This window comes from Poecilia mexicana, unplaced genomic scaffold, assembly GCF_051168715.1.
Source record: "Poecilia mexicana isolate PSO_F unplaced genomic scaffold, ASM5116871v1 scaffold_11, whole genome shotgun sequence".
In the NCBI taxonomy this organism is placed as follows: Eukaryota; Metazoa; Chordata; class Actinopteri; order Cyprinodontiformes; family Poeciliidae; genus Poecilia; species Poecilia mexicana.
In genome coordinates this window covers 1,277,884-1,422,062 of record NW_028263380.1, presented here as the reverse complement: position 1 = coordinate 1,422,062, position 144,179 = coordinate 1,277,884, and the positions used below count along the sequence as shown (strand labels likewise).

The following is a 144,179-nucleotide window of genomic DNA, read 5'->3' as shown; positions in this document are numbered from 1 at the left end:
CGCATGTTAGCGGCAATGTATTCTAAAACCATATTCTATTTTACTAGAATATTAATAATAAAAACTAGAATTTCAAGCAATTATCAGTGGGTTCATAGATTTACCCAGAAAGTCTGCCCCTGCCCTGCTTCTCTGCTCTGCTGACCAAATTTGCAGGACAATGCTTACTCCTCACTGATGCTGTCATTACAATGCATTCAGCCTATGGGTGGTAGTGAACAAGCATGTCATCACCCTCAGCCTGTGCACAAAGTTAGACCAGTCCCTCCACATAAGTCATACTTGAGTGAATCCAGTGAATCTTTCACTGTATAGATAGACATCAGTCCCCATGACTCAGGTACGGTCAGGACGGACGGATGGATGGATTTTTCCATCTCTGATCACATTCTCAATCTACAACAGTAAAAAAAAAACACTTTATAAATACTAAATAATGACTAATGTGATCTCAGTGATTTGAAAGCAAACCAAATTCTAAATCCAAACATGACTGAATTATATTTTTACTTTTACTCATTGATATTATCCATGTAGACAACCAGGCAGGTAAAATGGTGGGATATGTAATCAAAGGCCATTTCATAATTGTCCCATTTTTGAAAGATGAAGCAGTTGTTTTACTGATTGGAAAACCTAATCAATTATTTTACACTGAGACACTCTTAGTGTCTCAGTGGACACTCAGTAAGCACTGGACCATTTTTCATGTTCATGCAGAGATTTAGTGTAAAAGTCACAACAAAACTTTTCAATAAAAAGTCTCTTCATATCTGCTCTCCTGAGTGCTTCACAATATGAGAATAACTCTCCTGTATTTGAGCCTGGCTCATTCAGTCTGATGGGATGCTGCAGAGTTTAACTTAATCTTCCACAGAATTTCACAGTTATTTGAACAGCTGCATTTTTTGGGAGGGAACCAGTCCTTCAGCTCAGCTGCTGCGCCTGTTATTGTGAGCTTAACATGCTTGGGTCTTTTACAAGCTAAATATAGTGGGACAGAGGAAAAAATGAAATTCCCACAGTCACTCATAAGACACCAGGGTTAGACTTTGTGAATGATTCATAGTACACAATTCTCAGGTAATGATCAGAATGATCTGCTTATGATTACCATACTATAGAGTTACCATGGCAGCATGCATGGACGCAGCAACTTTCAGCTCTCTTGGCAATCGCAAAAGTTCCATACATTCACTCAAATAAATTAACTTAGGGGGTTATTACATTAAAGAATATCATGTACTTTTAAAACAATAATTTCATGTTTCAAACAAAAACGTGATAAAATCATGTTGGATAAACAAGAAATTCAACAACTTAACTTTTATGAAATTTAATCATGTTGAGATAACAGGATTCATTTTAGTCAGACTGATCTTGTCCTGAAGACGACTAGCGAGATCACGGAGGATCACGCGAGATCATGGGAAATCACACGAGATCACACGAGATAATCGATTTGCGTTTTTCAACCACTGTGCCGTGGCACACTAGTGTTCTGTGAGTGATTGTCAGGTATGCCGTGGAAATTATCCAATTTCACCTAGGTATGGTACTGTATTTTCCAGACAATAAGCCGCAACTTCTTTCCTAAGCTTTGAACCATGCGGCTTTTCTGTGGATTTTTCTTCAACCACCAGGGGGCTCTTTAGCAGGAAGTGAATCATTCGAAGTTGAAATTGTAAATCAAAGAAGAATGTGCTAATTTTAATTTAGAACAAGCACATGGTAGCAGCAGGCACGACAGAGAAATGTTTTCAAACTCATATGATGCAGCTTTTAAGTTGAGAGCTATCAATCTGGCAGTACAGGAGGGAAATAGAGCCGCTGCTCGGCGTGAACGAAACCATGGTTAGACGTTGGAGACGGAGGGCTGCGTCCTTAATATATCCAGCAGATTTATTAGGACGCAACCCTCTGCTGGGTCCTTATGGAAAACCGAGAGCAGCAGAGATACCAGCAGCTTATAGCCCAGTGCGACTTATATATGTACGTTTCCAGGTTTTGGGTTTTTTTTGTTTTGTTTTTTTTATGTGAAGGTGCTGCTTATAGTATGGTGTGCTCTATAGTCCAGAAAATACGGTAATTGGTCTCAAAAGATTCTTTGAAAATGAATTAATTATCTGCAAATAAGGCCATCTACAGTGTCTGCTGTAGTAGTGACTAGCGGCATAATCATGTAATTTTCTTACCACTAGATGGCAGTAGGAACAGAGCATTTTACATTAAAACAAGAGAATTAATGATGCATGAATCTTACAGGTAGCGGTGAGAGCATTGTATCTAGCAAGACTGTAACGAAAGTGATAGAAAAGACAGTGAAGCTCAGCAGTAGTTGGAAAGAACATGGGTCCATTTCCCACAACATATCTGTGTGAAGTGAGCTTCTCAAACCTGACTACTATAAAAACTAAAACCAGAGAGAGACTGAGAGCTGTTGAGTTAGAGCTTTGTCTTTCTTCAATTTCTGCCAGGAAATCAGCTGTTTTCATCCAAACATGCAAAGGTTTCACACTAGATGGGTAAAATATACAGATATTGACATTTTGTACATGCAAATCTTCATATTGTAACAGTGAATATGAAGTGAAATCTTTCCCAAATATTATTGCTTCTTTCAGAATAAGAATTATTTTCTGTATTCTGGCTAAAAGAATGCTTGTGGATTAGTTTGTAAAACACTTTTAAGCTTTCTACAACTTTAAATTTAAGACCAAATTGTTGTGGCACTGTTCAGGTGTATTTTTGAAGTGGACATGTTAAGTGCAATTTTAAATAAGAAATGTAAAATGTGATAAAAATAAATTTTTGTGTTTATTTGATTCCTATTCAAGACACTTTGATAAGAATGACTATATATGTAATATAGGTGGGTACGGAGTATCTTTGTTTACATTTTTGGTTGGTGGTGTGCCTCATGATTTTTTAAATTAAAACAATCTACCTTGGCTCAAAAAAGGTTGAAAAACACTGGCATAAGCGATACTGAAGAATGACTGTTATCATAAACGATACAGGGAAGAAGCTTTTTAGTTATCTTGCTTTGCTAGCAAAGTCATTAGCTAGCAGCTAGCTAATAGCACAACAACAACAGACCAATGTCTGTATGATAAAAATACCGAATTGATAGATGAGAACAGTTTTTCCTCACCTGTCTCCTCCCGCTCAATAGTTCTTCAGAGAAAGGCAGACGCAGAGGCCTGTCAGTGTCTGTTGTATTTCATTACCTCTCTGCTTAAACCCCTACTCCGTGCTGAAGCAGAAACGATACGTTCAACGTTTTCCGTCATCTGACAAGTAGCAAGTCTACTCAACTTTATTCACCAAAAACGTTTTATTTTTAATTCACCAAAAACTGTTCTGTAATCTGAAACGTTCTTTACGTTGAGCTCCAGTTAGCCGCCTTATCTAACTGAGCGAGAGGCAATTGCGTTATGATTCACGGGCAAAAGGTCAAAAGTAACAAGGTGACCGGAGGGCTTATTTTGTTGTACAAAAAAAAACCTCAACAAAAAACAAATAATTTTAGTACGTTATTATGTGTCAGAAGAGGGCTTGGGAAATAATAATACAAAAAAATAAAATAAAAAAAAAATTGACCAAAAGGGCACTTGGGGGCAAGGAGGAAAAGGGGCAGGTGCTCAAGAACCCCCAGGACCCACCCCACCCTCTGCACGTGCCTGCAAAAACATGACTGTCAGGTAGGCCTGTCACGATAAACTATAAATCAATTAATCGCACGATAAATTAATCGACCTCATTTTAATTATCGGCTTTATCATCTCTTCCTGCCTTTTTCTTTCTTTCTCTTGATGACACTGAATGAAAAAAGGCTCAACTCCTGTGTTCTCCACTGACCTTTCCTTCCTATTTCCTTAGTGTAATGTCCAGAGCACACGACAACTGAGAGACCACATTAACCGACAGAAATCCTAGATATAACGGTTCATCGGGTTCGATCGTGCTGTGTGGTGTCCAGCCACACAGCCATTATTTTGGACTTGTAGCCCAAAATAATGGCTACAAGTCCAGTTAACTAATTTTAATATCAGGCATTAATCAATACTTTATTAGAATCTACCTGTGATTCATGTGGCTAGAGTCAGCGTAAAGTCCTGACTGAATGAAAATCATTGTAACCTATTTATGTCACGTTAACGAAGAGCAGCTTTAAACTTACCGGGTTTATCAACTACGGTAGCAATTTGGCTCCAACTCCTCCCCTTGTCATTTCTATATTCTTTACACGAAATGTTAAATAAATATTAATGTTGTTTCCACATATCATCTCCGATGTCCGCTGGACTTCGGGTTGCGCCGTGTCCGCTGTTTGGAATTCCCCTCCGTAATTCCCCCTCAGAAAGCAGGAGGAGAATGCTCCTGCTTTCTCCTCCTGAATGTGACGCTGAACGCTGAACGCTGTCACATTCAGCGTTAACGCTCCCAGTGAGGGAAAACCCCTCATTTAGATCGGAGCGGCCACGACAATCTAAATCACACTGCAGGATGATCGGTTACGAATTCACCAGCAACAATCTTAGAATGGCCAACGATCTAAGATTATCTTAAGGGTAAAATAGGGGCAAAAAATCGTGTAGTGTGAACTACTTACTGCATTAGTCGGATGTGCCCATCTTCTCTATTTAAATCTAGTGATTACTGAAGGGTAACATAGCATACAGAATTCATAATCTGCACTCTTTTGGTTGAATGCAGTATTTATTTCCACTTTGGCTTTATGTTGTTTACTTTCTATTCAAGTACGTTTTTTGTTAATTGAGACTGAGAATCTATTTTATTTTTGTTTTTGGTTGTTTTGTTTTAGTTAAGATGGGCACATCCGACTAATGCAGTAAGTAGTTCACACTACACGATTTTTTGCCCCTATTTTACCCTTAAGATAATCTTAAATCGTTGGCCATTCTAAGATTGTTGCTGGTGATTTTGTAACCGATCATCCTGCAGTGTGATTTAGATTGTTATGTGTTCTTTTGAAAATAAAGTGTATCTGTCTATGGCAGGAAATAGCGTGCATTATTAGTCATTTCCATTAAATCAGTGTCAAATGGTCTTGAAACAATATTATCGTTAATCGCAATAATTTTTTAGACAATTAATTGCTCAGCAAAATTTGTTATCATGACAGGCCTACAGTCAGGTTAATTGGCCTCTCTAAATTGGCCCTAGGTGTGAGTGTGTGTGTATGGTTGTTTGTCTGTCTCTGTGTTGCTCTGCGACAGACTGGCGACCTGTCCAGGGTGTACCCCGCCTCTCACCCGGAACGTTAGCTGGAGATAGGCAATAGCACCTCCCGACCCCATTAAGGGACAAGGGTGTACAGAAAATGGATGGATGGTGATTTAGTTTCTTCAGAATATGCTTGTGCTTACTTTTATTGTTTTTCTTACTTGTAGACCAAAGATGTTGCTGCCATAAGGACTGCTACCCTGGGATGTCTCTCAGTTTTCCTCGACAACGATGGAGGAGAGTTCTACAATGTCTCTTGTATGTATTATACTTCTGTTTGTCAGAGGTTGTGGACAAGAAAATCAAAACTTTCACCTCATTCTTTTTTTAATTTATACTTTTCTTATTATCCACAGGATTCAGATGCCATGGCAGACTTCATCCAGATTCCTGTGGGATTATTGACTGTTATGCTAAGTATATCATTTTGTTAAAATAAAACGTTGAATCTTGTAAATTTAAAAACTGTGCCTGTGGTAGGCTTAACTATTTTGAAGTTTCTTGTTACTAATTAAACAATGACATAAAAGGTTTTCTTTAAACTATTAATTTAAGATAGCTTAAATGGATGTTCAAATGGGTTGCCATATGGTAAGAGTTTATACCTTTTGTAGCAATGTGCCTGCACTGCACATGGTAAAGAAAATGGATAACAATTTTGAAAAAGTTCTGTTGTACCCTTTCTAATTGTTGAGTGTTCTTTCTACCCTTTCACCCAGTGCGGTCTTAAAACAATTAATTTAGTAGAACTTAAAAATACGTCTTTGAATTAATGTACTTCAATCATGGAAAGGATTTCCACACGATTAAATAGTTTTCTTTCAGCATGAAGCATGTTTGTTGAGCTAACTTAATTTTCATGGGTTGGATCAACTTAATTAAGTAGTGTGAAGGTACCACTGTAAAATAAGTTGGTTTCAACTAAATTTGCATTCATCTTAATCAAGTAAAGTCAATTATTTGGTCCATTGCAAATTAGTTGGTCTGGCTCTATTAAATTACATTGGGTCCAACAAAAGCAAATGAGTTGAATCAACCTCAAAAATTAAGTTGAGCCAACACATTTTCTTTAAATTGGAATAACTTTAATAAATTAAGTTGAATCAACACATTTGCTTTAAATTGGAGTAACAGAATTACATAGTGCTGAAACAAAGCAACGTGGAAATCCTTTCCATGATTTTTTATGTTAATCCAAAGAGTTATTTTTTTCAGTGAGGCGACTTGCTGGAAATTTGCTGAAAATTTAACAGCTTAATTCTAGTTTATTTACGTAATTATTTATTCATTTTATTTCTTTAACCATTAATTATTCATTTAACGGCTTTCCATGGTGGTGTGCAAGGATGCAACAGGTTTATGTAATATTAACAACCAGAGAAGTTATAATTGCTGAGCGGTTTTGCTGGAGGTGGGTCATTCATGTCATGTTGATATGCTGAGTAACTTCCATCAAACTCATTCCATCTGGAGGGGATGTTGGGACCGCCAGGATCTCCATGGATTATGGTCGGACTCTGAGAGAAGCGCTGGTGTTGTGAATGTTAACGTTAACAGAAATGAGGAGGATGGGGAGTTCGGCAAGCCAGGCTGACCATATGGACAGTGTGAAAATATTTTGAATTCCAATGGAAACACAGCTCAACAGATAAAACTCAAGCCATATGCAAAAGGTACCAGTGTGAGTTAATTTATACAAGACAACAAACCTAGTTATTCACCCGAAGAAGCGCAACATGGAAGGTCATAATATCTCTGCAAGCTTGTTTTAGATGTCTTTGACTTTTTTCTTTACACAAAAGCTGTGAGCAACAGCTCAGAGGAATGAGTGTCAGTGCATTTTCATATGTCATATGACACCTTATATTGTTGTTGCAAACACTGGTTTATAATATTCAATACAGATGAAGCAACAATGATATAGTGACACTGCAGTGAGACTTAAATGGAAATTAAATGTGAGTCACTAGAGTGGTCATCGTTACCAATGGACAGCCATCATATACAACAGAACTGTAACATGTCATACTGACAACTTGCAAATCAAGAATCACATTCTTCATATTCAGCTTTTGAATAACACAGACACACACATACACATACACAGGAGTGAATCTTGGTGCAGTTTTAATGGAGGTATAGACGGAGTTGCATATGGTAGATACAACACCTGCACTTGTAACTGATAACACCAGCAACGTGTCCGTCTGATTCAGAGTCAAGTCTGCTTACATACATCAAATACTTTAGACATTATAATTTTGACCACACATAAAGGCCTATAATGTCCTGGCTAAAGTGAGATATGTTGTGTCCTTTTTTCACCAGAGCATGGTGACAAACTTTGTCTTCAAAGAGAAGCAGAAGCTACTCAAATTTCCAGAACACAAGCTAAGAGCAGATGTGATAACACACTGGAACAGCAGAGTCGATGTGCTACAGTGGATTACTGCAACCTGCATTCTGTGCTTTTCTCCTGGACAAAAACATGAGGGAAATGATGTGCAAACACTCACTAGAAGAGACCTGGTCAAACTACCACTGAAAAGTGTCTCCACCATTCTGTTTGAGGAAGGTATCTATGATGGTACCACTCAAAGCTGTTGGAGCAATATAGAGGAAGATTCCACTTGAGTATGAAAGACAAAGCAGGTGATGACCCAGGAGCTTCAGTAGTGACATGTAGCCATGCACCTTCCTGCAAATAGCATCTGCCTTAGACACAGGGTTTAAGCAGAGATGCAGCCTGCCATCATTTCATACATGAGACTGTAGGACAAAAGAGTAAGTTATTTTCTTTCTTTCTGGTAAAAAATAAATAAATAAATAAATAAATATTATCCATAAATTATATATCAATTACTTCTATTATTGTTGTTGAAAAATGTTCCTTTTTGTGTGTGTTAATCATTCACAAAATGACAGCGACAAGTTGAGAATGAATTTCTTCACCACATGCAACCAACGGTCTGATCAATCTGACCTGGTGACTGCATCTCAGGTTCAAATCACAGAAAGGGTTCTGTTTTTCCTTTTGTGGAAAGAGTTTGACTGAATGCAGACAAAAGAGAGCAAGTTCATTAACATCAAGCTAATAAGAGTTTGAAGTATAAGCAATATATTCTGTAATCTGAAATATTAAAATGTTGTGGTTTTGTGTTATTTTAGTAATGTCAACAAGCTTAACAGTACATAAAACCACACTGCTAAATCTCACAACTGATAGTACATAGATGATGCTGTGCAGGAGTTAATAAACATAATAAAATGAAGTAGACTGAATTAGATCTGGACTGGTATAGAGGGCAGTTTGGCCCAACCAGAGTAAGGCTGAAGATGAGCTCCAACACACCTGTTGGGAGAGAAGACTTGGTAAGCAGCCCTGTATGCTGCAGGGACCCTTTCCATTTATTAAGAGAAAATTATATAATGTAACTACAGCCACCAAAACACAAGGGTTTGTTTTCATTGAAATTCAGGACATTATCTTGTCCTGAATCCAAATAAAAATAAACATGTGGTACAGTTTTTGTCTTCAAGTCAGTCATTTAAAGAAGTGAATCTTTCCTTTTTTTTACACTTTAAAGTTCTGCAATAAGAAAACATTTGTTTTATTGTTGCTTTAGAACAGTTGGCATAAAACACTGATCTTTTAGTTTTGAGGAATTTGTTGTCAGAACCTGATTGTTGTATTTGCAGAAATGCAGCAAATAGTTGGTTCAAAAGATGGATAAAAAATAAGCTAATTGCTTTGTGAATAAACAATTAACATGTATTATCCTAGCAAAGAACAGAGATTTTTAACCATAAAGACAAGTGACAAAATATTTTTAAAAATGTGTGCAGAATCCCCAACAGCAGACTATGGACCTTATAATAAAAAGGAGCAGACATTCATTATGTAGACACAGCAACTTATACAGCACTCTTCACAATTATTGGAAAAATATGTAAAATAATGAAATAAAGTAAATTAATCTTTTAATCTTTCAATGCAGCAACATATGTCCACACTTAAAAGTTTTAATTCAGTGTGAAAATAATCCTGCATTATTATTATTATTATTATTATTATTATTAGTAGTAGTAGTAGTAGTAGTAGTAGTAGTATTTTCTTTTTTTTTCAAATCAGCCATACAATAATTGGCACCTCTAATTTTTCTCATGAAATAATTGCAACTTAAGTATTTTATTTATACTTATTAATATAGTGGAAGTTTTAATTACTAATCCATGACTAGTATCCATAGCAACCATTAAATGCAGGATACATGTACAGTAAACCAGTTAATAGGATGCATGTCAGTGATGGCTTTTTCCTGTTCCATCATCAGAACTGTAAAGATGTGGAGTTTGTTGAAAGCCGAAAACTTTAACATGCTGATATGAAACCAAGACTGGGAGTTCTGGCATCCTGCTAACTGTTAGAGGGTCTGGCCTCAGTAACTCTTTCATCAGACACAAAATCAACCTTCTTCCACGACTGTCACAGTCCCACAGCAATCTCTTGTTCAAAGATGTGTGATTAAGTTTATATCAGCAGTATATTGTGCTTGGTCTGCCTTTTCTGCATTTAAGGCGGTAACACTATGAGCTCCATAGTTTCCCAATTCCAGTTTGTTTTGCCTTCTACTTACAGTGGTTGTTCTTTTGTGACCATCATTCTTTCTTGTGACTGACATTTGATCCTGGTGTGTACAAAATTACATCCAGATTGTAAGTTATAAAACAAAAAAGTTCAAATTTGCCAAAGAGGTTTTCTGTTCCTTAAATTTCTGGCAGAATTTACAAGAAACTCAATATATTCAGCATTTCCTTCCAGGAAGCTCCGCGATATAATCAGACTTTTCTCAGTCAATTCTCAGTCCTCCTGTGTATGTCCTCAGCCTGATTATCGACAAAGTCCCTGGGTGTTGCATTTTGGATCTCCTTGTGGAGATCTTCATTGCCTCCACAGAACCCTGTTCCATTGGTTTCCTGCATCTCCCTGTCATCAGACCCTCTGTAGAGCAGTGCTCCACCCGTCCCACTGCTCTACAGTGCTGTGTTTGATGACCTCCCTGAGCAGAAACCAGTATCTGAAAAAATAAACTTTTTCCCTTTTTATATACTCCTGTGTGTGGTTGAATTTCCGGGTCCCCTCTGAGTGTCCTTACACCATTCATTGAATATGATGAAATATTTCATAAAATATAGAAAGAACCATGGTTTGTTGTATTTTAAACTAATTTAAACAGTGGTAATTAAGTGAAATTAAATAAATGACCAATATAAAAAAGCAATGTACTTAGTCTATATAAGTATATCTAGAGATGGATAGATCAGTTGCTATTTATGTTTAGTGTTCTATCGAGCGTTGTCATAGGGATCCTGGAGTTGTGAACGTGAAACCATACAATTTGGAAAATTGCACTCTACACATTTAGAGAAATTTTTATTCATCAGAAAAAAAATAGTCTATAGTATGAAAAAAAATCTTTTGCAAAGTTAGAACAGCATATTTTTTTAGTCGATTGTTGAGGAGAACAAGAATGTAAAAGAGTTTTCCGTTCCGCTGTCGGTAAGGACATTATGAAGGACTGCTGCCAATTTAGCGACTAAAACCAATCGACTGTCCTGTGTTGCTCAGCCAGGGGGGGTGATTGATGTGAGTCAGTGACTCGAAGCAATCTGCTGTGTTCCCTATGAAAATGTTTTTTTTAGCCAGTTTGAACAATAAACTGAATTTGATTTGAAAACTAGGAATCTCTGAGATTGGATTGAATGAACTATTTTTTATATGAAATGGATGTTATTTGAAAAGTGCCCTGAGACCACACTAATTGTGAATTGGTGCAATATAAATTAACTGAATTGAATTGAGAGAGCAGATTTTTTTTAGCTTCCATCTATGTACAAGTAATATACCTTATTTTTGTTTTTGTTTGACAGCCTGAACTTTTTGTTTGGCCAGGAAAAAGGTATTTAAGGACGATACTGATGAAAACAGCTGGAGAAGCTGAAGGCAATGAAGCGCACAAATGTGATGAAGAAGCATGGAGATGAAAAATACCAGCAGCCATACCCTGATGTCTCCAGTGCTGAGGAGATTTGCTGCTGCACATTTAGATCAAGTTATGTATTGTCAACTCCTTCAGCTTACAGCAGACTGATGGTAGAGCTTAAGATCCTCTGTCACCTTAGATATCCAGGCATTTCTCTAAATAATTAACTGAGGCGTGATAAAGCAGAGAAAACCTGGGAGAGCACAAACACCCCAGTCTGACAGACGAATGTGTTCAGGACAAAAAGTTCACCTTTCCCACACATCCTCTTTATTTACTGCCTTAAAACTGGAAGTAAATTAAATGTTGAAAAGGAGAGCTGTAGATTGGAGTAAAGTTAAAAAAAATCTGATTGTTCACAAACAAAACATGAAAGGTCTTTTGTGTTGCAAATAGGGAAAACTTTTCACTAATGAAATTAACTGTGTGTTTTCATACAATAATATTGGAAGGCCAATTACTTTTAATATTTGTACAAAATTAAAGCTGAATGTGATTAATGTGAAGATACAGGATTGCTCCTTTAAATGATTCTGACAGTGAAACAGAGCTGATGTCTGTGTGGAGCTTACATAAATAAAACTGTGACTCAGGATAAAAGTGAAAGCTCCTTCTTGTGAACAATAACGGTCAATAATATCACATATTTGTTGTCAGCTATTAACATTGTGTTAATAATGGAACATTATCATTACAAATATTAAATACATAATGCTACACTATGCTGCCTTTGGAGTAGAATAAATAAAAGAATTTCTAATGTTTAAAATACAGAAGCATGGCATTATGGGATCTTAAAATTGCTGGAAATGAAGCTGGGTATGTAGTAATGGCTTCCAGCATTTACATTACAGCAGCATTCATTATACTTCACATGTGGCATAACTGCTGTTCCTAAAATACACCAAATCTGATCAGCTGTTTTCACTTTCTTAAGCAACCATGATTACCAACTGAATCAATATATCACTATAATATCACGTAAGGCCAGTAAGATTTCAAAATATTATATTTGTTTGGTGAAAATATAAAAAGCTTTTTGTAGTGCAAAAGTTTTTTCTGGAGACACCAGTGGAGTTGGACAGTTTTATAAAATGTGACTGGATGCAGCAGATGTGATAATTGCAACCAATATTAAAATGATACATCTCTCAATTCTAGACCGAACTGTAATGTAAAAAATTTTAAAAAATATCACAGATTCTGTCATAAAACAGCTATTCAGCAAAATTTAAGTCAAAATTAAAAAGTTTATTAAAAGTGATCTACTCCCTAATATCCTTGGTAGCATGACAATGTTGATCATTTAAATTATTTCCTCAAATCTGTAGTTGTCTTCTTTACACTCTATTCATGTCCTTGTAAAAACTTCTAAAATTAACTTGACAGAGAAAATACTACTGGACCAGTCTGGTGCAATCTGTTCATTTTTTAGGATTCTTTGTGTTATTTATTCAATCTTAATATATCATATTATTATTAGAGAAAATTAATAATTTATTTTGAATTTCAATCAAAATCTGTACAATTTCAAAATGAAACTTGTAAGTAAATGGTCATGATAGTGCTTAAAAACATTATGAACTGAGTCTTTTGCATATTTTGGCTCTACTGAATAAACTTTCCCACATCATACTGCAAATATTTGTCAGGTATAAATACAATGTAATGTTCTAGCTGTACAAAATAATTTTGACTCTTCTTGAATTTTTTTTTTTCCTTAAGCAGAATCATGTCTCTGGGATAAGGTAACAGAAACTGCATGGGCAGTCGCTGTGACCTGACGGGATGGGGAGATCTTAAGTAGGAGATAAAGCACATGGCTGGTAATCCCCCTTTGCAGCTCTTATGGCAGCTCCATCACTGCTGAGGCCGCCGAGGAAAACTGTCCCTGCTGCACAAATACACTACATGCTCTGCCATTTCCACCAGTTCTCCACCTTGTTGATGCATCTCAGCCTGCTCTATTTCACTGGTCAGTCAAGCCCATCATCATGTAACAACCCAAGTCAATCCATCACCATACAATGTCCAATCCACTGCCTGCATGTTTCTGCCTTGGAAAATACATACATGCATATATACAAATTTCAACTGTATGTGTTTCATTTGTAATTACTGAATTGTGAATAAAAGTAAAATTAAAATAATTTGCTTTCTTGCCATGTTGATGTTGGGAGCAAAAAATGTATTTTGAGTAAAGAGAAAGCAGATCCAGAGAGAATAAATATATAGTTAAATTTATTGTTTGTTAGTTGTTTTTTTTAATTAACAATTAGGCTCTATGCAATAATAAAAATAAATAGGTGGAATTTTGTATATGTGTTATTGACAAGGAGGATCCAGGTGGCTGCAAACCCTCCAGATGGCAGTCATCTCATGTGATTGAAGGGAGCAGCTGGAGCGCCGGCTCGGTCCGCTCGGCCCGCTCTGCTGCGGGCCGAGCGGACCGGGTATTCCATTGACATTCACAAGTCAATGGAATACCCGCAAATTTAAAGCAGGCTGCACCAGGTTATCAAGGTGCTTCCTTCCTTCAGAGACACTTCTCTCCCAAGGCCTGCATCAAAGCACTGTTATCAAGGTGTCACATGCTTCACCATAAAAGGATTGCTCTATGTGGAGAGAGAAGTGAGAGGATTTAGACTTCCCCCAAGATTAAACCTGGGTCAAAGCAGGGCTGGGTACTCAGAGCAACGCCCTTCAACAATCAGCTCCACTGTTGACCTCTGAACTGAGAACGGAATTGAAAATCTAGACCAGTGCATGAAGTGAAGAATAGACGCTGTAGTCATTAATCACAGTCCTGCCTCTTCAAATACAAACAGAAAGTAAGTCACACTTGGTGGTGATTCAGGTCAAGCCTAATATCATTAATGTAATAAATCCAAAGCAAAGTTCCCTCATTTGCCGTTTCTGGCTTTTAGCTGCTGTGTGCATGGCAAGAAGAAAACCAACCTGGTGCTGTCCATGGGGACTTTCTGGGCAAATATCAAGGTCAGGTGCTGCGGTTGTTTGTGGAGCCGGGGTGCTTTGGGAGGCTGAGCTCACATCATGAGGCTCAGCACTCAGAAAAAAGGTCACAGTTCCCGGTGGAAGACATTTTCAGTTACCTTTATATGTCGTTCTGCTGACCCAGACACACAGCAGCTATCTAACGTTACATTTAATTATAATTAAATGTAACGTTAGATAGCTGCGTTACATCTAACGTTAGATGTAACTAACGTTAGATGTAACGCTGTGTGTAGCTAACGTTAGATAGCTACACACAGCAGCTATCTAACGTTACATTTAATTATAATTAAATGTAACGTTAGATAGCTGCTGTGTGTAGCTGTGTGTGCAGCTCCTTTAATCCAACTCAAAAGTAAGTCAAGGTTTTTACATTTTCTTAGACCTCAAACAACCGTCCTCAATCAGTTCCTTCCTTACATGAAGGAACTTATAGTCAGTAGAAGTTGAGCTCTCCATGAAAAGCTGGAAAAAGTGGCAGACGAAAGTGAGCAATGAGAATCTGTTTCAAAAAGGACAAAACTATATGACAAAACTATGGAAAAAAGGACCCAGATCAGCTGCTGATTAATTTTATTTCTGTGCTAATTAAAGAGGGGAAACAAATCACAGCATTTTCACATTTTTATTTATTTTTTTTGTTTTGTTTTGTTTTGTTTTTTTGTTTTGGTTTTTTGCATGAGCCATGACCTGATTGGTTCATCACACTCAAGATAATAGCTAATGGTTTTAGATCTGAGCTTTAACAAAATATTCACAACACAAATAATCATTTTTTTCTTCTGTTGTATTAAATGTCTGATATATTTAGTTAGTGGAATATTGAGGTGTGTACAAAGTTACTTTTCAGTGCTCTCTGATGGACAAATGGTGTAATGACAATGCAGTACCAGCAGCTTAGTATTTTTTCATCTCATCTTATTCTCCTAAGTCTGACATTTACAGGAAAAGTTCCATGCAAGGAAAATAGTTTAATGTCCCTCATTTATCAGTTGGATTCTTTGCATTTATTGGAACAGAACAACTAAAGTAAGTTTTAGATGTGTTATTTGTTCTGATTGCATGCTACACCTCACAGTTTGAATGGACAGTTTTATCATTATTATGTTTATAGTGAAAGCAACATGAATTTTTTTTAAAAATCAGCTATTACATATCTTAATCTTAATTTCTGAAAATGGTTGTGTTTTAATTCCCTTAAGTCATCACAAATCTCTTCATTTCATGACAGAATATAAACGTGATTCGTCCGAGACCTGGGTTAAATTTCCTACCTTCAATAATGTTAATACCAACTCTCATGATTGTACCATAAATTCTGCTGTTTGAGAGCTGTGGAGTCGTCTCAGTAAGCGTTAGAAGCAGCTGGGTAGTTTTTGTCATTGGAGGGGTAGACAACCCCTCGTATGTAGGCTAATGAAAGGAGCAGAGCCTGGTAACTGGGTGGAGAGTGTGATGGAAGTATGTAGTTTTCTCAACACGTTTGTTCAGTGTTCCTTTCTGGAGCAGAGAAACACTTTAAAAGATGAGCCAAGGATCAACGATGAATTGAGAAAAATTTTCAGTTTTGAAGGAAAAACTCTCAACAGCTCTCACTTATTGCCAACATGCTGCAAATGTCCAAGTGTGTACAGCAGTTAGCGTGAGATCATTAGAAAAAAAAAAAACACTTAAATAAAATTAAATCAAACATTTTCTGATCTTAATTTGAGCTTCAAATTGTTCAATACAAATTAGTTGTTTTTAACGTCTTAAAGGTTTATGATCCACTCTGATGGTTGTTGTGAGGGAGATCAGTGTGATGTGGGCTGGGTGGGGGTTTGGTGCTTTTCGTGGGGTGGTCACACTGTGTGAGCTGTGCTGCACTGATCTCTGTGGGACATTTTTTCCTCCCTGCAGCGTAGAACACTTGACTCTGCAGAGCCCATTTGCATTGTTTTATAATAACACTTTAATGCGACGACAATGGCTGCTGCCAGTGGGACATCTTGAGATTGTCCCACAGGAGAGAGAAATCAGGAGGGGTTGGGAAAGCTGAAGCACTGACTGGAAAAATGTCAAAAAAAAAAAAAAAGCTTTCCTTGTGTTAAATAGTGGAATCAGTGACTTCACCCCAATCTAAGTGATCAGAGGAGCCAAACAAATGACAGCAACTCCACAGATCGCTCCACATAAAAAGAGATATTACACCAGGCAGCAACAAGGCAACAAAAATAAATGAATAAAGATATATTGCTAAATGTGTTAAATTAAAAAACAGATCACAAAATTATACATGTAAAAATTATTTTAAATTAAAAAAAAAAATAAGATGAACATGCTTTTGTTCTTATTTCTCCAGAGAAGTCTCATTTTAAGATGTACAAATTAATAACATCTGTTATCCTGGCATTTAAACTAAATTATTTTTTTTTCCTGGCAACTTGTTTAAGGGATCAGAGAATAAAATGAGTAAATGCATAAATGCAAAGTAGTTTAATTAAATAAACATTTTTACTATTCAAAATCTGTTCAAATTCTGGTAAAACGGTATGAAATTCAAAAGGATTAAATAATTAACGCAAATCATGACGATTTAAAGGGGTTAATGTCAATAGAGTAAACACCCCATCAAATCCGTAGATATCATGTTAAATTGTTAAAAAAATAATAAAAATAAAAAAGCCCCCCATCACTGTTAGCGGGGTGTTTTAATTTAATAGTGAGTCCTTGTGTCGGTGAGGCGCCAGTACCTGGGCTGTGCTGTTATCGGGGTCAAGGCGCGGCTCTCAGACAAGAAGCTTAAGGAAACAATAGTCTTTAACACGAAATAAAACCGTCAAAGTTCAGCTGTAATCCCCGGCTGCTGCCTGCAGACGGGCTGGCTCTGAGCCTCTGTGCGCTTTTCCAGCGCGGAGACCAAAGAGGAGACAGAAATGTCATCATCAGTGCGCTCAGACATCACGCACAGTTAACACTACCATGGACATTCTGGACAGAAGAAAACAGGAAAAGACAAAAAAAAAAAAAAAGATCCTCATGTTCTGTCCATAAAGATATAAGGACTAATGAATAATCAAGGAAACACCCAGACAGGGTTTGAGCCTCAGGTAAAAAAAATAAGAAAAAAAAATCGGATCAGTGGGATGTAACATTAGGTTTCAATTATCCATTTGAAATTCAGCCAATTTTATTAACACTAATAAACATGGTTAGTGTGGCAATCCACTGACTGGTCTCTGAAAATGAGCGAATTTTTTAAATGAGTTTGTACACCAGACCGAGAAGTTTAGGATACATTCAGCACCATGGAGAGCTCTTCACCCAGAAATATGGTCCTCCATTCTTTTTCTGTTCTTAATTCTAAAGGAAAAAATAAATAAATAAAATCTAATATTCAAACAATGCCCAATTTATTTGTTTAAAATAAAATAAACAAATAAATGTTTGAACCCACCAAATTATGTTAATGATGAAATATTTGAAAAGCAAACAAAATCAAATAAAAGATGTTATTGTCAATTACCCTGTTAAAATGATTCATACAGAAATGACAAAGTTAAAGTTATTTAGAGGAAATAAATGAGAGTCTTTATGGAGCATATTTAGTTTTTCAAGAAAAAGGTTTTACATGTTTATGAAACAAACTGGAAATGTTCTAAAGATTTAATTTCCCTCTTATCTGCTTGGAATTCGACTCTGAACTCATGTTTACTTTTTATGTATCAGATTAAGACAATTACAAAAGTGACTGATTCTAAAATTAAATTACAACTATTTTTAAAAATTGTCTAAAAGACAAAGGACAAAAACGACATCAGCATGAAGCAACCTGTGGTCTGCAGTAGACTGAATCATGTTTATGTTTTTTCCTGAACTGATACTTTTATAATTTAAAGTGGATGAGATGAAGTCAAAAACCTTTTATATGAAGTCAGAGAGGCCGCTGAGCGCGTGCCATGGAGGTTATTTCACAGTTTCTGTAAACAAGAGCGCCCTCTTGAGACGGTTACCTGACAACTGTACTCACAAAGCTCAGTTTTGGACACCAGTTGTTATTTTCACGAATAAGAGGACAACGGATCTTGTTAAACGACCCAAATCCTACCATGAATAAAACCACTGCCTCAATATCAAGACACCGATCTGTGATTTTGTTTCCATTTGTTTTCATTATTGGTTTTATATCAAAGATTTAAAGAGCACTTTAAGAACTTCTTTGCCAATAATGCCACTTCGACACCAATGAGGTGAGAAGGTCTCTCCTGCTAACTTGACTCTGTTAAACAAACATTTATCTGCAAGGACCGGAATGGCTTTATGGTTTCTGTCGCAGCTGCCTGGTACAACTTTACAGCAGCTGTGCAAGAAATGCAGAGAAGCACAACTCACCAGGCAGAGAGCAGGCATCAGGAGGAACACGGCGCACCAAGAAGTCACCTGCATCCTCCCGGAGCTCAAACTTCCACTAATTCCCTCGAGTGATGGCTTCAGCTCTCACGACCATGAATCCACCTGGTGTTCTCCTCACAGCGCGGTCAAGCTCCTCAGCTGACCAGGCAAAAAGGAAGCAACGTAACCCATGACTGCAGGAGAACAGCTGAGAGTTGGAGGGTGGAGTGGGGCAGCAGGTACCCGGAGACCCGCCGAGGAGGCTGCTGGTCACAACGGAGCGGCGCTCTGGTTGAGTGGGGTACGACCGAGGTGTGAAAGTTAGCTGAGAGTTAATCCAGGAGAAGGCAGCAGCAGCAGGGTCATAGCTGGGAGCAGGTTCTGGTCCTGGTTGTCTGGCGGCTGGTGCGCGCAGCGGTCGGAGCTTTGCCGATCTGAAGCGAAAGGCTGAGCTTTCCGCTTTATAATGAGCGTCTCCGACACAAGGCAGGAGGAGGGAGGGACGAGCTGAGGGCGAGAAAACTTGGCAAAATAAAACAGCTGGACGTTTGTTTATATGGGACAAGGACGCGAAATACCAAGTTCCACTCTCCGTATCCTTGATCAGACGAAACTGAAGAAGTAAAAATTAAGATTTTGTTCACTTGAAACGGATGGGTGAGCTGTTCTACTAGTTAGTCCTGATAGCTTCATCCTCTAAGCAAGATAATCTCACATCTGAAAGAAATCCTGCCAGTTAGTACTTATTTAGTACTTCAATTATGTCTTTGGGTGAAAACTAAGACAAACTATGTTTGTATTTTTCTTTCTTCTTTTTTGGGGTGGCGTGGGAGAGTAATTACATTATAATATAGTTTTAATACTACCAGGCATGAATGAACGTTTAAAACACACACACACACACACACACACACACACACACACACACACACACACACACACACACACACACACACACACACACACACGCGCACGCGCGCGCGCGCGCGCGCGCGCGCGCATTTATCTCACCCAGATCTGAAGTTCAAAGCAAAATCCAGAAACTAATAAGCCCTTTGGGTAAAATCGTTGTCTTATGGTCTCAGACATATGCTTAATTAACACACTATGTAGACATCATTGCTTTGTGTAAAGTACATTTCTCATACAGAAAGCTGTTAGGATCTGCTGCAGTCCCTCTGTCTCATCATGGTCTTGTTTAGACCTTCAGTTCTGCTTTATTACTAAGAATCCAGTTCTTTGACTTTGGTTTATGGGTTTGGTCTCATTAGATCACCTCTGGATTATCTGAAAGTTAAATCCAGTAATTATCTATTTATTGTACAGAAAATGTAGTGATGTAAAACAATAAAATAAAATTCTTTGGTCAAAAATTTTCACATGTTGATTTTTAATGTCCTTTTGTAAAGTAATTTACACAAAGACCCTAAATTATTTAGGCCTCTGGGAAGTTTTAATTTGTTTTCTTTCAACCTAGAAGTGCGCTTTTAATAGGAAACAGGCATTGCTCAAAAATAATTATAGTAAAATAATGTTTAGTGTGGGAAGACCTCCTTGCTATTATTCTATTCTGTAGCTCAGCTTTGAGGTGGGACTGTTGGCCACTGCAGCAGATTAACATTCCTGCCAGTCAGGAGAAACATGTTGGTCATAGACAAGATTCATGTGAACCAAGGAGTACAAATAACTGTAGGCTTGTGGTATATATTAAAATGACATATGCTTGAATGGCATAAACTCAGGGAATTGCAGTAAATCCCTTCTTCCACAAAGTACACAAGTAATTGACACAGGATTAATTCAACAAGGCTCCATTCTCCCATTGTTTATTCCAGCTTGGTGGTCATGTTTCCACTATTACATTTGCACTCTGTATCATCCATTTGTGGCCATCTTCACTGCTGTCCAACTTCAGAAGAAGAAGTCATGATGCTCTTTGAATTTGGTTCCCTTTCAATAATACAGCCACTGTGCATCCTGAGATGCTGTGACACAGAAGCTTATTGTCTGGACATCATCTTAACGTCATTGTGTGGACTTAACATGTTATGTTTTTAAACAGATGGGGCTCAGGGTTGTATCATTATTTTTTTTTTATTAAAATCGTATGACTCAGTTGGGTTCTGAGTACCCAGTTCCCTGCTAACACAGGGAGCTGGTTATACATTTTCTCCTAACCTGTATGTGTCAAACTCCTGGCCTGAGGGCCAAATCTGGCCTGTGTTAGCTATCTCTGTGGCCCTTTACACCACAAACAGGAAACCGGTTGTATGTTTTATTTTTTGTGTGTGTCATTTTTTTTGGGAGACTAAATTACATCAGTGTGAAAATATGTTAAGCATTATTTTATCTTAAATATAAATTGAATGCAGAGAGAGCTATACTATTTTAACTGTTTGTAAACAAGTAGTTTTATCTATGTTCTTTTAAGGACATTCACAATCTTGATGTGGCCCAAAATGAAAATGAGTCTGACAACCCTGTCCTAACCCATGTCTGAGGGGATTTCCTGGAGTTTGATTGGCTGTCATGATTGGCTGGTCAAAATGAGCCCATTTTCAGTTGAACACAAGTTAACCTGATGAGTCCTTCAACCTTGAGGAAAAGAACCTCAATGCTACGCCCAACCAGAACATTTGAAGAAATGACCTCTTCATGAAGAGGTCATTTATGTCCATTTCTGTGGACATAAGTTTTATGGACACAGCGATGGACAGAAGAACATACAACAGGAAAACTTAAGCATGGCCCAATAACCAGACCAGTCACAAATCATAAATGGAAAAAGTGAAACGATTATTCAAGGTGAAGTGGCATTTGTTTGTTGTACAGTTTGGAATATGAGAAAGTTACAGTTTAGTGTTTTTACAGGTTTTATGATGATTGTAGATAACTTGATTCAAGAAGTTCATAATACAGAAAAGTGAAGTTAAGAATTTCAATAATCAACTTGTTTTGCTGTCTAATAATTTGTTTGCATACTTTTTAAGTAAAATCCATTAGTTTTATTTGGGAACAATCTGAAAAGTAAATGCTACATTGAGTCTGTATATTCTTCTGTTTGAAAGTTTTAAATATTTGGAATCAAATGTGATCATATCTGAAAAGGAAGTGTTTTATTTTTCTGATGAACCAGTGTGAACACTAAATGCTCAGTATGTGTCTATTCAGTCAGCTGTCACACTGATAAAAAAACAGTAAGTTTCCTCCATGGTTCTGTTTCCTTATCTGTCTGTTTTAGTATTTTTTAATAACCTGCATTAAAATAACACTGATTCATTTTGGTATTCAGTCAAGTATTATCATTATTTTAACATTATGATAGTAGAATACACCATTATTCATTTCGGTAACACTTTATTTGAAGGGGGTTGAATAAGACTGTCATGACACTGTCATAAACATGACATAACACCTGTCATGTTCATGAATAAGCCTTCATGAATATTTATGACTGTTGTCATAAAGCGTCATTCGGTAAATTATGACACTTTTAATACAAAGTTGACATTATTCAAAATGTCTTTGTTATGACAACTTGACATTAACCAACAAATCATTACTGTTTAAACTTTACCTTTAATAACATAAAGTTACCTAATTTTTAAAGTGCAATCAGTAATACTTTTATAACAAATTTATATCAGTAATGATTTCTTGGTTAATGTCAAGTTGTCATAACAAAGACATTTTGAATAATGTCAACTTTGTATTAAAAGTGTCATAATTTACCGAATGACGTTTTATGACAACAGTCATAAATATTCATGAAGACTTATTCATGAACATGACAGGTGTTATGTCATGTTTATGACAGTGTCATGTCAGTCTTATTCAACCCCCTTCAAATAAAGTGTTACCTTAATTTTAAAATGATCCATGTGGGTATTGTTACAATTTGATACTGTTTGTGTTTCTAATGATTGCTGATGTTCTAAGTTTGACAGAAAAGCCTTTAATAAGTTTGAGGGAAATGCCTGATAAAGAAGCAGAGGTGTTATAATCAAGTCAAGCCATCTCCTAATAAATGAAGGATGACTCTTTACTGATGAATTCTTAGGCTTAATGGCAATAAATCATCTTAACTTACAATAAAATATACAACTTAAAATCACTAGTTTTTGCATATAATTAAAGAAATGCACAGTTTAAATTACATATTTAAAACATAAACTCGTCACATCTTAAACATTCCCTGTGTCTCTATCGATGGGGCTAAGATACATTTTATAAGTTTTGTTAAAACTTATCTTGTCTATTTATTGCTGTTAAGCTGACAGTTAAACAAGAAAACGTTTTTTCAAAAGAAAGGCATCAGAACTTAAACAGGAAGTTAAGCATAGTTAAAACTAATTGAGATTGATGTAACTTTCTGAGTTTTTAGTAGGTTATTTGTACATTGTAGTTAACATTTTATCTGCATACTTCCCAGATACTGCAAAACATCCTTATATTTAATCTTGACTTATGTTTGTTCCTTACATTGATAGAGTAACATGAATGAATCTGCTGTCAGATTCAAATGCAGCATTGACTACCACTGTTCATTTATAAAGTTTTTTAAGCAAATGACAGGTCTGATTATGATTTTTTAGTTAAGAATGGTTTGGTAATGTATATTTTGGGCTTACGCATTTAATCAATCAATTATTGTAGCAGCAGTTATTTTATGACGCATACAAGAATTATATGCTTCAACAATTCCTCATAAACCTCAATAAAAAGATGCTGTTTGTTTGGTGTGAGGTATGGCGTACGCAGTTTATTTTGCGTACCATCAGTGAATCTGTGGTTGATTTCAAGGCCTGCTGAAAAAATCTGTTGACACACATTCACCTGAATTACTTAAGCCTGGCTTAACAGCTGCACCTCCTGAGCCTGGTTTGGTCTTTGAAATGGATAGAGCCAGAATGAACTATGTCAGGCCTAGCTTTCTCTCTTCTCCTGGATTTCTGAGAAGTTGTGAAAAAACTCTCTGGTTTTCAGACAATGAGATTGTTAAATCTTATTTGTAGCATTTACTCAGTATTGCATAAAACATCTGAGTTTGAATGTTGGTGACCACCATGGAGTAGATGTTTGTTGTAACAAAGTTAATATGCAGACATAATTAACCTATTTTTAACTCAAATTCTCTAATTCTAGTTAGTTGTTGCATAAAATCTGAATAACGTTTTTGTCCTCACATATCAGATGATAATGACCTATGAGCCTAACCTCCAGATGTCACTGTTTCCATTTTGTGCTTGTGAACAGACATAGTAGATATTTTTTGTTGGTGAGTGGAGGGATTGGGAAGGTGAACAGCAAAGAAACAACTGCTTCAGTAAATCCCCAGGAGTCTCACTGCTACAACATTGCAGTGGTTTGATGGCATCTCCATAACTCAGCCAGGAGGGCTGATGGGATCACGCTCTGAATGGCCCAGATAGCCTTCACAGACCCCGCATGGCACACGGTGCTGGACCAGGCAGTTGTAAATCACTGCAACCATCTGACTTCTATTCTGCGTGTAATGAAGTGTGTTCTGGTTTACAGTGAGGTAATGGGTCCACAATTCAGAGTTACCTTGACATTTCCTAGTTGCTGATAAAATATAGCTCTTTTTTTTTCTCCAGAAAGGGCAGATTGGAGAGAACAAAAGATACTAGTAGCATCAGGACTTCATGTACACTTTTTAATGAATAAAAACCAAAGCTACTCAGGACACAATCAGATAAAATGTGGTTTTAAAGAACAGCAGCATTTTGCTATGTGACCGGGTCCTGTTTACTCTGTATGACTTTGCCCACTTATTGTGATTTACAATTACTGATGATGTTCAGGGCTCTACATGTTTTAATTACTTTTGCTCATTGAGCTTCCATCATGTTCTGCTCTTTGCTCAGTCTGATAAGCTAATGCAGAATTTATTTTACTTAATTTACCAACATTCTTTTAACAGCAGGCCTGCTTTGGCTGGTGTACAAACATGAATATTAAAATTTAAAGTAAGTACGTGTAGAGTAAGTGTAAGACGGGAGATCTGGAGAACCCAGATCTTCCAGAGCAGTGTGTTTCCAGTGATTGTGATGATCATATCAGTGAGGACCATGAAATAATAGGAAAGGGTTAGAATGAGGCAGTAAGTGGTGTGAATGTAAAATAATTAAAACTATCTAAAAAAAAAAAAAAAAAAAAAACGAATGCTAGCAGAACTTAGTCTTACTAAAAGAACATCCTTGTTCCTCAGTCACACACCTGCTTCCCTATTTTAGCCCCAAGTTGTCTTTCATTGATGAAGTATAATCAGGAGGTCAAGTTGCTAATTTTCCAAATACATGTTGTGGTTCCCATTCAGTGCAGAGGGAAATAAATTACAGGGAGGCATCTTCCTAATAGCTTATTATTGGACTGCAAAGAAGCAAGAGATAAAAACAAGATGGAGGAAGAGGATGATTGCCCAGCTGAGGGATGCTGGCGTCCGGTGGTATGAATATGTTGTGCTGGCTTGGCTCCATTACTGATTGTGAAGGCAGATGTTGCTGTGAGCCCTCAGGCATGAACATGACATGATGGCAGTGGGTTTTCCATGGCTGCTGCCCAACCAGCTGCCACCTTAAGTGTCACTCTGCATTGGCAGAGAGGAAGAAAAGCCAAACTGGTCTTGACCAGAAGGGCTGGGGGTGCACTTCACACCATGTGCAGGGACAAAAGACCTGGTGATCTGCAGTCACAGCTGAGTGTGCCAGAGCTTTTCAAGCTTATGTGGAGGATGGGTGGGCTGAGGGGGAGCTGACAGAGACAAATGACTGAGCAGAGTGTCGGTCACAGGATGCAGCTGCTGCTCATCAATTGCTTCCTTATTACAATTAGACTGACTGCCACTTTGAGCTTTAAAGAGCAGGAATGTAAAGTCAAGTTTCCATTTGATTTATTGATGGGTGCGAGTTGCACATCCTGAAATGAATCAGAGCGAAGGAACTTTATGAAAACTTTAGGAGCTTTGCCCAGGAAAAGTTAAAGGTTCATTTTGTCTTTATTTTTTAATATTGTCAGTAAAACATTTTTGGAATAGATGTACAGTAGATACAGTCGAAACTTATTAATCTATTTTCTATTGAACAGTCACTACATCTCCCTCATTTTCTATCTTAGACAATGAGGGAGGAAGTGGAGAGACTGGGATAGATGGCCAATAAAATAAAGCAGTTTTCTAGTAATACCTGACCACTCAGCATTCACCCAGCTGCATTAAAATGTGGATCATGGCACATTGGACTGCAGAGAGGAAGGAAGCTGAGATCACATCTGTAACTTTCAGGTTGTAATATGTTTCACTAGAAAGTGAATGTCTCCATGAATTCCACACAAATATGCAACAACTCTCTCTCTCTTATCTGATGCCACATACATATTATTGACTTCATGATTTTTGGATTTTACTGATGATTCCAATCAGCTTTTAAACAACCAACAGCCATTCAGAAAATATTTTACCTCAGCCATCAGAATATATGCGCCTATTGAGGCGCATATTGTAAACTAAGCATTTTATAAGAGTCCATGCAATAAAGCAGTGGTTCTCAAACTCTTCCCCCCCCCCAGTGGTTTCCAAACTATTTCTGTGCACCTCCTATGGCTTACAAATAGCTGTCTGACTGAACGATGTGTGTGAGCGAAGGGGGTGGGGGATGGATTCTTAGAGACTTCCTGTTATACTCAGCCCTGGCTCCAGGGGGAGGAATCATAGCTGAACATAGACAACAACACCAGTAGCCTACAAGCTACTTGTTAACAAGCTTAAGGTGTTGTATTGATATTAGCTAGCTATTCATCTTTTAGCTAACATTAACTGCATCCAACAGCTTTACTCAACAGTCGGTTAGTTTGGGGAGAAAACTGTGAAAAGTTCTTTGCGTTTTGTTGGTTTGCTACCATGATTCTAACACACCTGCGTAGCTCTGTACAGCAGCAGGTCTCCTTCACAGGTGTAAACCCAGCGCGAACGTTGTAGCTCTCACGTTGCGTTTAAAGGCGGCTCGGAAAAACAGGTTACAACATGTTAACAACGGATTAAACAGTTTTAACTGCTGATAAAAGTGACAGAGGACACAGATATGGGAAGTGCAGAAGCCCCTACTGTATCAAATTGACAGAGGAATAACAGAGAGTTGGCCATTCTAAGGTAAAAACCCAGCGCATACAGCGTTCATGTTTTGTTTTGTTTTTGTTTTTCATCCAGACGGCTTCCGCCCCCCCCCCGCAATGGCACAGCGCCCCTCTTAGGTTTGGGAACGTCTGCAATAAAGAAGCTGTACTTACTTTGAAAATGAAGTCTGTCCATTTGACTTTCCAAAAGTCCAAAAATATTTTTTTCCGTCTCCTGTTGCTAACAACACTCATTTCTACCTAAGTTCTAACATAAAGCGGACAACATGTGAATCTGAGTTAGCATTAAAAACATAATAGCATGCCTTGTTGCATACAGTTTAATGATGCTCTAACATTTTTTTATAGGTCATAACCAAATGCATGCTTTCAACCAGTTATCTACCACATAATGTCTTTCTGTTGAACAATTATTCACATGCTTAGCTATTTGTAGGAACAAGTAAGGTTGTCATGTTTAGTTTGTTGTGAACCCAAAATGCAAAGTATGTTTTTTTTCTTATTTTTTTAGAAAAAAGTCCAGAACTTACAGACAACTGAAACATGGAGGGCACAATGGAATCACAAGTGATGAGTCCACAGCACAAGATCCAGAAAGCTGTAACAGACCTGCTTAAAGCTGCAGGGGAAACCAGGACCAGATGTGTCTCATCAACAGAACAGAGTGCAGCTGAATGGGGACTTGGACCCAGTCTGGTCCCAATACTCACACTGCACCCTACGCCCCTCTGTGATGTGTGGACTCAGTCAAAGTAAGCATAAGGGCTCTAGTGTGCAGGTTACAAGCATGCAAAAATTTGAAAATTGGGACAATATGTGCCTGCAAAGCAACTTTGAAGTAAAGACTGGATATTGTTTAAGCATTTGTGCTGCTAAAAAATACAAATACCGGGTGGCCCACGAAAAAGTAACCCGCCTTCCTGCCAGAGTGGCGCGCCGAGTGAATCCTTCCACAGTAAACACGAAAGTGTACATGAGAATTTTTGAGGAATTTTACGGACAGTTGACGCTGGAAGAACGCGAGTACACCTTCTTCTAACAGGACGGCGTGACTTGTCACACGTCACACGTGTCACTGGCACGAATTTGGGAGGCATTTACAGAAGACAGGATTGTCACCAAAGGATTGTGGCCACCGAGATCGCCGGACTTAAACAACTTGTGACTTTTATCTGTGGGGAAATTTGAAGGGAAAAGTGTACGCTAATAACCCGATAACTTTACAGCAGTTGAAAGACAATATTCATAATGCAATTCAGAGCATTGGTGCCCCAGAGTTGCGTCGCGCATATGACAATATGCTAAGGCTCGCCCAAAACTGCATTGACACACAAGGGGATAATTTCGAGCACTTTCTGTAAAGAGTGAGTAAATATTTTGGCATTTCAAGTTGTTTCTTTCTTTACAGAAGGCCGCCAGTAATACTACAGTAACACAGGTTACTTTTTCATGGGCCACACTGTACAACAAAAAAATTGATTTTAAAAGTACAATGTTTTTGCTTTCCAAAGTCATTGCTGGAGATATTTGGCTGTTCAAATGTGTTTTATTATGAAACAAAAATTATTTCAATACTTTACATTTGAAAACTGACTCTTTTTTGTTGACAGACAGAGCTTCCTTGGTGAACATTGGAAAATTTTCAATTTGTCATTGAAAATGTTCCATTGTATAATATGATGATTTTGTAAAAAAAAAAAATACACACTAAAACTAGCATTTAATTCAACAGTCCTAAATACAATCCCTTCTGCTATGATTTACATATTCAGCTGTTACTAAAAAAGAACCATCTCTGATTATGAGTGGCTATGTAGACAAAAAATGAAATAATAAATTCCTGAGGAAAACTCTGACATGAACTTTATCTCCCCTGACAAGAAAACATTTGTTTGAAAATCAAAAAATAAGAAACAAAAACGTTTCTATTCCACTTTCACAAAGAAATTAAAGAAATTCAAAATTATGTCTGACGTTTTGCCTGTAATGACTTTCTGCAAAAGAAATTCAATATAGATATCAGTTTCTGTCCATTTTGTGACTGAGATTTTTGCACCTTCAACTTCATTAATATTGTTAGAAAGATTTTCAAAACTGGCTCTTATACAAGAAATCTATTCCACTTTTAAGTTTTAATATAATGGAATTTGATCTCCTAACAGCAGATGAAAGATCAAATTATGAGATAAAATTCTCTATTTTTAACACTTTTGTAAAGTGAAATAATTTTATTTAAGAAAGTGCTTAAATGTTACAACACAATAGCCCAATCTTTATTTTAACATTTTAGTAGCTTCATTTTGAAATTCATCTAGCATTTGAGACATTTTCTGTTTTAAGTTCCTCACACAGTTAGTTTATGTTATTTTCCACTCAGTGCCTTGTCATAATACTTTCTTTGAATTTTGAGCCATTCATGATCCATTCATCAGCACCTCTTATCCCTGGTGGAGTGCTGAGGAGCTGAGAAAAAATGACAAAGAAATGAAGAGATGAATACACAGGGATCCGAACAAGCCATAAAACGATCAACTGAATCGAAGACAAATCAAGAATATTGAGTGTAAGTGAACCTATAAATGGAGCAAACTAAGAACACATAATCTCAAATTGAGTAAAACGTGAGAACCAAAAGTAATCACAACCCAAAACAATCCAAATACAGAACAATTTAGTTCTATTTATTCATATAGCACCTGTTAACACTAAAAGTCATGTTGAGGCATTTCACAAAAAAATTATTTGAACTCATTTAAATATACATTTCTAAAAAAAAAATCAAAAAAATCATTGAAAATTAAATAAAATGTTAGGCCACATATAAAGGCAGATGTGAAGAGTTATATCTATACAGAAAGAAAATAGTTTTCTGTTTGTTGATACAGAATAAAAAGGATTTCTCCGCCATCTGTTGAATATTTCTTTTTTTTCTTTGTGTTTTTGAGGTTGTGGTGAAGTCAGCCTGTAGGACATCCTTTTCTTGGCAGATGAAATTTATTTGGAAGACAGAGACATGATTATGTGAAGACTGATGAGACAACCAAAACCATGTAGCCGGTCTCTGTTTCACTTCCCAAACATCTGATGATAACCATGGACTCCAATGATAAAGGTGATTACATTACTTAAACAAGCAGAGGACAACAATTTAACCAACAGAAGAATGAAATAATCAGATGTGATTGCCTGCACACACATCAGGACAGCAGAACCTGGACTGTCTGAATGTTGAAGCAGTGTGTCCCAGCTTCTTGTTTTGAGCAAGAATTCTTTGACAAAGGTTAATATCCACTGACCCATCCCTCTCCAGCAAAGCACTCTCATCTTATCTAATCCCACTTCTAGACGAGAAGTAGAAGTTTAAGGCAAATGGTGGTCTTAGTCAAAAACGTACAAAGAATATAGATGTCTAAAGTCCTATCCCTAAAAAGTCAAAATCAAACAAATATGAATATTTACTTTAATGTTTACACTTGACTATTTACATATGGAACAATGTTAAACTTTTAATAAAGTGGCTCTGCCATTGGGTGAATAGCTTGGTAAAGCTGGGAAGTTGAGCAGTGTTTTAGCGACATCTATTGGTGCATTATATTATTGTAGACTCCATACCCCTGGAGCCTTCCTTTTCTCTGCTCTACATTTACAGTTGATGAATAAAACGGTCCAATATGTTATTTAAAACACCCATAGTCTACACATTTAAATCACTCGAAAAGATACAGAATTTTGACATTGTGATGAAACATGCTAAGGATATTTTGTAAAACATTGTAGAAACACAAATTTACATTATATTATTTCAATGCTATTATATGTTACAAAAATAAATAAAATATCTGATGATGTAAAAAAAAGTAAACAATTCAGTCACAATGCATCATTATCTGACAAAATAAGTAAAACACAAAATTAAACACAAATCTGTCAGGTTTCCTTCTGGCTCTTTCAACCCATTAAAAAGAACAAGTGTAGATCACTGATACTGTGATCTACAGGACCAGCTCTGGTGGGCTATCCACATGTTTTTTCATGCATGCAAATTACAAGACTGATAGTTAAATTCAGATCAACCACAATGTTTTCAGGTCTTATACGAAAATTCAGTTTTTCTGAAATAATGTTTGTCTTACAGAAATCTGTTTCTGCAAATAAAATATCCATTTCAGGTGCAGTCAGTCTGGTGTTTGGAAACGTAACCAGTCATTGAAATTCAGCTAAAAACAAGGAAAGAGGTGTGTCAACTGTTGACCGTTAAACTGAAGTGACTGGAGAGTTGGGTCGGACTCTCTGCTACAGTACTGGACTGGTTTGGGTCACGCCTAAAGAACATTTCTAGGAGTAAAAGTCTACTGGAAATGATTATTTAGAGTTTCTTTAGAAAGTCTTTCTTTAGAGCAATATCTAAAGAAACTCATCCATGAGTTTATCTTCAGTTCTATTGATCACTGCAACAGTATTTTCATAGGACTGCCTAAGAAAATTAGACTGATCCAGAACGCGGCTGCTCACTTCTCACTAAAATCAACAGAGAACATCACCCCTCTTCTAACGTCCTTCCGCTTACCTTCCACTGTCACCTCCTAGTCCACTCAGGCCTTCTGGTTCTAGTCTGCTCTGCTCCTCAGAACCAGAATCAAATGGAAAAAAAGCAGCATTCAGTTTCTATGCTGCTATAATGTGGAACAAACTCATAGAAAACTGTAAAACTGCTAAAACACTGAGTTGCATTAAATCAAGGCTAAAATTCTACCTGTTTAGAGTTGCTTTTGATTCCTAGTCAGTGGAGCATTGATCAATATGATGTATATTTGCTTGACGATAGCATTTGAAAAGAAATCAGAATTGGTTGCTGCATTGTGTAAAGCACATTGAAATGCCTTGTTACTGAATTTGTGCAATACAAATAATCTTGTATTTGTATTGCACAATTTCATTATTGGTTTGGACTATATTGGGCACTGCTTCATTACTTTGCATATTTCCTTCTAGATTAAATGCTGTATTGTATATGAATATGAAGAGGTAAAAGGTTTATGGTTATGGGTCAATTGGTGTGCTTGTGAAATCTAGTAAATGTCAGTTCATAATTATGTTTGACTGAATCCACCTCAAAGATAACAGAACACATTTTTGATTGTTTATTATCAGTAGTTAATCAAATACATATAAAGAAACAGTAGGAAAGAGAAGTTTAGAAGCAACTTTTTTACAAGGTAGCTTTTCACTTTTACAGCCACATTCACTCCTGTTTTTTCTTTCAATTACCTTCATGTGAAACATGTGCAGTACAAAAAGAAACATTATGTCACATTAGTAATAAATAAAATTCAGAATAAAACCACTATTTACAAATAATAAGCTTAGAAAAAAATAAATTAAACATTCCATGTACACATTCCACAAAACAATATAATTCTTCCTACCACCTCAAAGTGACTTGTTATATTTTGGATTACTGGAGTATTTGGGGAAGACCATTTAGAATGCAAATAGTTGTATTTTAAAACTATTGTTTAAAATTGAGGGCACTGCCATTTGGAAGAGAAAAAAAAACATGTTCAACATGTAATTTTTAATTAATTACCTCTCTGTCTACTGAAGGAATTTAGAGTTTAACAATAAACCCTCCCATAAAGACTTTCTGTTGGTTACATTGTCTGTGATACAAGATGAATAATACCAGAACACCCCTCCATTAACATCCCGTGTTTCAATTTTTTAAACACCTCCAACTGGGCTTCAGTCATTTATCAATTAACTACTACAAACTATAAAGTCTGTCTTTTCATACAAAATTTTGTGCTAAATGCAGTAATTTCTTTGAAAGACAGACTATAAATGCAGATTGAAGTATAAATGGGTATTATACAAAGCACAGACATGGCAGACTGATGGCTGAGAGGACCTTATATGCTTCCCTTTAAACAACAGAATGGATGTGGCAGCGTTTCTCAGTCCTGGCCCGCAGGGACCCAGCCCTGCATGTTGTAGGTGTTTCCTTCTGCCACATGCCTGACTGGAACAAGGAGGTGATAAACAGGCTTCTGCAGCTCTGGATGACATGCAGAGGAGGTCATGCTATCATTTGAATCAGGTGTTCTGGAACAAAGACGCATCTAAAACACACAGGGCAGTGGCTCCTGAGGACTGGAATTGAGGAACATTGATCTATGGGCAAAACAGACAATGTTCTTAATGATATTTCACCTGTTTAGTTCTGCCTACTTTGAACTCCTTTCAGAATGAGCTGTTTTATTGCTATCACTTTTATGCAAATAAACTGCTACTGTCCGCATCATTAGCAGTTTGTGAATCCAGTAGCAGGAATCAGAAAGTACATTTTGCATAATGGGTTTCCTTTAAATAGCAGAAAAAGTAATCAAAGATAAACAACTATATTTCTAAAAACAAAATAAAGAAAAGAACAACTTGTGAAAACTGAAACTGGAATCCATTTCTGGTTAAAACATTAAGAAAGAATTTTGAAGTATTCACATTTCATGTAAAGGTAGATGATGACCTCGGCAAGAACAGCAATGTTCAACATGAAAACACAGAAGCAAGAGACTTCTTATTGTGGGCAATAGAGGTAAATTTGCATTTAAGCTCAAACAGATCTAATTGTCAGATGGTCGAAAGTTTAAGATTCTATTCAGACCTGCCTCAAACAGTTAAAATCTGGGTATTTCATGTCATTTTCATTACATTGTCAAGTTCCCCTGACAAAAGTATTCCTACGTTACAGTTCTGTCCTGACAAAAGTATTCCTGCTTTTGTCAGGAAGACAAAAATAGGAAGACATTCTCTGTCTCTGGATGTGGCAGGATTGTTGAGCTGCGCAAGCAAGTTTGTCTCACAAAGTGCCATGACTGCCAAAGCTGGATGTAGTAAGATATTCATTATAAACCTCTAAAACATTATGGGACGAAAAAGTCTAAAGGTAGACCTAAAGAGGTTTCACCTGCAATGAGCTAGATGTTCTGTTGCCTGTGAAGACACAAGCTTCTCAAATTAAGGTCCTCACTAATTCTGACTACAGTTCAGTTATTATAAAGGCGACTTCTGAGAGACGGCCTTAAAGAACTAAATAAAAGTCTTCAAAGCCCACACTACAAACCTGGCCATTTAGATTTGCCAGCCCATTGAAAGGCTGAATATCTTAACATTTTCTGATGAGAATAAAAGTTATTAGATGGACCTGATGGCTTCCAATGTGAATGAATAGTTTTTTAATACAGCTGAGTGAAGACAGCTCTAGAGTAGAAGTCATTTAAACGGACAGTATGACCAGAAGGGTTGGGGTTTCATCTGTCTGCCACCTGACAAAGCAGCTTGTCGTCTTTAGAGCCTCGTTTGGGTCATGCACATCATCTTGAATGGAATCCCACAGAAAACTTTTGGGGATGGACGAATATTTAAAAACTCCGATATGAGTGGAGCAACTTACTATGTATTCAATAAAATGTTATATTGTTTGTTTTCTCTCTTGCTCCTGTTTCTTTTTTTTTTTTTTTTTGCATTTAGAAACCAGCTGACAACCTGGTTACAAACCACCAGCACAAAATGCAAACAGCGTTGCCTTTTCTTAAGATTTTGATCAGAAATGTATAGATTAGGGAGATATTTTTAATCTAGTAGTTTCAGATGGGTAAGGGTATTTTATTGATGTAACTTAAATTTCCTAAAATGGTGAAAAATCCTAATGTAAAGTCACAGTTACCTGCTCAAATAAAGGCTACAACAGAGATTTGGATATAGAGCATTACATTGTGTATTAGATAGCCAAAGTGAAATCACTGAAAATCTATTTACAAAATTCTGTTGTACAACATACAAGAGGTATTACAAAAAATTATCAAACATTGTTAAGTTCTGTTAGCAAAAAGGTATTTTTGTACATTTCTAGCACAAGAGTTGTACATCATCTTGTATTGAGAGAGGCAGTTTTCATATGGCAAAGCGAGACATAAGTACATATCATGCTGCACTAATATAGTGCAAAATTACGCCTGGAAATAAGAAGGGAGAGGCAGGCAGAATGACGGCAGCTCGAGGATCCTTTGGGCTCGCTTTCCTTTTTTTTTTTTTGGTGAAATTTTTACTTTTAAGTTCTGTCCATCAAGCAATGACTAAGATAAGACAAATGTTCTTTGAAGGACCAAGAGCAAAGACCATGCAACTAAGCTGTTAAGAAATGAACAACTAATGACTGAATATTTGTGCTTTTACAGCAAATCTCTTCTGGTTTCCTCCTCTCCCCTAAATATGATCTGAATGCAATTTGTGGTAGTAGATATCAAAGAAGCAAAGGCAGACTTCCAGAGGAAGTTAGTGAAGTCATGAAGGCTATTTTTAAAAAAAAATTATATTAAAATGTTAAAATGGAAACATCAAAGCTGCTAATAAACACAGAGTTGTAGTGTCTTGAGCTCAGCGGTTTCTTTTTCTGTCAGAAACTTAGTCTGCATATTTGCTGACCAATGTCCAGTCGTGATCCTGACATTAACGGGTATTACCAGCAACCCTGCGTCCTGAGCGAGGACACAATTTTGTACACTACGTCTGTAAGGAGGAAGACTTCTACATGTCGGCGTCTCCATCATAGGCCAGAGTCAGAGGCTTCAGTCTGTTGTTCATCTGCCGCCGCTGTGGCTTCTTTGGCTTTTTACTGTACATTGAACAAATGACAACAATTGTTTTTTAGACACTCTGATCTCAACCCAGAAACATTGCAGATGGCTTTAAGGCTGACAGACAAAATGACTTTGTATGAGAATGATATGTAAAGGGATGACCACTAGATGGTGCCACAGTAGTAATAACTACAACCTGTGAAGTGTTGAGCTTTTAGATGAATTACTTACTACACTCCTTTCCCTTTCAGGTGCTTTAATACTGAAAATATTTTCATACACATGATTATCGACATACATTTTAATTAATATTCTGAGCTCATAAACTGCTGCTTTCACTGGGCTTCTCTGCTAAAGACTATTTCCATGTAAACCTGTTACAAAAAGGTTTGTTTTTGTTTTTCTTCATTTTTTTCATTGCAGCAAAACTGTCTCTAGAGAATAAATCTTCTGCCATTCTGTGGCGCTGAATGGCAGAAGATTGTATTGCTCTCTGCAATACAACTCTGTGGTCATATGGAGTGTGTGATGTCCAGCTCACCTCACCACAGGACAGGATCCACCGGGAGACAAAAGCTGTTCTGTGTTAAGGCACCTGCTGTTTGGTTGTGTAGTGATGCAACAGGAAGTGAGCGAATCCCTGACTAAGTGATAAGAGTTTCAAAGTGAGGTGGTGGCAGAGAGTGCTCCAGTTGTGAAGGTGGCGGCTGCTGCAGCGGTGCAACACACTGATGGAGATGGCTCTGCCGATTGAACTCATCTTGTTCTAGTTTCTGGCAGGCAGGGCAGGTGTATGGCACTGTGTAGGTGCTTGGTTCCATCCAATAAGCCCCGTCTGAGGGACAATCAGACCTCGACTTGAGGCAAAGGCACCAACCACAATAACTGAGCACAGTGTGAGAGCAGTGACACAGGAAGACAAAATGAGGAACAAAAGGGACAAATGATGAGAAACTCAAAAAACAAATGAATAAAATAAATGAATGAGACAGAGCAGTGATGTGATGGAGCTTTAATTTCTATAAAACTAAAGCTCACGAGGAGTCAATTTAGTTTGCCAGAGTAATGGTGTCAACTAGTTGATTCCTAAAGTTGGAGTCTGTGGTGAAACACCATGTTAAACTAAATAGTGGTTAAACACCATTCCCTACATATTTTCCATTTTAATCATTCTAATTTTACAATTTAAAATTAGAATTGCACAATTTTTAAAATTTAATTTAAACATTATTGTGGTCATTGCTCTATTGCTCTACTTTATCCATCCATCTGTAGATAGATGGATAAAGTAAAAACAGCAAATCTTAAAATTCAGAACTCAACTTTGGCTGTCAAGACAAGTGCTCTGTATGCTTGTTTAACTTTTATTTAGATAAATTAACAGAAATTAAATTATCAGCACTTTCATGTGGTGGATTTTCAGTGGTTTTAATGTGCTTTATAGCCAGAAGTTGAGCTGTGATTTGTTGCCAATCAGACAGATTTTTTTCTAATATAATTTGAGTGATATTAATTTATAGCTTGCCAGGATTTCTGAAGGTCTCTGATATTTTCTTCTGTTTGAAATCCTGACAATACTCAGTGGAATGATTTTTCTTTGTTAAGCCACTTAACATTGACCTATTAATCATTCAACCTCAGAAGGACTGAATAATTAATAGGCTCATTCATTGTGTGTTCTCATATTTTAGCTGAATCTATCAAAAAGAGCAAATTTGATAACGGTGGACACAAAGAGCATCAGTGAAGGGAAAACATGGTCTGAAGTAGGTGATCAACAAAAAAATTTACCATCTCTACAGCCTTTTCCTAACAACATGGCTTTAAAATTCTGTTGATTTTAGTATGCGACAAGCTCATGTTGTTACTTTTATACTACATCTGTTCAGAACTAATCCCCTCAGAAAAGCAGTCGTATTGACCAATTTATATTGGAACATGCTGCCTCCTGAGGTAAGATTCGTTGGTCATCATGATAGTTAGAATAATAGTTCTGTTTGCTTGGAGGTGGCACACTAAGTGGCACTTTTGAGATAACCAGATTTAACTAGAGAAACTGGAGAAATACCAGGGCCTCAGAGAGGAACTGGAGAAGGCCTGGAAGGTGAAGACCACAGTGGTGCCTGTGGTCATCGGGGCCCTCGGGGCAGTCACCCCCAAACTGGAGCAGTGGCTCAAACAGATCCCAGGAACAGAACCCTCAAGCTCCCAGGCCTCTGGTAGAGGACCCGAGCTCAGAGGATGAGAGAGAGAGAGACCACCCGCGGAGGGTGAGAAGGGGATTTTTTATATATATATATATATATATATATATATATATATATATATATATATATATATATATATATATATATAAAATCAAGTTATAAAAAATCCTACATACATTATGAAAATCAAAATCACAGATGTTATCCAACTTGTTCATGGTCAGCTCCATCACATCACTCAGTGCTGATAAATGGCAACACAGGTTATGAAAAAAATGATAAATGTGGAACAATAATTACAATAATTGTTAAGGGTTTGGTACGTTACCAGGCTAAGTATGTCATTGAAATGATAAAGACGAGTAAAACAAACACTCCTGCTGCAACTCCGTACACCCAAGTCTTCAGGGTCCCATCTGCACAGAGAGTCACACACACATTCACACACACACATTATTTGTGGTCATTTACAGGGCTGTGGTCTGCATGACATTCTTTCCTTCTGTGTGTGTATGATAAAAATGTTTTATGAACTAAAACAGCATTTCTGATCATGTTTCAAAAATAGAAAAAAAACAAGCTGTATTCCATCTTTTAATCAAAAATCAACAGAGCTTTTATGCATAAAATCAAAAGAAGCCACATGTATGTCAAAAGTCATTTGTAAATGTTTGGTACTGTTGAGAATAAATAACTCTGTGTTTTCCTCAATCTCTTAACTAACAACCAGACAGCCATGGGCGTAGGAAGCGGGGGGGACGCGGGGGACATGTCCCCCCCAATATTGGAGAGAGGCATGCGCCTTCAAAACAGCGCATTCAGCAGAGCGCTTCCTCCCCCTCCCCCCTCTGAACGGCTCAGAGTAAAGGCAGCAGCAGAGAAACTCCGTTAGAAGGAGGTAAACTGTCTGTCAGGAATGTTGCTATGAATATCGCTCGTTTATAACATCTTGTTGTCAGTTTACTTTCATATATAGAACTAAATCTTTTTGGTTTAGCTGTTTAAATTCTGGAATAGTCACATGTCCAAAATTTTACCACTAACTTAGTCTAGTCACAATGATTTAGACTGAAACAGCAGCAAAATGAGCAACACCTGATCATACTCGACCACTTAACGTGTTTATATATTATATTATATTATATTATATTATATTATATATTTAGGAGAAAAGCAGTGCTAGAATGATGTTGAAGAAAGGTGAAGAAGCTCTGGTGAGATCTTCATTTAGTTTATTGAAATATGTATTAACTGTTTTTAATTTTTAAATAAACTAAACTATTTTATTATGAGAGGAGCAGGTCAGGGAAGACATAGGAGAGCCAGTTGGCGTTTCAGGGTATGAAGATATAAAAATTATATTAATTATAATAGAACCAGAAAGGAGAACAGGAGGAGACTGATGTCAGGTTGATTTCTTTCAACGTTTCAATATTTTTTCATTATTTCCACACCATAAGGTTAATTGTTAGAAGACAATAAGAAAAGTGCTTGAGGAGAGGTTTAAAAATAAATTGGTGAAAATTTTGGCTACACAGTAAATAGTTGAGATGTATAATAATGTATACATCTGAAAATTAAGTTGTTTAAATTCTCATTCTGTATGATAAAAACATTTTTTATATTTAGTTCACATTCTGACACTGTACATTACTGTAGTGTCTGTTGTAAATACATGAATCCAGGCAGGAACATCAGGCTGCAGAGAGTCAAAGGGAGGCAGAGACAGAAACTCATATCTGTAGATATTTTAGTTAAATGTTTGCGGCTGAAAATGAAAGGAGAAAAAAAATGTAGTCTTTTTGCCTCAGTGTTTTTCATGAATCTTTGGTAAGTTACTGAATGCAGTGCTGGAAAGTGAGACTGAGTTAACAGTGAGGAGCTAAGGTGTCTGTTAGACATGAAAAGTATAATTTTTGTTTATTTTGTAGATCAAACTGTTGCACTGATGTAGAGAGTGCAACAGTTGAACAAGTTTTGTTCAAGAAGAACAAAACTTGTTTTTTTAGATTTTATTTTTGTTGGTCAAACTGGTGTATTGAGTTTAAAACTGTTGTGTCTTATTTTATGAGCTGTTTTCTAGTTTGGTTTTAGAAATAAGTAGAACCTGTTCAATTGCCAGTCAATTTATATCAATGCATTTTGACCAATAAGATACATCAGAATCTGGTCGGCTCTGTGCTACCAGAGTATGTAGCTTGCTAGTTGTGAGGCAAATGCTAAAGTGAGTGTTCATCCTGGAATGACAGTCATTATGCTGCATAACTTTAATCTGACTATTGGATTGTAAATAGTAATGTGTTAGAATACTTGTTACTGAAACAAGGGTCAGATTAGAGTAACGCATTACTGATGTGTTGATGGCATCATTGTTTGACATTTCTGCTCAAGCTATTTACTGATCTGTCAGGTTTCCGATATGCGTCCCCCCCAATGACAGACTCGTTCCTACACCCTTGCAGACAGCTATTTGTAAGCCATGGGGGTGGGGGGGGCAGAAATAGTTTGGAAACCACTGGCAGGAGAAAAAATTTGGGAACCACTGCACTAGGGAATGCCCTCTTTAAGGCATAGCTTAGATAGAGGCCAACAAGGAGAACTGGGAACTTTTGTTAGATGCCATTTTTGTTCTGCTAGCTCATAAAGATAGCATGAACAATGGTCCAGCTGTATTTTGACATTGATAAATGGAATTCATGAATTCAACTCACTGACTCTTCTTCAACTTCATATACCTAGAACCTAGATGGAGAAAGGATAATTCTCCACAGTACTGAATGATATACATTTATTTTACGTCATTGCAGTTTATTTTCTGGCCTACAAAAGTCAGTACAGCTCTAACTCTGTTAGTAAAAGTTACACTACAAGTGTTAGTGACGAAAAATGTGTGCAATACAAAAGTGCACAAATTTAGTAGCATTTACTACCTTTTACCAGATTTGGGAGTCAATGAAAAGTTCAGGAAGTAAGGGTGTGTACTAAAAAGTAATGTCTTGAACATGTCTGTTCTGGACAAAAAAAGTACAACACGGGATGCTGTGGTGGCACAGGGGTTAGGCATAAAACATATGGAGACCTTAGTCCGCAACGCGGCTGATTCCCAGTCTGGCATCATTTGCCGCATGTCTTCCCCTTTTCTCATGAAAATTAAAGTGAACATTAAAATGCATCGTGTAATTTCTGTATGAACTCTCGAAACAAATGTTACTGGCAGTATTTACAGTTGTAAATACTGATCGTGTGATACAGAAATTACACGATGACCAGTTGGTCTCCCTTGGAAAATAGTTTTATTAATCTTAGTGGGATCTTATGCAATAAAAAAGGTCTAATAAAATGTTAAATTTTGGAATTCATAAACAACATGATATTAGACATTCTAGAACTACTCAAAGTTTTAAAAGATGCATTGAGTAAGTTAAACACACAAAAAAATACAAACCAACAAACACACCGAGCTCAGAGTAAAATCTTCCATTGCTTATAAGTCTTGTGATTATAAGTCAGCACAAAATATTTCAAAGTATTGTAATAGATAGGAAACTGTTTCATCAGGAAAACCCACATAAATAAACAAATGAACAAATGACAACACATCACATACACAACTAAAATTAATGCCCGAAGACATATTTTCCATTTGTCTCTTTAAAGTTGTTGGTCTGTTTGCTGCATGCTATACACCAACCTGCTGATCTTCATGATGCAGACAAGTTTCTTCACTTCAACCCAGGTAACAGAAACATGCTTAAATATTTGCATGGAAATGTACCTGAGGTAGAGAACCAGCCTCCACAGTGTGTTACCTGGACCAAAGGGCTGCAAGAACCAGGTTCTCCCTGCTCTGCCTGGCGCACTGGCTGCAGGTTGGATGGGGTTGTAGGCTCGGATGGTCTTCACGTCAGCTTTGTTGTCACTTGCAGTTGGGATCTCCAGCACTGGGATGACAGTACACTGATCCAACACACCGTCAGATGTCATCACTTCAGTGTAGCCCTCTTCACAGCCACATACACCTGCCTAAAACAGCAAGCAGCTAAGATTTTGCAACAAAACAATGCTTTATTGAGCATTTACAGCAGGGGTCCCCAAACTTTTTCCTGCGAGGGCCACATAACTGTTGTTATGTGAAACTGTGGACCGGGGGGCGGGAGGGGGGGCGGGGGAGGTTGTGGATTACTGCCGACGACATATTCGCGTTTGTAGATAGATTTTTACCCAGAATGCAAATGGAAAAAAACCGTGTGCGAAACGGTGACTGGTACTGACTACTAGTATATATTCCATTGAGGGAAACTAAGTTTCATATCTGCTCAAGAGCCCCCCTGGTGGTTGAAGAAAAATCCACATATATATGAAAAAAACACTGAATGCTCTCTGGTAGTGTTCAGGGGGCCGGACCAAATGAGGAGGCGGGCCGGATCCGGCCCGTGGGCCGTAGTTTGGGGACCCCTGATTTACAGTCACAAGGGAGCTGAAAGAATCAGCTGTAAACACAAAAAACCCCTCCAAAACATTAATAATCCTAAAACGCTCATGTTCAGTTGAGGTCAATTGCTTGATGTTTGACAGCATTTACAGTCTACAGTCCGGCCCCATTATTCATAACAGATAAAGATTCAGAATTATTTTAATTTAACCAAAGCTTACATGGAAATCAGAAAGTCATAGCTCAAACAATCACTTTAAAAAAATCTATGTAGCTATTTATGAACATTATTTTAAAAAACTGAAAAACTGTTAATGTTTACTACACTTACCTTTCTTAATAATCAGTGAGAAATCTATTAGCATTGCAGCAATCAAAGCCTTCTTCTAACTGCTGAGCTGGATTTTACATGTTTCCACTAGTAGTATGAAATTTATCTTTGGTAAAGAGTTCCAATTCTTTAAGATTGAAGGAAATTATGGAATTATTCCTTAGCTCATTTCACTAATTCTCCATCAAGGCAGGAGTCTGGTTGAAAACATTATGAGAAGTTAGTTAAATTAAAATATTACATTAAATCCAAATATGCCAGGGCTCTGTGGGCTTATAGCTGTAACTACCATTAACAATACAAACCGATAATGTAGTTTTTCAGTCTTTTAAACATTGATGAAGAATATTTAATGATCATAATGTACATGACCATATATGATCTTTATTCCTGAATTTTCTACTGACTTTTTCTGAATGCAAACACTAATGTGACCGCTACTGTGAGGTCATAGGTTTGGTGTGAAACCTCTGAGTTCCATAAATCAGAACATTCAAGTCATTTTTAGTTCCAAACTGTAACTTTGATATTCCAGCCTCCAAGTACAAAAGGGATGCACTATTATCTCAAAATTCTATTGATTGGTTCTAATCTATTGTTTTTCTGTTACCTGTCACTAGATGTTCTATGTTAAACTTGGCTGTGAAAGTATGTTTTTTGTTTGTTTTGTTTTTTTCCAGTTGACAATATATTTGTACTTCTGGTACATTTCAAGTTATTGGAGCTGTTTGGTTCATTGTCTTGATAATGAGATCCAGTCACTAATTTCTGCAGTAACGTAATGAACAATACTATTTAAATTTTCACAAACAAACTCACTGCTCAAGCCACGGTGAAGTAACAGCTTAAGAGCAGGAAGGGATTAGGAGGGGGCCAGGGTGGCCTGGGGTGGCGAGGGGAGGTAGGAACGAGACAGGAGCGGGACAGGAATGGGTCAGGACCTGACGTGATCCACTCCCACCGGCTACAGCAGCACATGGTGCTCTGTGATACCGTCAGCTCACATAAGTATAGCGCCAAACACAGAGGGGATAACAGAGGGCAGGACTGCCATTAGGATTAACCACAGACACAACACCATCAGGTGACAGGTCTGCAGCCTGAGCCTCGACTAAATGGAAACACTTCATGGCTCCAAACTTGTGGCAGATAATGAACCCCTATGAAGTTGTTTTGAAATCAGCTAAAGTTGTGACATTCATTTTCAGCAGGAAGATTCTGAGAGTTTAAAGCAGGGGTCCCCAAACTATGGCCCGCGGGCCGGATCCGGCCCGCCTCCACATTTGGTCTGGCCCCCTGAACAATACCAGAAAGCGTTCAGATTTTTTTTTTTTTCATTTACCGTATTTTCCGGACTATAAGCCGTTTATATGTGAATTTTTCTTCAACCACCAGGGGGCTCTTTAGCAGGAAGTGAATCATTGGAAGTCTCGGGTTACTTGCGCGCCAACACTGAGCCCACAAGCAGCAAAATGAGTAAGAAACAGATCAGATGTCTTTGGAAAGTTTCTTTGCAAAGGGGAAAAGGCCCAGAGAAGAGACAGGTGGATGGATTTATCCCAGACCGGTAGGTGAGACCAACATTACAAGCCCGCTCTGCGTAACATGCGGCGACCAAGATTCAAGCTGCTTTGCCACATAGAGACCAAGCAGGCTGTGTTCAAGCAACACAGCTCGAGTGTTATTGTCTCTCATCACTCCCTGATGTCTCCTTGCAGAGAAACAAGCTCAGAGCTCCCGTTAGTCATTATCGTGAGTTAAAATTTTCACGAAAGTAAAATGTTCGTTTTTGTGGCACTTCTGTTATTTTGAAGGGATATATAAACATTACCATAGCGACCAGAGTCTCAGCGTTTGGGCAGTGGTCGACAGGAAATGAGTAGAGCTTGTGAGTCTTAAGTCTTGTTCAGACGGCAAGATTTAAGAATTGTCTCCAAACCTCTGTGACCACAGAGTTGATAAAAGTACAACAGGTTCGATCGGTTCGTGTGTCCAAGGCAGGAGCAACACAAACCGATTCCAGTCAGGAACATCACGATTCCAGAAGAAAATCCACAAAACTCCCAACATAGCGGGAATTTAGAATAACCAAACACGGATGACGATGTAGAAACAATAGTGATAGTTTGTGGACTCATTTTAAGAGATAAAAGACGTAACTAAAAGAAAAGGCGGTGGATAAAAGACGACGGGAGCAGCCGCTCTATTTGCTGTACTATGATTTGGAGGTGACTATGTTTTTTCATAGTTAACATTTTTAACTGAATAAACATAATAATGACCTTTACATATAATAATAAACATTTCCACATATCATCTCCGATATCCATCGGACTCTCAGTTGCGCGATACGTCAGCTGTTTGGGATTCCCTTCTGTTCTTACGTCACCGCGCTTTCTGATTGGACAAAATTTCCAAGTCTTGACTGGTCCGCGGTAATAAAAAGGTTGGGGACCACTGATTTAGCACATGCTAGTAGCAGACACGAAGGATCAGCACTTTTACTGTTACAGTTACCGTTCGGAAACTACCGTAATCAGTTCTGTTAAATCTAATCGTGGCAACTTTTTCTTTTTCAACCCTAATAAATGTGATATTCAATTGACCTGTCATGACTCAAATTTTGGGTGTCCGCCCCCCTCTGCTGCTGCTGCATCGTTGTGGAAACCTGGAGCGGCAGAGATATCTGCGGTTTATATGTGCATGTTTACTGGTTTATTAAAAAAAAAAAAAAAAAACTTTGGGGTTGTGGTTTATATTCCGGTGCGGCTCATAGTTCAGAAAATACGAACTAATCCTTACTGGATTTTTTTCTGTGAAGAACCCAGAAAATGTTATTTGATTGTGCTTTCTAGAAAACAATATATTTTTACATTTAGGCACTCCTGCAATCGTCACACTTTTTCTGTTACAAATTGACTCCGGCCCCCACCAGAGAAAGGAAAAGTTAAGTGGCCCTCATAGGAAAAAGTTTGGGGACCCCTGGTTTAAAGCATCACAGAGCAGTGTGAATAAAGTCAGTAATCAGGCTGAACCAATAACTCTCTATGACAGAACAGAGTCATGATACGTGGAGGATCCAACAGTCCGTGACAAACTCTCTCTATAGAGTACTGTAACTGTTCTATTTTTAAATGGCTTGCATATGATACATTCTGGAGATGACAGCATTTGGAGTAAATAAATGAAATGTACACTTATTTTTATTCAATAAACAAATTATCGTCTTTGGGACTTTGGTTTTGTGTTTCCCTTTATTTTAGGATTTGTCAGGCTTTGCTTTTCATATTCAGTTAATTCTTTGAGATGTGTTTTTATTCAGCTGTGGACCTTTACTCATTGGTTTATGACAATTACATATAAACAATCTTCATTTCTCTTTCCAACACCCACCTCTGTGCACAAGGACCATGGTTTAGTACACGGAGGGTCACAAGATCGATCCGCCAATGGCTTGGCTGCTGCCAGACAACCACCTGCAAAGCAGAATGTAAGAGGTCAAACTGACATGCTTTGTGGTTCGTTAGTGGTCTTTATGTGTGGTTATGATCATAGCCTTTATGAAAGTCAGGCTAGTTGGTGCTTTAGGTGTTCTGTGAAGGATCTGTTTTATGTGATTTTTCTGTGGTTTGTCATACTTTAGGAGCTCTGATTCCTACATGGTGTTTCTGTGACATTTTCCAGGCACCCAATGTACATATAGTTTGTTGTTCCCCTATGGTAGTCCTGTCCTTTGTTATCACATCTGAGCGCATGAATATTTTAGACAGCATATTTAATCTCTACAGGGTTATTGAATGCTTAGGTCGATTCAGTCTTGGTTTCAACAGCAAACTGTTGGACTAAAAACCAATAAACTCTAAATCAATCAAGTTTTAATATTGAAGTTTCAGCAGAAGGAGCCTTGAATGTAAAGTGCATCTGGTATGCTGACGGATCAAAAGCTCTGAAAAGGTTTTTATGAAGAACAATAAAAAAATGTGCAGCTACTGAAAGGTTGCAGGACGGCCACCTCTGTTGTACTTCTAGTTAATTTCACTGGAAGTTCCAGAAATGAAGAAACTTTGTTTTGTCTGTACTATGACAGATTCTTGTTGCCTTTTTGAAGTAGAAAGTTTAGAAATAGTATTTTGAGTAGTCAGCCAAGACAGTGCTTTGGTTTAAAAATATACCTGAAAGACCAACAAATACACAATCAAGACTTTGAAAACCATCGTAATGCTCAAGTGCCCTTCAGTGAATAGGTACGCGAATGTTGCACTCAGCAGTGAGTAGTTGCTCCTACTGTGTGAGTTTTCTCTGGTTCTACAGCTTCCTACTAATGTTATTTCTTCACTTGATATCTGGTCATTACAGCTTTATTGGATAATCACTGAGTGTTTATTTGGGACCAATCAGCAGTCTGAAATGACCAGAGCACACAGAGTATTACCTGTGACATTCATCCCATCAGAGCGCTGGCACCAGACATGACGAGACGAACCTCTCCATGTTCCAGTCCTCCACTTGTATTCAAAACATTGTCCACCTGATGACACATGGTCTGGTTGAATGGCTGCATCTGCATTTTCTTGTATGATATGTTCAATATTTCCTTGTCTGCCTTTTTACACATATGAACTTCACTATCAAAACTGTCCTCACAAAAGTACATCTCAAAACATGTGAATATTATATTTTACCACTTATTTCAGAAAGTGAAACAAGTATAGAAAAATGTCAAACCTTTATTTCTTGTCATGGTAATGATTATGGCTGACAGACAAAGATAATCCAAGACTAAGTGCCTCCGAAAATTACAATATTACATAAATTACAATATTACATAAATTACAATATTACATAAAATCCATTATAAAAATAGTATTTAAATGGAAATGTCAAGTTTCTAAAACATATTTCATTTGAAGTCAATGAAATATTGTTTCAGTATGTAACAATTCAGGCATGTAAGCCACACTAGCATTTCATCATCAACTGTTTAAAGCATGTTTTTCTTTCTGCTCTGCATCTGAAGAATGCCTTAACCAAAGCTCTGTTAATCTGACCTGCACATGGCCGTGCCTCCAGTTCTTGTTCAGGACACTCAAGCAGGTTTTCAGGATCCTGAGCAACTATAGCTCTGGATCGAACTTGGATTGAGCCAAAACCGAGGTCATCTCCACTCACACAGCTTAACTGACATGGACTCCAGACAGTCCATTCTGTCAGGTAGCATTCTCCTATAACAAGGCAAACAAACAAACAAAATATTTACATTTCCAGGTTTAAAAAGAAAACTGTAAAATTGTAATGTACAACATAGAACACAGAAATGGTGGCTTATGTCCTTAAAATTAATCACAAACACAGAAAGTGCAGTTGTTGTTAAATATGGCTAAACTGTTCCCAGCAGATATTTCTGCTTCTTGCTCTGCGTTTGTTACCAGTTATATGAACAGAAAGCTAGTAAGTACCTTAACTTAGGATCCCAATTCTGCTCACCAAGTGTCAAACTCATCTGCATGATATCAAATGTGTTGCATGTTATAAAGCTTCATATTTGTTTGACCAAATTGACCAACCTTAGAGTCTGTTTCCTGTTTGTTATTCTCTGTTTTGTAATTGCAGATTTGAACTGCTATGAAAAAGAGCATCATGATTATTTAGACCTACAGAATTACTTTCCTTCCATCACATCAGTGCAAAAATAAAAGTGTAACAATATCACATTCAAGTTATGAATGTGTCAGCTGTTTATATGATAGCACTGGGTTCACAAGACAAGATTTGAGCAATATTTTTGAGAAATTAAAAATTACCTCTATTTTGCTTTTGCAAATAGAATAATGTTACATTTTATAAACTGGAGATTGGTGATCAAATTAGAATATTGTAGTCTATGCTTAGACAGTTTTTTTATAATGTTTTCTTATTTGCATGTATGGTCATACTAGTAGCAAAAATGCATTTAATTGCTTTTGCTCTTTTCACAAGTAAAAAGAATCAGTTTTCAGTGTAGAGTTGGTCATTTCAGATTTATACGAGATCAAACTATTTTGAAAAAAGTGTGTACTTTGAATATGTGTGGAAGAGCTATATTTTCTAAAGCAATATTTGTGTTTTGTTTCTCATTTTCTACTGTTTGCATATTTATCTGTCAAAGTCAATTAACTTCCATTCCATTTTTTTTGAATGAACTTATTTAGAACCTTTTCAGTCATTCTGACCACTCAAAATGACACTATGGAAATATTCACCCACACATTTATACACACACATGCAAGCTTAGAAGGCAACTTAAGATTAAGTACTAAATACCTTTGGATAAGTATGGGAAAAATGAATGTATTTTTCTTTAGTATATGCACTATAGCTAGCGTTTACACTTCAAGTTCCTGTTTTTAAATTGAGTTGGATTTCAAAGTATTGCTTTAATATCAAGCATACACAGAGTTGTTAGAGTCAGCTTGTTATGTACCTGGGCAGGGGACAGTGCAAAGTTCCTGTAGAATAATTTGTCTGTCTCCATTCACTGAAAGTTCCACATCTCCACATAGCTCATCATCAACCACGCTGCTATCCTGCTGACCGGAACCATTGGACACAAAGCAGGACACATTCCTGAAGCGCATGCCTTCCCCACACCTCGCCCCCTGATCAAACACACAACAGAAGAACCTCTTACAAAAGTTACCACACTTTCACATTCTGGAGCTTCAGCAGCTCATTTAATCTAAACAATTAGTTGTTAATCTTCAACACATTTGAAAATTGGAAGGTTTTTGTCCTAACTAAAGGAGCAAAAGAGGGCATAGGAGACCGGAATCATCGGACACAAAACGTGTCTGGAAGCCAAATTGTGATGTTCATGATTAATCATTAATCACTTAATAATCACTTGATGATTATTAAGTGATCACAGATGAGGTCAAAGGTGAACTTTTTGTCCTACATGCAAAACTTAATATATTACAAAAAACTAACACTTTATATTTATTTAACCGTCCCCGTGATGACAATGTTTAACTTGGCAAAAATGTTTTATGCTCTTCATAATTCTGCAATATAATTTGTGTTGGTCTTTTACATAGAATCCAAATTAAATACTTCAGAGTTTGTGTATATTTGATATGATACAGCCTGAATAAGCTGCATGGCTAATGGCTTTGACAGTTTTGCTTGTCTTTTTGAATTACCTCCTACTTCAGCTTGTTGTGTTCCAGCTCCTGGAGTTAAAATCATCTACATTTGGGTGTTTCAAGTACAACCTGCAACATCAGTTCTCTAACTCAAATGTTTATCTTACTTGATACAGAGAGACAAAAAGATGAGAAGTCCCTTACATCTGACTTGCACTCCGACCAGGCGCTGTATTGCCAACTGTAGCATGGCTTTACTAGACAAGGCTTCCATTGTTTCATCTGTGATGGGCACGGCCTGCCATCACCTTGAGGGGTCTGAATTACAGTTCGTGTCCGCCACAGTGTACCTAGTGAAGAGGAAAACACATCAGTACAGTAGTGAATCTGTGTCTGTCTATAAGCGTAAAGACAGTTCTCTGAAAAAAATGTAAATCTAAGAAACAATGGGAAGAGTTTTTCTGTTGTAGCAGATTCTACAAAGTTGAAAATTAAGTGTATGGTTCCATGTGACATCAGAAAAAGATAGCGAGGGATCCATCCATCCGTCCATTCATCCTTATTCCAGCTGCAGATCACTTGTTGGTGTTAGGCAGATGTATGCATGTGTGTGTGTGTGCACACCCAAAAGAATGAAACATTTATTTTCTTATATTTTTATACATGATGACAGAATAAAGCTGCTCTCTGTTCATTAACTATAAATAAATCAAATGTCTAACTGCTCATGGCTCTGGTACAGACACGGCTCCTCTAGGGAGGAACGTCCTCCCAGCCAGAATAGAGATAAAAATAAATAGCAGCAGGAAAGTGGGGGAGTAGTCGCTTTCTCCAGCATACTGGTTCTCAGTGCAAGAGAAAAACACACTCTCGCCTTGGGATAGATTACAGTTGCCAATTAAAGCTTCTATTGGTTTATTATTTCCTGGTACAGCTTCTAGCTGCTGGTGCAGTCAAGGAACCGTGCAAAGCAGAGTGCTCTCTAAGCCCCCATGCTCATCCTTGTAATGGACCACCAATCAATGACCTGATCTGATGGAATTACATTCAAGGACATTTTTATCCCTCTCCGGTATCACTATCATTTCTCACATCATAAAGCATTTCTGCTTTCCACACTTATTTTAAGAGGGGTTAGCCCAGAGAGTTATCTGGCCTATTAGGTGCTTGATGTGTGCAGTGGATCATATTATGTGGACAATTATAAAATGAGTAATGTGTATTAACAAAAGACAGAATTTTGTCAACACCTAACCACACAGCCTCTACAACACTTTATTTTTTATTAAAGTAACTACCTGTGCACCTTAAAGAAATGCTGACCAGAAGTTTCCATTCAATCATCACTGGCATTAACCACATTATAATTTTTAGCATTTTTTTCCTGGGCTGGTTGATGATCTAACAATGATGTAAGGAATTTTAAAACAAGAATTTGGTGAACAATTTTCTGATCAAATAATTACTTTCTTTTGGGATTTAGTACTTAACCTTAATTACTTAATTAGGGAAGGTCAAGTGTTTGATCATCTGTGACAGACTGGCGACCTGTCCAGTGTGACCCCGCCTCTCACCAGAAACTTGAGATAGGCACCAGCACCCCTCCTGACCCCACGACCCCACTAAGGGACAAGGGTTTTAGAAAACGGATGGATAGATGTTAGTGTTTGATCATTTTCTCTGAAAAAGCATCAGGTCTTGATCTGCTCAAAAATAAGGAGGGCACAGTGCAATCTTGTCTGAGAGGTTGGCTTAGGGCAGAGGTTCCCAAACTGTGGGGCACGCCCCCTAGGGAGAGGGGCGGGGGGGGGCGCCGTGCAACTGCAGGTGGGGCGCGGGAAGCCGTCTGGATGAAAAAAACAAAAACAAAACATGAACGCTGTATGCACTGGGTTTTTATCTTAGAATGGCCAACTCTCTGTTATTCCTCTGTCAATTTGATACAGTAGGGGCTTCTGCACTTCCCATATCTGTGTCCTCTGTCACTTTTATCAGCAGTTAAAACTGTTTAATCAGTTGTTAACATGTTGTAACCTGTTTTTCCGAGCCGCCTTTAAACGCAATATGAGCGCTATGACGCTCGCGCTGGGTTTACACCTGTGAAGGAAACCTGCTGCTGTACAGCGCTACGCAGGTGTTGTTAGAATCATGGCAGCAAACCAGCAAAATGCAAAGAACTTTTCACAGTTTTCTCCCCAAACTAACAGACTGATATGGTATTTTGTATTTTTATCTTTTTATTATCTTTTTATTATCTTTTATGTTCTTTGACAATCATTCATTCTGTGATAAAACTGCTCAGGGTATTGTTCTTTATAATTTGATTATTGTTCTTTATAATTTGATCTTTCTTTGTTTGATAAAACTTATTCTGCTCAATGTATTCATGCTGCATGCTCATGCAGAGCACGTGAACAGGGCGTGCTTGGCTCTGGTTGACTTGGGTTGGGCTCTGATTGGTCCGCTGGTTGACGCTCTCAGCCCATGATTGGCTCATGGTCAGAGAGCGGCTACCTCTGATTGGATGGCTCGCCTGCAAGGATGGAGATGGCCACTCCCCCTTTGCACGCAGACATCCCTTTGTTTAAGAGATAAAATATGAAAAAGCCCGCGGTTTTGGTCAGAGTCTGCTGTGGGTCGCGTTCGAACGCCCAGCTACGTTGATGCTGCTTTGTCTCTAGGCCAAAGGCTCTCCGGCCACGTTTCACGAGGTAAGCGCTGGTAACCTGAATGAATCGAGCATCACGTGTTTAGTCATAGAGTGTTTTGTACTGTATTCTGTGGGGAATAAATCGAGCATATTTGTTCTAGCAGTAACAGTGTTTGATGCATGTTATTTTGCTGTAATCTGTGGGGAAATAAATCGAGCACATTTAATTCTAGCAGAAACAGCGTTTGGTTTCGTTATTGCTGCCGATCTCCTTCGACCCTGATTTAAAATTTCATAAAACACAGACTGAGTTGAGTGAAGCTGTTGGATGAAGGTAAAGTAAGCTAAAAGATGAATAGCTAGCTAATATCAATACAGCACCTTAAGCTTGTTAACAAGTAGCTTGTAGGCTACTGGTGTTGTTGTCTATGTTCAGCTATGATTCCTCCCCCTGGAGCCAGGGCTGAGTATAACAGGAAGTCTCTAAGAATCCATCCCCCACCCCCTTCGCTCACACATATCATTCAGTCAGACAGCTATTTGTAAGCCATATGGGGGGCCCAGAAATAGTTTGGAAACCACTGGGGGGGAGAGGGAGGAGCAGGAGAAAAAGTTTGGGAACCACTGGCTTAGGGAGACCTTAGAATTGCAAGAACCAATAGGATCCATTTTTTTCCCAGTCAACCTTGGTGACAGGAAACTGTCGTGCTGGGGCTGTGCTCTATATATTCATCTACATATCAATTAAAAAAAATTATGTGTGTGTGTGTGTGTGTGTGTGTGTGTATATATATATATATATATATATATATATATATATATATATGTCAATAATATGTAATTATATTATAATATATATTATAATATATATTATGATCAACAGTTATGTCTCTGCCAATAAACCGGTCAATTAGATTGAGTTCCACCATTTCCACAGAAAAAGTGGATAAATAGCCAGAGTTATGCCAGAAACTTATGGGTCACACAAAAAGTATTGCTTCAAAGCAACTTTTTAAAACATGTTTAAGCAAATATCACTATGGATGGGATGCATGGAAATATATAAACTTGTTTAGATTATAGAAAATTCACAATGCATTTAAACTTGTACACCTGAGTTTTACTGTCCAAATGTAATAAATATAAAAATTGGTTTATATGTATTATAAAAGTCCCAAAATACCTAAGTATTTTGGGACATTCAAGCTGAATGAGCAAGCAGAGAGTCCGAGCAGAGACTATGTCTGAGCGCGAGGAGAAGTTTTGAGTACAGGAATTACAAGTTTTGAGAAGAAAGATATTAAGTCCTGCTTTCAAAATAAAAATGTAAGCAAAAATATTAAAAGTTTTGAGAATAAAAGACATGAAATCCTGTTTTCAGACTGAAAATATGTGCTCTTGGACCATAACAGAAACATTCCTCCAAGTAGACCAGCATACAGTCCTTGTTTCTTAGCTGTTCTATCACATAGAAAGTACTTCCACATGGTCAGCTGGGTTTTAAAATGCACATTTAAAAGTCAGGCTCAGACAGACATACCTGCCAAGCCACAGGTGTGTGTACACTCCGACCATGGTGACCATTCAGACAGCTGGCAGTTGACAGGACATTCCACCACACAGGAAGCATTCATCTGCCACTTCCGTTCTAGACCCAACTGCAATGAAATATTACTGGGTTTCATCAACACTTAAAAGTGATAAAAACAAATGGCCTGAAGATAAAGTTTGGCTGCTTATATCTCACCTCTTTACAAAAACTGAGGTCTACAGATTTTCCATCACTACGCACACAGTCAAGCATGCGGGTTTTGAGGCCATATCCACAAACCGCTCTGTCACTGAGCTGACAGGTGCTCCAGTCTGAGAGGACACATGGGATTAGTAAAATATTAGTGTAATCCTGATCAGAGCTGACCGGGCTGTTCATCCATCTCACCTGTGATGTTGTATGAGTAGTGAAAGCAGTTGCTGTTTATTTTACACGGTTCAGCTTCTTTAGTCGGAGGACATTTCTTCTCCTTTCCTGGCTTCCGGAGTGGGAAAGCAACCCTGACCCGTGTACTGTTCTCACTGCAGGGCTACAGGCAGAGGAAAGAATCCTGGATGATAAATACATGATGCACATCTGCACAGAACTTCCCATCTTCTGTCATGAAGGCAACTTTTCACTGAACCCCACTGAATGAGGAATTCACAGTTCTTTTATATTTTTTGTGGTCATTACTGATTACTTGATTTGGAAAGTAACTAAGTTACATTAAAAGTAACTTTTTTAGTTTATTTCAGCCACCTGTGAAAACATTGATCTTTGCCAATACTTAATTCCAAGTTATTTTATAACGGTAACATCAACAATGTGTCTCCACTTATAAGGTTGAACTGAAGGGGAGATTGTTTAATGGTTACAACAGTACAAATAACGTTAGTAATTTGTGTGTGTTTTTGTGTGCTCCACTATTGCCTGGAAAACTATAAATAGGATTTTACCCCCCTCCCTCCCAGCCTCCAGATTGTGCGTTATGACCCTGCGTTTGCTGTCACAGCGCAGCATACAGAGTTCCTCCTGTGGCTCCACAACTCAGATGTCCCACTGCACAGATTTGTGACACTTGTCAGTGTCTGACATCACTAACCAGGAACAAGCTGAAACACTATAGAGACATAGACCTACAGGTTATAGAAAAGATCCTCCACTTTACAAGGTTTTCCTTTTAGCTGACTTGCAAAAGAAAATTAACATACCTGTCTAATTACAAAAATGTAAAAAAATGAGAGCTTGATCAATTACTACTCTCTCTAACTGGCCATGCTTAACGTAAAGAATGAGAGAGCTGTGAGCGTAAATCTAAAGTCATTCCTACCAGAGGACATGCACTCCAGGCTCCCCAGTCTGATAGCACACAGTCCTCAGGACAGGGCAGGCGGCTGTTCCGGGCTCCCAGAGGCATCTCTTCTGGGTCACAGAGGTAATCCTCCACCTGCTCTGATGGGCCATCTATTGTGTTGAGCATACACCTGTTGACAGGAAGATCAAAACAACACACAATGAGTTACTACAAAATCAAAGCATCAGAAGCAGGGCTTACTGTTTTCTTCAATAAATCTACATGACTCTCAACAAAATTATAATGACTTTACTCTGCAAACACATTAATGCTAAATATATCGTAACAGGTTTGTCACTAATTTTAGTGACAAACCAATCTGATAAAGCAAAAACAAATTCTTAAAAACTTTGTCTTCTGTGTGTGACAAAACTTGGATCATCTCACCTGATCTTTCGGGTCTGCACACCTTCACCACAGTTACTCTTCACGTCCACACTGCTGACCTTCCATACACTCCAAGGTTCTGTCACCCAAACATACTGTCCACAGTCACTGACGCAGGGCACCACCTCATACACCTGAGACACACACACCACAGTTACCAGGCTGAAACTTTAATAAATTCTGAGTAGAAACAAGTGAACCAAGATATACTGCAAAAACGATCACATCATCCTTTTGGCATCAGCTAAATGTAAAATGAACTTTTCTGAAATAATGGCATAATGTCTTTCCAAAAAGTCAAAATGAATCAAAAAGTTTAAAATGTACTCACTTGAGCCTTTAGATGAAATCCATTTGGCACAGGAAAAAAGACAAAATGTGTTAATGAGATCATTGTTCTAAAGCAACTAAATTTGACATTTTAATGAAATATGACAACATGCATTGGTTTCATTTGTGGATATTGTATTATTTTGTATTTGTTGCTTTTTCCTGTCATCTCCTGTCATTATAGCTCAAAAGTAATTGTGCTTTTAAATTTTTGAATTACATATTTCACTATTGTTCACTGGCTAAAATCTCCTTATGAACTATTTCTTTACAAATAAATCAAGTATAAATAAAACCCCACAGTTCACCTGGTTCACATGGTCTAGTTTGGGACATGGTCTTCCACCATTGTATGGCTTTTCTCTGAGCCACTTAGAGCGAACTTTGACCCCACTGCCACATGACTTGCTACAGCGTGACCAGTTGGACCATTCACTTAATTTGCAGTCAGATGGACAGGGGATGATACAAGCCTCCTCGATATACCCTGCAATCAGTCACATAACATGTTAGGCAGCCTCTGTCCTCTGCAGAAAGCATATTATACTGCGTTCTGCAGAGAAATCATTTGATATACACCAAATGAGCTTTCTGTTTAATATCTGAAGCATACTTTGTTTTTGTTGTAGAAGTTTATCCATAAAAAAACCCACCATGACTGTTGCAGCGAGACGTTTCCACTATGCGATTGTCCTGGTCATAGCACACCATGGCTTGATAGCGGTATCCTTGGCCACACTCCTTCATGTCTCCCTGCACCCTCACACCAGGCTGACTCTCCATGCGACTGCCCTCAGGGAGAATACAGTCTGACCAGTTGCCCACAGGCTGGGCGTTGTATTTATTACATGGACAGTACTGGGTCTCACTTAGAGGATACATCTGGTTGTTTTTGCACTGATCACGCTTTTTGCTTTTTCCTGGAAATAATAAGAAAAACAGGAATGGCTAGGTTTAAAAAAAGCTGTGTTCTATTGATTACTTTGACAAAAAAAAAAAAAAAAAAACCTCAACTGAAACCAGATGTTGACATACCCTGAATAAAAAATTATTATGCAAAAACTTATTTTTTTCCTACTATCTGATATTAAATCAGACTAAACCTTTTCTGTTTTAATTCAAAACCACAATAATTTAGCTTTAATAAACAGAAAATAATGATACGCTGGAGTAGAGACCTAAGTGAACCTCCAAGCGCTTGAGGAGGTAGCGGTAGAGAACGGCTGGCTGAAATTAGCGTTCATAAATCAGATTAACATTGAGCTAAAAGCCGCTAACACCGTGGAGCTCCAATATTCAACTTTAAGCTAACTTCACTGTGGTATCAACGCATGCGCGATCTGATCTCCAAATTATGCCCCTCCTCTTCTGACTCACAAATACAAAAAATTGAGTCCCTCTCACACATACAAAACTGAGTCTCACATACAAAATTTTTTTATATTTTATTAGTTTATATGTGCAATCTTAGTCTTTTATGTATGTGTGTGAGAGAAAAAATGTAGTCGACCTTAAAAAATATGTAGTCGTTCAACCCCTACTTTTTAGTAGTGTGTGAGAGACAAAACATAGCTTTTGTCCTAAACGGCCCCTCATAAATTTCTCCTGACAGAACCAGTGAAACCAAATCAGGTTTTGCCCATTCCCATCTTGGTGAGGAGGTGAGGGTGACCCCATCACTGGGAGAGACACTTTCTTCTAGAGCAGCGGTTCTTAACCTTTTTTGAGGTACCGAACCCACCAGTTTCATATACGCATTCACTGAACCCTTCTGTAGTGATAAATAAAATATGATCCCCCCCCCCAAAATTCAAGACATAGGGGTGACCCAACTAGAGTCTAGTTGGGTCACCCCATGATCACTAAGTCTTCTTATAAGTCTATTTTGAGAACAGTTCTTCAAAATATAGTCAGTGTTTTCAGCACAGTTGAGCTGACTGTCCAGGAACAACCCAAGGTTTTAAAATTTGCCACAGTTTCTGAAACCACAATGAACAAAGAAACTGAAACCACTTTAAGGTCTTGTTTAGATCATTTAATTAGCTCTACATTCTTAAGAGAATGAAAATTTAATAATAAATAGTAAAGACTTTGCGGTATTCTGATTTAGTAATGTAATTATATTAGTTGTGTTACCACCCCGCGCCACTAGAGGCAGTACCAACCCCGAAAAGATGCGACTAAGGAGCAGATTTAGAAGTACACCGAAAGCTATAGAATTTGGTAAAAACAGTGAGCTTTGCTGAAGTAATTAAAGACACAAATTCAAAGCCATGCTGAGAGTGGAACTCCTTCAATCAGTGCTCCTCCGCAGCACGATTGGCTAAGCAATGTAACATGATCCTCTGCAGCAAGTGATGGCAAAACGGGGCGTCATCACGACTTTACACAGCGTGTCTTTACCTCCGTGGCAGAGGCTCCGCCGAACCCCTGAGACCGACTCATCGAACCCCTGGGGTTCGATGGAACCCAGGTTAAGAACCACTGTTCTAGAGGCTGTGATTGGTTATTCTTCTATTACTTTTTGTTTAATGGTGGTTGGAACATTACCATCACCAAATGATAAGAAGTGAGGGTCAAATGTAAAAAAAAAAGAAAAGAAAACACTTCATATGAAAGAAATGAAACTGTCTTTAAAGTAGAATATGGCCTTGTCAGTGGTGGAGAAAGTACTCAACATATGTACTTAAGTAAAAGTACAAATACACAGACAAAAATGTACTCAAGTAAAAGTAAAAGTACCACATTAACATTTGTACTTAAGTAAAAGTAAAAAAGTACTGGCTTTTAAAAACACTTAAGTATTAAAAGTAAAAGTACTTGCTGAATAATACCTAATCGATCGGTTCATTAAGTGAACCGATCGTATTTCATTTTAATACATCAGAAATGTGCCATTTTAATGAACAATACCACAGATAAAGCATGTTTTTATTATGTTTACTCTCTGTAGCATGGTTTAGACTTAGATATGTGATTCTATGCATCATAATTTCAGGGATGGAAACATCTGGTCTCCTGTCCTAGCATAGCATGAACTTCACTTTTTTTTGCCACTAGTGGCTTTTATTTTGAAAGAAAACCAACAGAAAGGTGGGGGAGGACATGGAACCAAGGAGCCACATAGCAGAGTTGTAGTTAAGACCACTGAACCCGAGACCGAGCCAAGACCAAGACCAGCACCCCATGCTACATGACAATAAAATTAAGTGTACCAATCAAAATTAGTTCTCAAATTGATCTGAAAGATCCACATTCCCATAAAACACCTAGATATTAAATACTTAGAGCTGAAATAAATTTAACCAGTGTCAATTCAAACTCTTCTTCATTCTGCTTTGTTCTCATCTCTGTGCTACAATCCGTGATGGTCTCCTGCCATCCCTAAAAAGATAACGCCCTGGGCGGTTGCCCATATTGCCCATGTCAGAAACCACAACAGTCTGCACCATTAAACATAGCATTTAACGGTAAACAACGCTCAACTATGAACACTGTCCAATGCGCAATAAGCAAGAAGTAACAAGCAGAGAGGGAGGTGACTGTTCTCATCCTCCCTCCTGTTGCAACGTCTGCCACCATGACAGGTGACGAAAACAAAGAGCAATGAGCATGCTCTGTGTTCTTACGTTGTTGTTTTATTTAAATAAATCTATATATTTTTTAATTAAATAAAATAATATCAGCTACTGCAGTGTACCAGAGAATCACATAAACAAAGAACGGCTCTCAGTGAGGCTTCAGTCCTTTAGGACTTAGTAAAGATCCGTCCAGAAGAATCGGATCGTTCGTGAATGTTATATCACTATACAGCAGACTTTGGTGACAGCGTTGTCCAATATGTGCGACATATCATTCAACATCTCCGCACAATAATTCAGCGCAGGAGTGACAACTTTTTTTCATCGCAGATGCAACATGTGTCTCTGTACAGCTAGCTTTGCTAACATTAGGTCCACATAGCTTACCTTTCTTTAATCTTTCCTTCCAAGTGACGCTAAAAGTTGGACGAAGTCCCCACAGGAAGCGAAGCGTTACTCATTTTACATGTTGCCATATCTTATGATTTATGCAGCGCTATTATATTACTGACGATTAGACAGACATCTTCTCCCGCTCAGAGAAAACCACTGCGCATGTCTGGAGCTCCGCGTGCGAGTAAAGGTGGAGGCGATGGGTGACAACAGACACTAAGTCATGTTATTGCTTGGATTTTACACCTTAAGTCCCTGAACTTCACATTTTAATGGACAAAAAGAGCAACGCGACTTGGATGTAACGAGTAACGCGACAGTTTCCTAGAAATGTAGTGAAGTAGAAAGTACATATACTTATTGTAAAATGTAGTGGAGTAAAAGTAGAAAGTATCCATTATTAAATCTACTTAAGTAAAGTACAGATACACAAAGTACAGTACAAGTACTTCGTTACTTCCCACCACTGGGCCTGGTCGATTTTACTTCTTGAGTCTTTCTGAAATATATCAATAGGTGTAGTTTTGACTCTGATTGGTTGATGCACATCAAAATAAGACAGGCAAATACACACGCACACACAAACATTGCCTACACCCTCAGTAATCAGTTGGTAGAATTTTAATGACCATAGGCTAGACTGGATTAAGAAACGTTTGTCATGATGACAAAGCTATGCTAAATTAAATCAACTTCCATCAACATCCAGAGCCTGCAGTTGGCACAGCTCAGTCCAGTTCTTTCTGTCAGTGTTTCAGTCCCATCCATGTCATCACTATTTAGGTTTTCTCAAACTTTTAAAAGCATGGTCTTCCTAATGTATAAACATTTAAATTAAAATAAATATTTTAGAAGCATTTGTACGAGTCTTTCTAATTAATCTGGTTTTTAGCAATTAAAAATCACTTTGATAAACCCAACTGATCATTTATTGTCAGACATTATTTAAAATGTATAACTGTTAGGTTTCAGCTGTATAATACAAATGTCTGGTACTGACCTACTAGTATCCTCTTGCGGGTTCTGACGCCCACACAGTCAGCTGTGCAGGTAGAAAACTTGGACCAGCTACTGAGCTGACAGTCATCTTGACATGGAAGATGGCACAGCTGGGTGAGAGGAGGCATGGGGCTGGCAAGCTTGAGACAAACCTCAACGTCTGCCTGCCCACCGTCCAGCTTTCGACAAGAAACGGCTGTGGGAACAAAATAAGGAGATTGAATGGATTATTTTAATCAATAATGTGTGTATTTTACAAAAATAAACATGAATGTAGTGAAAGGTAGAAAGCAAAGATAGAGTGCTAGTGGTTATCAGCACCGTAAAACCAAAACCAATTATCAAACATTTTACATTTTCATGTTTCAGTCTATTTGCAAGATAAATATGAACCATGTAAAGAATCTATTTAATTTAAACTAATAAAAGGTGAAATCAGTTTTTATTCTGATCTCATTAAATATCTTGGAACTGATGTAAGTATTTAAAGAAGTTTATTTAAAGAGTTAAAATATCTGACTTTTTATGTCAAGTTTGTTTTTGTAATGAATGGACTGTGTATAAAATCACAATTAAGCCTAATATGGTTAATTGTTGAGATTGATTAAACACTAAAGCAAACGTTTAATTATTAATTATTATTTTCCCCTTTAGGTTTAGTTGTGTGTTGGTAGCTGAGTTGGTTAAATAAAATGGTTTAACTGTAAAGTTGAATTTCTTTTGTTAATAAACTCTTGTACCTTTGAGAGATGTTGACTGTGTTCATTGCAGCTTTGATTTCAGATAACATCGGCGCTAAATTTATACCTTCATCTGTTTTAAAACCTCAGCCTTATCAGGCAGGAGCCTGAACTCTTTGACTATTTTCTCCATGGTAACAATGGTGTCTGGACTTGGTACTTTTGATCTAAATGACTAGTTTTATTGATAATTGCCTTAAGCAAATATTATAAGATTATATATATGTATATATATGGAGAGAGAGAGAGATAGAGAGAGAGTCAGCCAAACCTAACTCCTACTAAAGCACAAGACATTGTTTGATTATTTTATAAGTGAGGAGCCAAATCTCATGTCTGTAGAACAACTTTTCCTTTAGGTATAACATTTTTGCCCACAGTATGTTATAGTGAGAGTGGATGAAAAGCAAAGAGCTTTTACTGAAACTATTCTGGATCAAAGTATATTGTTACAAATAATGGTGCACAAAGATAAGAGCTTCTGCAGATGGAAGAGCAGGATACTCATCATTGACGCTGTATAATGGTCAATGTCTCCATGAAACATTAGTAGAAGTCTTAGACATTAATTCACTAAGGGTGTATTAGCTCTTTTTTTGTCTGTCTTTTGTGCATCGTATGTCTCATTTCCAACTCAAATTAAATGCCAGTGGAAAAAAAACATTCACAGCCTGTCATTGTGCCTGATTCAATCAATAAACTCATGCCTCTCATCAGGTATTTCTCCACAGGCGTTAGAAAGCAGCCATTATCAAACCACTGCAGAAAAAGAATAATCTGGACAAGTTGCAGTTGCAGGATTACAGGTCAGTCCCCAACCCTCCTTTTATCAGCAACATTACTGAAAAACTGTTTCAACAGTTGAATATATTTCTAGCAATGACCAACCGCTTTGATGTCTTTCAGTCTGGTTTCTGTGGTTACCACAGTGCTAAGATTGACCTAGTCAAAGTGTTCAATGACCACCAAATCTGCACTGTGGAAAAATCACAGTGGTGTAAGCATTCAACACTGTTGACCAGGACATATTACTGAAACAATAGAGCTGTGTTGGGCTCTCTGGTGCAGGTTTTGACTGATTTGAGTCTTAGAGTGTTTTGTGTGTGTGTGTGTGTGTGTGTGTGTGTGTGTGTGTGTGCGTGCGTGCGTGCGTGCGTGCGTGCGTGCGTTTGTTTGTAACACCTTGTGGGGACGATTTTCCTGACATATACTACGTTGTGGGGACCAATTGCTCCTTGTGGGGACCAGGCTCCAGTCCCCACAAGGGGAAACCCTGTTTTTGGGTCAGGGGTCAGAGTTAGGGTTAAGGTATGAATTGAGTTTTGGTTAGGGTTAGGGTTAGGTATGTGATGGTTAGGGTTAGGAAAAGGGTAAAGGTAAGGTTTAGACTGTAGAAATGAATGGAAGTCAATGGAAAGTCCCCACAAAGATAGCAACACAAACGTGTGTGTGTGTGTGTGTGTGTGTGTGTGTGTGTGTGTGTGTGTGTGTGTGTGTGCGTTTGTTTGTAACACCTTGTGGGGACGATTTTCCTGACATATACTACGTTGTGGGGACCAATTGCTCCTTGTGGGGACCGGAGCCTGGTCCCCACAAGGGGAAACCCTGTTTTTGGGTCAGGGGTCAGAGTTAGGGTTAAGGTATGAATTGAGTTTTGGTTAGGGTTAGGTATGTGATGGGTAGGGTTAGGAAAAGGGTAAAGGTAAGGTTTAGGCTGTAGAAATGAATGGAAGTCAATGGAAAGTCCCCACAAAGATAGCAACACAAACATGCGTGCGTGTGTGTGTGTGTGTGTTTGTGTGGCTGCACTTACCTCGGAACTGAATGCCTGGACCGCAGGTCTCCTGAGCTCCTGGAGTGTCCTGTCGGACAGACCATGGAACGAGCTGACATCTACGCCACTTGTGGGTTTTCCATCTGCCAAAGGCCATTAGTAGAAAAGAGATAACAGTAGAAGAAGAAATATATGTATTATTATTTAACCTGGCATCAAAAATCAGTGTACTGATTCCTTCTTTAGCAATATAAACTGGAAAAACTTGACACAAGTTGAGCAAGCTAAAATAAAATAAAATTCTAGCACAGAATAGCAAATGCAAAAAAAACAATAAAAGTCCTGGCAGGGTTCCTCTTTAATGCTTCTATAATATTTAATACTTAAGATTTGGATGAAGTTGGACTGGAACACTGAACCTGTAGAGCCACTCTGGTTCTGATTTAATCTGCACTGTCTGAGCTCACTGCACCACAGTGTCAAGCATTTTATTTAATACTTGTATGTAAGGTATATGACTAAAATTAGTAACAATTACACTAAAAATATGTGGTGAGAACAAATGGAAAGAGATTTTTATGTGACTGTAGCTTCATCTTATTGGCTCCCAGCAGAGTAAAAATCAACTGTCTTCTTTGTCTTTAGATTTACTATGATATGATTTAAACAATCAAAATGTTTTCTACATTTTAAAATGACATTTACAGTGAAAAATAAACAGTATTGTATTATAGAGTTAACCCCTTTTGGGCATAGCAGATTAAAGTTGTTCTGCAAAAACTCTGACTGGAAGAAAATATCAACTGTTGGTGAGTGAGTTAATCTGGGCACCACCACAATACTAAAGTAGGTGATTAAGTAAGTAGGTAAATCATGTCTCAGTATAAAATGGTGTTTACAATCGCAGTCCTTCAGATCTATAGTCCTGCAGGTTTTGGATCCAAAGCTACTCCAACACACTTGAATCAAATGATTGAGTTACAGCTTCAGTAAACCATCTAAGGCCTGGAAACAAGAACATTCATTGAACTCAGGTGTGATAGAGCAGGGTTGCAGCAGATCTTAAAGGCTAAATTGGAGACCACTAGATAATCACAATCATGACATAAGTAATGTTGGTAAGTCAGAGAATGTACCTGTAGCCATGACAGACAGATGGTGCTTCACACTCTCTTTCCTGACTCAGAATCTCAGGACAGTCCTGTCCTCCATTAGCTGGTAACTGAATGATCATCCGCTTCCTGTACTGCTTACTCTTAGTCTTTCCACCTGAAGAGAACCACTTTATGTAAACAACATACGTTCTAGCATTTTAGCTTAAGTCTTTAATAAGGGTGAAAAATGCAAAAGCTTACCATTAGCATAAAAAAATTACATAAACATAAGTAAAGCAGATTGTCTACAGTCCACATTCTTCAATAGCCTCTCTGAGTTCATGTTTGCTTTTTTTTTTATAAATTATTTGATTTCACAGTGGAAATGAATGTACAGTGTGAATCAGGATATACAAAAATATGCAGTTCTTTTTGTAAAGGAACTGAACTGGGCTGCACTTTTAACTGACTGAGTAGTTCAGACACAATTATTTAACCATCATACCTGCCCTGGGACACCATGATTCCACAGTTCTACAGACACTTTTGGACTGTGCATCGTTTTGCCTACAGGTAAAGATGCCGATGGTTGATTCAGTAACTACAAGGTGCCACCTACCTTTTGTCATGGTGTAGGAAATGGAGGCCTTTCTGTTATCTTACATGTTTACTCTATCACATTACAGCAGAGCTGTTTTTAGAAGCCTGATGGACTGAAGGGCAGCACAGCTCTTATAAACTGATTGTGGGTTAAGTGGATGGGGAGTGAGGAATGTGTAGCATTATGCTACTGTGAAACACATGTTAAGATTAGACAAAAGACAAGGTTCAGTACAAGGAGGAATGTTATATTAAAAGAATGTGTTGATAAAGGGACAAGTGTTTGTTTTGCTATGATGCCTATTTGCTGGTCTACTAATAATTTACATCAACTAGAGCATGAGTTGCAGCAGTTGTTTATTAGAGTATGCTTCATTACACCTGATCAAACTCCTGCAGCATGAGCCTAAATGTGGCTCATGCTGCATCTTGTAAAGAACTTTAATGTGTGCTATAGTTACCTGTTTGACACACCAGGGGGCAAAGGCTCCAGTCACTGTATGGGGTGACAGTACAGTCTCTTTTGCAGGGAAGCAGGCACGGCCTTACAGTGTCTGGACGGAGACTCTCTGGACACCTGGAAGAGTAGAATTGCTGTGCTTAGTTCAGACACACCAAGAGCCTGTAAAAATTGGACAAATCCAACATTTACTGAATTATATAAAGCGTCACAATAAGTATCAATTAATAAAAAAAATAAAAAACTTCTGCAAGCCAAATAGAAAACATTGATAAAACCACTGTCACATGCATAAATATGTTCTACTGTCTGATGTTTGCAGGTAGCAGTGCCCCTCATGTTGGCAGCAGTTAGGGCTCTCAGTAAAAGCAGCTCTTCATCTTTCTATTAATGTGTAAGTTTGTCCCAAGGCAGCAGACTCAGTAAGCAGTGTGTCCTGTTCGATTTAGGAGTCAGCACAAGCATAAAAAGCCAGATGAGTTTCCATACACAGCATGGAGGCTGGGAGGGCTCACCTGAATAATGTGGCTCAGCTGCCAGAATAATGTTACTGTTGTGTTGAATAAATAAACAGATAATTCATGTTCCCAGCAGTTGCCTCCAGGAAGGGAAAGAGAGGCAGATTCTTAAAACAGTTGGCGACAAGCTCAGCAGCTCATCTGTCTATCAGCAAACAGCTACCAGATACACTAACCTTTAGACTACACAGCAAAATGAGAAATATGCAAAATATGGCAGCAAATCAAAGCTGTTCTTTCATTTAAATCGAATTATAACTCGCATTATAAAAACATTTATTAGGCCCGAGCAGCTAAGCGCTGCGAAGGCCTATTGTAATTTATGAATATTTTTGTTTCATGTGCAAATAAAAGCTGAACATAAATCAAACCAGACATTAGAACTTTCAACTAACACCAGTTAGCCACAATGTTAAAGAATTCACACCCTTGGAAAACGATGAAAAATCTTGATATGCTTGATATGCATCTGCTTCTCTTTCTCTTTATTAGACTTTAAATATTACATTGTCAATTCTTAACCAAATAAAACACATGCTGTTTGTCTGCTATGAAAATTGTTGAAACACTTGCATCTAAAAAGCTTTAGATGTATTTTTCCTTTTAGTCACACTTCATTGTTTCACATTGTACACAACATTCTTTTAACAATAATAAACATTTGAAAATTACTTTTTGCATGGCTCAGCTTATCTTTGTCTTATATTAAAGTGTATTTGATGATCTGAAGCATTTAAGTTTGACAAAAAATAAATCTCTAACAGAGCAAATATGTCTCTTTTTACTGAAAGCTACTTATTTTGTCCATCCATCCATTATCTTACACACTTATTGCTGAGGTCATGAGGGGTGCTGATGCCTATCTCCAGTGGTCAAAGGTCAAGAGGCGGGTCACCTTGAACAGGTTGCCAGTCCATCACAGACTTATTTTGTCACCTGCTGTATTTCTTATGAATGATGAGAAATCTTACTTTTTAGGAGGAACTTGGCCCACATTGACTCGGACACAAATGACTTTGCGGGTTTGCATTCCCACTGAGCATGAGATGTCATCGCCACGCGTTCTCCCCAAAGACGTGTTAGTGTTTGGACCTGAAGAGTCCTCGATGCACTGCCCCCAGGAACCCGTTTGCCAATGATACACAGTGCATGGATGCTCATTGCAGTTCCTCATCTCTTGCAGTGCACTGACATTGGGACACTGGAGTCCTCCTGAAGTACAACAAAAACAAAGAGCAAGTAGATTTGGTTAACTACTTACAAAAAATACCTGGTTTCATTCTTTTTGGCAGCATGTATACATCTGAATGTGAAGGGATGAAGAAGACAAAACCGAAGGAGACTTTAAAGCTTACTTGTATTGATTTTACTCTAATTTGACATTGCACAGAAATAAGTGTAAAGAACTATAGATAGATACATTTAGCATGCACCCCTTCCGTGATCTTGGTCTGCTTTTATTAATATTAATTCATTTGTCATCTTAAGCTTTTTGGATTTCACAGGTAGAGAAAGAAAATTGTCTTTGATGCCAAATTATGGTCATAACCTAAGACATTGTTTTGAAAGTTTGTTCGAAAAATCTTACAACATATTTCAACATAAGTATCTTTGTTTTTTTAAGTGTTAATTTTACAGACAATGGCTATGTTAACCCTCCAGGTTTGAATGACTGCTTATTATGAAAGTAATTCATTCTGGATGTTTATTCCACAGTTTACATTAAATGTTTCTTCTTCAAACCTCCTCCTGTGCAAAATTATGTCAAATTTCAAATGATTTGAAACTCTGGTGAAAATAAGATGACAATTCAGACTTTGCTCACTTTGAATATCAAAAGTGTAAAATGGTTCATTCATTTTTAAAATTCATTTCATTCTTTGTGTTAAATTGGTTTCTGTAGTTATTTTTTGAGCACACTTCAGTTTATTTTGATTCATTCTTTTAGATGAAGTTAGTCATTTTCACCTTGGTTTGCAGTTTCTTTGAGTCTAGTTCAGTTCTCTCTGGTAATAAATCTCCTTCTCTCAGTCTCTCTGTTTGCTCTCTTCCAAAGATGTTCAGCATTTTCCCTGCTTGTGATCATTTGACTTTAAGGTCATTATGACACAATCAAGTAACTATGTTGCTTCCAACTGTCATAAAAATTCTGTATATATCATACATGACTTAGAAATTTGAAGCCTTGAAGTTGACCTTTGTTTCTTTAAGAAGCTCCTTCCCTTTCTGACCTGCTACCTTCAGCATATTACCACAACAATGCTCTTCCATTATCCTGTTTACAACCATTCTGTGGAGCTTTGGAATAAGAAATAGTTGACACTCAGTGTAGCTTTAGAGACGTTATATCACAGACCCCATAAACCCAGAGAATTAGTAGATGTGGAGATTTCATTGGTGATCAGCTGCGTTCACCTGTTAGTTCTGGATTTGAAGTGCATGAAAAGGACTGGAAGGATAATATTTCTACAAGAAAAGGGAATCTATTGTGGCAGCAGACAGCAAAAAAATACTCTATACTCTATAGCTAAAACATCAACAAAAATCACATCTGGTGCCTAAAAACATCAAATATAAATATACCAAATACTGGCTGGACCAGCGACAGTAGCGAAGGACCTTGAACAAAAGAAAAGAAATCTGTGTATATTCAAAGCACACCATATATTTTTTTCTACAGCCATAAGGTAAGTTCTAGGAAAAGTAAATTCTTACCCTGCATCACAGAAACCCATGCCACAACTTTAGCAGTCACTATATAATGAGACACAAGAAACAATTTATGCACAGAGACACAGTTATATGCATAAAGTGGACTATCAGCTCTCTATATGATCTGCATGTAGTGGTATAGAAATATACATAATTCTACACAAATAGTTTCCAGGTGAGAAGTTCTGGTTGTTAAAGTGGGCGTGGTATACAAGGACCGGCTGCGTTCAGTCAGACATGTCTTCTTTGTGCTCCTACTGTGTGGCTCGTGTCCTGTGGGTTCTGGCAGTGAAAGGCAACAAATCGCCTGATTTACTGCTCTGATTTCCTGGTAGTAGGTGTTCTCTCTCCCTGCACTCTAGCTGATCTTTGTCAGAACATCTAAATTGAAGTGTGATCGTAGGTAAACCGCCACTGTGCTGCTCTCTTCCTCGTCCTACAAGTGTGTGTACGTGTTTGTGTTGAACGGCAGGTAAGAAATTAACACTCATTGTAAGCTCCAGTTTGTTGCAATTTTATTTCAAATGGTGACTAATTAACTTTCATAGGTCTCCCCCATAGTTGGACCATTGCTGCTCTGTCTGCTTTCGTCTCCTTGATTTCTGTAGTGTCTGTAGAGACTTTCATAGGTCTCCCCCATAGTTGGACCATTGCTGCTCTGTCTGCTTTCGTCTCCTTGATTTCTGTAGTGTCATTTGTTTTTTTTAAAGGCGGACTGCGGTGGCGTTCAGCCGCCTCCATTAAGCGGTGTGTGGCATCGGCTTGCCCATTTCGCCTCCTGCTGTGGCGTGGCAAGAGGGCAACACCTGGTTCCGATGTTTTTAATTTGTATTTTCTATTGTTAATACGTTTCTATTTCTTTACTTATTTTATTTACAGCCCTTTTTGTTCTTAGTTGTTTATTTAGCCAAACTGATATTGTTTTTTTTTTTATTAGGTTTAAGGTTGTTATACTGGTTAACTGTTTTCTTTGTTTTGTTTTGTTTTGCAGTTGCTGAGGTCCGGTGGCGGTGTTGGTGTGACTTGAGTTTGGGTTGTCTTGCTGCGTCTGGTGTTTAAAAGAGTTTATTTTTTTTGTTTGTTTGCTGTGTCTTGTGGATGCCGTCCCCATAATGCCCCCTCTTGCCGATAACCTCAGCTACTGCAGCTCCTTTGTTTTCCTTTGCTTTTCTTTTGGTTTCCTTTGTGTTTTATTCATAAAGAACTGGTTTTAAAATGAACATTTTCAAAAGAATTTAATGGTTTTTGTAAATCTGAAACTGTTTCAGATGTCTCAATCATCGCATAACTGAACCTGTGTGCCTTAAACAAAAGGTAATATTCCCTGGGTGAAATTCCCAGGGTGACGTTGTTGAGCAACTTATTAAAACTAAAATTCCACAAAATCTGAGTTTCATCTAGTGTCGCCACATAACAAAATGCCTAAAGAAATCCAAAAAATGTTGACCATTCCAGAAATTAGAATAGACAAATGAAAAAAGAATACAATTAATGCTTATTTTGATTATTTATGGGCTGTTGATTTTGGTGCACTATTAGGCCAAAAGAAATTTGGACTTTGTTGATGTACTATGAAACAGCTTGTGGTTTTAAACCAACCAACTGTGTAAGCAGATACACATTATTATTATTATTTTGGCATCGGTCTCTGTGACACCAAAATACACAGATGCTATCAGGTTAAGTTCCAGTGATCCTCTTTAAGTTTCCGTGTTCACTGTTCTTACTGCAGGAAGTTTGTTGTTTGTACTCACTTCTGCTGAATAGTAACAGTAACTTGAGTTGAGTAGATCCAAAAGTGAACAATTTGATATTCTAACTCATTTACTCTTAAGTACTCTTAAGTGCCTGTCATTTATTTTGAGTATTTTTGTTTTGAACAGTATTTTTATTTTGCTTAGTCCAACATAATTAATGGTTTAAGCTGCAACATACTAAATAAAATGGATATTACATATTTGAGCTACCTTTCCATCATTATGTTGGGTTCTTTAAACTCTTATCGTGTAATTAAACTAAAATAGTTTGCGTTTCAAAACTTCAATTTGTACAATCGGTTTCCCCAAATCATTTCAGTAACTTATTGGGTTTTACAGTGATGGAGGCCTGTCTTAATTCTGCTATGGAGGTCTGAGGAATTCCCACCTTCTCCTGCGTTATGAGCAAGTATAGAACGCACTCGGGTCTGCTTCCCCTCTGTGTTTTTTCCAGAGCAGGTATGGGAGCAAAATGACCAGGGAGTCCAAGGGCTTAGAGCGCAGTCCTTGGAGCAAGGCACCTCACAGATGGTAGGCATTGGAAGGATGGCATCCCGGCAAAGCTGTTTCTCCACGTTTTCACCTGGATGAGAAGACACAAGCATGTTTTAGATATTACAAAGAGAATTCTCCACTTCAGATATTCTCCCATCATTCTCCACTAATGATGGGAAATTAGTGGAGATTGTAAGCCTCCGGACGTATGCTGGATGGCTGATAGTATCCCATCAGTTTAATCTTTTCAGTTTGGAACAAATAAAAAAAGTGCTAATGGACTGTTATTGTAACATGGAGAGTTCTAAGCAAAAGCTACAAAGTTTTTTTGTTTGTTTTTTTATGTTGTACTACAAAAAATGGAGAGGAAATTGTTGTTCTTGGCTGCTTGCTCAAGAATAAGAGTTTTGATTTGATTGAAGAACTCATTCAACGTGAAAAAGATTTGATGTCTTACATACCATCAAACGGTAGTTACATGCAGTGTCAGCTAGGATTGGTAGATATCTTAGAAATGACACACAAGAAATGGCAGACTATCCCAGTCAGATGTAATTTTCTATTTCCATAGTTAAAGGAGGTACTTTTTTGGTTATTGTACATCTGATAAGATATTGCATTCATCTGAATAAGATTATGCTCTTTCAAATTTGAGTTTTGGTTTCTCATTCCATGACACAAATCACATGATTCTTCACATGATTTCCAGTTTTAAAGTAGTTTTTATCTAACCCAAAGTCTACTATTGCATGTCATATTGGAGTAGTCAGGGGATGAATCTTGAAAGTTTCAGATGCTGGGCAAGCCGATCGCCTGTTGTCTCTGGATGTCTGCCGGGATTGTAAGCCCTCTGAGCTGATGGAGAACATGGTGGTGTTGCTTGGCTTGGGTGAGGTTTCTTTCCTTTTTACACATCTGTTCCTGCAGCAGCTTCCTCCATATGTTCTCACGGCGCTGACCACTTTGATCTGGACAAATAAGGTGTGCTGCTGGGGAGGCGGCACAGAGTTTATTGGCTTCCAGACACTGTATGCACTTTTACTGGGTTTCACTCAAGGGGGACTCGGAGGCTGCGGTGACAGAGTGGCAGAAAAAGTACAGCTTTTTCTGCTATCATTTCAGAATTGGAATGAACAAAAAGTGCTGCATTGTGTTGTGTTCATTCCAGCAACAGAGCACCATCCTGTGCATTCTACGAGAATTCTACTAGAATGCACAATATGGTGCATTCTAGCAGCTAGGATAAGATTCTTTTTAACATGGACAAGGTTTCTGGACAACTTTTTCTAGTGGACTAAGGTACACAGAGGAGCATTATGCGTGTTTCTGGCAGCTTAACATATGCACCCCTTTACGATGCACTTAGAGGCAAAAAAGGTGACCAGTGAACTCTCAAAGGGCACAAGTGATTGATGATTCCAAGAAGATCCCGGCTAATGCAGCACTTTTGGCTTACCGATTTCCAGCAGCTCCAGTGGCCCTTATGACAGTTGACTCTGGTTATGTGTTTGAGGCAGTGTGTGAACAGTGGGTGGATGGTGCCTGCTAAACATACTTTTATCACATTTTCATCACTCAGTATCTCAACGTTTCCTGCTATAAAAAGCAAGGGCCTTATATAGCAGGAAACTGTGTGCTCAGAGGTTCCTGTGTGTTGGTAGCTGAGATTACTATTTCACACTATAATGTAGGCTTTTATTTTGAAGGCCAGGGGAGCAGAAATGTTGTGAGATAAAGGGAAGATAAGATTGTACTGTTCGTATTTTTCTGTTTGTAAGTCTTGTTGATTAAAAGTGAGACTCCAGATATTGTTGTCTCTTCATAGCTGTCTTACAAAATGTGGTCAAATCTATGATAGATGTTCTTGCAAACTTGTTAGAGGCCAGATTTAAATATAGATTTAAATATTTAAACCTTGCTAGACATCAGATGACCCAATTATTAAATATGTATTTTAGTTGTTACCTAATTCTATTTAACATGCATTTCTTTTTTGTTTATTATTATTATTATTAGTTAATATCATCAAATTAACATTTAAAACAGCAAAAGCTTCCATTAAAACTTTTTTACTATGGGGTTTGAAAAAACATATAATTAGATTTAGGAAATAACCTTTATTACCATCCATATATAAAAGATGATATGGCCATGAAAGTATGTCTGCCAGTTTATTCTGTAATATTTTATGGATCACATCTATTAATAGGAGACTAGCTGCTGAGTTGCTGATATGTTCTGTATTGATCTACATTGAAAAGTTGTCTTAACTCATCCATTCTCTGAAATGCCTTATCATTGAAAATCTCATTGTGAGTAGCTGGAAGATCCACAACCACTGAATCCAATGACATGACAAAGACCCCAGGGAAAACTCAGCCTATTTCCATCAGAAGGAGACAAGGAATCAATACCAGGCCAGTTAACAGCAGCTATGTAAGATGATGTCTGTGGGAGAAAGGAAGAGCTGACAATCAAAGATGCATATAACTTTGACAGGGTTAATCAAAGACTTTCAATTTATTTAATAGGAGACATTGAAGTGTCTGTGTGACATTGGTGGCTTCCGGGAAGGCTTTTGTTCTTGATAATTAAAAACAGCACATAGAGCTAGCCTGGATTCACAGAGTGGTTGCTCTCCAACCCAAACTTCAGCTATTACTGACCTATTTACATATTAGATTCCAGTATTAATGGAAGTATGAAAATATTAAGTATTAAAAAAACATTACAAAATTTTTACACTTTTGGAAACTCCTCATGTTAAATACTGTTCTCCTAAACTAATAAATGTGGAGGATGAAGTGTTATGTTGTTTAGAATGAACACCGCAGGTTCACAGACATCAACAAGGAAACTGCCTCCTGGATTTTAGTGATGAAAGTGTATAAAAGACAGCCTGAGATCTCATTTACACAATGATGACACAATCATGATTGATCTCACACACATTCAGAGATGATGGAGAAGGAAAGGGAGGGTAAATTCAAGACGGCTGTGTAGATCAGACCATGCTAATTCAATTTAAAAGATGTCTGATCCTTCAGAGTGCAATAAAGGAGCCTCTGCACCTCTTACAGAAAGCTGAGTACGTCTCACAAGATAGAACACAATGTGGATGAGGACATGTGAAGCAGTTTCCCTTCTTCTGGAGGTCTGAAAGGCTCCAATCGATAAGGAATGTCTCAAAGCATACAGGTTTGGACTGCAGCAAAAGAGCCCATTCTTTTAGAAATGTTCCACCCCACAATCCATCAAAATCATTTGAAAAATGTCTTTCTCTTCACTTCAATAGCTTTCAGGTATACACACAGCTGCTGAGAAAAATCTATAAGACAGTAAGCACATGCAGATTCTGAGATTTTAATGAATCTTCTAGTTGTGTAGCTCATGAAAAATAAATTTTTCAAAATTAGAGACACAGTTTGTGTTAATTGCAGGCTGCTGATGGGTCCTGATCACACCTTTTTTTTTTTTAATGATCATTGAATAAAGAACTGAGCCCAAAACAAAGATCTAATTCCATCCCATGTTCCAACCCTCACCTATGGTCATAAAAACCTTGATGTTACGGATGAGATCCCGGCAACAAGCGACTGAAATGAGCTTCTTTGGTAGGATGAACAGGAGTTCCTTCCAGTACCAGAATTTTAAGGGACATGATTTCTGATGTCTGATGTCTCAGAATGAGCCCAACAGTATCATCAGGGAGTTTGGTGAGCAGTTAAGCTCATGACTTGACATTGAATAAGTAGAGGACAATGGATGGACGGATAACAAATCAGAATTTTTTCTAACAATCTAAGAGTTGTTCCTTTTAGAATCACGTTACTATTGAAGAGACCACTGTACATGTCTGGCATCATTGACCTCATGTCCTTGACTCGGATTATATTACTAAGAAATCCATAGGGTCCTCAGAGAGATGTTGACAAAGCAGCTGAAATACTAGTCAATAGATTTTATGAAGTTTACGATGCAGTGAACAACCATTTCTTGGCTAAAAACAATCTGCTCACAAATAACTGGAACTGTTTCAAAATATACTGCTCAAAAAAAATAAAGGGGACATTTCACTTTAATTTTGTGTGTGGCTCCAAATCCAGGCCTCCATTGGTTAATAAATTTGATTTCCATTGATGATTTTTGTGTGATTTTGTTGTCAGAACATTCAACTTTGTACAGAACAAAGTATTCAATGAGAATATTTCATTCATTCAGATCTAGGATGTGTTATTTGAGTGTTCCCTTTATTTTTTTTGAGCAGTGTATATTACTTCTCTGGCTGCCAGCAGACCCTGTGAGCTGGTGGCAGCAGCCCCCTGAACCTTTTGCACTATAGTTGAATCTAAAAAAAAGTGTGCTTTCATATTCACATGAAATCAAGTCAACTGCTTCACCGGGACAACAAATGCTCCTTCTTGTGAGGTTTCTTAGGGAACATCAGTGAACAAACAGCTTCAGGAACATTTTGGGAGTATGTTTGCTCATGTTCTTGCCCAGTCAAAGTTCAAACCTAAAATCCCAGGGTTCTCTTCTGCTCTTCTCTGGGAGGGGTGGGCTGGGAGTGAGGGGGATTTGTACTTGCAGGGATCCTCCAGGGACTCCTGGGGCCTTTGGATGTCTGTGGCTTCAATTTCCTCCGAGTCTGCCTCAGGTGCTGGGGGCAGGTCTGTGGATCCTCACACCTGATACTGAAAATTATTATGGAGAAACCTGAAATACACAAGCATCTCCAGTACAGTCTGTTGTCAATCATGACAGCCCGTATGATTAGTCCTCCACCATTTCTTTTTCCTCCCCCATAATCTGTAGCTTCCATGAAGATGCCTTCTTCCTGCTGAAATCAATAACTATCTTACTAGCCTTTCAGATGTTCAGCTCAGTTGGTTCAGTTCAGTCCAATCTTGAAGCTTGTCCACTAGTTCTCGTTACTCTCCTCCCTCTCCCCCTCTTAGACACGCTACAACAGCCAAGTCATCCGAGAACTTCTGAAGGTGGCAGGACTGGAAGCATGTAAGGTGAAGAGAAATGGAGATGCTGTGTGTGTGAATGAGGGTCTCTAATGAGGTCTCTGGGGAGTAAGATGCACAGAGATGGGGGTTGGCCACCAGGTTCATGTCAAACTAGATTGGATCCTCCATTCAAAGACAGCAGCATCTAAATTTTGAGTTTTTATTTTCTGTAAGTCATAATCATCAAAATGATAACATAAAGAAGTGTCACTCCGCAATGAACCTATTCCATAGGAGTTTCACTTTCTAAAGTGAGTGACACATTATATTGAATTTCCACATGATGAGATCTATCTATATATTACAACAAAACTACAAAAAGAATAGGGTGTTCAAATTCAATTCAATTCAAAAACACTTTATTTATGCCAAAGGGAAATGAGATGTAACTTATATTAATTCACATTCTTCAAGAGTATACCAATCCTTCAGATGAGAAAAACCATTTTGCTTGTCTGAAATGGTAATGATAAATATTATAAAATATCATTTTTTTAATTTGTGTAGACACTAAAGTGAAGGTTTTTACAACACAATGTTATGTCTATCCTACAAGTAATATTTTCAGAAATATGGTTCGAGACCAAATTTTACCTTCAGTCCAATAATTATATACCTTCACCAGCCACTTCATTAAGCTAAACTTTCTTGTTGTCTTTTCTTTGAGCTGCATTTTTCTTACTTTTCTTGGGCGTGATCCTTCATTATTATTTTTAGCCATGCATCACCAATTGAATTTGAGTCATAGAAAATTGTTTTTAATAACACTGTCAGGAGCTTGTTGCTCTATGCTGCCATCTCTTTGCCAGTTAGACCAAAAGTTCCATCTTCCGTCAATTTCATAGATGAACTCTCATTTTGAGCACCATTTTGTGTCCATGTACGCAATGAAACCTTTGGCAATCTAATGAGGGGTTTTCTCTCTGAAACTAATCCACATAAAAAATGCCTTTATTTGAGTCACACAGTCTCTTATTAAACTCTTCCACTGTGTGCCTCCACTGTGTGCCTCATACGTCATCATAATTTGATATTATGCAAAACTGATTTATGCACTATAGGTTCAGTTAAAATAATAATATTACTAAATAATTTCAAGAACTTCCAAGCACATTTTTAGTATTTTTAGTCACTTTTTGCCTTGCCAATGTTCAATTTTCTTTCTTTTACTGCACATTGATCACGCATGATCAAATATGCAAATTAGTTGCAAGATGAGATAATATCAACTTTCCTGGCTGAGGAATTGGAAACAATAAAGTCCAAATGGAGAACAGACAGTATCTTTTGTTTTACAAGAATGTCAAACACACAGTTGCATTTATTTGAGTGTTCATACCAGTTTGACTTGAGTACTTGTTTCACAAATTGAAGACCATTGCTTAATACTTCAGTGTCTGCATGTCAGCGGTCCAGATTGGGTCTGTTTAAATGCATTCATTCATACAATTCTTCTCACAACTACTCAGTGTTCGCCATAAGTTACTGTGTCAAATGATGATTGATCAGGCCAAGGGTCAGAAGGTCTTTGAGCTTAAAGATCTGAAAACTTCCTGGCTAACAGAATGCAGAAAGGTTTCAGTGAGGTACAAGAGACTTTAAAAAGCATTGTTACAATGAACCTCCAATCAAGAGCAACATATTTGGATTTTTATTATCTGATAAAGAGCTCCATCATGTTAAATAGTTTCACAAGTCTAGTTTAATATGTTCACTCACCATCACTGTTGATACACTGGACTTGGGGGATTTGCATACCAGGACCACACTCCTTCTCATTGTCAGGGACACATTCCTCCAGTTTAACCACAAGCCACTCGAAGCAGCTGGGGTCTTCACACGGTATGGCCTCTACTAGATGAGGACAGTTTCCTGTCCCATCTGTGGGCTCATTGATGATCCTTCGCTTCCTCAGTTTAAAACCTGTTACAGAAAAACAGGAATCATTACAGCACATAATGAAATATGGACATAAACATGTGTAACTGAATTTGAATTAAAAATGCCCCTGAAATTTAAATGTATATTTAGGCCTGAGTAGCGAAGCAATGGTGAAGGCCTATTGTAATCGCAAGATTTCTCGATTATTTTTTTCCATCACTTCGCGCGGCTTTTTGGGGCCTTTAACATATTCAAAAACTCACCAAACTTGACCCAAAATTGTCCCCCAACCAAAATGTTTGGATTCTGGTGGAATTGCAAGTGGGCGTGGCCAAGCTGCTCTACAGCGCCCCCTAACATGAGATGGGGGAAACCGTAGGTCATAGAGATCTGAAACTCGATACGAAACGCTATAACTTTCTCATAAAAAGATCAATTGGCACCAAACTTGGCATGAGGGATCCTGGATGGATGCCTGACGATCCTATGTCGTCACAGTCTGACCTCACCTAAGCCTCAGAACAGGAAGTGACTTTTTTTTACTTGGAAAGATACAACTCTGGCTCTCTTGACCTAATCAAGATGATCTTGTGTCAGATGACTGATAAACTGGTCTCACTTGCTTTAAAGCGCCCAGAGTTTTCAGTGGAGGGCGTGGCCGTGGAGGGCGCGGTGAAGTCACAGGTCACACCTCCGCCATACGTTTTGCTCTAGATTCCACATGTTTTAGTCCAGCTGCACCAAACTCACTGAGATCGATCCTTGTCCATCCGCCAACAGGAATCCAGTGCAAAATTTGGTGGGCGTGGCCTAATTCCTCCAAAGCGCCCCCTAGAATATTTTTTTAAAATGCTTTATCCCAGAATTATGAAACTTGGTACACATGTGTAACTTGTCAGGATCTAAAAGTCTCTAGGAGCCATGGTCCAAACCCAACAGGAAGTTGGCCATTTTGGATCAAAGTCCATTTGATCCAAAGTCAAATGGACTTTGGATCATTTGACTTTATAAACACCTCCTGTCATTCTATGAGTGAGGACGTACAGCAATGATTCAATCTGATATTGACATCAGATCAATATTTTACTGATCTGATGTCAATAAAATACATCAGATACGATGTATTTTATTGACATCGTATCTGAGTGAACTCGTCCTAGAGCTTTTGAGATCCAGGCTTCAAACTCACTCAGCACAGTCTTGAGGCATTGAGAGTCAAAAGTTATCAAAGGAATTTTCCTGTGTCAAAGCACGTGGGCGTGGCCAAGCCTCAAATCTGGCCATTCGCCATGAAATATCAAGATGGAATAACTTCCCAATAGAAGCTCCCAATTGCATTAAACTTCATTGGTATCATCACAGAGCAGAGCTCATCACATTAAATTGGTGACATCACTTTAGCCACGGCCCCTTCCAACAGGAAGTCACCTGTTGGAAGGAACTATTAGAGCAGTCTTTGTGTTGGAAGAAAGACTGTTCAAAATCATACATGTCTCATCTTATTTACAGTAAAATTGTCAGGCTTGACCTTTGTTAGCCTCTAAAGAGCCCAATAGTTTGAAATTGTAATTCATATCGACTCCGCTTGTGTCAGGGAGCGATGCGGAAGACGTAGGTGTGTGTCACCTGGTGGATAACTGCGGGAACTGCGCCAGAGTGTTGGCGGTGGCGAGAGAGTGGCGGGGCTGGAACCCCGGCGGTTGCCTATAGGCCTTCGGAGCGCTTTGCTGCGAGGGCCTCCAACACCGCTTGCAGCTTTAATTCTGAGTTTGTTCCCTTCATTGACATACTAATTCTAGAAAAACTGCTTACATTTAAGTAAACTCACATGACCAGATATCAAATTTACCACAACATAACAAACATCATGATTATTTTGCAGATAGTCTGCCAATAACAAATCCCTGGTCTGTCCTTAGAGCAAATGTGCCATATTTTTACTCTGCATCCATTTATTTATTAACCCTTGCCCTGTTTATCCATTCTCACCATTTTTTTCTCAGTCCCAAATCTGTGATGTTTTTAAGCACCCTGGCTGACAAATTTTCATCTCCTACTCTTAGTTTGGCTGAAATTTTAACAGAAACCCAGTTAGAAAGAATTTTCGAGCTCTGCTCAAATTTCTAATCCATGCATATCATACTTTTATATGATTGTGCAAACTTTAAATCATTTGCATATTTTGTTTCTAGAGTACGTGCTGACCAAGGGGTGGAAATCATGGAAGTTGTACAACCCATATTCATAGTTCATGGGAATGGATGAAGCAGCTTCATATCTGGAATGTAGATGCAGAATTTCAGACAGTGAAATGAGCCAGTTGAAACTAAGGAGACTGAAATTATTACATTTGAATTTTGACAAGTTGAATTTTTTTGTATGCCAATTTTTTTTAACACTGAGAAGTTAAACTGGAAAACAGCAATTGAAAATGCGATCAATTTGAAATAGCAATGTGAATTTTTAGCTTGAAGTTAAATTAAATTAAATATCAACCATGTAGAAATAATGACAATGATTTTTTTTCAGGTAAAAAATGTATTCTAAATATATTTTAACACTGAAAGATAAGTACAAACATGCATTAAAATTTCAGTGCCATTTTAATTCAGATCCTAAAGACACATATTGATTTCCATAATGAGACAAGTAAACTGACCCAACTAGGTCAAAGATTATAAACACCTTCTGTCATTCTATGAGTGAGGACATACAGCAATGATTCAAAATCTAATATGCTCCATGACAATGTCATGGCTCACATTAATTCAATGACTGACACATGTAACAGCAAAAAACATTATAAATCTAAAATTGAGTAAAATTTTTTTAGAATTTCTCCTCTATGAGTGCTCCAGTGTTTCACTCATTAAAACCATGTTCATCCAAAATGGCAAACTGTCATTATAGTTCATTAATTCTGTTGAACTTCTCACATTTGTGCTGCTTAAGGCAAGACATTCCACAGTCAAGTCCTCAGGACGCTCTTTCCACACTAGCCAAGGTCAACCCCCCTTATTTCACACTCCTGCTCTTGTCAGATAAGGCAGCAACCCCCTGGAGTACTTTTGTGGTACAGGTTCTATTTCATTTTTTTGTCTTCTTTTGAAAATCCTTTATTTAATCAGTAGGTCACCTGGACATGAACCATCCTGTGTCTGCACTCACTGACAGAAGTGTTATCTGATGGAGAATAGGTGGTGTGGAAGGGGAGCGAGGGAGCTTTGTTTGGAGAAAAATGAGGCTTGGGGTTTGAGAAATTCAATTTAGGGCTCATTCTCTAGCTATCTGCAGGGGGTTTAATGATTTGCATGGCTGAAAGATAATACAACACATGCTTCCATTGATAGACCTGGGGGCTTCATTTTCAGTAGACACATATACATGAATATAATCACAGTTAATGTACATTGCCAGGCAACAAAATAAGAAATAGTTAAAAGGATAAAAAGGTTAACTGAGTTTGATACAACTGAAGCATTAGCTTCTAAAACCCTTTACCATCTCATGTAGTAGGAAACAGGACACTGAAAATGGTCTTCAAACACTGAGCACTAACAATCATTGGGTGTGCTGTAAAGTAAGGAAAATTAAACATTTTTATCAACAAAAAGTTGTAGAAAAGCTAATTTAAAGCCAAAGGTTAGCTTTATTTATGCAAATAAGCATTTTAACACTCCATACAAGAACACAGAACTTGATATAGAATATAGAAGCTGAGTTCTTTTATTACATGTGGTTATAACAAGAACTAAGTTATTTTTGGATAGGAAATGTAATACTTTACAAGAACTCAAGTGGAAGTCCTGATAGGTTTCTCCTAAAGCAGCATTTGTATATAGCAGTTGTGGAACACCAAACAAGAAGAAAGTTCTGCCTGGAGTCTGTCAATAGAACAAGCTGTAAGAAATTCCAAACTAGAGGTGCATGAATACAACCCCTGGCAAAAAGTATGGAATCACCAGTGTTGGATGAGCAGTCATTCAGACATTTCATGCTGTAAAACAAACTCGGATCAAAAACATGATACAATATTAAGGTCATTCCAAAGTGCAACTTGTTGGCTTTCAGGAACACTCAAAGAAATGAAGAGAAAACATTGTGGAAGTCAGTGAATGATACTTTTATTGACCAAACACAGGGAAATAAATATGGAATCACTCAATTCTGAGGAAAAAAGTATGGAATCACTCAAATTGGAGGTAGAAAAAAGGACACACCCAGTCTATTTCCTTTCCCTAAATGGACACCTGCCCCAGATTAGATGTGCCCGTTAGTGTGCAGTTCAAAACACCTGCAGTCATGACACCTTGGAGGGCTGCTGGACGAAGTGGAGTGGCGAGAACCATGACTCCAACAAGAGAAATGTCCCTTGAAACAAAAGAGAGGATTGTGAAACTTCTTGAAGAAGGTAACCCTTCACGCATGGTTGCTAAAGATGTGGGCTGTTCACAGTCAGCTGTATCCAAGATATGGTCCAAACACAAACAGCATGGAATGGTTGTTAAAGCCAAGCGTACTGGTAGACCAAGAAAGACATTAAAGCGTCAAGACAAACAACTAAAGGTCATTTGTCTTGAAAACCAAAAAAGTACAACTAAACAGATGAAGCATAAATGGGAGGAAGCTGGAGTCAATGTATGTGACCGAACCGTAAGAAATCGCCTAAAGGAGGTGGGATTTCAATACAGGAAAGCTAAATGAAAACCAGCATTGACACCTAACCATAAAAGAACAAGATTCCGATGGGCTAAGGAGAGGCAATCATGGACTGTGGATGACTGGATGAAAGTTGTCTTCAGTGATGAGTCAAGAATCTGCATTGGACAAGGTGATGATGCTGGAACTTTTGTTTGGTGCCATTCCAGTGAGATTTATGAAGAGGCCTGCCTGAAGAAAACAACCAAATTTCCACAGTCCTTGATGATATGGGGCTGCATGTCAGGCAAAGGCACTGGGGAGATGACTGTGGTTAATTCTTCTATCAATGCACAAGTTTACATTGACATTTTGGACAGTTTTCTCATCCCTTCAATTGAACAGATGTTTGGAGATGATGAAATAATTTTCCAAGATGACAATGCATCGTGCCATAGGGCAAAAACAGTGAAGGCATTCCTTGAAGAAAGACACATTCAGTCGATGTCATGGCCTGCAAATAGTCCAGATCTCAACCCAATAGAAAACCTGTGGTGGAGATTGAAAAAAATGTTCCACAAGAAGGCTCCAACCTGCAAAGCTGATCTGGCAACTGCTATCAAAGAGAGTAGGCACCAAATACTGTTTGTCCCTCATCAAGTCCATGCCTCAGAGACTAAAAGCTGTTATAAAAGCCAAAGATGGTGCAACTAAATACTAGTGATGTATTTTGAATGGTCTTTTGTTTATGTGTTTTTCATGATTCCATACTTTTTTCCTCAGAATTGAGTGATTCCATATTTATTTCCCTGTGTTTGGTCAATAAAAGTATCATTCACTGACTTCCACAATGTTTTCTCTTCATTTCTTTGAGTGTTCCTGAAAGCCAACAAGTTGCACTTTGGAACGACCTTAATATTGTGTCATGTTTTTGATCCGAGTTTGTTTTACAGCATGAAATGTCTGAATGACTGCTCATCCAACACTGGTGATTCCATACTTTTTGCCAGGGGTTGTAGAATGGATCCTGGGACACGGCATGAGCTCAAAAAAATGATACCTGGGCAAATGATTGTTGAAATCACAATAGATAGGGTAGTGTGCCATTGTCTTAAAAGAAATTAGGTGTTTTAATCCTCCTCTTTTGTCATGCTTTTACAAAATATAGCTGAAAATAAACCTAACTAAATAAAGCTTGTAGATGTAGAACACTTCCTTTGATCAAAGTGCATGTCCAACCTTACATAGCTATGTAAGGCTGGCCTCCTGCTTTCAATGTTTCAATGATTTAAAAAAATGAGCTAGTCTGTTCTCTAATCTCTTTAGTGTGTCACAGAATCCACTTTGCGAGGCTTTTCCTTTAACATATTGACAAAAAAACATGGTAGGCTTCCTAGTGTGAACTCAGAACTCCAATTCTTCTGTTTTAAAACAGAGAAAATGTTTTTGATATTAAAAGTTACCACACACTCCTATACGTGTTCTGTGAACCACACAGACTTCACCCACAGTTTCTCACTCACTCAAGTGGCAATCATACTTTTCTTGTGAAAAATTCTTTGATTTCCCTCAATCCTATTAGTTACTAGCAAATTTACAGAACTAGTTGGGTGCCTCACCCTGTTTCTTCTCCACCAGGTCAGTCACTCCACACTCGTTAGTGTAGCACAAAGTGGCAGGGTGGCTGATGTGTATTCTTGCAATTACTTACACTGATTTTCAACCTCGTAGTTGTGTCACTGACAAAACAGTTGGGTAGAAAACACAATTTCCCACCAAGAAGTTTACCGAGTATGCATAAGCGGTTGTAAAAATGTATCTTTGTGTGGGAGTGTCCAGCGGTTGTCCACTATGAATTCACACTGAGTTTGCTTTGACAATGCATGACACTCTGCAGAGTGAGGAACACCCAAGTATGTGGGAGCCTACATCTTTTCTGGCACAATCGTATGGGACTGCTGGCACTGTCATTGCTTCTGACTGCATTTAGCTAATTTGCAGCTGCTACAATGTGCACTAATTTATACTTAATTGTGCACAATCATTGGAAAATAATATGTTCTCAGTTACTTGTTATTTAAGGAATGTTTTATCAGTAGTTACTGTTAGCTGGCATCTATTCAAACTTTGAAGTTTTCAGAAATCCTCTCAGCTCTAAGATGGCTCCTAATACCAATCCTGGTTGGGCTGGACATTTTGTTTTACTTTCACTCAATGATCAGGAAGGCAGATGGCAGCAAAGGACATTTTTCATGTGTTCTGTTGCTTTCCTTAGCTATACAACGTTACATTTTACTCAATACTCATTGTGTTCAAATCTGTATTATGTTTCTATGGCAGTGATTTCATTGAATCTTCCTTGATTGTATGGAAATTGACTGAACCGATATTGACCTGATCAGTATGGACAGATTTGAATTTATAATTGGATATGAACTGGGCCATTTTATCTTATAAACTGCTATGACATAATTAAATAAAAAATTCTATCAAAATAATTATATTAACAGCTGTTTTCCGGAGCTTCTTATTTAAATGCAAAACTCCAGAGATTTTAATAATCATCCCCCCTGCCGGAACAATAGTGAAATAATCTCTCTGTCAGGAAGCATGGTTGGTGGTAGTGAGATAGAACACGGGGACCCAGATGAAGATGATAATGAATTTAATGAAGGTAGCAGCTCAAACAGTCAAAACAAGTAGGCAGCACAGTGAGCAGAAAATAAAGCTAACACTGGTAGCAATAGACTGAGCAACAGAGCCAACGCCGACACAGGACTTAAGCAGTTCTACTGTGACGACGAAATAATCAAACTCAGGACTAACAGTTCTACTGAGAAACTGAACTGAAAACTACAACGGACGAGGAACAGACAAGGTATGACGTACGACAAGGATCCGACAAGAGACAAAAACAGGTGGGACTAAATACACAGGGAGGGTAATCAAGGAATGAGACACACCTGGGAAGCAATCAACGGGGAAGACACAGAAACAACAGAGACGCAGGACAGAAACTGAACACAGAAAAACCTTAAAATAAATACACAGAAACACGGATCATGACACTCTCAGGTATGTAATGTGTAAGCAGAAGCAGTGAAGGTTGTGTGGTCCAGCATTTTTGGTTATACCTTGTTAAATTTTAATGTCCTATTCCATTCCCACTGACCTGCAGAGTCTTCACTTTCATGTTTTTTCTCTAGTATTTGTTGCTTGTTATTCATGTGTTTGTTTTGTACGTTAGGTTTGTATTTTGAGCAGATTGATGTGCTCTTATTTAGTTTACTCTCATCTTTGTGTTTCCTTAGGGGTAGCCGTTTTGGTTCTGTCATCTGTCACTATTAGTTTCCCTCAGTTGTTGCAGCTCCCACCTGCAACTGCTTCAGTCACTAATCAACTTACCCATTTCTCCATCCAGTAATCAATCTTCTGAGTAAATATTCTCCTGCTTTTCATGTGGTTGTGTGCCATTGTCTTAAAAGAAATTAGGTGTTTTAATCCTCCTCTTTTGTCATGCTTTTACAAAATATAGCTGAAAATAAACCTAACTAAATAAAGCTTGTAGATGTAGAACACTTCCTTTGATCAAAGTGCATGTCCAACCTTACATAGTTATGTAAGGCTGGCTTCCTGCATTCAATGTTTCTTTTTCATTTTTTAAAGTTTTTACACAAAGATGCAACTTGGCTTACAATCATACATGAAACTGCTTCTTCTTCTTCAAAGGTTTAGGAATAAGTCCTAATGCAGCCAGTAGGAAACACTTTTATTTTATGTCTGTGGTATTTTGAGCAAGGCTAGACAGACATGAAAGTCTATGTGAGTGTGTGCGAGTGTGTATATGTGTATGTGTGCACACACACTTGTGTGCGTTGTCTTCGCAAAAGGAACAGCGCTTGACAGTGAAAGTAGAAGTGGCACAGTGAGCAACTGGATCCATCATTGAGATGCATGGAAGAGAATTCCCTACCATATCTTTCATTTAAAGCACTTCATTAAAGCAGAGTCAACATGCATTAGTCATGGTAGATGCTGTAACTTCAGGGGGTAATTATGGCTGGAGTGGCAATGCTTCCAGAAACATGCAGTCTGTCATTATTGGAAGATTTTTAGAATGGAGTCAAATTTTATACAAAGAATAGAATAGGCCTAACAATCTACAGTCTTGGAAAGTGTATCTGTCGGTGTTTTAGGTGAGCTTATCTACGTCACATAACTGAGTAAGCTGCAGAGTTCATACATGGTTAAAATCTCCTTTATTGACTGATATTTGTCAGATAAACAGTCTTAGCCTGATGGTTGATTTTTATTAGCTTGTTAACCTTCAGATACCTCTCTTATGTGTACTATATGTTTCTCAGGTTAACACTGTTAAAGCATGCATCTCATAAATCATTCAATCTCTCCCACTGTGAAGTAAATCCATTTCTCCTGTTTTTTCTCTGCTGAACTGTCATTTTGTGCCATTACTGGTTCCCTCAGCCAAACGTCTTGTTTTATCTGCAAAATTCTGAAAAAATTTTAAAAAAGGTTGGATGAAAATAAATTATTTTTGATAGACACAGTTGTGGTGCGACAAATAAAAGGAGCATACCACCACTGGACTGTTAGAAGGCACATGTCACTCTCCCAAGCTGAGCGTGTAACAGGTGTGAGGAATATTAAACTGCTCTTCCTCATAGACAGTAATACTCTAGGGAGTCCAAATCAAGTAGCCAGTCATATTTGTGCCATGGAAGCATAATTAAGACTGCTGTTTAAATGTAAGCAGTAGGGAACCGATTCCGTCTTTGGGAGGTGTGTGTCCCTATAGTTTGGCCATTCCTTCCTGCCTTATTCCACTCGATTAGAATTTGAACCGGGCAAATCAGCAAACAGAAGGCAAAGTAGTGAAGGATGATGTTGACTTTCTGCTCTGTTTTACAATTGTAGTAGTTCTGAACTTTTAGCAATGGCAGCAGAAGAAGTGAAGAAAGGTGTTCAGTCCATGTTGGCCACTCTTCCAAATACTGCATTAATATTAACAGCCGTCTCGTTCGGCATGCCACTTCTCTCTTTGCAGTGGAGGATGGTTGTTTACAGCACAGGCAATTTCTGGTAACCTTCTTAGTGTGGAACAGGTAAATTATACATGTCAAGGCCAAATGTCAGCCATTTGGTAAAATTTAAAACCTTAATAGAGACTATGCCTCCAGGAAGCAATCGCTTCTCAACAGCCGAGAGTCCAGTCCCTCTGAAAGAAGCAAACAGTGTAGGAGAAGGGGCTGGTTTTTACCAGGCTGGTGTCCTGATATATCTGGTGTAACAGTAACACAACAATTCAGAATAAGACAATTCAGAATAAGGACATGATACCAACTGTAAAACATGGTGGCAGTAGTGTGATAATGGGGTTGTCTTGATTTCAGAACCTGGAAAACTTTCTGTAATAAACAGAACCATAAATTCTGCTGTCTACAAAAAAAAATCCTAAAGGAGAATGTCCCACCATGTGTTAGTGGTCACTAACACATGACCTCCAGCTGAACATAATGGATTGTGGCTTCCACAGTGAGGTTTCATTCTAAGAAGGTGTGTACACTACACACCTCCAATCAAAGTTACCCAGCAATTTCTTACCTTTCTTAGTGGTCTGGTCTTGACAGTTCTCATAAGTGCAAGGTCCCCAAGAGCTCCACAAAGACACCTCACATTCCACAGGGCAGCTGATATGGCAGAGCTGTGTGGTATTCGGAGGAACTCCCAAACACAGTTCACTGTCCACTGGCCGCAAACCTATGGAGAAACACAAACGATGAATGAACTAGCAGTAGCTGTGCAAACTCAATTACAAAAAAAACAAAAACACATCAGAAAAGAAATAGAACAGCAAAAAAACATAAATATCATGACTAATCATTGAGGCATTCTGACAAATATAAATTAGTCGATCAACTGTACTTTCACACCCGAGTTAGATTGTCTTTTTTCTTTGTGTATTTCAGATACAGTCAGGTGTTGGTGACTCTCTGCAAGGTCGCCAGACTGATGAATTATTCAAGCTGTGCAACAACAGTATTCAGCTTCATTCACATGCAAACTGCCATCCCCAAAGGTTGTCCTTTAATAGTCACACTTAAGCATGTGCACATGTCATGCGACCTTAAAACCACATGTAATGCTATAGAAGGTGATAAGTTAAATCAAGTAAAATGATTGGTTGCCCTTTTATTACCATCTAAACAAATGTTGTCCCATTTCTTTTCATCCTACCATGGTTACTGCCATACTGTAACTGCACATCCAAGAAGTGTTTGGTTTCTGAGTTACTGTAAGCTCCTACTGTGACAGACAGGCGACCTGTCCAGGGTGTACCCCGCTTCTCGCCCGAAACGGTCGCTGGAGATGGGTACCAGCACCCCTCCCAACCCCACTAGGGACGAGGGTGTAAGAAAATGGATGGATGGGTTGGATGTAAGCTCCTAACCTTCTAGTGTAAAGTGATCTGACCCCAATTTCCCTGTGCTATAAAAAATAAACTCAGTTCTAATATAATCAATCAGAAGTTATCCAGGGAGAATAAAGGCCTTTATTTTCTAACAGTCTCATGCAAGAAAATATTTTACATTAATATTTATTTTCATAGTGCCAGATCTATGGCCATAAAGATTTGTCTTTAAAACCAATAAATAGTTTAGAATTTACAACCCCAACTCCAATGAAGTTGAGACTTTGTGTAAAACATAAAGGAAAAAAAAGTTATGATGAGTTGCAAATCCTTTTCAGCCAGTATTGAATTTAATCCATTACAAGGGCATAATGTTTAATGTTAGTCAGAAAAATGTTATTGCTGTATCCAAATAGTCACTTTTTTATGTTTTGATGACTGCAACATATTCCAAAAAAGTTGGGACAAGAACATAATTATCACTGTGTTACATCACCTTTCCTTAAAACAACTCTCAATAAGTCTTTAGGGACCGAGGAAACTAATTGTTGATTTATTTATTTATTTTCCCCCCATTCTTGCTTGATGTAGAACTTCACTTGTTTAGCAGTCTGGGGTCTCTGTTGTTGCATTTTGCACTCCACACATTTTCAATGAGGGACAGGTCTGGCGTGCTGGCAGGCCAGACTAGTTCTAGCTCACTAGAACTGGAACTAGTGTGCTAGTTTCAGTTTATTCCTTATTAGGAACCATGACTCAAAGCTAAATGTGAACATTTTTATTATAGACACAAATGTTGAATTAGACCAGTAAAATTTAATTTTTTGTCAAAATGTGAAGGGTTGTGGAAAGTCAAACATTCCTCCCACATTTTTCTTCATTAATAATGTTAAAGCAACAATAGCCCCTTTGTTCTTCTGTACAACTGTAAAGTCTGACAAGCTTCTCCCCAGATTGCCCTTGCTCTGGTATCTTCATGCCAGATGGTGTGCATTCCCATGTGCTGTGCTTCCAGACACAAATTAGGGAGCAGAGAGGCCGCCTCCATGAGCCACCTGCCAAAAGTATCCTGGTGCCCAGCTCTGTTCCAGCTGAGGACTCATGGCATCACAGTGGCACAGCTGCTTTCCAGTATGTCATTTAACTAGGATGCGCATTGATAAGAATGTGTCCATACACATTCATATGGAATGAATTAGATCATTAAAATGTTAATTTGTTTCCATAACTCACTTCACTAAATGAAATGCATTATGTAAGTTATTTACCACAGAGTGATGTTTTCAAGCATTTTTTTTTCTGGTAATTATGGTAATTTTTCACTTTAAAGCTAATGAAAATATGCTATTTAAACTTAGAATATTAGATTGGCCCAATAAAATTTTAAATACAGAAATGTGTCCCTAATGACAAGTTAAATTCAATTCAGACTATATAGCATTAATTCACAAAACGTCATCTCAAGAAATTAAAAATACTTAACATGTTGTGTCAAAACATCCTGTATGAAGCCCACATCTGTGTGTGTCTGTTGGGGTGGACACATGTAGTCCTTAACCTAAATGTTATTGGTCAGGTTACTTTGGTTTATTTAGTGGCTTGGTGACTAAGCTGAAGCTATCTAAAACTGAATAAATGGAGTTTTAGCCCTCATACAGTCTGAAGAGGGGTTGAGTGGACTCCGCTTGAGCTTTTTACCCTGCGCACGGTGCCGGTGGGTTTCCACTGACCCAGCGTATGCTTTTACAAGTTTTCTTCTTTTTTTCATGGTTTTGGGAACTAATCAGCTGATGAGAAACCCCCATCACTTCCTTGTTCAACGACTGTGACATCTGCCGCACTCTTCCTGAGCGTCAGAGTAAGACTGTGGGCTAAACAGCTAAATCTAGTGGAAATGTTTGCCCAAAAGAATAGAAATCAAGCAAACATTATTGCTTTGCCGCCTCCTATGTTGTCTGATGTCTCAGACACCTGATCCTGTGAATCTCCATCCTCCTACTCCAGTGGATCACACAGGCAGGTTTTGCTTCCTGTCTTTATTATTTAGTGTAATTTGTCAAAAAAAAAAAAAAACAGGAAAAAAGTTGTACAGCCATAAGTGTGAGTGTGTTGCCTTATGTGCGTTGTGTGTCCCGCTGCCATTTGCATTGCGTTCGTATTGGTTTGGGTTAGGTTTGTGCTGGTTTTGTGCGCCACGCACATGATGCACTTTGGGGATGCATTCATGTGTATCAGGTGCAGAGATAGTTTTGTGCGTGCACTCTGATAATATCCTGCAGGTACTCCTGGAGTTAAAATGATTGTGTGTGCTAACATTCTCTAGAACTGTGAAACAACTTACAAATGAAAGAACAGTTGAATTTTTTGACAAATTTATGTATGAAAGAGCCACAACAATGATCTTTTAAAATAACATAAAAGTCCCTGTGAGAGTGCTGAATTTCCAAGGAATCAGTAATGAGAATTGTGTACTTATGACACCTAAACATTTGAGAAGGAAAATGATTTAAAATAGATTTGCTAGGTCCATGTTTAGTTTCGGCAACGATCAGTCGGGCATTCCGTTCTCTTATTTGGCAAACAAAGGAGGACGAGCCTTTACAACATTCAAATAATGAATGAATCGGTTGTCAGTTTTCCTTTAGGTATCAAAACACCTTTTGATAAGCAAATTGCCACTTTTGTGGAAATATTCAAAATAAAGTTAGGTTGCAGAATCCTATTACTTGTGAAACATTGGCAGTGGAAAGGACAAAGGGAAAACTAAAAATTTCTGCTTCAAACAGTTGTAGGAAATTATCAAATTTGCAGTTAACACACACCATGAATTGGGCAATTTCATTCTAAAAGATATTATTTTAGGATGAAGATGCTACTGTTTATTGCTTGGTATGACCAAATACTATCTGACATGATTTCATACATGGTGTCAGGGAAAATGACATAGTGAAGGGAGGAAGATGAAATTGAGCAGTAGAGCTGGCAGAACCACTTCATCCCACCTACATTCTCCACTCCTCCTTTTTGTTATACATCTTCCTTTGACTCTCTTCCTTTTTGGCTATTGCCTAAAGCAGAATCTACTGATTTTTTTACATCTCTGAATGCCTTCATTAATATCTTCTTGTTTCTACCTAAAAACAATCTCCATGACAACCACAAAAAATAATGTCTTTTTATGGTATATCGACTCAGGCAGCAGTAAAGAATAAAACCCAAGAAGTTGCCCGCCTCTGTTAACAGAATCAGCAACGTGGATTCTTGGCTTGGAAGGGTGAAAACGAGCCACTGGTTGTGAGCATAAGATCTGAATAATCTCAGCAACAGATGCCAGTTTCACCAGCCAGATGGACGGATACTTACTGTGTCAATGCTGGATAAAAATGGACAAGCTTCCAGGCCACTTCCAGCTCTGTGTGTTCAGCACAACCATTGATTTACTGGAAAATATACATTTCAGTGCTTTCTTCACTGCACTGCACGCAACTCAAAATGCAAATGAATGGTAATGGGGACACTATTTTAATTCCCTGTCCTACATGTGTCTGAAGAGATGAGCCATCGTTGCTAAGCTCATCTGTAACACAGCTTGTACATCTAATTTAAAACTGGTTTTAGTTTTTAGCTAATTTATTTCAAAATATTTGTGAAGCAGGACCTCTACAGCCTCATACTTTTGCTCAACTATAAAGTTGTCTAGTCTTGTTCTATTTGTTCTGTAAAACACTGGCAACCAGTCTACAGTACACCAGGATACAGTTCAGATATCTTGACGTTTTATTTCTTTGCAGTTCAGTGAAAACTCATTAAGATTGGTTTGAGAGCGCCAATATTAAATAATAGAATAAACGCTGGGTCTTAACTAAGCCATTTCTAAAAGGTGACTATGCTTTGATTTAACCATTTCATTGCATGGCTGTACCATGAACACCACATGAACACCACAGTGTTCACAAGTTCTTTCAAGGATTGTTCTTTAACTCCACCAACTTGCTTGTCCAGTCGAAGAAAAGAAAATGCTGCTACCTTCATGTTTCATGCTGCAGACTGTGTGATAGGTTTCCAACACCCAAAAAGTTTTACATGTAGGTCTAAGAGTTTGCTGTGTATGTTTGCACTGCAGTGTCCCCTTCATGACTTCTGGAAAACTTTAAATGGGATGGTTTTCTCATGTTTAGAAGGCACAGTCTAATCTAAAGTGTTTAGAATACCACACAGCACAATTAACTGAATATAACATGTTAAGGACTATAGGCTCCAAAAAATTAGGGGGGTTACCTTCTCTAGTCCTCAGTGAACTGAGATTAGGTGAAGCAACAGCACTGGCCTGCACACAGTAGACCTCACGTGTCTGGATTCCACATCCACACAACCCTGTCAGGTTTCCACGCCGACGATCCTGCTGGCTCAGCAGCATGTCCACCCTACACTCTGTCCACTTTGTGGTTTTCCAGGTGTAGCTGGTGACACATGAAGGCAGATGAAGTGTCAGATTGAGATCACATTAATCTAAGCTTCTTCATGTGACCAAACACAAAACGGCAAGAAGAAAAAAACACATTTATTTGATGCCATGAAGTATATATTCTACATTAGAACATGCTGCTGAGATGGACACATAGTCTGTGGCATATTAAAAACAGGCACTATGTATTTTATTAGCAACATCACTTAAGATCAAATTTGTTTATATTCCTGGCAGATTTTGACACAAGTTCCTTTTTATCTTAGTCATTAGAGCAAAGGAATCTTTTAACTCATATTTTAATAATTAATCTATGATTAAGTCTTTGAGTTGGAAGGCCTGGGATCCATCACCTTAATCTGTAGAACCCTCCACAGATTTCCAGGTTCAAGTCAGCACTCTGGTTGACGCTCCATAACATCATTATTACTTCTAGTCAGAAGACACAGGTTGTAAAATGAAAAGTTGTTCACTCACACAGTGCATGGAGGAACCGCTCCGTCCTGGGGGCTGCACGGCTCTTTTTCTTCAAGTTCTGGGCACTCCACTCCTCCACCTATTGGGAATTGGCTCACTTTCCTGTTGCGACTTCGCTCCCCTTTCGTCCCACTGGGGTCGTAGCACTGCTTAGAGCAAGCTGACCATCCAGACCACTCAGTCACATCACAGTCTCTGGGAATCACGCAGGCCTGAAAGCTCACTGGCAGCATCTCCTGAGAACAAAGGCTGCAGAATGAGACAATGGTAAATTTTAATTAGGTGCTGCTGGTTATAAGAACACAACACATAATGTTAAGGTGTTGTTCAGGTCAATTGAATGAAATTTATTTTAAAAAAAAACAACAACCAGTTAAATTTGTAGTGATTTGGATTTTCTGTTTGTTTATTTAGGTTTCTGTGTTCTGTTGAGTCTCTGTGTTGTCCCAGCTACCTCTTGATTGAGTACAGATGTTCCTCGTTTCCCCCGATTGTCTCCCTGTGTATTTAAACCCACCTGTGTTCCTTGTCGAGTCTTGTGCGTCAAGTTTGTCATCAGTTGTTTGAACTAGTTGCTACCAGTGTTGAGCCATTAACATTCCACTTGACTGTGCTGCCTTGATTATTGTGCTTGTCCTTTATTAAATTCATAATTTCTCACTCTACAACAGGGGTGCCCAAAGTCTGTCCTGGAGGGCCGGCATCCTGCATGTTTTAGTTCTCTCCCTGGTTTAATGCACCTGGCTCGTTAGAAGACCTAAGAGGAACATTGACATGCTGAAAAGATTACTACCACCAGTAGTAATCTTTTCAGCTACTACTGGTAGCTGAAAAGATTACTAAAACATGCAGGATGCCGGCCCTTGAGGACCGACTTTGGGCAGCCCTGCTCTACAACCTGGGTCCATCGTGTCTTCCTCTTCACCGCAAATCAAGACAAAATTCTTGTCTGCATCTTTTCTCTGTTTCTGCTCAGGTAAATTGTTTGCAGAATCGGTTGTGATTTTCTTTTTTCAAACTCTTTTTTGTATTTTATGGGAGTCTCTTTCACAAAATATAAAAGGATCCACATTCATGGTACAACAGCTTCAGAATATAGAGGAAACATTTTCATGTTTCTAGTTTCAGTCAAAATATGAAATAAATAGTCCGATGGTATTGTGACCCCCACGCTAGATAACCTTGATCCTGTGCTATATCCAACATAATACAGTCAATAGGTGTAAGCCTCTTTAAAGCTTCCAGCCATCTGTCTATACCATAAAGGCTGAGAATGAGAAAAGGTCTGTGGTTTCTATTCTTTCAGGCATAACAAGAAAATCTGTGGTAGGGCCATGGCTTTCTTAGGATGGAGTTGATTGTGCTCACTGGCCTCCTTAAGAGTGAAGCGAGCCCAGAGACAGAATAAGGCCATTCATGTGGTGTCAGTGAGCATGCTCTGACACCACATAAAATTCAAATGATGAATGAGTTTAGTGGGGTGTTAAAGTGGAGCTTGGACCAACTTTCATTAAGATGCTGTAATACTGCCTGTAGTGTGAATGAATGTCATAAAATACTACTAAACATTGAAAACTTTGGAGGCACCCTAGACCTGCACATACCAGATTTTGCACCCTCTGTCATACCATCTTTGAATTCTTAGACTAACTGTAAGAATGCTGAGTCTGCATTCCACCATGAGAAAGAAAACAATCATACACAGAAAAACCATTCATTCTAAAATAAGTGTCAGACTTTGCAGAATGTAAATGGCTTGACATCTGGTAGTTAATACAACTATTTCTGTAGAGTTGGTGCCTTAGCTGTAATTCGGTGCTGAATACCGACTCTCACTGGAGTAACATTTAACAGCAAGAGCTAGAATTATGTTTAAATAAACTACCTGATAAAAATGACAGACTTTGTTTACTATACCTGCTTACTATCAGGTATAACTTTTATTTGTCTAAATTTGTATAACTTCCTCCTGGCTTTGATTGGTGGTTTTTGACTGGAAGTGGCTCATTTCTGCAGATGGCTATAGTAACACTGGGAGGAGGTGGAGGAGCTTGATTTTCTTTCACAGATTATGTGTTTTATATTATACTCTCGCAACATGGCAGTTGTGTAAAAACATTTTTTTAAAGTTACATACTTCAGCTTTAATGGCTGAAAATTAATCTTGATCATAATATTTAAAGAAGTACAGCCTTTAAATATCCCCAAAAATACAAATGAATTTGCTGTATGAGAAATTATTTGTAACACCCTAGGAAGAAGGTGTCAGAACATGTAATACTTCTCTTTTGATTTCCATCCATCCATCCATGTTTTATGCCCATCTCAAGCTTTCAGAGTTACAGGAAGCTGAAGCTTTTCCTAACAGTGATTATACAAGTTAAGGTCTTTAGCCTACCCAGGATGTCAGCTCATTACAGGACAAATCAGAGACACACCATGCATGCACCTACCCAGTGACCTATCACAAATGATTGTGGACTGTAGGAGGAAGCTGGGGAACCCAGAGAAGACTCACAATCCACCAACACAACAGACAAAGTCCACAAAGAAAGACCCCAGCCCAGAATTTGAATTCAGGACCATAAATAACATATGTTATTTATGTTATAACAAAACATAAACCAACATACTTCTGATGTAATGGGATAAAAATACAAGGTATTCTGTGCCCTGGGTGATTGTTTACTTGTGCTATTTCAACCTGTGTTTGTTAATAGCTGCTAACATTGCCTGTGATGTCATCAACCCAGCTCTGGAGATTTTGATTTATGTTTCTCGCCTTAAGACCTTAAAACTTTAAGGTCTCAACTTTTGGTTTATTCCAAACCAGACAAGATTGTCTAGCAAGAGAAATGACACAGGACCTATGAGGATGCACATGCTTACAGAAAGAATGACATTCCAATCATTTGTACCTCAGAGCTTCAATGGTCCCACTCTTGTGTACACAGGTCACTTCTCTGGTTTGGTAGCCAACTTGCAGATCCCAGAATTTTCCTCCTGGGCGGTTCTGGCGATTCTTGTTCCTCTTCTTTTTGATTAGCTCTCTGGTCTCTGGGTCTTTTGTTTTCCCCTTTTCTCTTAATCTTCCTTTGCCTTTTTCTCTCATTTTCTCTTTTTTTGCCTTGTTTTTTACCTTTTTCTGTCGTTTGGGTCGGTCTGCCTGTCTGAATGCCTTGTCCTGTTTTCTGTTTTCTCTAACCAATTTTCTGTTGCTCAAAGATGGTTTGTTACCATTTTTGGACACTTTCTCCTCACCTTCTGTGGACTTTATGTCCTTTTCTTGGTACTGTTTTTCATCATCTCTCATCTTTTTTCTTTCTCTCATGGACTGTTTGCTGTCTTCTCTGGCCTGTTTGTCACCTCCTCTGGATGGTGTTTCACCATCTCTTGACTGTTTGCTGCCCTTTTTAGCAGATTTGTCACTTTCTCTGGATCTCTTGTTGCTTTCCTTGGGTGGATTTTCAGCTTGTCTGGCTATCCTTGGCAAAGGTACAGAACAGGAGCCCCAAGGTCCAACTCTGAGGCTGTAAAGGTTTTCCTCTCCCTCACACAGGCCGGGCTGACACGTCTGAAATTCAGTCAAATTTGGACAGGCAGACCCACCAAACAGTGGTGGTGCCAGAACAAAGCGTATCCGATTCCGTAAGCCAATCCCACAAGTTTTAGAACATGAAGTCCACGGGCTGAACTCAGACACCACACAGTCCCGAGGACACGGAATGAGACAGGCCTGTTCCTGCCTTGGTTTAGGTTCAAAGTATTCACAAATTACATCCTCCGCAGGCTCGCCATCAGATTTCTGAACACAACCCACTTCCCGTGTCTGGATGCCCTCCTCTCCCTTTGTGCACACTGCTGGCCGCTGCACCCCAGCACTGCGCATCATCACTGGGACACACTGGTTCCAAGCACCCAGCTGCCATTCGTACAAATCTTTGTGCCAGTCACACACTCTGAAGCAGCTCTGCTGGTTGTCTGGCCGCTCTGTCTGGTCACAGTTTGTATGGAGGGTGGTCCAACCTTCAGAATGGGCGCACCATACTGCTCTGCTCTGGCTGCCTCCAGGTCCACATTCACTTCCCATACACCGACCCCAAGGACCTGCACAAATGAAGGCAAGAACAGTCAGCGATACGTTAGAGAGAGTGATCATAGCTTTTGCAAAGCAAAGGGGAGATTAGTTCTATGTTTTTTATAAGATATAGAATAGAAAACTCAATTTAATTCCTCATCTGCCATCCAAAGAGATCAGATGTTACACAAGCGGTTCTGTTGTTCTGTTCTCCCCTCTCACTCTCAGGGGGGAACTAAAGACTCCCCCCTAACAACTCTGATTGTTCACCAGAGTTGCAATCAGTTTTGGATTACTGAAAGTTCTGACCTGATTGCATGCAAGAACACGCTATTCACTAAGAAAATTCAAACACCAAATTAAATTACAAAAGTGATTAAAATTGCTAATATGTGTTAAATAGAGTCAGTCTTTAACAACTAAGCCATTACCTTTGAAGATAGTATGAATAATGCAAATAAAATACAAATATAGGGTTTCCCCCAGTGTTATAAGCCTGGCAGCCCACCATGCTTTGCTAGCCACCCCCCCCCCCCCCCGCCAGGCTAAGCGTTGCTTGTTTATGTTTTAGGGGGAAAAAAATTGCTTAATTTTATTTCTCTTAACGCTTAAGAGAAATTTATTTAATTAGAGAATGTCATGAATATGTGTGTAGGGCTTCACCAATTGCAGTTTTTTGGCAGATCCCTGGTTACCGATCTTTTAAAAAGTCTGGCCTGCCGATTTTGATTTTGGCTAATATTTTTTATTTTTTTCTCTGAAATGTCGCTAAATATAGCAAGAAAGTCGATGAGTTGGCAACAGTGGGGTGAATATTAACTGCAAAAGTGCAGACCTGTCCTGGTGGGCCGGTCTGTCAGTCAAACCTCTCACTGTAGAGCAGAAGACGACAGAGGCTGATTTATAAACCTTTGCTGACGAAGATAAGATTAGGGGATAAGATCAGCTTCACGTCTAAGTATCGGCCGATCACGATCCCCCAAAATTAAGAAAATTGGCGCCCAGAAATCAACTGGTTGATAAGTCAGTTGGCCAAAAAATGTATCCTGTATTATACATGTATGTAATATAAACAGCACTGCAGAGATGCAATAAGTTTATAGCAGGTGTGTGAATGATCTAATGATCGGACTGCTGATTGCAGCCAGTCCACATTGTTAGCAGAACTAGAGGGCCCCAAAACCACATTTCACTTAGGGCCCCATGGAGGCTTGGGCCGGCCCTGGTGACCTGTATGGATATTTACATCAATTTACTGTGAGGAATTATGATTCTTTGGAGAACTCAAGGTAGGAGTTTAAACCCTGCCGCGTTAGTTCTGTTTGCGCAGCTCTACGTGAACTGCAGGAATAACTTGTAGTGGCGAATTCAGAGGTGTGCGTTGAGGGAGCGGTGAGAATGATTTATCTTTGTGAACGAACAATTATGTGCTGCGTTTACATCTCAACACGCTGCTCAGCGTGTTGAGAGAATAAATTGTTAAAACTTTCTGTCGTCTTCTCTCATTCCCCGGGTCCATGATGTCACGTGCATCAGCGAAACCACAAAGACAACACAACGATCACTGTTCAACTTTAACAATCATTCAGAATTTATTCAAACAATCAAATGCATAAAATCACACAGCTCGTCATAATCTTCCAAAACCACAAACCGAGACATAATTACCTGAGACAAAGACAAAGCACAAAGACAAAATACAGGGACGCATTTTCAAGAACGGACCCATCCCTGGAGAACACGGAGCTGGTTTCCCTGCTCTGGAACCCAGCTTTTGTTTCCATAGGCATGTTTTCCTCTCTACCGTATGTGAATTGAGCACCGTCTCTGGTGGAGCGGCGGGAGATTTACGACTGCTAAAAGCCTGTTTTTCCTCAAAACCTTAAAGGTGTTTTGTCTCCTTCGTGAGACAGAGTTTTATCAGTTTTATCAGTTATCCAAACACAGGGAGAAAGCTTTATGTTCAGAGAACCACATTTCATATCTCTGTGAATGCTTGCTGGGTTCACAGAAAGGCTAAGACACATATATAAATGGTCCTTTGACCCTAGACATATTACTTACACACTGACCAGGGCTGTATTTTAAAAATAGAAAACTACAGATTAGAGTACTTTTATCAAATCATGCTGGTATGTTTAAGAAAAATATTATACGGATCAAATTATGATTTAACAATGAATCTAATTTTAACCTGAGTTTAGGCCTACTCAAAACAATGTTGATTTGTCTAATATTTTAACATGTGGTTAAAGTTAACACTAGCATTAAAACTAGCATGATTAAGCTAATAATTCCAACACTTCCCTGTAAAGTTTATATCTATGGTCCCGGTTGGCTGGTGCGTTAGTGGTTAACGAACCAGCGCTAACCTCATCATACAGGTTCAGCCTGGTGAGGAGCTTTCGCATTCCCTTCGTAGTTACGCATCACACTGGTTTTATATTATTTTATTATTATCTTTAGTATTATATTTCTGGTTACACGATGCATCAAACCATATCAAATGTGTCGTCTACGTAGTCAGACAGAGTTAATGCATGCGGCTGCGAGGAGATCTGAAAATCTTGTCCAATTAACTCCAGCAACCAGAACAGTTTCTGTGACCCTTATAAAAAACTCAACAGACACAAAATGGAAGAGCTACTAAAACCACATTAGCAGCATTGAATTAAATCTCCCATTTGTTGCGTTTCTCTCTGCGCATTGCAGTGGATTTAACTCGCTGTGCAGGGCCGGTCCAAGACAGCATCAGGCCTTTAGCAGAATTTGACTTAGGGGGTTCCTCTTGCTGCAAAAAACATCAGCACCTCTAACAGCTTGTGTGTTAGATTTAATCTGGGAGAGAGGGGGTAGTTTAATTGTAAAACCTAAAAAGCAATATGTTTTTAGTAACCAATAAAACATATTGCTTACTAATTTGTATTTCTGAACAAATAGAGTTCAAACTCAAAGATTAAACTCACAGCATCAGATTGTTGCTATGGTAACAAAACAATCTAACTATGAATACTGTTCTTTGAAGTTACAAAGTAAACTTGACAGCTCCTTTAAATCTTACATCTAAATGCTCCTTACGGAGCTGCTGACTTAATTTGGATTAAACAGAAGTGAAAATAATTGACATTCATTTCAATCTAATTGTATTTTTTGATTTGTTGTTTTTAAGACTAGTTGTGGGTTTAAATAACGTTTCACTGGCGTTTTCTCGTAAAATATAATTACCCAGTTGTCATGTTCTCAACCTCCATCGCCTTGTTGGAGTCGACATTCAGATAAACTCCTCTCCAAAATGACCACACAGACAAGAGGGCTTACGTTGACTCTTTACTGAAGCCAGTTGGAGTAGGGTAAAACAGTGCTTTCAAAGACCGACTGAATCGAAGTTGTAGTGTTACTGAGAGAAAACCATGGCAGTTACTCAATACTCAAGAACGCAAGTACTTTCTTGAGTTCTTGGCAAGTACGTACCCACAAGAACAGTTGAAAGTCCGTTTTTACCGAGTTCACAAGGACGCAGTATGCTAGTTCGCCAATAGAGCTTTGGAGTTGACGTCACAGGATATGACGTTTTCGTCGCTCGGCGCCATGTCTGGGGTCCACAGACCAAAACAAACTATTCAGAACACCGGTGTTTTCATTGTGTTACCAACCGCAGTAAAGTTGTTTTCAAGTTGGATACTGGATAAACCGAGCTCCACGGAGTAAGAGACGTTCAGCTCAAGGTTGATCCGATTTATGAACGCTAATTTCGGCCAGCTGTTCTTGTCTCTCCACAAGCGCTCGGAGTTTCACATTGCTGCTGTCAATTTCCGAACACTCCTGTGCATAAATGCTTTGTCTTGTGACCAACTGATACCAAAAAGTGGACATTCATGCTATTACACGAGGCACACTATCTTCTATTAAAATTTTAAGTCATATTCAATAATTTTAATATTAAATGTTTTCTTCAGTAGCTTCCAAATTGTGTCCCATTAACTCAATCTGCTTGAAATTGTTCTACTAGATTGTATAGATGAGGCACACTCACCTTTATTACATTTGAACACCTTTTATATATTTTTTAGCTATTTCTGCAGTCAAAATTTTTTATTTTTCTTAGCTTGTAGGTCATGTAACCTATTAACTCAAAATCTGTGTACAATTATTCTATTAAACTATAGATTAGGCATATTTTTATTCCATTTTGACCCCTTTTTTAACCAGAATTATATTTAAAAAAAAAGAAAATTCATAAAATGTATTACCTCAGATGATCATCACTTGTTACCTGTAATGTTCAATTGCATAAAATTCTAGGCCAGGATCTATGTCATTACATGTTCACTTACCTGAAATATGTTAAATACAACAAATATTTATTAAAGTGTGGTCTATTTCATAAAATTTGTCACCTTTATTGTTTAATTACACATTAAATGTTTAAAGATGGGCTCTTTCATCTGGTTTGTGTCATGATGTGGCGGTGGACACAAATGCAGCAGGCAGTGGACTTACTTTATGTGGATGTAGAAACAAGGCTGATCTAACAATAAGAACTAAGGAACACAGAGCAAGAGAAACTAGAAGATCTAAACAAAGAAATAACCCAACTAGAATGACACAGAAAGATACAGACTCAGACATGGAACAATAACTGAACCTATGGTGATCAAATTAAGAAATAAACATTACTAGAAACCCTGCAGGGAGGCTGAAGTAAGAAATAACTAGAAGGATAAAATAGAATAGTCATTAAAGAAGGCTTGACATGGACTCAGACAAACAAGGAAAAGCAATAATATTATTCTAACTACACTAAATACCATGAACCACTTAAGTGAATTGAAACACAAAGTTAATAAAATGAAAAGCAAAACAAACCCAAAAACCCAGTGTCTTGACAGATGTCTGATTATATAATTGTTTCCTTTAATCACATAAAATATTTATTTAAAAATATAATCTCATTACATGTATGTTTATTACTTGAATATTTAAATATCAAATTGTTACTTAAAATGTGATTCTTTTCTTCACGTTTACATGCAACTTGAAGTGCTTGAATCAAACGATTCATGAATGTTTAATACATTAAATTATTAAATGAGAGAACAGCCACTTCCAACTGTATTTCAACACAAATGGTTCCTGTTCCTCTTCAGAGTCTGCAGCCTTGCTGAGCTCCTCTCCTGGGGTTCCTTCCTCCTCAGCCTCTCCAACTTGCTCCTCTTCTGTTGCCTCTGCTACTGTGTTTTCATTATTTATCTCTTCTGGGGTAAATAATGAAATCAGTCTCAGTAACCTGTTGATGGTTTTGCTGTATCGCCTCTTTAATTGACGCCCATGTCGGTCCGATGTTGTGGCGTTTACCTCGCAGTGACCCACATTCAGCGCTGGACCCCAGTCAGGATTGAGCTCATCCTTTTCACAGTGACGTCAGACAATGGCCGCCATAACTCAAACCTGGGTATCTTTACTTCCGGTGTGATTTTGCCTTGGGAACCAAGCTGAAAAATTCCCGCATTCTCATAATCTTAAGGATATAATAAAAGGTAAGTTTAATAATAACAGCATTTAACTGTTAGATAGCTGTTAATCATTGTAAAATCACCATTCTCTAACTGTGTATAAAATAAACAGCCTCCGATCGGTGAGTAAACCACCTAGCTTCTTCTTCTTCTTCTTCTTTTTGTTTTATGGCGGTTGGCAAACAACTTTCAGGTGCATTACCGCCACCTTCTGGACTGGAGTATGAACCAGATGTCTAATCCCTATAGTCTCCCTATTAGACCTGTTTTTCTAAGAAACCTAAACACGGAATTAAAAACCACATCTCCAGATGATTTTTGTAGCAGATCTCTAATATTTAATTTAACTTTATTCCTATTTAACTCTTCTACTAATTCCTCTCTTTCTAGATTATATTTATTACATTCCATAAAAATATGTATAACTGTTTCCATCTTTCCACAAAAATTACATAACCCCGTACTATGTTTATTTATTATTTTCAAAGTGCTATTTAACCCTACATGTCCAAATCTTAACCTAGATATAATATCTTCCTCTCGTTTATTCCTATTTTCTTTTCTACACTCCCCCACTTTTTTTTGAATATTATAATAAAACCTTGCTTTCTTTTCACCCTCCCACTGTTCCTGCCACTTCTTTTTGTAATATATTTTACTTATACTCCTTATCTCATTTTTACTATACTTAACTTCCAATTCAATTTCATTTCTCTTACTCGCACTCTTTGCAAATGTATCTGCTAATTCATTTCCAACTATTCCGGTATGAGCCGGAATCCAAATAAATTTAACAGTAGATCCATTTTTTCCCATTTTATGTATTGATTTATTTATATCTATCAGAATGTCTTGTCTTGCTTCCGACTCTTGTTCCATAATACTTATTAATGCACTACTTGAGTCAGAACAAATTAACACTTTCTTTTCGCTTAATTTTTCACTCCATTTTAACGCCATTGAAATGGCCATTAACTCTCCTGTGTATACATTCAAACTATCCGTTAACCTTTTATTTTCCATAATGTTTAAATCTGGAATTATAAATGCTATTCCTACTCTATCATTTATCATTTTTGATGCATCTGTGTATATTTGTAAGTATTCTCCATATACCCTTCTTATGTATCCTTCCACCTCTCCTTCTACCGTTTGTTTTCCTTCTTCCAACAATGTTAAATCAACTTTCATCTCTTTTTGTATCCAAGGCGGATTACATGAAAAATCCACCACCGGGCTAATTAAACATTGATTTAATCCTATTTCCTTTATTTCTTTATTTATTATCCATCCAAAACTATTTACATTTACACTCAACACTTTCTTGGCATGGTTCTAACCACCTAGCAGCAGCTTTAGCCACATTTAGGAAAAAATATTGTAACCCACGTGACCGCCACGCCCCAACCACCTTCCCTTTAAGCCGTCCCTTTAACAGCTGGGACCCTCATGTGTATTTCCGGGTTTCCACTGTGCTGCTGCTCACTGTTGGTTGTGGCGTCGGTTGTTAATAAAACAATCTCAAATCTCCAACTCGACTCATCGCTGAACAAATTCATCCCTAAAACTCGAGGATCTGCGGTGAGTTAAGTACCATCTGAACTTGACGTTGTATCAGCAATACTAGCGCCGCTAATATATCCGCTGCAATACTCACCAGGTTGGGCTTTGTTGATGCCTGGTTTACCTTCTGATGAGAACAAGTAACATCCACTTCCTCAGACAATCCGTTACTCGACGGTGAGTAAATATTCATCCATATATGATGGGGCGTAGGGCTGAAACGATTCCTCGAATGATTCGAGTACCTCGATTACTAAAATTCCTCGAGGAAAATTTACCTGCCTCGAAGCTTCGTTAATGTATGTTTTATTAGTTAGCGCACCGTGTTCCGGCCGGGACTTCATTTGCGTTGCGCGGAGCTCTCACTTCCGCCTCTGAGTTGTTGACAAAAGCTAAGTCTCAGCGGCATAAAGTCCAATCTTCAAGTTTGGCCCGAGGGGATTTTATGATGATAATGCCCGACTTTTTATCGTTTTTGGGGAACCAATAAGCATCCTTAAAATGACTGGGGGAATGCCTGGAGTACGGCAGCATTTCTCCTCCGGGGCTGCTGGTTGAAAGCGAACGGCGGGAAGAGCGCTGAGGTGAGCGGGTAGACTGAACAGGGCGGGCGGCTGAGTAGCTGATGCTTACCGTGTAAATGTAGCTTTACCGACGAACCGCACAATAAATTTCATATCCCGGTCTGAAGAAACGGGTGGCGGAGCGCATCGTACATGGCTGGTAGATGAGTTTCTGAGTGTGACCAGTGAAGGTGTGGTAAATATCCCGTATTGCTTCCCCCCGTGTTCGTCCCCCGGTCTAACGGTTCGTCAGTCCGCTGGTCTATTTCCTCCCCTCCACCCCATGTTCGTTCATTCGCCCTCTCCTCCCACTCCAGACGGCATTTCCCGTATTTTCAAACCCAAAGCGTGACAGGTTAGGTGGCAAGGTGAGTTTAATTAATCTATTAAACTCCCTGAAGATGAATACATAAACTAAAAGCTGCATTGTAGACATTTTTATAAGCATATTTGTGAGCCTGCCTCTTTGTTATTAAATTCAATATAATTTCAGATTTTTCTATAACTTTTCTTCTGGTTAACTTAGAAAGTGAGCTATTATTGTTACAGGTTAGTTTTCTAAACTACAATAAAGCAACTGTTAGGGATGCTCAAATATGAAAAATTGGACTGATATTGATATCTGATCGTAACACCGGTATTATGCCAGATTTACCAATATTTCATTTTAGAATTTTTTTTTATCCGATTACTCGATTAATCGTAAGAATAATCGATAGATTACTCGATTAATAAAATATTCGTTTACAGCAGCCCTAATGGGGCGTTATTTCCGCTGTGCGCCGCCAGTTAGCATTAGCTACCAACTCGACAATCAGTTGCCTGCATGAGTTCAGTCCACTTACTAATTATTTACTTAATAAAAAGTCACATTGTTGAAGCCGAATTAAAGGCCACACCTTTAATATTTAAAGGCTTCTCTTTCAACTTTAGATTTGATTATTTTTCATGATTTCTTTGTTTATTGTTGTATTTCATGCTGGTGCATCAATGAAGTCTGGTACCTAATATGATTTTGTTTGTAGCTACTTTGATCAATCACATTCTTAAAGTTGATTGATTTGATTTATTATTAGCTGTTTGTAGCGACTGCTAATTACTTTGAGAAATTTTGAACTTGAATTATGAAGTGCACTTTTCTTTTAAAAGAACTTTTTTCTTATTTTTATAAAATATGAAGTGGTTGTCAATACATAGCAGTATGTATTTGTTTTTTTTTCCCATTTAGCTTATATTAATATAACATTTATATATGAACTTAATGTATGTTTTCTGGCCTTTTAGGTCAGGTTTTTTTTTCTCCCCCTTCATCGACTCGCTTGATGACGGAGGATGGCGAGCTACCCACACACCACCTGGTGGTAGGAAAAAGAAAGACACTCTCCACACAGGAAAACCAAACGACACTTTTCACACAGGAAAACCAAACAACACTTTCCATACAGGAAACAAAATAAACTCTAAGGGAGTATCTAAAGGAAAAGAACAATTCTCCCGTTGCTCTTGGACTTTTGAACTACATTTGGTTTTGAAGTATTATTGATTATTTCTTTGTTGGTTTGTTTTTTTTTCCCCCTCCTTGTTTCTTTTGAACAATCTATTTTTGTTTAGTTTTTGCTGTTAGTATTATTATTATTATTATTGTCATTATTATTATCATTATTATTTCCACTGCAATAAATAGCAATATAAACAAAGCTCTTTGCATCAGTTGCATCAATTATCCACCCAATCATGACTCCATGCCGTACCTATTTCTGATTTTACAAAGTGGTTAACACTAAACCTTGCAGTCAGACCTGCGCATTTAATAAGAGCGTTACAATATACTCTGTCAGCGCTGTAACGTTTAGAGGTTCACTTTCTGTATTTTATAAAACAGTCTTTACGTGTTAGATAACCGTTATTAGTCATTGTCAATTTACCATTCTCCAACCAGCCTCCGATCATGAGTAAACCAGCTAGCAGCAGCGTTAGCCACATTTAGGAAAAAATATACTCTCTGTCAGCGCTGTAACGTTTAGAGGTTCACTTTCTGTATTTTATAAAACAGGTCAGATATTTGTAGCGCTCATTCTCAATATTTTTGAGGTTACCAAACCTTACCAAACCATTATGACTTTTCCAAGATGTAAATTTACAGAATATGATGAAATTAACATTTTTTAAATAAATCAGTGAAATGTATGTGTTTGTTTTTTTTTTTTACATAAAAGGTGTTTATTAGAATTTATTTTTGTCACAATTATGTGAACTGAATTTGTGTAATTATTGAACCCTTAAAATTTGAAAAACATGGTTAAATACATAGATGAAAATTTAAATAAAATCTTAAAATTAATTTTTACTATGATGAAGTTGGTTCAATTGCCGTGTACAGTGTTGAGTTCTCAATATGCGTTTCAACAAAAAATATGGTTTACACATAGCTTTAGTAGAATATTGATCTAAAGAGACAGAATATTTCATTTGTTTTTGTACAATTGCATACTTTTTTTTTATTTTTCAGATTCAATGTGACACCTGCGAAAGGTGGTTCCATGAGGAGTGCATGGGATTCACAGAAGATGAACTTCAAAAAATGCGTGAAGACTGGAATTGTCAGTTGTGTGGTAAGTCGTTTCTTAATTTTATTTTTTTTTACAAAAAAATATGTGAAATTTAAAAACACCTATGTATGTAAATAAAATGCAAATGACAACAGATTTATAGAAATTATTATTCAGCTGAATAGAATTCTTTACTTTGTTTTTAATTCATAGAAATGTCTGAAGAAGAAATTTACTCATCTTAGTACTTGTCCATGTTGTTGTATGACTTTGCTTTGTATTAGATTTCTTTAATCCAAATATATTTTCTTGTCCAGACTGATAGCTGAAAGTGGTGGAGGGTCTCCAAGATAACTAGTCTACTTTGTTGATCGGCTGACCGATATTTGGGTGTGCTTTTTCAATGTGAATTTTCTGTACAAACAGAGCAATAAAATATTGTCAAATAATGTGTCATTATCATTGAATTTTAGAATCAAAGTGTGTAACTGGTGTTAACTAATTATAGTTACAGAAATATGAGAGATGCTTTTAAGGGAATTAAACTAAATCATAAATTTGGGATGTCACAATTGAAAAAAGAGAGTTTCTTGTTCTAGAGGTGTCCCTCTGTCACCCAGAAGTGGCAGGAGTCTTTGGAAACAGAGAGTTTCTCAGCAATGGGCACGGCAACTTATTTGAAAAAGATAAAAAAGGCTTTTTTGATAGTGTTTCATTTTGAAATTACACATCAGATCTGGTTGCCACTTTCTGGTTCTGTTCTAGAGGTGTCCCTCTGTCATCCAGAAGTGGTAGGAGTCTTTGGAAACAGAGAGTTTCTCAGCAATGGGCACGGCAACTTATTTGAAAAAGATAAAAAAGGCTTTTTTGATAGTGTTTTATTTTGAAATTACACATCAGATCTGGTTGCCACTTTCTGGTTCTTTTCTAGAGCTGTCCCTCTGTCACCCAGAAGTGGTAGCAGTCTTTGCAAACAGAGTTTCTCAGCAATGGCTATGGCAACTTATGTGCAACAGATCTAAAGTACTACTTTAATGGTCTTTTATTTTGAAATTACACATCAGATCTGGTTGCCACTTTCTGGTTCTTTTCTAGAGGTGTCCCTCTGTAACCCAGAAGTGGTAGGAGTCTTTGGAAACAGAAAGTTTCTCAGCAATGGGCACGGCAACTTAGGGTAAAAAGATAAAAAAGGCTTTTTTGATAGTTTTATTTTGAAATTACACATCAGATATGGTTGCCACTTTCTGGTTCTGTTCTAGAGGTGTCCCTCTGTAACCCAGAAGTGGTAGGAGTCTTTGGAAACAGAGAGTTTCTCAGCAATGGCCACGGCAACCTAAGGAGAAAGTATAAAAAATACTTTTTTGATAGTGTTTTATTTTGAAATTACACATCAGCTCTAGTTGCAACTTTCTTTATACATATATATATATATATATATATATACAGAGAGAGATATTAGTTTTTATTTTGTATTAGTTTCTCTGCATATATTATTTTCTGTTTGCAAATGCTGCGGCTGGATTTGAGTAGCTCAAACATGGACCGGATGTGCGCTTTTATTGTGAAAGCAGCACGTAAATTGGTGTACCATAATGTCTTGAGCGACCGCGCACTTGTATATTGTGTGCTGGGCCGGCTGGAGTCAGAGCCGGCTAGCTTTACCTCGGTCAGCTACCGATCATATACACTTTATATCTCACTTTCAGCCGCTACGAGCAGATAACAAGCAGCGGAAAACGACAATGATTTGCTGAAATCAGGCTGCGGTTAGCGGGGAAAACACGTTCCAACCGCCCGTTAAACTGGCAGCTCCTCCGGTCTGTTAGCGGAGCTATGCTACTCCGAAAAACTCCGGAGCAAATATTAAAGTATGAATATTCTGGATGAACTGAGTGGATATATGAAGCTATAAGGTCTACTTTCTCGCCTAAAAACAAATTTAAATGAGTTTTCGTGGCAATTAATGGTGGTAAAAATGCAATACATTTCTGTACTGACCTTCTCTATTTACCGCTGCTGGTGGCGCATTGCATTGTGGGATATCTTGCTGCCTCAAGTCCGCCGAAGGATGCATTGATGCATCCTTAATAAAATGGGCTACAAACACTCACCCGGATTAGCATGACGGTCAGAAATCTAAACAAATAACCCGCAAAATTATTTAAGTCTTCGAGCTGAGGTGTAAGACGCTGGTTCTGCTCTCGCTGTTGAACCGCTGCTACACGCTACAGGTAGTAATATTTTACAGACGGAGCGCCGCTTCTGCTCCACCTGGTGGTGACTCTCACACCGAACCTCTGCTTAAAGCTAAAGCATCCAACCTAAAAAAATAAATTTTACATATGTATTAAAACTTTAGTTGTCCTAACATAAGACAGATAATCTCTGAAAAAATAATCGATCTCCTCCCAGTACTGCATAATTACTCCGCTTAGTCAGAAACAGCCAATCAGAACTAGCAGTAATCAGCTAGCCGCCATGCTATCAGGAAGTTTTCATTCAGTAACTCTGGATTGTTTATTGTAATGGAACCTGTATTTGCCTTTGAATGTTTTATACTTTAATTTTTTTGGCAATAGTGAGAGGTTTTATTTTGGCTCTTTGCGTTATATAGCCTCTTCAGAGCCTTCATATGTTATCAGTCTGTTAAAGATAGTATTATCAATAGCAGTACAATTTGCACAATGCGTGTTTTGTTTTGTTTTCTTTTTGGAAAAAGTTATTAAAAACAAGTTTTTGTCTAAATTAAGGTGAATTCATGGTTCCTTTTTCCACATAATGTAACCAGTACTGTTTATGATTAAAAAATTAAAAAATTATGTGATCAGTATCGGTATCGGTGATCGGCCCTCAAGGGTGATCGGTATCGGCAGGAAAAAACCTGATCGGCACATCTCTAGTATTGCACTTTATGACAACCAGTCATGTTAACTAGACATTTGTCTGCCAGTCTATCATTCTAACAGTGTGCAGCAAGGGACATTTTTGGAATGGTATTTAAATAAATGGTATTTAAATAAATGACATTGTTTTTTGTTTTTGTTCTTTTTTTTAAGTGACCACAATGAATTGAGTCATCACCGACTATGAGAATCTCCAGAAGAGATTCACCAAGTTTGAATTCATGAAAAGGCTTTCACCATGATTAACTATTGCAAGAACACCTGTAATTTCTGAGCATTTCTGGGCACCTTCAAAGAGCTGCTTCGGGGAAATGAAAACAAGAAGATCTCCTGTTTTCAGAGCATTACAGGAAGGCTATAACGAAGGAGATGGCTGACATAATCAAAGCAAAAAATGTTACTGTTGAAAGAACCTAGTTTCTTAAGTTAAAGAATAAGTAATTCTATTTTAGTTTTTCAATCAGTATTTCAGAGTAACAATATACTGACCAGATGTTAAACCCTCTGTTATCTTAGAACAAGTTATCTTGTTTTATTCCAATGTGCAAAGCAAAGGGTTTGTTCTACAGCTATGATGGTAGTTATAAGTTCTCCAGTGTGTTTCACTTCACTTGAGGTAAGACTTAATATCAATGACTCTGTTAGCATTGCATTTGACACTGCAATAACACTAAATTACATCTTTATAATTGTTGCTACTAGTTTCACTTTACTTGAGGTAAGAGATATTAATGACACTGTAATGATACTTAATGACATCTTCATAACTGTTGCTACTTGTTTCACTTTACTTGAGGTAAGAGATAATATTAATGACACTTAATGACATCTTCATAACTGTTGCTACTTGTTTCACTTTACTTGAGGTAAAAGTTATTAATGACACTGTAATGACACTTAATGATATATTCATAACTGTTGTTACTTGTTTCACTTTATTTAAAAACACTGTAATAACACTTAATGATATATTCATAACTGGTGCTATTTGTTCCACTTTAGTTGATGTAAAAAGAAATTGTTAATGAGTCTGTTATTAAATCATTTGACAGTGTAATAAAGCTTAATGAAATCTATTGCTTGTCCTACTTGTTTTTCTTTATTTCAGGGAGTGGAAATATTAATCAGTGTTTTGTTAAATCTTTTACTAGTGTAATAATTAAATCATTATGAATAGTATTATGACAAATTTATGTCAGATCATGATTTCTAGGTTAATGACAAGCTGTCATAGCAAAGACAATTTTGTCTAGGTTAATGACAAGTTGTCATAACGAAGACAATTTTGTCGAGGTTAATGACTATGGAGAGCCATTTCGGCCAAAATTAAATAAATAAATAAATGGGTGAAATAAATAAAAAGAGTAAAATAAATCAAAAAATGAAGAAAATGAGTGAAATAAATAAAAAAATTGTTAAATAAATAATTTAGCTTTTTCATTAAACCAATTTTTAATTTATTTTTCATATTATCAATTTCCCAATTTCTCTTTTTCATTTATCTATTTGTCATTTATCCATTTACCCATTTTTCATTAATCTATTTTTCATTTAACCACTTTTCAATTTCCCTTTTTCATTAAGCCATTTTTTTATTTATTTATTTTTCAGATTATCTATTTCTCAATTTCTCTTTTATCTATTTTTCATTTACCTACACTATTTTCTAATGAAGTTAATGAGCTTCAGCTTATTGATAACCCGGTAGTAGGTCGCCATCTTTCTTGAAGCAAAGTACAGGTGACGCTAACCAACCAATTGGGGAAGGTGTAGCCTGATGACGTGCCTCTCCTCATTTGCATTTATTTTTTCCTAAGTTTTGCGGGGAAATAGAATGTGATAAATAAAAAAATAAGGAAATACTAAATGAATAAGGGGAATTGGAAAATGGGAAAATAAAAAATTTTTCAAACAAATGTTAAATGAAAAATAGATAAAAGAAAATGGGTAAATAAAAAAGGATATATGAGAAACTGATTAATGAAACTGGGAAATAGAAAATCGGGTTAATGGAAAAAGGACATTGAAAAATGGTTAAATAAAAAATAGATTAATGAAAAATGGGTAAATAGATAAAGAGATTAATGAAAAATGGGTAAATGAAAAAAGGGATATATGAGAAATTGATTAATGAAAGTGGGAAATAGCAAATCGGGTTAATGGAAAAAGGAAATTGAAAAATGGTTAAATTAAAAAATAGATTAATGAAAAATGGGTAAATAGATAAAGGGATAAATGAAAAATGGACAAATGAAAAATAGGTAAATGAAAAATAGATAAAAGAGAAATTGAGAAATAGATAATCTGAAAAATATAAATAAATAAATGGCTTAATGAAAAAGGGAAATTGAAAAGTGGTTAAATGAAAAATAGATTAATGAAAAATGGGTAAATAGATAAAGGGATAAATGACAGATAAATGAAAAAGAGAAATTGGGAAATTGATAATATGAAAAATAAATAAATTAAAAATTGGTTTAATGAAAAAGCTAAATTATTTATTTAACAATGTTTTTATTTATTTCACTCATTTTCTTCATTTTTTTGATTTATTTTACTCTTTTTATTTATTTCACCCATTTATTTATTTATTTAATTTTGGCTGAAATGGCTCTCCATAAATGACAAGTTGTCATAACGAAGACAATTTTGTCTAGCTTAATGACAAGTTGTCATAACGAAGACAATTTTGTCTAGGTTAATGTCAAATTGTCATAACAAAGACATTTTCAATAATGTCAACTTTGTATTAAAAGTGTCATGATTTACCGAATGACACTTTATGACAACAGTCATAAATATTCATGACAGGTGTTATGTCATGTTTATGACAGTGTCATGACAGTCTTATTCACCCCCCCTTCAAATAAAGTGTTACCAAATTAACCTACTTGTAGAAATATAAGGCATCGTATAGACAGAAGATATTCCAGATTTCCACTAAAGCAGTATTAATCTGTCAGAGCATCCAGCGCAGCAGCAAATGGATTGAAGGCCAGGTACTGTAGACCACGCTAAGAGAAAAGCTAATTACGAAATGACATCAGACTATCTCAAAGATACTTTACATGGAATCAGACATTCCCATTCACACAAACAGTAACACACTGATGATAGGAAGCTAATGGATAGTAGCCACAGAAGCGAGGCCATCATCAGCCCAAGCTGGGTGAAGTGTTTTTTCCAAGGACACAACAACAGAGATCAGGGATTAACAAAGCAACCCACGGCTCACAGGGCGAAGTCCTACCGTCATCATCATCATCATCACCCCAAAAGCATTTGGGTCAACCATCTGGTGCTTCTGGTATGTCCTGATAACCAAACCCAAATCATATATATATCGATACCGATCACCCATGAGGGCCGATCACCGATACCGATCACATAATTATTATTTATTTATTTTTTATCATAAACCCTACCAGTTACATTATGTGGAAAAAGGAACCATGAATTCACCTTAATTTAGACAAAAACTTGTTTTTAATAACTTTTTCCAAGAAGAAAACTAAACAAAACAGGCATTGTGCAAATTGTACTGCTATCAATAATACTATCTTTAACAGAATGATAACATATGAAGGCTCTGAAGAGGCTAAATAATACAAAGAGCCAAAATAAAACTTCTCAACATTGCCAAGAAGTTCAAGTATAAAACTTAACATTCAAAGGCAAAAACAGGTTCCATTACAATAAACAATCCAGAGTTACTGAATGAAAACTTCCTGATAGCATGGCGGCTAGCTGATTACTGCTAGCTCTGATTGGCTGTTTCTGACTGAGCGGAGTAATTATGAAGAACAGGGAGGAGATCGGTTATTTTTTCAGAGATTATCTGTCTCATGTTAGGACAGCGAAAGTTTTAATACGTATGTAAAATGTATTTTTTTTTTTAAGTTAGATGCTGCAGCTTTAAGCAGAGGTTCGGTGCGACAGTCACTACCAGGAGGAGCAGAAGCGAAGCTCCGTCTGTCAAATATTACTACCTGTAGCGTAGCAGCGGTTCAACAGCGAGAGCAGAACCAGTGTCTTACATCGCAGCTCGAAGATTTAAATAATTTTCCAGGTTATTTGTTTAGCTTTCTTTTTTTTTTTTTTTTTTTTTTTAAACATCCAACAACAACAGGGCATTGACCACAGGGACAAAGCAAACATGACATTGTTTTTTTTTTTTCCTTCCCCTTCCCTTCCCTTCTTTCCCTTTTTTTTTTTGTCTACCCTACCCCCTTATTCCCTCTACCCTTCCCTACTTATCCCCATCCTGCTGCAACAAAAAGATAGAAAAATAAGTAAATAAAACAAAAACAATAATAATAATAGATTAAAAAAAAAATTAAAAAAATTAAAAAAAACACAAGCAAGGAACCCGGGAGACAACTCAAAGACGTGGGCAACATGCAAACAGGCGTCTATACAACCATGGGTACACAAACCGAGTCAGGACATGGACATTCAAAACTGCACAGGTGGACGAACACTGTCAATAGCCAGAACCACAAGGAACCATTGAGGCCGCCGGGCCGGGGCACAGACACACACAACAGAGCCAGCATCTGCATGGCCCTCAGGCTCGAGGGAGGGCATCTAGTCTCTCAAAATAAGATAATAGAGGGGCCCAGGTTTTATAAAATTTTTGGATCGAACCTCTGGCACAAAATTTGATCTTCTCTAACTTAAGGAACATGGTCAGATCTTTCAACCAGAGAGAAGCCTTGGGTGGGTGTTCTGATTTCCACACTAAAAGTATTCTTCTTCGGGCGAGGAGAGTTGAAAAAGCCAATACATTTTTAAGAACATGTGTTAATGATATACCCTCCCCTGGAACTCCAAAAATTGCCAATTCGGCACTGGGTTGGATGCCTATTTCAAAAGCTTCAGATAGGATATGAAAAATTGTAGACCAGAAGTTACGCAGTTTGTTACAGGACCAGAACATGTGTGTTAAATTTGCCTTAGCTATATGGCAACGAGCACAGGTTTCACTGACTGCAGAATAAATCCTTGAGAGTCTGGGCTCTGCTGTAGTGAATCCTATGAAGAACCTTGAACTGGATGAGTCCAAGTCGAGCGCATGATGTTGACCCATTAACTCTATGTAATGCGTGATTCCAAGTCTCATCAGAGATGTGTATTCCAAGTTCTTCTGACCATTCTGCTCTGATCTCGTCGAGCTTGACTGCGTTGAGTGATGAAATGCTATTATAAATTTTGGAGATGAGACCTCTACAATGCGTAGGGGTTTGCAAGAGGATGTCCATTCCTCCCATTGGAGGTAAGATGGGAAAGCAAGGACTGATGCTACGAACAAAGTCTCGAATCTGGAGATATCGGAATAAGGAGGAATGCTGTAAACTAAATTTAGAGGAAATGGCATCAAAGGTGGTGAAAATACCATTTATATAAAGGTCACTAAATTTACTTAAGCCAACTCTCTGCCATTGAGCAAAGACAGGATCCAACATGGATGGCAGGAAAACATGGTTCTCACATATGGGGCTGTAGATAGAGAAGTTTGTCAAATTGAAGTGTTGTCTGAATTGTGACCATATTTTTAGAGTGGAGATTACAACTGGACAAGAGGAGTGTTGCTTAGGGGAGAGAGGGAGCTTTGAGGTAATTAATGCAGGGAGTGATGATGGCCTGCATGCATTCAGTTCTAATTGGCACCAGTCGACATCCGGTTGTTGGAGCAAACAAACTACTTTTTGTAAGTTTGCTGCCCAGTAGTAATACAACAGGTTAGGTAGAGCCAAACCCCCCACTTCCCTTTGTCTCTGAAGAAAACGCCTACTGATTCTGGGATGTTTATTGCTCCACATGAACGAAGACAGTTGTTTATCAATAAGTCTGAAGAATGATTTTGGGAGAAACAACGGAATACTCTGAAAGAGGTACATAAATCTTGGCAAGATGTTCATTTTAATACATGCAACTTTGCCAGCTAGGGATAAGTTTAGGATGCTCCACTTCTGGAGGTCGTGCTTAAGATTATTGAGCAGAGGAGTGACGTTATTTTCAAACAGATCCGAAAAAGAACACGTCACATTGATTCCCAAATATTTGAATCATGTTCTAGAGAGAGGGAAGGGCAAGTCGGTTTCTGTAATTTGGAGTGCAGGGTTATTAATTGGAAAACATTCACTCTTGAGGAAGTTCAACTTATATCCTGAAAATTTACCAAAACGGTTCAACAAGCTCACAATGTTGGGGATGGATGATACCGGGTCAGAGATGTAGAGTAGTAAGTCATCTGCGTATAAGGACAGCCGATGTTCCAGATGTTTTCTATAAATACCCTTAAAGCCCTGTGAAGTCTTAAGCATAATTGAGAGTGGCTCAATAGCTAAAACAAAGAGGAGCGGGCTAAGAGGACAACCCTGCCGGGTACCCCTGGATAAAGAGAATGGCCTAGACCTTGTTCTGTTAGTGATTATACTTGCTTTAGGTGACGTATACAACAGTTGTACCCATGACGTAAAAATGGGCCCAAACCCAAACCTAGCCAATACTGTAAATAAGTAGGGCCACTCGACCCGGTCAAATGCCTTCTCCGCATCGAGTGAGACCACAACCTCAGGGGTCTCCCCCGATGCAGGAGCATGAACAACACCAATAAGCCTGCGTATATTAGAAAAAGAGTGACGACCCCTCATAAACCCAGTTTGATCTGAGGAGATTATGTCCGTCATGGCCGTGTCCAGTCTCATAGCCAAAAGTTTAGCTAAGATTTTAACGTCTCCATTTAGGAGTGAAATGGGCCTGTAGGAAGCGCAGTCTGTTGGATTTTTACCATGTTTTAGTAAAAGTATAATGTAAGGGTCTGTGGCAAGGTTCCCCGACCCAATGAATGGTTAAACATTTGAAGTAAAAGAGGTGCTAACTTGGATGAGAATTTTTTATAGAATTCGATTGGATAGCCATCTGGTCCTGGGGCCTTGCCACTCTGCATTGCTGAAATAGAACTGATGACTTCAATAAGAGTGAGGGGCCCATCCAAATCCCTCTTCTTATATAGCCGGAATATCCAAGCCATCTAGAAAATCATACATGTCTGACTTATCCTCTGGGAATTGTGATGAGTATAGATCAAAATAAAATTTCTCAAAGACTTGATTTATTTCAACTGGATCAACAGTTTGCTCGTCAGAGGTCTTTTGGATCTGTGATATAAGCTGCGCTGCCGACCAACTTTTGAGTTGGTGGGCCAGAAGGCGGCCCGCCCTCTCACCGTGCTCGTATATAAAGCCTCGGGATCTAAGCAAGGATTGTTCCACATCCTCCGTTGATATAAGATTGTATTGCATTTGTAAACAAAGTCTCTCTTTGTATAGCTCGGGGGAGGGTGACATTGAATGCCTACGGTCCAGCTGCTACAAGGCGGCCCTGAAAAGAGCCAACTTCGTCCAGCAGTCCGTCCACCGACCCTTGTAGAGGCCGAATCGACTCTTGAATTAAAGTGGCCACATCCTCTTTAAAGTTGTTACGCTGCTTAGATAGTTCTGTGACCAGTTGGGACAAGGAAACAGGATCTCCGCATTTACTTTCGCCAGGTGGTTCAGTGTCGGAGGGGGCAGCGGCCATTAAGGCTACCTTGCTAGCTAGGCTATTCGTTCGCCTGGTTGAAGTAGAAAGCTTTTGTTGTTTAGGATTATCACTAGCCATTATAACGTCGCGAAGGTACAGGAACAATGCTTATGTCAGTCTGGTGCTTGATAGAAGTATATAACTCCGGTTTTAAGGTAATTTAAAGAAAGTTGGCCGGGAGCTCCTTCACCCTGCTTCCTCCTTCTACATCGCCAAACCGGAAGTCATTTGTTTAGCTTTCTGACCGTCATGCTAATCCGGGTGAGTGTTTGTAGCTGTGCGCTGCTTTACCTGCTATCTGATCGCTCCGTATGTCTTTTTTACTGCAGTGAGCCTCGATGTAGCCAAACTCCGTCAAGTATGGGATTGTTTTTATGCCATATTAGATTCGTTGTGTTGATGCATTTTGACCTGCTTCACCCCACATGCTTTAATTTTCCGCCGCAACACGCAAACTTCCCCATTCACTCAGTGCGATATAGTTCCACATCGCTTAGGATTTGTTGCTGCGCGTTTGCGCAGTGTGAAGGAAAAAGGAGACCAGCTGCACAGGCAGGCTGCGAAATGAGAAGCAGGTGATCGGTATCGGCAACAAGAGCCAATGATCGCCGATCATGCACTTTTTCACGGAAATCGGCCCGATTATGATCGGTGACCGATCGATCGGCACACCTCTAAAGTGTGTGTGTGTGTGTGTGTGTGTGTGTGTGTGTGTGTGTGTGTGTGTGTGTGTGTGTGTGTGTGTGTGTGTGTGTGTGTGTGTGTGTGTGTGTGTGTGTGTGTGTGTGTGTGCGCGCGCTCAGTGGATAAGTCACCAGTCTTCCACCCGGGAGACCCGGGTTCGAATCCAGGCAAGACCCTTAGAGCTATATAGCCTACCTCATACCATGAGAGACATTGATAAGCACGACATGCCAGTTCAGACGTCGCCAGGCCAAACAAGGTCTGCGTCAGGTGCTGGGGAACCAGAGCACCTTGATGAAAAATGGGCTACTGGAACAAGACGGAAATGGGCGAGAGATGAAAACATGGATCTGTTGGAATGCTACTACTCAAGTAACCCTAGTCAGAGGGGCTACATGCAAAGACTGTGGGAGGAATGGTTACTTCGACATCCCCAGTCGACACTAACTGCTAAACAACTAGTAACTCAGTGTTCCAACATCCGCAAACGGCAACTGCTATCACAGCTTGAGATTGACGAGGTAGTCAGGACGCCAGTCAGAAGGGAGTTAACTACAACTACCCGCCCAGAGACTGGGTATGTAGCCCCAGCAATGAATGAACCATCTGAGCTGAACGAGACATCGTGGCACCCGCGGACAAACCCATATGGGACCCATATAGTCTGCCCTCCTTTTCCCCACATGGGGCCCACCTAGGCATGCTGGCAGGGATATGTTTTAGGATTTAACACCAAAAAACATTCAAGAATTTATTTTGCACACAGAACAGAACATTCAGTCTGTTGTTGTAGTATGTTTTAGGCTTAATGTTTAATTAACAAATAATTGCTGTGGTAGATTAGCTACCGCTTCTACTTAACTGAATTATTTAGACATACAAACTGCCCACAAAACGCACATTTCATAAAAAAAAAAACATCTTATTGCTGTCTTACCTTTATGTATCAATGAAATCCATGCACCGCTAATTCTGCACAAAAATATCCATTCATCCAAGCCAAGTCTATCTTTGGCATGTCTTTTCTACTCCGTTTGAGAATCATCAAACTGTCTCGAAGCAAAACTTTCAGCTCCGGTGTTGATCTTCCTTTAGTTATTATCTCCTGCTTCAATTGAAAATCCACTTTAGAAAACTGTTTAAGTGTAGAAATTTACTGTTTACTGTATGGCTAACTCCATGGCTAGCTCACTGTGTCTTACTCTGCAGTCACAATATCTGGGATCATGAGCGCCCCCTGCCATGAGGCAAGAGAACTGCCTGCCTCCCCTGGAGTCTGTTCTCTTCTGATCGCTCCTCCGCACACAAAACACGATACAAACACAGTTGGTGACAAAAAAACAACAACACTGTACATTATATACATAAGCTAAATTATGGAAAATCAGTCCATATATTAAATGTTTTTTAGCCATTTTATTGCTGTTGTACAGACAGGACGAACTTGCCCCCATAGAATGGCAGCCAGTGCAGTTCGCAAGAGGTTGCACAATCCCAGGTGAGGCTCAGCTCCCTGCTGCCTCACCGGCTTCGCTTCTGAGCATTTGAATGGGAAAATGCGAAAATCCAGCGATTTGGAAGACAAAAATAATCAGAATTGGTTAAGCTAAGTAAAAAATAGATACTTTATAGTACAAACCACAAGGTGAAAGTAGCAATATAAATGGTTTTATTATTATATATTATTTTTTCCATGATGACAGGTGAGGGTCTGCCTCACCTGCCTCCCCTGAACCGCATGTCACTGATATATATATATATATATATATATATATATATATATATAAATTTCCCTTCTCACCCTCCGCAGGTGGTCTCTTTCATCCTCTGAGCTCGGGTCCTCTACCAGAGGCCTGGGAGCTTGAGGGTTCTCCTCCAGTATCTTGGCTGTGCCTAGAACTGCACATTTCTGGACTGAGATGTCTGATGTTGTTCCTGGGATCCACCACCACAATGTCCAGTTGGTTCATCTTGTCTGTCTGGATCTGGAAGTCCCACAGGATCTTAGCTCGGTCATTCTCCACCACCTTCGATCTCGGGGCTTCCAGTCCATATTCCATGTGCCCGCTTATCTTAGCCGCTATGATGCCTGACATGAGCTTCCATGTTGTAGAGAGACAGGTTTGAGGGATCCTTCTGGATCAGGATTGTGCGCCCTTCAGTTAATCATTCAGGGTGAGTCCCATTTTGTAGCAGCTGGTTCAGTTGAGCCACTGTGCATTGCTGTTGTGGGACGCCTCCCTTTTCCCATATGCCTTTCCAGTATTGTTCAGTCTCCAGCCTTGGTGGGTCTGCTCTGTTGTTAGTACCCTGCCATTGTATCTCTTTCCCTACTTATTATCTTGATCTTAGCCTCTAACCGTCTTTTCCATGGTTGCTCTTATAGCCAAGCATCCCAAGGATCACTGATGGTGAGTTGTATATCAGTTCATTCATCAGTTCAGTTATGATGGTTAGATGGTTCGTTCATTACTGGGGCTACATACCCAGTCTCTGGGCGGGTAGTTGTAGTTAACTCCCTTCTGACCTGGCGTCCTGGCTCCTCCCCTTTGTGTTGTACCTCGTCAATCTCAAGTTGTGATAGCAGTTGCCGTTTGCGGATGTTGGAACACTGAGCTACTGGTTGTTTGGCAGTTAGTGTCGACTGGGGATGTTGAAGTAACCATTCCTCCCACAGTCTTTGCATGTAGCCCCTCTGGCTAGGGTTACTTGAGTAGTAGCATTCCAACAGATCCATGTTTTCATCTCTCGCCCATTTCCGTCTTGTTCCAGTAGCCAATTTTTCATCAAGGTGCTCTGGTTCCCCAGCACCTGACGCAGACCTTGTTTGGCCGGGCGACGTCTGAACCGGCATGTCGTGCTTATCAATGTCTCATGGTATGAGGTAGGCATCATCTATTGAGCTATGCAGCCACACTGCATAGCTCAATTTCAGCACAGCAGCAGCAGGTCTCCTTCACAGGTGTAAACCCAGCGCGAGCGTTGTAGCTCTCACGTTGCGTTTAAAGGTGGCTCGGAAAAACAGGTTACAACATGTTAACAACGGATTAAACAGTTTTAACTGCTGATAAAAGTGACAGAGGACACAGATATGGGAAGTGCAGAAGCCCCTACTGTATCAAATTGACAGAGGAATAACAGAGGAGAGTTGGCCATTCTAAGGTAAAAACCCAGTGCATACAGCGTTCATGTTTTATTTATTTATTTTTTTTCATCCAGACGACCCCCCCCCCCCACCTGCAATGGCACGGCGCCCCATCCCCCCACCCCAGGGGGCGCGCACCATAGTTTGGGAACCTCTGACTTAATGTAAGCACTGAGTGGAGGTTAGGAGAAAGAACGCCTCAGAGGTGTATTAGACAGCCTAAGTGCTTGTTGGGATTGCATGTATGAGGTGATGGGTGATGCTGTGTGTGAAACAAACACTCCATCTATGGAAAATTTATGGGTTCCATGAAGGCCAGAACCTCTACTCATAATTAGAATTTTGGTCCCCAGGGGGCGCGCCCCAGAGTTTGGGAACCTCTGCTTTACAGTATACCTACTATAATTATTTTTTTCAAGGATCAGCATTGTTGCAAACAGAGGAGTCTAAATTATACACAAGCAAGAACCTGGCAGTCTGTTTCTCTGTTGGACACTCCAATGGTTAGAGTTTTTTATTTTCCACTATTGTTGCTTGATATTTTTTGTCTGCAGACATTTCTTGTGTACTTTATCTAACCTATCTGCTGCTGCAATGCTGCAACTAAGGGGATATTATGTAGGGTGTTTTTTTTCTGTTGGTTTTCAGCTGAATCTCAACTGGCTTTGGTGTGAGTGTGTGAAAGTGTTGCTCTGCAGACAGTCGGATCAAAAACACTGCTACTAAGGAATTGACAAGGCAGAGATCTGTTTTTCCTGCAGGCACCAAAAGCCAACTCTTTCAACATAACAAGCAGTGACATCTAAACACAGCTGCAAAACCATGACAGTCTTCGGTCAGTTTATTGCAACCACTGTCACAGTTTGCAGAATTTCTTTTTTTTTCTCTTTCCTTTTGTGTTTCTGTATTTTTATTCCTCATTCCCTCTGTTGCCCAGTAATGAGTGGTTTTATTCATTCCATATATAATATCACATCCAGAGCTCATGTGAGGTTTAATTACATTTAACAAACCAAGCTTGAAAATATGATGATAGAAAACAGTGCTGCTTGTGCCCACTTTCAGTGCATACTTGGGAGTTAGCCAAAGCAGCGTTCATGCATCTTTCATAAGACTTGTCAGAAGAGGGAAGCTATCCATTTCAGGAAGGAATATTACACGGCTCATTTAGGGTGTCATGTTGCTGCACAGGGATCTGCTTCTGTAAAGTGTTACTGAGCAGGCTGTGCTGTTTGCTAAACGCACCGCCGTGCTCTGGATAAACAAGAGGCAAAATTCAAACATATGGCGCTGACTTGTTTTCTTTGCCTGTTTTTATTCATTTATAAGTCCAATTTTCAAGATTATCATTCTTAAATTGGGAGAAGACTAATTATTTTTATAGCAACCACATCAGCATTTTTAGAAGGCATTTTTAGCTGTTTACATGTAAACTATTGATTACACATTATTCTGATCACCCTTAGTCAATGGCTTTCATACATGGTCTAAAATATGTTAACTTAAACCGTAAAAACTTTATATAGTTGAATATAAAAGGTGTGGGAATAGGCAGTTTTATTTCTGTCTTAGGTGTAGAAGTAGAAGTTGTGTAGGATTAACTGAACTGAAGAAAGAATAATGTTTTCCAAGCTAGTAAACATTATAGACAACATAACATAACTGCATACTCTCTAGATTATATTAGAAAATAATAGGTAAACCTATTGTGTGTTTCAATTTTTAACTTTTTTTTTTACCAAAACCTTTTTACCTCCAGTACTTGTATTTTCACAGTAAGATCTGAAATCAGACCAAATCTAAATACTAATTAGAACCACACATGTGAACTGTCGCCTGCCACGCTGCCCCACCGCCACCTCATGATTTAACAGTGTTTCTGACACACAGCACCATGAGCTCTTCACTCTGTGAACAGCTGTTCATTTCCAGCAACTCACAACATTCACATCCCTGGAAATCTGTAAACACAGATCTCTGTCCACTGCAACGGCAATTAAAAAGAGTAATATAATATCAAAAGCATATTATTGTCAGACTGTTTCTCAATGTTCATGGTTTAAAAGCCACACACTGCTGCTCCAAAGTGTTTGAATGTGAGCCAGAACAGGACAGGAGGGAGCTGAAATTAGGATTACAGCCTGCTCTCTAAACACTCCATTTATAGCAATTTCTTTGAAGTAAGAAGAACTCTAACTTCTTCCGAGTTAGTTAAACTTCTAACTCAGAAGAAATTGTATAATTTCCAGATTTTCAATTATTTAGAGCCTGTAAGATGTTTCTTGTATAAATGTATTGACAAACATGCTGCAGCATTGCATCTGCTCCATTCAGACAATGCCATGTTTACTAGTTAAGTTAGATCTATGCACAGATAGAACAGTAATATTATAATAAAGTTGGTTAAGAAAAAAAGTACAGTTGTGAAAGAACAGTGGCCAAAAGATAACAGGACGATATTCAGACAGAATAGATAAACTCTAAAAAGTGTATTTGGGCTGCAGTTCATGTTATGGACTTATTTACATTAATCTCACTTAATTTGTTTGGTTTAATGATGACAACTTACCTTTCTGTGTTGAATTAACTTAAAAGTTACAAGTTTTATCTTAAAGGAACTTTTTACTTTGACTTTACTTGAAACAATTAAGTTCAATGCCACATTCGTAGCTTTGTGTTGTGCAGGGACACCAGCCACTCTGCTGGGACCAGCCTCCTGACTCAGAGAGTCCGTCTGTGTGGTTCTGACAAAGTGAAGAAAATAACCTGGCCCTCAAGGTACCTAATCTTTCCTGTACAGAACTCAGATAAGGCTGTAGAAATAAAAAATGCAGGCCAGGATAAAATATCTAAAAAAATGAATAAATTTAAATCTATTTAAAATGAATGGAAGGTCACCTTGAAGGTTTCGATGATCAAATCTTTACATGATAATCCTGTGGAAGTAGATCATTATTTTTTGGGGAAAAATGTGAGCAAATTAAAATCTGATTAGGATTCAGATAAAATGCAGATATAGTAAAAACAGCTTTTGTCCAGGCTCCTGGGGAACAAAGCGTGGCAGTGATAGTGGTGATGATATGAAGTGGTAGAAAACGTGGGGGAGGGCAGGTTGTTTAAATGTCAGAGACAGTGAGGAGAGAATAGGAAAAAGTGCAGATAGGATGATTTCTTTTATTGAGTGTAAAGGTGAGCTATTGCTTACCTGACAAAATCTAATTCACATTAAAGCTTAAATGACGACCAAAAAAAGCTGGTAAATGTCTTTTTAACATATGCATTTGTTTTCCCACTTACTGTCACAAGAATTTTCGTCAAAATATGGATTTGCTGATGAGGACATACAACACAGTTATTTAAATGATAACTATGCATTAAGAAAAGTTGCACTCTAACATATGAAGCATGAAATCTGACCAATCAGAAGTCACTGACAATGAAATTGTCATGGAGGTGGGGGTGTTGGTGGTGAGGAGAGACGCTGAGACCCAGGTTATGGTGATGAAGATTTGATAATAAATCACACACACAGTCCAAGGCAGGCAGCACGGCAGGAACAAGCACGCAGCTAGATACCGGTAGCAACTGTCAAAACGGACTAGACGGAACAAACACAAACCAGGACTTAACAGTTCTACTGGCGAGTGAGAACAACACTGAGACGTTAGACAAACTACGACAAGGACCCGACGAGGAACACAGACAACAGGAGGGTTTAAATACACACGGGGTAATCAGGGGAATGGGACACACCTGGGGAGCAATCAACGGGGAGGACAGGACAGAGACTCACAGGAACACAGGACTGAACACAGAACTCAAAAATAAACATACGGAAAATGACAGTACCCCCTCCTCAAGGGGCGGCTGCCAGACGGCCAACAGAAAAAGTCCAAACACAAAACCAAAAACAACCCAACAGGGCGGGTGGAGGGGCGACGGAAGGAGGGTCAGTCCAGAACAGGGAAAAACAGTCCGGGGGCCGCCCACGGCACCAGAGGCGGAGCCTGGACCGCGGTGGGCGGCGTCTCCGGCGCAGGAAACGGAGACGTAGAGGCGGGTCCGGCGGTCTCCTCCGCAGGACACGGAAACGTAGAGGCGGGTCCGGCGGACGTCGCCGGCGCAGCAGGAAGCGCGGTGCCCGGGGCGGGTCCAGCGGTCTCCCCCGCCGGCGCAGGAAGCGAGCAAGACCCAGGAGCGCCGGCAGGACGGCCGGCAGCGGGCTCGGGGAGTTCGGGGACAGGCTGCACGCCGTCAGCAGCGGGCTCGAGGAACTCAGGAACGGGCGGCTGCTCGTCAGCAGCGGGCTCGAGGAACTCAGGAACGGGCGGCTGCTCGTCAGCAGCGGGCTCGAGGAACTCAGGAACGGGCGGCCTGGGAGTGAAGGCTGGAGTGCATTCTGGAACTGGCGGAGGATGCTTGAACGGTGGCGGTGACGGAGCTCTGACAGGTGTGGTGAATACTTTCTTCTGCAGAAATTCTTCATAAAGTTCTTGAACAAGGTCCAGCATGAACGGGTCGGCGTGAAACATGTTGCGGAGATGACTGAAATCCTCCTCAAACTCAATGTTATAGATGTCCGGAGATTTGAGGAACGGGTAAACGGGTGGAGCTGTGGCAGTGGTTGCTGGGTCCATGATGATGCGGTCCTCACCGGTTCTGGTCGGGTCCTTCTGTCATGGAGGTGGGGGTGTTGGTGGTGAGGAGAGACGCTGAGACCCAGGTTATGGTGATGATGAAGATTTAATGATAATAAAGCACACACACAGTCCAAGGCAGGCAGCACGGCAGGAACAAGCACGCAGCTAGATACCGGTAGCAACTGTCAAACGGACTAGACGGAACAAACACAAACCAGGACTTAACAGTTCTACTGGCGAGTGAACGGAAACAAACACAAACCAGGACTTAACAGTTCTACTGGCGAGTGAGAACAACACTGAGACGTTAGACAAACGACGACAAGGACCCGACGAGGAACACAGACAACAGGAGGGTTTAAATACACACGGGGTAATCAGGGGAATGGGACACACCTGGGGAGCAATCAACGGGGAGGACAGGACAGAGACTCACAGGAACACAGGACTGAACACAGAGAACTCAAAAATAAACATACGGAAACACGGAACATGACAGAAATGGTCTCAGACTACCTTTTTCATGGAGCCTGGCCACCAAGATCCCATGAATCCTGATCAAAGGTGATCTGAAACCTTACTCCATAGCTCCCTACAACATAATGCTATTGTTCCTCGCAATGGATTGCTCCCCTCCAATCAGTGTCAACATACAATGCAGCATATGGCATAACTGCCATATGCTGCATTGTATGCAGCATATGGCATTGTGAGGTAATGTAGAATAATTGATGTTGGTCTCTGAACATGATAGTAGCCACTTGCCATCATTCCAGGACCTCTAGTTGCAGTATTAGTCCAAATTCAGCCTTGTCTTCTTTGATGGCGGCAACATCAGGTACAGTGAGCTGCTTGGTGCCCAATACAAGAATCCCCCCATGGTTTCGTCTGCATCATGAGAGCCTTCATCCTCCCAACACTTTGTCAGAGTCTGTCTTCCTGATTCACCAGCCAGGACCTTTTACCCTGTAAAGCGACTCTGATGCTTACGGTGTTCTGCGCATTCAGATAATGAGTCAAAGGCTCACTGACAACTGCATGTCATCCAAACAGAGCAGGTCATGCTGTAGATGTACTACCACACAAACAAGTCAAATAAAAGAGGTTATCTGCAGCAGATATGGAACATAATCCACGTGTTACCATAATCCCTCCCTCCCCCACGCACACCCACCCCATTACTATTCTGTATTTATCTGAACCCCATCAGCCAGGTCAACTAAAAGACTGGCAACAGAAATCTGATGATTGGAGCAATCATCAGATTTTCAGTTCCAAGTGTTTATTTCCTATCAGAAGGTTGTGGAACCCTGTACTTGGATTTCCTCTGACCTGTGTCTGAGCCACACCCTTAGAATTCTGTCATTCATTATTTGTTAACAAGGCAGAGCTGTCCACTGAAGTCACAAAGGAGAGAACTCTTTGCATTTATTACATCATTGACTTTCACCAAAAACCAGTAAATGTTCTGTCTGGCTGCAACATCCTTACATGAAGTTGAGGGTTTGGTGAATGACTGAGTGCTTAGAGGGGTAAAAAATGGTTTAATGAGGGGAATCCTTGGATGGGTAGAGACTCCAAAACTACTGACACCAGGAGAGGCTGCAGAATATTATCAGAGGGTGCAAAGCTAAGTCTGCACCTGACCCACATGAACACATCCTCCAAATCCATCATGTGTGCAGCGCACAAAACCAGTACAAACCTATCCGACACAAATACAAACACGATTCTATTCTTTTTGGAAAATGTTTTGACTATATTTTACTGTTTAACTCTCCCACAGTCTTACTGCTATGCTCAGGCAGAACATGACAGTAAGAGTGTTAGCTCTTCAGTTCCTGAAACCATGAAAAAAAAGGTGAAAGCACTCGCTGGGTCAGTGTGACCTCATCGGCACCGCGCACAGGATAAAAAGTTCAGGCAAAGTCCACTCAACAGCTCTTAGGACTCTGGCAGGGTTAAAACTCCATTTATTCAGTTTTAGCTAGCTAGTCACATTTAGCTTACAAAGAGAACGCCAAGCCACCAAATAAACCAAAGCAACCTGACCAATAACATTTAGGTTAAGGACTTCCTGTGTCCACCCCCACAAACGCACACAGGTGTGGGCTTCAAACAGGATGTTTTGACACAAACTACCTTTTTCCCCCTACAGTTGTGTTAATAGTAAATGAATAGAATGAATGAATAGAAAATGATTTAAAAAAATCCAATAACTATAAATTATTTTAATCAAAGAAAAATCTCAAGGTATGTACAGTGCGTACCATCGTGCAGCTGCAGGCGCATAGGCTCAGTTCAGCCCATCATCAGATGAGTTGTAGTCTGGTACTTGGAAGATTCTGAGTGAGATTCCCACCACCAGTTGAATGATGAACCATTCTGTTTTGGGAATATGAATATGAAACAGTCATGACAGCAAAAGCATTTCCTGTCATGACTGTTTGCCATAAAATGACGGTGAGTAAATTAGACAAAAAATTTACTCAAGAGTAGTTTTACACAATGGAAAGTGTGACTTTTGATTTTTGGTTGTATTTTGTATGTTTATTGTGTTTTATTTTCTCCTTTAACTTCCCAAAGACACTGAAGTCTGGTCTGTCTCATATTATGAGAGGCCCGTTACTTCTTGCTTGTTGCTCCTTGGTCAGCGTTCATGGCATTGCCTCAGTTGCTATGTTTTATTGTGCAGACAGTGGTGGTTTCTGACATGAGCAATATGGGCAAACACCCAGGGCGTTATCTTTTTAGGGATGGCATGAGACCACAATGGATTGTGGCACAGAGATGGAAGAGTTTGTTCTGATTTTAATATTGGTTAAATTTATTTCAGCTCTAATTTTGTTTTTTTTTATGGGAATGTGGATCTTTCAGAAAAATTTGGGCAGCAATTTTGAACATATTTCACATTTTATTGTGTCATGTAGCGCGGGGCGCTGGTCTTGGTCTTGACTTGGTCTCGACTTCCCTTGGTCTTGGTCTCGGACCCTAAAAGTCTTGGTCTTGTCTCGGTCTTGATACACTCTGGTCTTGGTCTTGTCTTGGTCTCGGGTTAGGTGGTCTTGACTACAACACTGGCTCATACAGGTGTCTGCAAAGACTAATGAAAAGAACCACATCATTTCAGTTTATTTATCATTTTGATATGAAACCCAGAACAGTTAGCACTGAAATTTAGTGCAACATCATAGAAACAGCTGCAAACAAAACTACTAAAGATAGTTTTTAAAAACGTTATCTGAAATCTTTAAAGAGATCTTCTATAGATGGAGCTTTTAATGTTTTCCTGACCTGCTGAGCACTGTGGAAGATGATCCATGCTGGTGGCAGCAAACAACATTATGATTAAGGGTTTCAGTTAAGAGCCACTGTGTTACTTAGATAGATTCTGTTTCAGAGGATTTTGTTCTGTGAGAGGAATTAACTTAGTCTTGTGTCCACAGACAAACAGCCTTGACTCAGCATTAGCTCAGCAGATCAGAGCCACTGTGTCAGTGAGCACACACTAGACATGTGAATCGGTTGGTGGATTAGTGACAGTTACGGGTCATGGATTTTATATATGGCACAGTGCCGACACAGATTATATTGTAGATTTGTACAAAAGGAAAAAAAGAGCTAGAGCTGCTTTCCAGAGGCATGACTTTATGTAGGGCCCTGCTCTGCTGGTGACCTGGCAACATGCTCTTCTGTGGCTCACATGATTTTTAAGATTTTACACTCTATTGCTATGCTTCTTCTATATACTATTGTTAATTACTCTCATATATCTATTATAGAAGTGAGTACACAACATTAACTTTATAACTGGCTCTGACTAAACATCCAAACTTCTCTAGAGGAGTTGCAGTCAATCTTTAACAAAACAGCATTGGTATTAGTTGTGCTTTCTTTTTATCAGCTTTTTTTTCTTGTTATGATTTTGTGACAATACTGGTGGCTCCCATTGTTGAATTAACTTTAAAATAAGCATCCATTCTAACTTCCATAAGCAGAGTGCTGCTGTGTGACGTTTACCTTCTTCATCTGTGCATGTGGGTCACTTTGGGAATGTGAACTGTTCACACAAAAGACTCATTGCGGTCATTTAATAGTATGAACGACCATGCAAAAAAAGTCAGATTTCAGCAAAAAAATTGGAATTGACAAGCAAGTCCTGTTTTCTGACGGTACCCATACTATATGCAAGCAAACACAAAATGACATGAAAAAAGATGGGAACGAGACTAAGAGGCAGTTCATATAATCTAATATGATAATGCTGGAAATATATTAAAAAAAAATTTTAAAAAAGGGATAAACGATACAACAGTTCCCATACTTAGCTGCTAGGCACCCATTTGTTCATTACATAGATATGCTGTAGAATGGGAAAAGGTTTGACTCCCTATTCAGTAACATAACGAGCTTAATCATCAATGGCCTCTTTCCTAATTCTTTACTTAAGATCTACTCCCATTTCTTTGGGAAAATATCATGAATTACAGCTTTCTCAACATACTAAACTATGATGTCATTGCATAACGTTGTTGTTTCTAATCTTATTTTTTATTTTTACTACTATTTTTTTACAGCTTTAATTGGTAAAGCTGGTAGTTTATTTGTTTTCATTTTTCGTTAATATTTTTTACTTACTCATTTAGTTGAGTGTTAGCTTAGAGAAATACTTCTGACATGTCAGGTATTTCTACTGAATACTGAGAAAATGTCTAAACATATGACTGAAGAAATAAAAAAAATCTAAATCATAATTCTGGTATTCAGAAGTAGAAAGAATTTTGTTAATCATAGCTGACAGAAACAGAAAAAGGTTAATTATATTTAATGTGAGACTTTTTACATAGTGTTTATAATATCTAGTTCAATTAAGAAATATTCAATAAATGTAAAATTTCCCTAATATTCAGCTAATAATTCATTCAACATATCATACATTTACTTTTACAGTTTTTTAAACTATAACCACAGACCAAAAAGAGTCACTCATTTTCAAGAATTAATTTGGGGTCGGTATGATGAAATCATATTCCTAATTCCACCTTCAAAATGTCAGAAACACGTTTCACTTTTTTGAGCAGGTACAATACGATAAGGTGAATAGCCAAAAATATTTCTGCTTTCAACTCTTATGGTAATTTATAAAACCAAATCTACAGCCTCTAAATGTGGCAGCATGACAAGTGCATGGGGAGTGATGCACAGTTGATGCATTTGAAGTTATAAAACGTCTTTTTTCATGCATTACTGCCTTTTCACTTTTAAGGTATATGACCTAATTATGTGATTTTTACATCACATTACAAAGGTTCTCTGTGCCACTGAGAGAATTGTCTGTTTAATAAAACCAGATGGAATGTACTGATGGTTTAATTATTCTTTGTTGATGTTTTTTGTCTCCAATTTGGCTTTCCAGAGCACATCAGCATTAGCATTTCTTGTGTTTCCTTGGCTGCACTGCCTGGCTTGGTCTCATTAGAGAAAACCCCAAATGTCAGCAGAAAGCTAGTGATGGGGGAGTTGTTGGGTTCAGCATTTGTGCAAAAATTCCCATTTCTGAATATTCCACTCTGATTTAGTGGAGTGGAGGACAAGGCATTGCCAGCTTTTATGTTAAATCCCCTGAGACTGCAGAAAAACCTGAAAGGAAACAGGCGAAGGGGGATGGGTCAGTGGCTACCTTTGATCTCCATCCCTCTACTTTAAACTGGGCTTTACATGCACAATTCTGCCAATTGACTGACAATCATGGAGGAACACGAGCAGATGGCTCTGCTTTAATGAAAGGCAGCTATTTGATAAAACTGATATTTTGTTGCTGATCCTAGAAGACAAATAATGCAGAGAGAAACTGAAGGGCAAAAGGAACTCGCACAGAGGCTGATACTTGAAACAGCTTTATAAATATTGTTTGTTTGTTTGTTTTGGATTATGCTTATCCAATATTGATTATTCAGTTGAATAAAATTATTTTATAAATCTCTGAAGGGAGATTTACATATTAGAGAATATATTTCTGACAAAACCTACTATGAAAACAAAAATAATCTGATTTGCATCCACTTTGCTGCAGATTGCAAGGATATTTTTATGTTTGTTCAGAAAAATTGACAATGACACCAAACATTCATCAGAAAACACCAAACCAGATGTGATGATGATTTGTCTTACATAAAGGATATTCAAAATACATACATATACATTGGCACCTTCATAAAATAATGTCTATTTTTGGCCAAACGTGTTTTTTTTCTCTTTTTTTGTCTAAAACATTTTTTGGAAAGAAAGAGGTGGTGATTTTTTTGGTCCAAGTTAATTGTGTCAAAAAATGATGTAGGCCATTATTTCAGGAAGATGACAATAATGAAGGATAACAGGAAGTATGCAATGGATGGGAATAAAAACCATATTACATAGCAAACATGAAGTTATGCTGAGTTCAACATTTTTGTTTTCCATCTGTTCAGTTCTTCAAGGATCTTCTTCGAGGTGAGAAAAATAAACAAGCAGGAAGTGTTGCTAAGGAAACAGACGCGCTTGTCAGTGCTGTGTACCAGTCAGGATGGAGTAATAGCAGAAGAAAAAATTAGAAAAAAACAATGAGGACTGGGGTAACACACAGTGTCAACTCTCAAAAAACATGTTTACTGTGAACATACGGTGAGCAAAGGACTTGCCTTGGTGAATGTGATCTCATTCTACTACTTTAAACTGAGCTTTTCAACCTATCCTCTATTCTTTCTAAAACTGAACACAACTCATGGCATAAAATATGTAAAACAGGAATATGCTTTGGACTATATTTTTGCAGTGTACCATGACAAAATCCATTTTAAAATCTAGATTGTAGCATCACTTCTCGTAATTAATCAAAGAACAAAGATAAACAACCAATGTACCCAAACTTCACCCTTCCAACTTTCAAAACATAAAGGAGTATTAAGTGATAAGGTGGACAAGTTCAAACCAGTCCATAAGGGGAAGTTTGAAGCTTTGCATTGAGCAACCCCAAAGTTTCATTTTGACAAACTGCAAATAGAAACATGATTGAAATCTGGAAAACCTGATATAGACACAATGTGTGTGCAGTGTGGCATTAGTTGGAAAAATAATATACAATGAATATTGTAGAATATTATAATTATGTCAAATTAATCTGGTCGTTCATACCAACATGTCCACTATTACTTTTTAATCTTGTTGACAAGCACAACCATGTGATTTCAGTTTACATTAATGTCCAGAGTGAGTTCCTGCTGGATAGTCTTTGAAGAACATGATGAACTATCTCACATAGAATAGAATATTTTCTCAATATTGGAGAAATATTTTAGCTTTTAGAGGTCAAAATTGGCCCTGCAACAGACTGGCGAATTGTCCAGGGTGTACCCCGCCTCTCGCCCGAAACGTTAGCTGGAGATAGGCACCAGCAACCCTCCCAATCCCACTAAGGGACAAGGGTATACAGAAAATGAATGGGATGGATGGATGGATGGATGGATGGATGGATGGATGGATGGATGGATGGATGGATGGATGGATGGATGGATGGATGGATGGATGGATGGATGGATGGATGGATGGATGGATGGATGGATGGATGGATGGATGGATGGATGGATGGATGTTAAAACTGTTATAAAACTGAACAGAACTGAATTCTAATTAAAAGACAATATAGCTGGAGATGGATGCAACACAGAGAATACAAGTGAGCAGTAGACCGTTTTTAGCCACAGCCACTGTTTCCTTACAGGAAGAAGGTTGCCAGTTTAAATCTCCTAATTGGCAGGGTTCTCCAGTGTTCTCTAGGGTTTTCTCAGGGAGAAAAAAGCTTTTTTTGTGACACAGAATTACACGATGAAGTACCATCATGGTTGAATGCTTTTCATTGCTCCTGCAAAGAAGATATAAAATATTGAGCACATGCCTTGTCTGTAATCTGTAGGCTTCTATGATCAGCTCCAGGTCCCAAGATCGTAATCTGGATAGAGTCAGCATATAAATCCAATTCAATTCATATCAGGCTGTGTTTGGAATTACTTTGAATGTCATCACTCAGAATTTACCAATTTAACCTGGATTGAATGTAACTATATATAAAATGGGTTTGTTTGTTTATTTTATTTTCCATGTTTTGGCTTTTATTGTGAATTGACACAATTTAATTAATCTGAGTTTCAAACTATTATTTTTAGCCAAACCCAGGGTTTGCCATAAAGATTATTGTCAGAGTTGTGTGGAAGATCTCTGACGTCTGAGTTTTTGATTGAAGAAGCAACTCTACCGCAGCATTTAGTAAAGCATATAATTTATTAATTATAATCTGAAATGATATCTGCTGCCCTCAGCTCCCTGTGGACCTGCTATGTAGCAAATGCCCAGATGTGTAAATGAATGAATTACATGTTTATGATTCTATAATTCTACATTATTTATGTCCAAGTAAAGGAAGCTAAACAGTTTACAGGGAAGTGAGAAAAACATTTCGCTATTTGGAGAATTGTATTGTGTGATCTGTATGATAAAGAATTCATCCCTTCTCCCTGAACTGCACTAGGCATATTCTAGTTATTTCTACTTAGATTCTTGAGTGCAGTAACATATCTGTCGGATAAAGGGATGAGTAAGCTGGACATCATTCAGTCATATGATTACAAAGGTTTATTATGTAGTAATGTGGTAAAAGGTTAATAAATCAGTTAAAGGTACCTATGGTTAGACTACTCATCAGTTTCATAGCCTTCTGTTTCATGTCTTACAGCCGCCCAGTCAAGTTCATGTAAAATTGTCACTGCTGAACATTATTATGCAAAGTTAAAGTAATTCAAGCATTTTAAAAGCAACAGAAGGCAACACCTCTTCAACCGGCATTTACATTAACACAGCTGCACCAACATCTCCTTTTGTCAAGAAACAACTGAAGTTCTTTCTGCTGTGTCCAGACCGCCTCCAGCAGACAGTCACACAGAAAGACTGGAAAGACTGAACCAGAACATGACTGCAGGTCCAAACGGTGTCAGCACACAGCAGATTCAGCTGATGCTGGCCCTGATGTTGTTATAACTCAGGAGAAAGTTCCAGGTCTGATTCATTTTCACCCATTGCTCTAATTTTGCCTTTAATACTGAAGGCAGGCACGTGCAGAGGGGGGGGCTGAGGGTGCTTGAGCACCTGCCCTTTTTGCTCCTTGCCCCCAATTGCCCTTTTGGTCAATTTTTTTATTTTTTTTTTGGTATTATTTCCTAAGCCCTATTCTGACACATAATAACATGTACAAAAATTATTTGTAATTATTTGTTTTGTTTTTTTGTTGGGTATTTTTTGTACAACATAATAAGCCCTCCGGTCACCTTGTTACCTTTGACCTTTTGCCCGTGATGCATGAGGCAGTTGCCTCTCGCACAGCGAGATAAGGCGGCTAACTGGAGCTGAACGTAGCGAACGATCCAGATAACAGATCAGTTTTTGAATTAAAAAAAAAAACATTTTTGGTGAATAAAGTGGAGTAAACTTGCTTCTTGTCAGATGACTGAAAATGTTGAAGTATCGTTTCTGCTTCAGCAGTTTAAGCAGAGAGATAATGAAATACAACAGACACTCACAGTCCTCTGCGTCTGCCTTTCTCTGAAGAACTACTGAGCGGGAGGAGACAGCCAGGTGAGGAAAAACTGTTCTTATCTATCAATTCAGTATTTTTATCATACAGACATTAGGCTGCTATTAGCTAGCTGCTAGCTAACGACTTTGCTAGCAAAGCTAGATAACTAAAAAGCTTCTTCCCTGTATCGTTAATGATATCAGTCATTCTTCAGTATCGCTTATGCAATACGAGGCACATCGTCTGTCCAAAACTGGTCATCTCCATAGTGGATAAATGTCTTCTAATTTCCTTTGCTGCATAATGTACATTAAATTTATTCCAGCGTTAGGTAAATGTATCTTGAATGAAAATAGCACTTAAAAGTCCAACAAGGATATTCATTTAGAATTAAAAATAGCTCAACCTGATTTACCAAGATATATATAATGTGTGTAATAAAAGTGTGTCATTAATGAAGGGGAAAAAACTCAATCCAGACTTTAAGTTTAGGGTCTGGTTTGCAGAGTATGAAGTTATTTTTTTCCCCAATTATTCAATAAAAAAAAGTGACTTCAGTTAAGTAAAATAAAATTGTTAATAAAACCTTTGGAATTGTAATGATTTATTTTTAAAAAACAAAACCTCTTGTTTAAAAAACTTATTTTTAAATAAATAACTAATTTTTGTCTTGTGAACTTACAAAGTTATTTGCCAAACATAAACTTTTATTTGCACACATCAGAAATCTTTTGTTGTGATTTTAGGCCCTGCCCCCGATGTCAAGTGAGAATCACAAGCAAAACTTTGAGTCACAAACCAAAACTTAGCAAGAAAAGATTTCTGACATGTGCAAGTAAGTTTGTTTGGCAAATAATTTTTTCACTTCATGAGACAAAAATGTGTGATTTTAATAAAAAAAAGTGATTTTAAGCAAAACTCAGTAGGCTTTTCTCATGGTGATATGCATTAACAATTCAAATTTTGCTTTTTTTTCCTTCTTTCTGCAGTTCCATGTTAAAGTTTGATGCAGTTCTGCTTTCCTGAATGGACCATCTTCATCTCCACTGCAGTAGGAAACAGGCAGCTCTTTTTTATAGATTACAGTACACTAAAAGGTAGCATTGTGCCCTTGTTTATATTTTTAATAGTGTAATTCTGTAAAGACAAAATATGTCTGGTGGTCTAGCTCTGATTTACATATCTTGCTCAACTGCGGGTTTGAATATTGCAATACTTTCCTATAACAAAATAGACCTGCAGAAAGAAATTACTAATAAAATATCTTACTTATGCATAGTTGTATGTTCTATATAGAGATTTCTTTTTCTTAGCTTTGATTGCAAAATTACAAAATTTTGTAATTTATCATTGTTTTATTAAACTCTGAAAACTTCTGTCCTAAAATGCGTTTAGATGTGCCCTTTTTTTTTTTTTTTTTTTGAGCACCTGCCCCTTTACTGGTCTCTGCACGGCCCTGACTGAAGGCGATGTCTCAACACAATGTGTAACCATTTGGGTAAGCATGATGAGGACGCAGGTGACAGTCATTGTAGCATCAGAGAGATTATTCTGCCCAGCTGTTGAATCAATGGGGTGTCTGAATGCTACAGAATGCAGTTTGAATGAAATCAAAGAAAGATTTCAAAACAATTTCCTATAATTTTCAATATGTACTGATGCTTCCCATACAAGACCACCAGCATGTATTTCCTAAAATAACTTTTTTTTCTTGGTCAAAATAACAAGTCACAGCATCAGACACTGAAGAAAGAAAGAACCAGGTTAATAGGTTCTTTCTGCTTTTTAGGCCAATCCGGTGGCACATTTCCAAGACCTTACAGCTGCACACTGTAAGTGAACGAGGGTTAATCCAAGCACAGGAAACCCTAATCACTCTAATGTGGTTAGCCGGATTGCTTAGCAACTTTAGTGTCATGTTGTGTTTGATTATGTCAGATGTGACAGATTAGGAAAATCAGAGATGTGTAAAATTCAGCCATTTTGAACAGATAGCTTTTTTGTTAATGGACTCTTTGCACCTCAGCTTCCGCGTTTGGGGAAAAGCGGCTCGATTGTTTCCGATCTATTGAAAATGCCCTTTTACAGGAGGTGCTTGCAGGGCTTGGCCAAGGTTTGTACATCGATCCGAAGCCCCAACAAGTCAGCTGGAGAAAGGTTTTAGATGTACACCTCATTATACATTCACTGATACGAAGGTGAGTTTTACTTAAACTTTGTGGCTAACATTAACCTTAGCTTATACTAGTAGGCAATATTCTCGGACATTGTTCTTGTAAAAATGTGCCATTTAAGTATCTAAACATTCTAATGGACAAAATTTTTACCTAATTTTCAAGTATATTATGAATGTTTATTGTCATTAGTGTCACAGACTAACGGGGGAGGTTACGGTTCGGGCTTTTTACTTCCGAAGCACAACAAGCCTCGTAGCTTAACAGTAGCGCAGCTCTGGTGTCAGAGTTCTAGTTCAGCTGTTCAGGTTCAAAGTTGCTGCTTTTAGAAAAATTTGACCGTGTTATGTCTCTGTGTTATTTTGTTTTATTACCTTAGCATGTTTCTTGTGAAAAGCTCGAATAGGACGGTGTTTATAGCAGCTTGTACAGGCGGATCAGTTGTTCGGCTGTCTGGTCTGCTCTCTCGTTCCCATAAACTCTTTCAGGCTGAATGCAGAAGTGATTCCATGGAAATAACTCAGGGAGGCTCCTTTATTTACCATCTGAATCTCAAAGGTGCACAAACCTGTTAAAATACCAGTTTTCAGTCATACAAAGAATAAGAACATGATGCATCTTTATCCTTTGAAACAACTGCATTCAATTTTTTGCATTCAGTCTGATCTCGGTCAACAGCCTTAATCTTGACTTTCTTTGCTCACTCATTTCAAGAGTACAACCAAATCTAACAAACTCTAAGGATTTCTCTTGTGACCCATCAGTGGATATTGTGTGAGATCTACCTGTGGACTGTGGCTCCATCATTCCAAATCTTTAAGTTTTTCTTTCTTTGATTTGAATGTGTACTTGGACTCACAGTGATGCTGAAAAATTAGCTTCTCTTTACTATCCATACTCTCTCATGAACCCAGGATTAAATAGACATTTTCGGGAGCAAGTGCTCCAGTAGAAAAAAATGGCACCTTAGCATATGGAGCTGCTGCTTGCCTCGGTAGTGTAAAATTTATCCCAGGCACAGCTTGAACATCACCTGAATCTATACCTATTTGAAATCAACAGCCATGTGCTGTCTGGTGCAGACAGCACATGGCTTAATAATGTTCACCTGAGGAGAATAACATCAACTCAAAACAAGGATGCATGTTACAAGATTCTTAGGAATAATCAAAAAACAAAATTATGGTAAATAAATTATATGACTGACTCACAACCAGCCTGTTAGACTATCCTAACAAATCGGCCATGTAGGTCACACTAAATTACAGATCCTCCTAATCCTGAGAAAACAGTGACGACTCTATAGCTTAAATCAGGGGTGTCCAAAGTCGGTCCTCAAGGGCCGGCATCCTATGTGTTTTAGTTCTCTCCCTGGTTTAACGCACCTGGATCAAATGATGGCTTGTTAGAACCCTAAGAAGAACATTGACTTGCTGAGAAAGTTGTTATTACCACCAAGGAGAAAACTAAAACATGTAGGATGCCAACCCTCGAGGACCGACTTTGGACACCCCTGGCTTAAATGAACTCTACTCAGAAAAGGACACATAAAATCTTTATAGTAAAATGTACTTGCTGAGTACAATACAAATGTAAATGTGCCAAGATACTTGATAAATATATGTAGCTTGTTGTAGTGTTACAGTACTCGAGATCGGTCTTAGTCTTGAGACCACTTATCTATGGTCTCAGTCTCAGGCGTTGAGGACTCGGTATTTTATTTCAAGACCGGTCAAGACCACAACTGCGGAAATATCACTAAATTGCCAGCATATTTTCCAGTTTATTTGCTAACATCTTTTTTTTTCACTAGATGCAAAACATACCGATTAAAATCCAAGCAATAATACTAATTATGTGTTTCTGTTACTACTGTCACACATCGTCTCCCCCTTTCACTCTCACATAGCACTCCAACACAGTGTGCAGTGGTTTTCTCTGAGCCACAGAAGATGTTTGTCTAATCGTTGGTAGTAGAATCTCGCTGTAAATGGTAGGATACAGCGACATGTAAATTCAGCAGCACTTTGCTTTCACAAACAGTGAAACATAGTCCAAAAGTTGGACTATGTTCAACTTTTACCACCACTTAGAGGAAGCTCAAAAAAAGATGAGCTTTTTGGACGTGATGTTAGCAAAGCTAGCTGTACAGCAGTGGTGTCCAAAGTCGGACCTCGAGGGCCAGCATTCTGCATGTTTTAGTTCTCTCCCTGGTGGTAGTAACAACCTTTTCAGCATGTCAATGTTCCTCTTAGACCTTCTAATGAGCCATTATTTGATCCAGGTGCGTTAAACCAGAGAGAACTAAAACATGCAGGATGCCGGCCCTCAAGGACTGACTTTGGACACCCCTGCTGTATAGGGACAAATTGCATTTGCTATGAAAAAAATGTTGTCATTCACTGCGCTGAATTATTGTGCGGAGTTGTTGACTGACATGTCACATATATGGGACAATGCTGTGACCAAAGTCTGCAATACAGTGATATGACATTCACAAACGATCCGATTCTTGTGAATGGCTCTTTACTAAGAACTATAGGACTGGATCTTCACAGAGAGCCGTTCTTTGTTCTTGTAATGCTCTGCATACACTGCAGCAGCTATTATTATTTTATTTAATTATATACATTGAATTAGCAAATAAATAAAACACAAGAATGGAAGAGCACACAGAGCATGCTCATTGCTCTTTGTTTTTGTCACCTATCATGGTGGCAGACATTACAGCACTGGCTACATGGCTACATGCAGCGGAGGGAGGGAGCGTGCCTTGTACTTGGTTACTTTACTTCTTGCTTGTTGCTCCTTGGTCAGTGTTCATAGTTGAGTTTATAGTTTACTGTTAAGGCATTGACTTAATTGCTATGTTTAATGTAGCAGACAGTGGTGGTTTCTGACATGGGCGATATGGGCAACTGCCCAGGGCGTTATATTTTTAGGGATGGCACAAGACCTCCATGGATTGTGGCACAGAGATGGAAACAAAGCAGAATTAAGAGTTTGAATTGATAATGATATTGGTTAAATTTATTTCAGATATTATCTAGGTGTTCTTATGAGACTGTGGGTCTTTCAGATCAGTTTAAGAAACAGTTTTGATCATATTTCAAATTTTATTGTGCGAGGCGCCGGTCTTGATCTTTGCTTGGTCTTGGACCATAAAAGGCATGAGCGGAGTTCATGTGCATCTGTGAACTATTGACAGGGAAAACAGCTGAATTCTACAGTCTACTCTTTTTAAGAGTTTCCAATCATCTAAGTATATTTGAAGATGACTTTATGAAAGTCTTCTGGGCTGACTGGCCTGCTCTGCTGACAGACGTGTTGGTGGCAGTGCAGTGGAGTTGTATCTGGATCGAACAAGCTCCACTTGTGCATAATTACTGAGCCTCTCCATGTCTAACGCCTGCAGGTGGGATACTGACAGCAGCACTCCTCCCCCACTGTCAGCCTGCTCACTAGGAGTAATGAGGCGCACCACACACACACACACACACACACACACACATTCAGCACAAAGCCTATTGTTGTGTGTGTTTGTGTTAAGCTAAACAGTGTTTCTCTGGCCATTAGACTGAGGAGCATAGAGGGTAACACAGAAGAAGCAGCATAAAATACTAAAGATGTTGGTGCAAGATGAATTGCAGTATCACTGCTTTTGTAAGCATGCTCAGATAAAAAAAGACTGCTGTATTGAAAATGTTATTTTATTTGTCAAATAAGCAAGAGGAGAAATGGGAATATGTTAATTGAGATTAGGGATGGCAGCCAGAGAAGAGAGACAAAGGTATCATGTTGAGTTTGGTGGAGTCGTGGTGGGTACCAGCACCTGTGTGTTTGAGTGTTTGTGCCCTGTGTGTGCACACATACACACACATTCTCCCGTGGAGCAACCCACCAGGCAGAATACAACACTTAAACTCAGGCTCTTCAGACCCATACAGAATAATGGCTGCAATTTGGCACCTGATGAAGCTTAGTGTAAACAAACAATTTCACCTGCCTCCATTAACTTTAATAGTACAACCCCCAGCTATGCTGCTGAAGGAGCAGCAAGGTGTTTAAAAAGACAACGGCTTTAAAATAATCTACACGCATAGCTGGAAACAGAGAGGAAAACAGATTTTTCTCCTACAAAAACCCACCTTGCTTTGAATGTCATTTAAATGTGGCTCCATTAATTGTAAACCTGTGTTAATTTTGACCCACACATTTCCATCTAAGCCTACACTTCATTTATACACTCAACAGAAACAACTAGAAGTATATGAAATGTCATGAAACATGGAAAAAAAAAACGCAACAAACAGAAGCTTGATGTTTTTGTATGAACTATATAAGTTTTACACAGTTTTAGCTGCATTATTATTATGTGTGTACAGGTGTGAAAAATAATCTTAGTTTGTGAAGATGTGGCGCTTTGCCTTACTATGAAAATAAATCTAAAGTACTTCACCCTACTTCACCTACATAGAAGTATGTACATATACAGGTGCTGGTCATAAAATTAGAATATTGTGATAAAGTTCATTATTTTCCATAATGTCATGATAAAAATTAAATTGTCATATATTTTAGATTCATTGCACACCAACTGAAATATTTCAGGTCTTTTATTGTTTTAATTTTGATGATTTTGGCAAACAGCTCTTGAAAACCCAAAATCCCTGTCTCAAAAAATTAGAATATTATGAAAAGGTTCTCTGAACGAGCAATAAAAATAATCATCTGAATCAACAAAGTGACTCTAAACACCTGAAAAAGATTCCTGAGGCCTTTAAAAACTCCCAGCCTGGTTCATTACTCAAAACCGCAATCATGGGTCAGATTGCTGACCTGACTGCTGTCCAGAAGGCCATCACTGACATCCTCAAGCAAGAGGGTGAGAAACGGAAAGAAATTTCTGAACGAATCGGCTGTTTGCAGAGTGTTATATCAAGGCACCTCAGTGGGAAGTCAGTAGGAAGGAAAAAGTGTGGCAGAAAACGCTACACAACGAGAAGAGGTGACCGGACCCTGAGGAAGATTGTGGAGAAGGGCCGATTCCAGACCAAATTAAATTTTCATCTCCATAAAACTTTTCAGCAGATGGAAGCATGAAGTGCTCCAAAATCTTCTGATAGCTGCTGCATTGATCCTGCCCTTGATAAAACCCAGTGGACCAACACCAGCAGCTGACATGGCACCCAGACCATCACTGACTGTGGGTACTTGACACTGGACTTCTGGCATTTTGGCATTTCCTTCTCCCCAGTCTTCCTCCACAGTCTGGCACTTTGATTTCCGAATGACATGCAAAGTTTGCTTTCATCCGAAAAAAGTACTTTGGACCAC

At 38.4% G+C, this 144,179-nt stretch overlaps 1 protein-coding gene and 1 long non-coding RNA gene across 2 annotated transcripts; one reads left to right on the top strand and one right to left on the bottom strand.

Annotated features, from left to right (window-relative positions):
• Window positions 1–31,959: 31,959 nt before the first annotated feature.
• thsd7aa (thrombospondin, type I, domain containing 7Aa) lies at window positions 31,960–100,331 on the bottom strand. Its single transcript, XM_088009930.1, has 28 exons — window positions 100,283–100,331; window positions 96,761–97,949; window positions 93,843–94,091; window positions 93,179–93,360; window positions 88,093–88,248; window positions 77,671–77,874; window positions 70,830–71,024; window positions 66,944–67,184; window positions 65,456–65,571; window positions 64,437–64,569; window positions 63,340–63,443; window positions 60,788–60,982; window positions 56,467–56,733; window positions 56,122–56,300; window positions 55,815–55,820; window positions 55,484–55,617; window positions 55,073–55,226; window positions 54,148–54,289; window positions 53,956–54,071; window positions 53,749–53,866; window positions 49,763–49,908; window positions 48,898–49,072; window positions 47,486–47,659; window positions 46,870–46,965; window positions 45,831–45,913; window positions 41,484–41,697; window positions 38,003–38,090; window positions 31,960–35,502 (listed from the first exon to the last, which is right to left on the bottom strand). The coding sequence occupies exons 1-28, from the start codon at window positions 100,329–100,331 to the stop codon at window positions 35,415–35,417; spliced, it is 5,193 nt and encodes a 1,730-aa protein (XP_087866056.1). The 3' UTR covers window positions 31,960–35,414.
• A 4,465-nt stretch (window positions 100,332–104,796) lies between these two features.
• On the top strand, window positions 104,797–107,478 carry LOC148156347 (uncharacterized). The gene is made up of 3 exons (XR_015764597.1): window positions 104,797–105,014; window positions 105,094–105,173; window positions 106,844–107,478. It is a non-coding gene; the product is annotated as an uncharacterized LOC148156347 (long non-coding RNA).
• The last annotated feature ends 36,701 nt before the right edge of the window (window positions 107,479–144,179 follow it).

Bases quoted from the DNA above. Each gene is read 5' to 3' on its own strand.
- thsd7aa (XM_088009930.1), bottom strand. From the start codon at position 100,331: ATGCGAAAGCTCCTCACCAGGCTGAACCTGTATGATGAGGTTAGCGCT. The intron at 77,875-88,092 runs GTAAGAAATTGC...TTTCTGTAACAG, and splicing joins AGACCAGACCACTAAGAAAG to GTTTTAAACTGAGGAAGCGA. The intron at 38,091-41,483 runs GTAACACACTGT...CTCTCTGTGCAG, and splicing joins CTTGCAGCCCTTTGGTCCAG to ATGGGACCCTGAAGACTTGG.